The sequence below is a fragment of the Oryx dammah genome, unplaced genomic scaffold (genome assembly GCF_014754425.2).
Source record: "Oryx dammah isolate SB20612 unplaced genomic scaffold, SCBI_Odam_1.1 HiC_scaffold_8, whole genome shotgun sequence".
Lineage (NCBI taxonomy): Eukaryota > Metazoa > Chordata > Mammalia > Artiodactyla > Bovidae > Oryx > Oryx dammah.
In genome coordinates, this window is record NW_024070192.1 from 22,805,993 (window position 1) to 22,926,429 (window position 120,437).

Below are 120,437 nucleotides of genomic sequence, written 5' to 3' on the forward strand. Positions count from 1 at the left end.
ATAAACACTGCATGCTCAGTCCCTCAGTGGTGTCCAGCTCTTTGCGACCCCATGGACTGTAGGCCGCCAGGCTCCTCTGTCCATGGGATTTCCTAAGCAAGGATACTGGAGTGGGTTGCCATTTCCTTCTCCACAAAAAACTTTGTAAATCAAAATTAATGAATGTCTGTGACTACATGATATATGTCAATTAATCCTAAATTTCATCTCAACCTTTATGAAGTTACTTATATATTTTATTTTACTGAGGATGTGGGTACATCTTATTTCGTGCATATAATGTGGAGTGAGTCTGCAAAGACAGGAGTTTGTGCTGTATCTGACTCTTAGCCTGCCAGACTCCTCTGTTCATGGAGATGCTTCAGAAAAGAATACTGGAGTGTGTAGCCTATTCCTTCTCCAAGAGATCTTCTGACCAGGAATCAAACCAGAGTCTCCTACATTGCAGGCAGATTCTTTACCAGCTGAGTTACCAGGAAGAGCCTACTGTGTTCTAAGTTGGCTCTAATTTAGAGCCTTTATATGAGGTCCTGCCCATCCACATCTGTGCTGCCTCTCCAGGATCTCCATAGAGTCACTCCTAGTTGCTTGCTAAACTCTGCCAGCCAGGCTTGCAAATACATAGAACAAACCGAAATCTATATTGCTGTTCCGTTTTCTCCCATCCCCTCTCCTGACTGGCTCCTTCTCCATTAGCTCTCAAATTAAATGTAACCTCTTCAAAGGGATCTTTCAGACCAGTCCATCTAAAATAGGTACACGCTCCCTGCCTCCAACTTTCCTATTTTCTGTTTGCCTTATTTCCTCCATAACATTGCTATCTGTAGTTTATTTTGTCTGCTCATTCTATATTTCCCATTAGACTAATGAACTCCAGTAAGGCAGAACACATATGACTTGTTTTCTGTTGTATCTTTAGGACCTGATCCTGTGACTGGCCCAAAGCAGGTTTCAATAAATTGCCAATGAATGAATAAATAAATGAGAACTTATTCTTCAAGGAAGGAGGAGGACCAAGCAAGGAAGATTTGTCTTGGACTCCAACTTGAGATGCTAGAGGCACTCATCCTTCTTTGTTCTAGGCACACCCAGATGGGTTTAAAAAGGAACATTGGGGGTTTTCCCCAAAATAAGTTTTCATGAAAGCTCTTGTAACTTAGTAACTTACCCTCTTGGCTTGGGGGTGGGGGCGGGGTGAGGGGGAGTGAAAGTGGCTCAGTGGAGTCACTCTTTGTGATCCCATGGACTAGCCTGCCAGGTCCTTCTATCCATGGAATTCTCCAGGCCAGAATACAGGAGTCCGTTCCCTTCTCCAGGGGATCTCCCCACGGCATCAAATCCAGGTCTCCTGCATTGCAGCCGGATTCTTTACCGTCAGAGCCACCAGGGGGTGGGGAGGGGCGTGGATTTAAAACCCGGTTTAAAACTAGGTTAAAAGGAAAGGAAATGTTTGGAACAGATGTGCGGTTCACCAGATTGGGGCTCTTCATTTTGCATCCTCCCCTCCCGTTTTGGCGGTAGTGGTAAAGAACCCGAATGCAGGAGACTGAGAGACCCCGGTTCGATCCCTGGGTCGGGAAGATCACCTGGAAAGGTGAATGGCAACCCACTCCAGTATTCTTGCCTGGAGAATTCCATGAACAGAGGAGCCTGGCGAGCCACAGCGCATGGGGTCGCAGAGTCTGACGCGATCTAGCACGCACGCACTCCTGTTTCTAACGGCTCCACCCCTTCCTGTTATCAGCCTGAAGCAACGAGTGGCTTTGGCTTAGGGTCTGGCACCAAAGACCTACTTCTCGTTGATTATTCATGAAGTGGGTGGGTCTGTGTGTGGGGGTGTTCCTTAATATTTATAAGGGGCGGAGTCTCCTTTCTGAGGGAGCTCAGGGAGGGTTCTAAAATATTCCTCAGGGAGGACGGCACTATGGGGTCCAGGGGCGGGGCCTTCTTCCCGCTGGGGCTCCTGGGAGGATTCTAAAACATTCTCGAGGCCAAGGGGGCGCCTGTGAGACTGGAACGCAGCTTCGGAGCCGACGGGAGCCGGACCTTCCCTCTTCCTGGCGGCAAAACCTTGCGGAAATACTTTCTTTTCTAAATATTAAGAAATTTGAGGAGGTGGGGCAGAACGACTAAGTCCCATTTTCCTGTGATCCTTTAACCGGAAAACTGTCAAAATCTGTGGTAAAAAAAATTTTTTTTCCCCGATAATTTCTGGAGATAGTTTCATCTTTCCATGGACTGAAGACAGTCAAAAATGCATCCCAGTGTGGTTTGACTCTTAAATTGGAAAGTTTTTCTTTTATGGCCTCTCTAGTTTACCTCTTTGAAGGTATTTTGAGCTTATTCCGGAGCAGGGGGAGGGGGTGGGTCTCTTCAAAGGGTTTTCCTATGTTAAAACAAATTAGAAATCGTAGTGAATTGCTCTCGGAAGGTTTTATCAGAGAAGAGGGAGAAAAGTTCATCCAAGAGGTACTTAAAGCCTTTCAAACGTGGGCAAAAGTAGTGAGATGGAACAGGGCATTGAAACGTCATCGTATTACGATTATTTGGGTTCGTGATTCTCATTCTCTAGAGGGCTGAGAGGAAACCAGAAATAATTTGGGATTACACCTTTAGGATTTTCAGAAAGTCTTGTTATCTCCCCTGGAACATTCAGGTCTGAGTGAGAAAAAGAAGGAATTGTAAGAGGAGACTAGTTTTAGCAGAATTTAGATCACTGTGTTTTAACTCCTCTCAGAGGTTTAAAAATATATAGTGTGTGGTTGACACACTAAAGCCCCCTAGGTTTGAGGTGTCAGTGAGTTTCTGAAGAGCCCACAGGCTCCCACCCAAGCCCCAGGTTACACAGTGCTCAAAGAAACAGAACAAAACCTAGGCCAGGTGTATATTTTACTATAATGAAAAATGCTCTTAAATGCCTACTGTGACAAGTTAAAAACAGTCTTATGGATTGAATAAATTAATATTCTTTCATTTGGTGAAATCCCACGCAGTCCTTTAAAAAATATATACTTGTAGAAATATAAATATTGGTATGGAAAGAAATGACAATTTTAATTACAACTGAAAAGGATTACAAAATAGTGTGAACAGAGATTTCCTCTGTTTTTGTAAAAAACATATATGGAAAACTCTAGAATGTTATAAGCCAAAGGGCTTGATTTTGTGCTAAAAACCAAATGAATTTAATTTTCTTCTTTTTGTTTTGCTGTATTTTGTAAAAATTTTTGACAGTGCATGTTACTTGTGTAATTTTAATGATTATTTTAAAATATCTACTAGCAAAGCACTATGTAGGGTATAGTTTTAAGGGAAATTCACAGTATGCTTTTCACTAAGCACTAAATTTCTTGGCCACATTTTCAATTATACAGCTGATTTTAAATTGATGTAAATTGACACATAACCTTTTAGATGAATAAGTAGCAATGTGATTTTTTAGCAATTTTGTGCCAAAAGGAGAAAATGCATTTTGGTCAGATATATTTGTAACTCTTTGATGAAATGTCTTAGTTGTTTCTTCAGAAATAAGGAGCCCTAGATTGGAGTTATGCATGTGTACACATGCATGTATGTTTACAAAAGAGTGTTTTCTGAATAGGAAAAGGAATGACACAAAGTCACTGATAACATTTTTTTTAAAGAATTATTGTTTAGTGTAAGTGAATTACTAGTAACTTCAATAAAATTCTTTCTAGGAAATGTTTAGTTTGAAATAAGTTATGTAGATCCTTCCTAAGACTTGTCAGTTCAGTCGCTCAGTCGTGTCCAATCTTTGCAATGCCATGGACTGCAGCATGCCAAGCTTCCCTGTCTGTCACCAACTCCTAGAGCTTACTCAGACTCCTGTCCATCGAGTCAATGATGCTATCCAGCCATCTCATCTTCTGTCATCCCCTTCTCCTCCCACCTTCAATCTTTCCCAGCATCAGGGTCTTTTCCAGTGAGTCAGTTCTTCACATCAGGTGGCCAAGTATTGGAGTTTCATTATTAGCTGTTATTAAACAAAAGTGGAATTGAGGGAAAATTATTCATTAATTTATTCTAGTCATTAATTTTACAAAACTTTGATTTCACCACACATAGTGAATCATAATGAAACCATCTTAATCTGTTAGAGCTAGTCAGTTTTAAAAAGCTGCAAACTAAAGTCTATTTTTTAATCTGTCTTTATTGTTTCAGTATATGTCAGTATTAAGTTTTTAAAAAATAGAAAAGTTTTAATTCTATATTAATACTTTGAATTTTTTAAGAATTAAAGTAAAAACAACATACTAATTGACAAATATTGAATGGATTGAAATGATAATTTTTGTGTTAATTTTTTTGCTTTTTGAAAATGTCACATTTCTTTTCTTAAAATACATTTTATCTAAATACATACCTCATTTTCTACTAAAACTCTGAAATATCTGGCTAAGAGGGAAAAGATTTTTAAATATTTCATATCATGCTGGAATGAATAAATAGACTCTACTGGTTGGAATGCCATATATTGGACATCACATTAAAAGTTCTGTAACTATAGAGAGATAACTATTACCTATCAAAATATGAATCTTTCCATTTAAAGAAACAACATCGCAAAAAAAAAAAAAGAAAGAAACAACATCGCTTCATCAATATAATTTCCTTTTCTCTTTGTCTCTTGTGCTTTTTTTTTCTAATCAGAATAAATTCATGAGATAAGGAAGAGGATGGCGTCTAGAGTAAATACCAGTTTCACTTTGATTCCTAACCAGAAATATAGACGTAGTAATCGTCGATCCAGCTATTTTTCCAACACCTTTGACTCAGATTCTCAGCCCTTATCAACGCTTGGAAATTTTAAAGCCTTGCCATTGGAAATATTCCAAATAATTCTAAAATATTTGTCAGGTGAGGTTTGGCGACTATAAATAGGCAACATGGACACTGAAATATTTTATTTTCCCCAAGAAATAGTTTGTCATCTTAGACCCTGCTAGAATGTTAACGGTGTTCAGTTCAGTTCAGTTCAGTCTCTCAGTCATGTCCAACTCTTTGCAACCCCATGGACTGTGGCATACCAGGCCTCCCTGTCTGTGTTCACATTTAGTTTATTTTTTTTAATTTCATCATTGTTAGGTAAGTGGTACTCAGAGAAAATATGATACTCAGACTCCTTAAAGTATGCTTCTAATTATAATGACATGGTAATTTGACTGTTACATCCCCAAATGTTTCTAATTCATTGAAAACGAGATTTCAAACACTTTAAAGATTTTTCCCTTTTCCCCACTTTAATTATTTATTTTAGTAGTATTATTAATAGTAGTATTATTAATGAGCTAACCTGTAAGTTCATAGACTGCTAATAGTGATGTTCTTGTATTTAAGCCATTCACATATATGTATATATGTATATTTCTTTTAATAGTGAAGGATATCAGCATGCTAAGCATGGTGTCCAAAACAGTCAGCCAGCACATTATTAATTATATCTCAACCTCATCAGGAAGCAAAAGACTTTTACTACAGGATTTTCATGACCTTGAGCTGCCTGACAAAGAAGACACCACTATGTTGGAACACTACAGATCTCTAGGTAATTTATGTAATATAATGAGAATTGTAACAGATAAAGAACTATACTTAATTAAGGGGGTTTTATTATGCAATTCTATAAGGCCTGTGGGAAATGGAATACTTCTTATTTCCATGAGACTTTACTCTTCCAGTGTGAGGACTTTCCCTTAACAGCAATCCTTTTGTTTATTGTTGAGTCACTCAGTTGTGTCCAACTCTTTGCGACCCTGTGGACACCAGGGTTCCTGTCTTTCAGAATCTCTTGGAGTTTTCTCAAAGTCTTGTTGGTGATGCCATCCAACCATCTCATCCTCTGTCACCCTCTTCTCCTGCTGCCCTAAGTCTTTCCCAGCCTCAGGGTCTTCTCCAGTGAGTCAGCACTTCACATCAGGTGGCCAAAGGATTGGAGCTTCAGCTTCAGCGTCAGTCCTCCCAATGAATATTCTGGGTTGATTTCCTTTAGGATTGACTGTTTTGATCTTGCTGTCCAAGGAACTCTCAGGAGTCTTCTCCAGCACCACAATTCCAAAGCATCATTTCTTTGGTGCTCAGACTTCTTTATGGTCCAATCTCACATCCCTGCGTGACTACTGGAGAGACCATAGTTTTGACTATACAGACCTTTGTCAGCAAAGTGATGTCTCTGCTTTTCAGTACACTGTCTAGGTTTGTCATAACTTTTCTTCCAAGGAGCAAGCGTCTTTTAATTTCATGACTGCAGTCATCATCCACAGTGATTTTGGAGCCCAAGAAAAGAAAGTCTGTCACTGTTTCCACTTTTTCCCCTTCTGTTTGCCATGAAGTGATGGGACTGGATGCCGTGATCTTCATTTTTTGAATGTTGAGTTTTAAGTCAGCTTTTTCACTTTCTTTTTTCACCTTGATCAAGAAACTTGATCAGTTCCTCTTCGCTTTCTGCCACTGGGGTGGTGTCATCTGTATATCTGAGATTATTGATATTTCTCCCAGCAGTCATGATTTCAGCATGGGGTTCATCCAGCCCAGCATTTCACATGATGCATATAAGTTAATTAAGCAGGGTGATAGTATACAGCCTTGACGTACTCCTTTTTGAATTTTGAACCATTCCATTGTTTCATGTCCAGTTCTAACTGTTGCTTTTTTTTCCTGCATACAGATTTCTCAGGAGATGGGTAAGGTGGTCTCATATTTCCATCTCTTTCAGAATTTTCCAGTTTGTTGTGATCCACACAGTCAAAGGCTCTAGTGCAATCAGTGAAGCAGAAGCAGATGTTTTCCTGGAATTCCCTTGTTTTCTCTATCATCCAGCAAATGTTGGCAATTTGATCTCTGGTGCCTCTGCCTTTTCTAAACCCAGCTTGTACATCTAGATGTTCTCGGTTCACATACTGTTGAAGCCTAGCTTGAAGGATTTTGAGCATAACCCTGCTAGCATGTGAAATGAGTGTGATTGTTAGGTAGTCTCAACATTCTTTGGCATTGCCCTTCTTTGGGACTGGAATAAACACTGACCTTTTCCAGTCCAGTGGCCACTGCTGAGTTTCCAAATTTGCTGGCATATTGAGTGCAGCACTTTAACAGCATTATCTTTTAGGATTTGAAATAGCTCAACTGGAATTCCATCACCTCCACTAGCTTTGTTTGTAGTAATGCTTCCTAAGGCCCACTTGACTTCATATTTCAGGATGTCTGGCTCTAGGTCAGTGGTCACACCATTGTGGTCATCCGGGTCTTTAAGACCTTTTTTGTACAGTTCTTCTGTGTATGCTTGCCTCCTCTTCTGAATCTCTTCTGCTTCTTTTAGGTCCATACCATTTCTGTCCTTTATTATGCCTTCTTTACATGAAATGTTCCCTTGGTATCTCTAGTTTGCTTGAAGAGATTAGTCTTTCCCATTCTATTGTTTTCCTCTGTTTCTTCACATTGTTCATTTAAGAAGACTTTCTTATCTCTCCTTGCTATTCTTTGGAACTCTGCATTCAGATGGGTGTATCTTTTCTTTTCTCCTTTGCCTTTCACTTCTCTTCTTTTTTCAGCTATTTGTAAGGCCTCCTCAGACAACAGTCCCTTACATTATCTTTAAAGATGAGAATGCACTTTAAAGTGTCTGTCCTTGTGACTTCATGTGGACACAATGTCACTGAAGCTTATCATCTGGTGGCTTACCAGTTTAGGAAATTGATGTATTTCTATGCTTTACTTTGTATGGATATGATGAGTTTTATCTCTGTATTTCTTTTCCTTTTCAACCATAATCTAGTTCTTAAAATATAAAGTAAATATATTATTGTGGAAAATCACTTATTCTGTTATCAGAAACAATGGTTTCCTCTCTTAAGGATGCTATGTGTTTACTAATAAATCATTATGCTATTATTAAATTAACTTTAGCAAAGGAAGTTGTGGACGGTTTCTTCCCTGGATTTGTAATCATTTATATCTTTCATCCCATTCATTGATTTCATTCTTCCTGAGTGCTAAAATAAAATTCTAATTTTGACTTGACTTAATGACACCAGTTTAATTATGAACCTACCTGTAGTTAATCAAAACATGGCAATGAAACAAAATATCTGATGTTGAGAGTAAGTTAAGTGAATATTACCTTTTAGTAGCCCAAGGATGCCTAGTTTTTAAATAATGAAATAAGACTGCATAAATATGAAATAGATCAAACTGTATTTGATAAGTATACTTAAGACTAAATGAAAAGTATGTGATCTAGTTACAATGTTATTGCTTTCAGTACTTATGATTAAGCTTAGTAAAGCTTGCAAAAGAATACATCAATTACTTTTTGCCGCTTATTGTAAATATCTTTTTTCAGACATCATCAGTTGTGGAGGAAGTGGTACTTGGGAAAACCTTATTCTTTAGTTTAATTAGAAAGAATTTTTTCTCCCTGATCAGGTTCAATTGCATAAACAAACACACAAACAAAATGCATTAAGACAATTATGTGGATAATTCAGTTAAAAATACAGATATGTGTTGATCTTTATTTTTGTGTGTGTGTGTTGATCTTTAAAGGTAGCTTTTAAATGTGGTTTTATTCGTGTAATGATTTCAACCTTCCATTTAAATTTGGTGCAGACAGCTAGCTTATGACTGATTCTTTAGATAAATGTTTGATGTACTTACCATTTCCTCACATTGCCGTTCCTCTGTTCTTGTTTTCCGACATTAAAATAACATTTTCAGAATTCTGCATTCTGAGGTTTATACATTTTAATTTGCTGCTTCATACAAAACAGAGCAGATGGCCAGTGTGAAAAGAACAGTACAACTAATCTATTTTAGTGAAAAGAAATTAAAGAAGTTGGTCTCTAAAGGGTATAACAGAGCACCTGTGTTAAAAAATAAATAAGTCAACCAGAATTGGTTTTTATGGGAAATTGCAACCCTTAAAAATAGGCATTCTACATTTTAAGAAGCAACCAGCATGCAATTAGAGTTTACAATTCCCCAACTATGATATGCCTTGAGACTGGATGCCAGAACATGAAAGGAAAAGAACTCAGCCCAAAAACCAAACACTGAAAATGTCTTTTTATGTACAAAAATAAGAAGAGTTTATCTTTAAAATGCAATCCTGGTAATGTGTTGCCCAAACATAGCAACTTCTAAAAATAAGTTCAATTCCCATAGATTCTACAGAATTTATATATAAAGTTTTTTATATTATGTAAAAAAGTAAATGCAGAGAAGATGAAGACTAAAGAAAGTCATGATATTCAGGTATGCGTTTTCTTACCATATATCTTATTTCTAGTTTGAGGATATTTGCCCTTATAGGAATGTTAACAATATATTGCCATTTTAGGAGAACAGAACGCTTAAAGTTAGAGAAAGCAAATCATACACTTCCTGTCACTGTAGTTCAAGTTACATAGCTCACTGGGAAATTAAAGGCTTTAAAAAAAATATGTAAACACTAAATTCTATACATTCTTAACATGCAAGCCCCATAAAAGGATATCTTTAAAGAAAGAAATAAATATTTCATCCAAACTGGATACTTTCTGTGAGGGAAGAAAGCCTTCTAATCTCTGAAATTTCAAGTACTTATGACTAAGTTTTTGTACAGTATTCGGAGAAAAGAATACAAAATCTCTTCTCTCACTCTTTCCATTAGCAACTCTTCAAACATTTTCCCTTGTGGACATGAGGTTAATTTTAAGAGATACAGGAAAAAAAAGAGATACTGGAATATGTTTTCTATGGAATAAAGACAGTAGAGTTTCCCAGTTGTGTTTTGTATTTGGTTATTGTTGTCTTTTGGGAGGCTTCCCTTGTAGCTCAGTGGGTAAAGAATCTGCCTGCAATGCAAGAGACCTGGGTTTGATGCCTGGGTCAGGAAGATCCCTTGGAGAAGGAAATGGCAACCCACTCCAGTATTCTTACCTGGAGAATCCCATGGACAGAGGAGTCTGGCAGGCTACAGTCCATGGAGTCCATCATTGTTATCTTTTTAAATTGAAATACTTTCTTAAATCTGTTTTATAGCACCGATTTCACAGTTTTTTGTAAGATTTCATGTCATAGCCTCTTGGGTGAATACCAGAGTCATCCTTGGTAAACACCATGTATTACAAGTATTGTGCACCCTTCCTCCCAAACTTCCCCTTAAAAACAACTGATATCAACTCACAGTCCACTATGGTACATCTCACTTTCAGGAAACATTATGCTGTGAGTTATAGATATTCTTAAGTTAGTTACATTATTGTTGTTTTTTTCATGTGTCTCTTTACTTTCTCAGGTCTACTATTTAAAAGATGTACGTTGCTGCTGCCCACAAAGGAAAGACTAAAGTACATTCACAAGATACTTGCAGATGTAAGATCATACTTCTAAAATTAGTCACAATCTTGATTTCCAGTAAAGATGTTTTATTATTAATAACTTATACTCATTTTAAATCTGTATTTATTTTCATGGAATTTCATGAATTAGTACTAGAAATTGATTGATGATAATTAATACTTTACCAAGTACTCAGATTATAAAACACCAAAATGTAGTTTAGGAGTATTTTCACTCCCAAGTTTATTAGGTTATCAAAGTAGTAAAAGTATTTTTACCTCTTGGGAATTCTGAAGATGTTTTAAAATGATGATGTAGATATTTTATTAAAATGAAAATAATTTCCAAGTATTAACATTTTACTGTTTAAATATTAAAAGCATTTTTAATATATAAAATGACAAACCTTTTATGATAATTTATGACTTGGAAATGTGTATTAATGTGTTAGGGCATAATCTCTGTTAGACATTGAGTTTTGTTATATAAGTCCAAATATATATCTACTATTGCTGATTCAGTTTTACACTCAGTAGTATGCAAACTGTTTCCACTGGCTTTTTTCATGTCAATGTTTGCATTAATTTCAGCCTCTATGTTATTGCAGCAACTTCCAATATGATCTTCCTGCCATTCATTTCTTCACTCCCCAGGACATTCTGTATGCTGAATCACTTTCATCATTTAATTTTCTTGCTTAAAAATCTTTCAATGGTTACTCAATTTTGTCACAATAAGGTCCCAAGTCCACAGGTGGTATTTAGGTTCCCTTTGACAGGGGCTTCCCTGGTGGCTTAGAGGGTAAAGCATCTGCCTGCAATGCAGGAGACCTGGGTTCAGTCTCTGAGTTGGGAAGATCCTCTGAGAAGGAAATGGTAACCAACCCACTCCAGTACTCTTGCCTAGAAAATCCCATAGACGGAGGAGCCTGAGAGGCTGCAGTCCATGGGGCCACAAAGGGTCGGACATGACTGAGCGACTTCACTTTGACAGTGCAAGCTTAATTCCTACTATCTTGAGCCTGACTAAGCTGCTCATATCTTTCTTTTTATTTTTACCTCTAGACAATTTTCCCTTTATTTGTTTCCTTACCAATACTGTCTATTCATTATATTTGAATCCCACTCAAAAACATTCCTTGTTTTACATCCTTCATAAGCTTTTTAAATCATTCTCAGAATGATCCTTTCCCTGATTTCATCATGTCTGATATGTTTATTTGGTCATTGTAGCATTTATACATATTCTAACCTGAAATGTAAAAATAACTTCAGGTGTGTGTATTGGCCTTAATAAATTGTGAGCTCCTTGAGGCAGAGACTTTGTTTTATACTTCACTCATAATCCTCCACCTATGTAACATGATGCTAATCAGTTATATAGTGTTTTAGTTATTTTCAGTTAAGATTGAAAAAGGTCATTGCATATTTCCACTTAATTTGAATGTCAAATCATTGTACAGTTCTACTGAAAAGGAGGAATTAATAGTTGTTCTCTTTATAGGTTTCCTGTTTTAAATTCAATGGATGTGCAGCTCCTTTGCAATGTGTAGGATTATTATGTTATGGCATATTTTTACAGGTACATTTTTTATTTACTGAAAGAAGAAAAAGTTCTTTTTGAACTGTTAATAAGTAGAGTGTGTAATCTGTCTGTCTATAAAATAATAAAAGTGATAATAATCTAAAAAGAAAAGAAAATAACATTGTAAAGGTTTGAGAATGTGTTAATATGTTTCCTACCTCAGGTTTTCTTCTTGGATTTCTCACTAGTAAGAAATGTTTAACATTTATATGCTCTATACCAATGTCCTTGAAGTTTCCAGCCAATTGTAATGACTGGAAATATTGTGGGGTACAGAGTGTGGATGTGAAATGAATTTTAAGTCTTGGGCTAGTTATTTGGATGTGATTTTAGAAATCAACTGTATTTTAAAAATTGTGACTATGGGAAATGATAGGTACAACTGATTTTATTATGGGGCTTCCCAAGTGGTACTTGTGGTAACGATCCTGCTTGCTGAAGCAGGAGACAAAAAAGACCCAGGTTCGATCCCTGGGTTGGGAAGTTCCCCTGGAGAGGGGCATGATAACCTGCTCCGGTATTCTTGTGTGGAGAATACCATGGATAGAGATGCTTGGCAGGCTGCAGTCCATGGGGTTTCAGAGTCGGATATGGAGTGCAACACCTCAGGCTTCGTTGTCCCTCACTATCTCCCGGAGTTTGCTCAAATTTATGTCCATTAAGACAGTGACGCCATCTAACCATCTCATCCTCTGCCTTTTGCTTTCTCAGCATCAGGATCCTTTCCAGTGAGTTGGCTCTTTGCATCAAGTAGCCAAAGTATTGGAGCTTCAGCATCAGTCCTTCTGATGAATATTCAGGGTTGATTTCCTTTAGGATTTATTGGTTTGCTCTCCTTGAAGTCCAAGGGACTCTCAAGAGTCTTTGCCAGCACCACAATTGAAAGCATCAATTCTTTGACACTAAGCTTTCTTTCTGGCCCAACTCTCACATCTATACATGACTCCTGGAAAAACCATAGCTTTGACTATGTGGACCTTTGTCAGCAAAGTGATGTCGCTGCTTTTTCATACGCTGTCTAGGTTTTTCCTAGTTTTGTTTCCAGGGAGCAAGCATCTTTTAATTTCATGGTTGCAGTCATTGTCCGCAGTGACTTCAGAGCCCAAGAAAAGAAAATCTGTCACTGTCTCCACTTTTCCCCATCTATTTGCCATGAAGTAATGGAACTGGATGTCATGATCTTTTTTTACAATGCTGAGTTTCAGGCCAGCTTTTCACTCTCCTCTTTTGCCCTCATCAAGAGGCTCTTTAGTTCCTCTTCGCTTTCTGCCATTAGAGTGGTATCATCTGCTTATCTGAGGATGTTGATATTTCTTCCAGCAATCTTGATTCCAGATTGGGATTTATCCAGCCTGGTATTTCAAATGATGTACTCTGCATAGAAGTTAAATAAGCAAGATAACAGTATACAGTCTTTATATATATACAGGCTGTATATACAACATACAGTCATACTCCTTTCCCAGTTTTGAACCAGTCTGTTGTTTCATGTCTGGTTCTAACTGTTGGTTCTTGACCTGCATACAGTTTTCTCAGGAAACAGGTAAGGTGATCTGGTATTCCCATTTCTTTCAGAATTTTCCACAGTTTGTTGTGATCCACTTAGTGTAGTAAGTGAAGCAGAAGTAGATGTTTTTCTGGAATTCCCTTGTTTACTCTATGATCCAGTGAATATTGGCAATTTGGTCTCTGGTTCCTCTGCCTTTTCTAACCCCAGCCTGTATACCTGGAATTTCTCGGTTCACATACTGCTGAAGCCTAGCTTGAAGGATTTTGAGCATAACCTTGCTAGCATGTGAAATGAGTACGATTGTTAGGTAGTTTGAACATTCTTTGGCATTGCCTCTCTTTGGGACTGGAATGGAAACTGACCTTTTCCAGTCCTGTGGCCACTGCTCAGTTTTCCAAATTTGCTAGAATTTTGAATGCAGCACTTTAACAGCATCATCTTTTAGGATTTGAAATAGATCAACTGGAATTCAATCACCTCCCTAGCTTTGTAGTAATGCTTCCTAAGGCCCACTTGACTTCACACTTCAGGATGTCTGGCTCTAGGTGAGTGACCACACCATCTGTTCATCTGAGTCATTTACACCTTTTTTGTATAGTTCTTTATATTCTTGCCACCTCTTCTTAATCTCTTCTGCTTCTCTTCAATCCTTACCATTTCTGTCCTTTATTGTGCCCAAACTTGCATGAAATGTTCCTTGATATCTCTGATTTTCTTGAAGCAATTTCTAGTCTTTTCGGTTCTACTGGTGTCCTTTATTATAACTTTGTACTGTTCACTTAAGAAGACTTTCTTATCTCTCCTGGCTATTCTCTGGAACTCTGCATTCATTTGGGTATATCTTTCCCCTTGTCCCATGCCTTTCGCTTCTCTTCTTTTCTCAGCTATTTGTAAAGCCACCTCAATCACTTTGCCTTCTTGCATTTCTTTTTCTTTGGGATGGTTTTGGTTACCACTCCCTGTACAATGTTACAAACCTCCATCCATAGTTCTTCAGGAACTCTGTCTACCAGATCTAATCCCTTGAATCTGTTCATCACCTCCACTGTATAGTCGTAAGGGATTGATTTAAATTCTACTGTAGTCTGAAACTAAGCCACGGTATGGTTGTGAGTCAGATATCTAAAGTTGTGCTCTAGGGTTTGAGCCTTACTTTGTTATTTTCCTCATAACTGTCAGAGGTCAGGATTCAATACCATTTAGTTCTCTGAAAAGAGACTGTCAATGCAACCACAAAGAAATTGGATTTTGGAGCATTTCTAGGTTTTGTTTAATATAAAATTTCCTATGAATTTTAACAGCCCCATACTGGATAAAAATTGCACATCACCCTGATTTTGTGCTGCAACAGTTGATGATCATAAGGCAATAGTGACTTATGTTTTGATTTGATGGTTTGAATATCTGCAATGTTTCCTTTATTTTATCATTCTCAGACCTTAACAGCAGGGTGGGATGAACTCGAGTGCCATCGTGTTTATAATTTCTTATGTGAGCTGACTCATCTGTCCCGTAAGATGCAGACAGTTGTCTGCAGCAAACCAGGTAAAGAACTAAAATTCAGAGATAACATTATACAGAGATTAAAATAGAAAAAAATAATATGTTTCTAAAGTGTATTTTAAATTAAACTGCAGTGTTTACTTGTAGAAAGAGGACGAAGAGATGTAAGGGAATGATAAACACTAAATCAGATAGTGAGGCAGAAGTAGCCTGTAACTACAGAAAGAGATGAGCTCAGAGGGTCTTCAACCATATTAATAATATTTTATTACTTAAACTGGTGGAGGATACAAAGATGTTCATTATAATATTCTTGAAACCTTTATATATACCTGAAATATATTTTAAAAATTAAAAGAAATCTATAATTTAGCAGTGTCACTCTGAGTAACTCCCACAGTGTGCACAAGGAGACATGTATAAGAATGAGCATTACAGGGAAGACTGCCAACAACCTAATGCCTGTTGTCAAGAGAATGGATAAATGAATTGTGGCATATTTATACAATTAAAAACCATTAACAGTTAAAATGAGTTAACTAGAGCCATGTGTATTTTTAATATGGATAAATCTCAAAATATAACTTGAGAGAAAAGGCTACCAAACAATACTTTTAATATGATACCATTTATATACATATTAAAAATATGTAAAATAGTTCTGTGTATTCTTTATGGTTATATACATATGTAAAAAAATATAAGAACATAGTTGGGAGGTATGGTAGTTAATTTTGTGTGTCAACTTTGGTAGTCCATGGTACCCAGATATTTAATCAAACATTATTCTAGATGTTTGAAATTATTCTTTAGATAAGATTGACATTTAACTCAGTAGACTTTGAGTAAAGCAGATTACCCTCCATAATGTGGGCGGGCCTCATCCAATCACTTGAAGGCTTTAATAGAAAATGACTCTTCCCCCCAAATGAGAAACAATTCTGCCAGCCGACTGTCTTTGGACTTGAATTAGAAGTCCCTGCCTTGTTGGAGCCTGCGAACCTACCCTGTAGATTATGGACTTGCCAAGCTTCAGTGATCTGCACAAGCAAGACAAATCCTATGTATATATACACATCCTGCTACTTTTGTTTCTCTAGAAAGCACTGATTAATACAGCAGGAACAAAACCCAATTCAAGATGGTGATTATCTCTAGGGAAGAAGGGAATTGGGACTGGTAAACAGGAAGTTTTAACTGTATGAATAATGTTTCATTTTTTAAATTCTGAAGCAAATATAACAAGATTTGACAAAACTAGATGATCAGTATACAGTGTTTGTTATAGTATCTCTGTTTTTCTGTCAGCTTGAAATATTTTATTATGAAACAAATCATGGCAGAATTTTTTAAGGCAGTTATAAAAGCCCAGTGAAACAATAGCAAAATTAATTTATCATGTCCTTCTCTTGATCAGAAAGCTTTATTAGTTCCCTCAATAGCCTCAGATATGCAGATGACACTACCCTTATGGCAGAAAGTGAAGAGGAGCTAAAAAGCCTCTTGATGAAAGTGAAAGAGGAGAGTGAAAAAGTTGGCTTAAAGCTCAACATTCAGAAAACGAAGATCATGGCATCCGGTCCCATCACTTCATGGGAAATAGATGGGGAAAGAGTAGAAACAGTGTCAGACTTTATTTTTTGGGCTCCAAAATCACTGCAGATGGTGATTGCAGCCATGAAATTAAAAAATGCTTACTCCTTGGAAGAAAAGTTATGACCAACCTAGATAGTATATTCAAAAGCAGAGACATTACTTTGCTGACTAAGGTCTGTCTAGTCAAGGCTATGGTTTTTCCTGTGGTCATGTATGGATGTGAGAGTTGGACTGTGAAGAAAGCTGAGCGCCAAAGAATTGATGCTTTTGAACTGTGGTGTTGGAGAAGACTCTTGAGAGTCCCTTGGACTGCAAGGAGATCCAACCAGTCCATTCTGAAGGAGATCAGCCCTGGAATTTCTTTGGAAGGAATGATGCTAAAGCTGAAACTCCAGTACTTTGGCCACCTCATGCGAAGAGTTGACTCACTGGAAAAGACTCTGATGCTGGGAGGGATTGGGGGCAGGAGGAGAAGGGGACGACAGAGGATGAGATGGCTGGATGGCATCACCGACACGATGGATATGAGTCTGAGTGAACTCCGGGAGATGGTGATGGACAGGGAGGCCTGGCGTGCTGCGATTCATGGAGTCGCAAAGAGTCGGACACGACTGAGCAACTGAACTGAACTGAACTGAACTGATATCTTCCCTGGTAGTTCAGCAGGTAAAGAATCTGTTTGCAGTGCAGGAGACTTTGGTTTGATTCCTGGGTCAGGAAGATCTGCTGGAGAAAGGGTAGCTACTTCTCCAGTAGTGGAAATACTACCCACTCCAGTATTCTTGGGTTTCCCTGGTGGCTCAGTTGGTAAAGAGTCCTCCTGCAATGCGGGAGATCTGGGTTTAATCCCTGGGTTGGGAAGATCCCTTGGAGGAAGGCATGGCAACCCACTCCAGTATTCTTACCTGGAGGATCCCGATGGACGGAGGAGCGTGGTGGGCTGCAGTCCAAGGGGTTGCAAAGAATCGGATACAACTGAGGGACTAAGCACACTAAGCAATTGATATCTTCAAACAAAGTCCAAACTATCCTGCTCTTCATATACTAATCCCAACCTACATTTCCAAACTTACTGCCTACTACTCTCTGTCAGTTTGACACAGGGATATTGCTCTGTATCACAGATTCCTCTTACACATTTCTACCTCATACCTTTCATTCATTCTCTTTTTCCTGAAATGCCATGTCTCCTTTTCATCCTTTAAGACCCAGTTTACTTGATCTTTCCTGATCTCCCTAGACCTGCAATAATGTCTCTCCTCTGAACTTCTGAGCTACTTGACTTAACACATCAAGAAATACTTATTTACACATGGCCTTGGTGTGAGGTCTTCCCTGGTGGCTCAGAAGTGTCTGCCCGCAATGTGGGAGACCCAGGTTCGATCCCTGGGTTGGGAAGATCCCTTGGAGAAGGAAGGGATCCCCTAGAGAAGGAAATGACAACCCACTCCCATATTGTTGCCTGGAGAATCCCATGGAGGGAGGAGCCTGGTAGGCTACAGTCCACGGGGTTGCAAAGAACTGGACACGACTGAGTGACTTCACTTTCACTTTTTTTTTGGTGTGTTGGTAGACTTTCCATTTACACCTATGTATAAGTAAGTAGATCATAAGTAGTATAAGAATATAAAATGTAAAATGGTGTCACCACCACGGAAAACAGTTTGGTCATTCCTCAAAAAACTAAATGTAGAGTTACATATGACCCAGTAATTCCACTCCTAGGCACCTAACTAAGGAAACTGAGAGCAGGAACTTGAACAAATACTTGTACAGCAGAATTCACTGAAACATTATTTTCAATAGCCAAAACCAGGAAACAACCCAAGTGTTCATCAATAGATGAATGGATAGACAAAATGTGGCATATATATACAGTAGAATATTATTCAGTCATAAAAAGGAGTGAAGTTTCTGGCCACACCATGTGGCTTGCAGGATCTTAGTTCCCTTACCAGATATCGAACCTGGGCCCCAGCAGTGGAAGCACAGAATCCTAACCATTGGACCACCAGGGAATTCACAGGAGTGAAGTTTTGATATAGGCCACAACATGGATGACCTTTGAAAACACATGAAGTGAAATAAGTCAGACACAAAAGGACAAATATTGTATGGTTCCACGTCTTTGAGGCACCTAGAACAGGCAAATTCATAAAAACAGAAAGCAGATTAGAGGATACCAGGAACTGGGGGGAGAGGAGAATGGAGAGTGATTCCTTAATGGTCGCAGAGTTTCTGTTTGAGGTGAGAATAAGTTTTAGATAGGGTAAGAGTGATAACAGTTGAACAACATTATGAATATAATTGATGCCACTAAATTTTATACTTTAAAAACGGTTAAAATAGCAAATTTTAGATTATATATATTTTATTACAATTTAAGAAAATAATGTAATATATCAAAAACTGTTGAATTATATAAAATTATATACATTAAGTTATATGGTATGTAAATTTATATATATTCCAATAAAGTTGTTTTTAAAAATACATGAGATACCATTTTATACCCACTTGGATGGCTAGAACCAAAACATCAGAGAGCAATTGTTGGTAAGTGTGTGGGCAGTTGGAGCTCTGATACACTGCTGGCCAGAATGCAGAATGGCACAACCACTTTTGAAAATACCCTGGCAGTTCTTCAAATGATGAAATGTAGAGTTACCATATGACCAAGCAATCTTATTCCTAGGTATATCCTCTAGAGAAACATATTCATACAGAAACTTGTAAATGAATGTTAATAGCAACATTATTCATAAGAGCCAAAAGGCAGAGACAACCATCAATGGGTGAATAAACAAAATGTGGCATAGCTATACAATGGAATGTTATCTGGCTATAAGAAAGCATGAAGTATTGATACATGCTATAACATGGATGAACCTTGGAGACATGCTTTGGAAAGAAGCCAGTCACAAAAGACCATCTACTATATAACTTCATTCATATCGAAGTTCAGAATAGGGAAATCTATAGAGACAGAAAGTAGTGGTTAGTGCTGCGGGTGATAAAGGACAGAAGGATGGGAGAGGTATAGTTAAAAGAGCAGGGCTTCTTTTTGAGGTAATGACGATGTTCTAAAATTTACTTGGTGATAGCTGCATATATCTATGAATATACTGAAAAAAACGTTGAATTGTATATCCTTTAAATTGGTGTTATGGTATATAAATTTGTATGTATCCCAGTAAAGTTGTTTTAAAAAGTAGTTCCTTGATAATCTAAAATTTTTACAGAGTAAATGAAGTAACACTCTCAGTACAAAGCCTATTAATGATGTATGTCTTTGATCTATCCAATTATGCATATCAATCTAAGAAGAATGCTTTACAATTCTTTTGTCTTCATAGGAAGCGCCCGAAAACTGGAATTAAGGATCAGACTATTCTGTAGGAATGTACTGCTTGATCACTGGACCCATCGAAGTGATTCTGCATTTTGGTTGACACGTATATTGAAACCGTGGCCAATGGTGAATCAGGCAAGATTACTGTATATCATCTTTGGACCTATATCTCCTCAAGATGGTGAGCATCTATTTCTTAGGGATGTATGTTTCAAAGCTGGTTAATTACTTTTACTTTAGGAAACATCATTTTATGCCTGCTTAGTTTCATCATTCTTTTTTTTTTTTTGGATATTATTAGTTATTATAAAAGAGAACCATGGAAATTATTTACATGACGAAAGATTTCAGAACTTTGGTGGAATGGGCAGCTTCACTTGATGCCATTTCAATTTCAGTCAACATATTTCCCAAGAATGTCACCACTGTAAATAAGAAATAGTCCTTGTTGTCTGGAACTACTTTGGTGCCTCCATATTCTGGGAGAACTTTTATCTCCAACTTTCATGCTAACTGGTTGAATCTGTCCACCCTTTCCTTTAGAGCCGGTTCCAACAGCTACCACCATTGCTTGCAATACTTTTCCTTGTGATTTTTCTGGAAGCATCATGCCTCCTTTGGTTACAGTTTTGGCTGCACTTCTTTCAACTAATACATGACTCCAGCTGCCACAGTTCATACTCTTGCTGTGTGAACAAAAGAAATATATTCATCCAAGCAAATGTAGTGTAATGTAGTATACAGTTGTATCCTCTTTAGTTATTAAGAATTATGAGAGGTCTCTCCTTCTGGCTGCAGCGTGAGAGCAGAGACCTCTCATCATTCTTAATAACTAAAGTTCACACGGCATTATGTCAGTACTTAACCAGTTTAAAGTGTGTTGCGTAGCAGCAGGAAGTCAATCTGCAATCACATTTTGTTTGTGTGTATAATTCAGAAAAAAAAATCGGTCATAGGTAAACAATAAAAAATTGACTGGATTACTCAGTTTTGATATAAGTGTCTGGAAGATTCTGAAATCCAGCATGCTCTCTTTTTGGAAGGTTATCACTAGGTTTTATTTCATTTTAGTAAGATTTTGTCAATTGTTTATTTTAATATCTGTTATGGATAACATTATCTTTGAACCATAAACACTGTTTTGCTTGGTGAAATTACCTTTTCTTTACTTCATTTAGCTATTGTTGCTGTGCTTCATTGCATCAGTCAGAGACATTAAAATTTATACTGTTATCAGAATTGCCCTTTCATTACGCAAGTAGCATGTATAAGTAATGGATTTCATTATGCAATCCAAGTTCCTTTTTAAATAATCCATATAATCTTTATCAGAGAAGCAACTATTCTGTCATAGCCTAGTTTTTGTTTCAATTATCATTCAGGACAGGTGGTTTGGCAGAAAATGATAGAAGGACCTACAGATGAATCCTGTCTGAAAAGTTTGGCTGATGCCATTAAATTACTATATGACACAAGCACCAAAGAATGGACAGCAGATGATGTTATCAGTCTTGTAGATGAACTATCAGGTAAAAAAAAAATTTCCTACATAGAGTAATGGAAACATAACATATTATTAGAATACAGTTATAAAATTGTAAGGACATAAAGCAGTTTAAAAAATTTTTTAAAGTTATACATACAACTCTATCAGAAACAAATGACTTATCATCGGAAATCACTTTTTGATTTTTGAAGAGAATGCATATAATCAATTTACTTTCTTTTGGTTTCCCTTGTCAATTTTATAGATATTATTCATTGTTATTATTATTTGAAAGTTTCATTATTTTATTAGCTTAGTTATTCCCATTTTGCAATTCTCAGAAACACCTCCTACTGTTGCATAAGAGGAAAGCTCTCTCCAGTTGGTACTAAAGAGACGAAACAATGTTTCCCATTCCTGCCTCCTTTAGATTCTTAAATTCTCAAGATTTCTTTCTTTTCCCAGGATTAGACCACTTTGTCTGTTGACCTTTGTGGGAGAAATGCTTTGACTATATTACTAGTACACTTGTGAGAGTCACTGTGACTTGGCAATAATTTCTTTTGCCCGGTAAAGGCTGTAACTGGAAAACTAAAGCATTTTCTCCAAGATTCTCCTTTGACACTAATTGTATTTCCAATAAAGTGATATAATATTACATGTATTTAATGATCTTTACTATAGCTATTATGTAATATCTCATTAAATACTGTTTTTCCTTTAATAAAAGTGGTTCCTCGTGAGTGGCTTCTGGAGAATAATGCACGTCTCCTAATCCTGAGTGGGAACAATATCTGTTTCACTTTCATGGCTAGTAAAGCTGTGAATGGACGCACCATTGAACTGGCAAGGCTGATAGTCTTTTTGGCTTTGGTAAGTAAAAAATAAGTTTTTTTCTAACAAGTTGTTTAACGTTATAGCTGACCTACCAAGAAGCTGCCATGAAGGAACTGAAATATGTACAAAACATTTTGAAAAAATAAGTATTTAAGTATATTTTTATATATACTTAAAATTTTTAAATTTATATAATAAACTATCATATTTGGAGACATTCCTTATATTAACCTCTCCCCATATCTCATATCTGGATTGTCATTATACATCTCTGCCAAGTTATATTCTTTTTTCCCCCTTAGATTCCATTAAAAAAAAAATAAAGCACCCTCTATAATTTGCTCCAGAATATTTCCTGGGCATCAGGGAGAGAATGTGGAAGTGAGTGGTGGCAGAAGTGAAACAAGATTTGTAATTGCTGAAGCTGCAGAATGGATACTAAGCGTTTATAATACTATTCTCTTTACTTTTATATAGTTAAAATGTTTTTTAAAATAAAACATTAAAAAATATATTTAATGTCCATTCATTTAACACAAATTGAGTGGTTACTATGGGCCATACACTGTGTGAGATTTTAGGACTATGGAAATTAGTAGAACAAATCCCTGACCAAAGCTGCTTACAGTCTTTTAAGAGATATCAAAGTATGTATAAATAAATTCAGTGTTGGAATTTCCTGGCAGTCCAGTAGTTAGGACTTGGCACTGTCACTGCCACGGCCTGGGTTCAATCCCTGGTCAGGGAACTAGATCCCACATGCCACAACTAAGAGTGCGCATGCCTTAACTAAAGATCCATGTGCCACAACAAAGCTCTGGCACAACTAAATAAGTAAATAAGTATTTTTAAAAGATGTGAAAATGTGAAGAAAGCTACCAAATTAACTGTATTCTCAATGTAAATATTTATTTTAATAAGCAGATGTCCTAAAAAAAAAAAGAGAATTGGAATTGCATGGCTGTCTTTAGGGAACTATAAACAGCTCAGTATCATTTCTGAAGGGGAAAATGTGTAGAAGAGGAGGAGGTGGATAAGAAGGGAGGAGTTTAGATAAGAAGAGAGGGGCCAGGCAAGGAGGGTCCTGGCAGGCCATTCTGTGGAGCTTGAACCCCAGTAGCCACATTGCTGACAGTTTTAGGAGACAGGGAGACACTATCAGTTTTATTTTTTGGAAGGTGACTTTGGCCTCACTCTAGCAAAAGGAATGGAGAGGAAGCCATTAGGGGTGGAGAAGCCATCTCTGATTAACATCTCAACTCTGATCATTAATTTTCTCTAAATCGCTTCAGATTTGTCTTCTATTTATCTTCATTTACCACTGGTGTTCTTAAGCCACTATCTTTGTGAGGTAATTGTCTCCCTAAATAGGGAAACTCTTTGAAATCCAGAACTGTGTCACTTACTTCTTTCACAATGTCTTATACAGTGATTTATACATAATAAGTAGTCAATAAATCTTTCCTGTTAGATTAGCATTATTTGCTTATATTATTATATAGTTTATTTTCATGCTGTATGTTATTTGGCTACATGAACAATTTGCCATTTAGAATGTTAGTAAATCAGCCTTTTTTCCTTTCAGTCAGTTTTAGCTAAAAACATGTAATCCTCATTTTATTTATTTTTTAAATAAGAGAGAAATATTCCTTATAGCTCTCAAGATGGAAAGTTAATATTATCATAGAGTTCTCTTGCCTACTGAAATTGCCTGTTTCTCTGTCACCCTCATGGGATCCCTTGAATATAGAGGCCTTGTGTTTATGGCTTGCCATAGTATCCCCAGCTCTTAGCATGTGCTCAATAAATACTTACTGAATGAATGAGTAAATGAGCAGGAGCCTTTTCTTCCAAATGTTTAATAATTGGTGTTGAGCTTTAAGCCAACTTTTTCACTCTCCACTTTCACTTTCATCAAGAGGCTTTTTAGTTCCTCTTCACTTTCTGCCATAAGGGTGGTGTCATCTGCATATCTGAGGTTATTGATATTTCTCCCAGCAATCTTGATTCCAGCTTGTGCTTCTTCCAGCCCAGCGTTTCTTATGATGTACTCATGGCATCTGGTCCCATCACTTCATGGGAAATAGATGGGGAAACAGTGGAAAACAGTGTCAGACTTTATTTTGGGGGGCTCCAAAATCACTGCAGATAGTGACTGCAGCCATGAAATTTCTTCTCCTTGGAAGAAAAGTTATGACCAACCGAGATAGCATATTGAAAAGCAGAGACATTACTTTGCCAACAAAGGTCTGTCTAGTCAAGGCTATGGTTTTTCCAGTGGTCATGTATGGATGTGAGAGTTGGACTGTGAAGAAAGCTGAGTGCCAAAGAATTGATGCTTTTGAACTGTGGTGTTGGAGAAGACTCTTGAGAGTCCCTTGCACTGCAAGGAGATCCAACCAGTCCATTCTGAAGGAGATCAGCCCTGAGATTTGTTTGGAAGGAATGATGCTAAAGCTGCAACTCCAGTCCTTTGGCCACCTCATGAGATTCATTGGAAAAGACTCTGATGCTGGGAGGGATTGGGGGCAGGAGGAGAAGGGGACGACAGAGGATGAGATGGCTGGATGGCATCACTGACTCGATGGATGTGAGTCTGAGTGAACTCTGGGAGTTGGTGATGGACAAGGAGGCCTGGCGTGCTGCAATTCATGGGGTCGCAAAGAGTCAGACACGACTGAGCGACTGAACTGAACTGAACTGAATAATTGGTGTTTGTTTGGCCGTGGGCATGTGGGATCTTAGTTCCCCTGCCAGGGATAGAACTCATACCCCCTGTAGTGGAAGCACAGAGTCTTAACCGCTGGACCACCAGGGAATTCTCAGTAATTGTTTTCAATATTATTTTTTTGCATTAATAGTATCCTGTAATAATCTTGAACCCGGCTTTTATTTACTTCATGCTTTTTTCCCCATAAAATTTGTACCATTTGAAAGCAAAGGAGTATTAGATATAAGAGCATTTGCCATTTATAGACTCAACATACTATGTTATTAAATTATGTTAAACTTATAAACAGTAATTGTTAATACTATTTTCAAATTCTACAACTTTCTTCACATGAAAATTTACCACAATGCTTTGTATGTCTAAACCAGGTGTGTGAGAAAGAACTATACTCCATGGATTGGGCAGTTAAAATGATGCAAAAAGTCTGTAAAGTCTTTAGCACTCCAGTGGAAAGAAATAACTTCCTGCAGAGTGTGGCAAATGCATTTGCATGTGCTATAATGGAAATGCTACAGTCCATTATGTCTGGTGAGTATACACATAGATGGTACACAAGTGTGAGTAAAATGCATGCTAGTCTTCCCTTAAGACAAATATAATTCTGTATAGACTTTTATTTCTAAGCAAAGAATCGAAAAATCAGTCATTGTTAGTTTTCTCATGAGATATATTTAATTTCTAGTATTGTCACTTTTAAAATCTGGTATTGGTTTTAATGGAAAACATAAAGTTGAAGAGTCTGCCCTGAAAGGAACCAATATAATTCTGCACAGCAAAAAATCTTAACCTGCTTACTTGACCAACTATTATAACCATCATAATAATATCCTTTATTTGTATAGTTTGCACATTATATTATTTCACAGTTTTATTAGGTGGCAAACATTAACCTAATTTGCCAAGGAGAAAACTAAGGCTTAGAGAAATTACCTGACTTGCCCAAGGTCATGAAGTTAGAAGCAATAAAGTATGGACCAGCATATTTTTTTTTCTGATTTCTAATTCAGTGCTTTTAATATAATTCCATGATTTCAGTTGTTAACATCTAACTTAATGAAAATCACTAACTAGTCTTCTGTTACACAGTGTTAGGGATAATGTGTAGTATGTTTTGAATAAATCATATATTTAGAAACTTAACTGTCATTTTCTTTTCTCTATGTCTGTTCCTGTGTATGGCATAGGAGATGGTGATGACGACGACAGAAGCTTTATGAATTTATTCCATCTTGTGCAGGCTCAGGCTAGCTTCCATAAAGAGGTCCTGTATTTGACCATGAATGTTCTCTCTTCCTAAATACTCAGAAATCTTTGCATTTAGAGAATACCTCACTGAACTAATGATTAGAAGAGTGTTACTTTTCCACACTCAAAGAATAGCTTCCTTGGGACTTTTTATCACCTAAGTAACCTAAGAATTTAAAAGCTGCATAAAACTCTAGAAGCAACTGCTTAAATCATTATTAATATAAAAATTACAGGCAAACCCAGCCTGTATTGAGATTTCTCTAGAAAACAAGCTGTGCCTCTCAAACTAAATGGAACATTAGTGCTAAAAATCCCAGGGCCAGCTAACCCATATATGTGGATCCTCAAAGCAAGAGAAAATTCTGTTACATAATTAGAGCAGACCCAAATAGTGTGTCTGTGTTCACTTTGCTTAGATTGTATAGACATAGCCTAGAATGTTTTATGAAGATTTGCAGTATGATGTTTTGGGTTGTGCAGATATAAATCATATTTTTTTTACCACCTTTTTGCATATGATTACAGAGAACATTCGAGAAACTTCCTTGGTGGCTCAGAGGTTAAAGCGTCTGCCTCCAATGTGGTAGACCCAGGTTCAATCTGTGGGTTGGGAAGATCCCCTGGAGAAGGAAATGGCAACCTACTCCAGTATTCTTGCCTGGAGAATCCCATGGATGGAGGAGCCTGGTAGGCTACAGTCCACTGGGTCGCAAAGAGTCGGACATGACTGAGGGACTTCACTTTCACTTTCACAGAGAACATTGTGTTTGGTTCAAGTTTTTATGGATCAAAAAGCAAAGGAAGTATGTTTTTGTGTATATACAGATCCATACATGTATGTGTATATATATACGTGTGTGTATATATATATATGCATACCACATACACACACATGTGCAAACACACATATATGTCCTTCTTTAAGACAAATAATCTAAAAAAGTCTATAAATAGAGGATGGTATATATTATCTTAACACAATCAAATCATCTTTTATTCTTTCCTGGGGATTTGAGTAAAATGTTGCAAGTAAGGGAAAATATAAAGTGAGAGGAAGTAGCTATTCTGCTCCTAAAGCTTTTCTCCTTATTTTAAATAATAGGACTTGATGGTTCCAGCATGAATGGTTCCAGCAATCCATGAGAGAGTGAGGTTTATCTTCACTCAAGTAAATGGATTCCAAGAAGCTCCAGGACTATTTCAGTTTGACTAGTATCTGCAACCATCACTCTTACTATTAAAATAGAAAAAATAGTGCCCACTGAGCTGAAATAATGCTGGAGCCCTCCTGGATCTCCCATTTTCTTCTCCTTGAGTTTGATCACTTTACTTCTGCTGAAGATACACCCTTTCCCACTGGACTTCTCAGAGGCTGACTTTGTTTTCCTGAGCCCTTGACGTTTTAAATCATCTCTGGAGCTGATGAAGGAAAGAAAAACTAGAAGATATGGAAATTCCCCACAGAATTGGGATAGAAATTGTGGGAAATTCTCAAGTTCGACAAGAGGGTTAAGAGATTTAATAGGGTTGAGAATGAGTGAAAATTGTGGAGAAAATATGAATTGTAACAAGATTTTACTACACTTTAATAGCAAAAAGACTTACCTTTATTTTGAGGGGTCAGAAATTAACTGCCTTTCTTTGATGGATGGTCCAACTAATTCCATCAGTAGCAGGAATTTTTTTCTCCAGAGTCTAGTATTTGTATATTTATGCACAAAGTTCTTTCTTTTATCCTGATTTCATTTTCTTTTTTTCAATTTAAGGATTCACCCACAATTAAATTATAAGGATTAAAAGTTGTCAGATACCAGAATACAAAAATAACACTTTAATTAGCTTTTTTTCCGCCTTCTCTCACTCTTTTTTCCATACATGCTTTGGAAACCCTAATCCATTTCTTAATCAAAGCACTGGTGATTCCAAATTGAGAATATTAGATTATATGGGGGAAAAAAGAAAAATTTTTAAAGGTAAAATTTTTCATATAAATAGTGAATATTTTAAATATTTCCTAGATGGATGTTAAGTTCATTGCCTTAGAGAAATAAATTTAACATTGTGAAATTGCTTTGATTTCTTGAATTACCAAGTCTCCACACCAGTTATTTTCAGCATGTTTACAAAAGAATAATGGCTTAATTTAAAACATTTTTTTAATCTGGATTGTGAATTGTGTTACACACTTCACCTGACATGATTGCTGCAGCAAATTTTTTTTAGCTCACATTATTTTGTTATTAATAATTGTGAGATTATTATCTCATCCTTCCCAGAAATTTGGAACATAAGAAAATCTGATTCATTCTTTGGATACAGTAAATAAATGATACCATCTTGTTACCAATAAAAAGTAGACTGATAAATTCTTCATTTGATTATTAATAGATACAGATAATCTTTGAGACCAAAATTGCAGTTTCCTCAACTTGGCAGTTTTTTTGCTGAATACATTTGTCATCAGGAATGAAATGTGATACCAAATTTTAAAATGGGAAATTAACTTTCAAAAGTATATATTATTATCGATAGTATTGATGGTTAAGTGATGGTAGAGGCAGTCATATCACCACAAAAAGGGAGCATTTGCAAAATGAATAGCTTAAAAACAGTGGGGGACTGTCTGTCCACTTCTAACCCACTCTAGAACAGTCATGATAAAATAATGATGTAAATTGTCAACAGGTCAGATAATTTATCCTGTACCTCTTTCTAAACTACGAGATTAACCTGGGTTTCTAGCTTTTTCCTCTTTTGATAATGATTTCCTCAGTCTCTTTTGAGCTTGATTTATAGGATGGTTTTTATTTCCACTAGAAGACAAACTTAACAACACATCATCATATTTATCTTTACTATTGTTTCTAAACACAGACATCACACCACAATAGCACTAATAACAATCTAATGACACTCATTTTCTTAGAGACTAAAGTTTCTATCTTGTGAGAAGTACTCTGTGCCTTATGAAACTATAGAACTTTTATCATTAATACTTTTTTAGATAATTCCTTTGCATGCTGTGCTGACCCCTCAACTTTATCATCTTCACAATGTAGTACATATTGTACTTGGGAAGCCACTCAGGAAGCTCAAGCAACTGTTTTATCAGGTGGCTCTCCATAACATGAACAACTGGCACCTGATTTCATACTTTATCCATCCCTTCATGGCTTAGTTGGTGCTTCCAGTTCTTCTATTAATAACAAGATATTTTATTGCCAGGATAATTATTCACCTTTGGAGATGAGAGCAAGCATGAGGTGCCCAGTAAAAGGTGTAACTGGAAAAACCACATTATGTCAATAAAAAGCAAACATGAGCCTCTTTGTGTGATGATTACTCAAGAGTTAATTGCCTAAGTGAATAATACTCAATTATATGATTACATGGAGAAGGCAATGGCACTCCACTCCAGTACTCTTGCCTGGAAAATCCCATGGGCGGAGGAGCCTGGAAGGCTGCAGTCCATGGGGTCGATGAGGGTCGGACACGACTGAGCGACTTCACTTTCACTTTTCACTTTAATGCATTGGAGAAGGAAATGGCAACCCACTCCAATGTTCTTGCCTGGAGAATCCCAGGGATGGCGGAGCCTGGTGTACTGCCATCTCTGGGGTCACACAGAGTCAGACACGACTCAAGTGACTTAGCAGCAGCAGCAGCATATGATTACAGATTTGCATGTCAGTGCTGTAAAGGATAAAAGCACAATTCTCCCACAAAAACTTGTTTCGTTATTTGATACCATACTAGCAATAGGACTCCTTTACCAGTTCCACTAGCAGGCAGCTCTGAAAGCTGTATGAGATCAGGTGATGGACATATGCTCCTTGGCTTATTGAGACATCACTAACATAGGAAAGGTGACCCGACAGGCAGCTGTATTGGACAGTCTTTTCTAAAAAACGTCTTTTAAAAAAAACGTCCCAGAGGACTAGGAACACATTTTTTTCATCAAGAAAGCAAATACAACTCCAGAAAATTCCTCAAGTAACTAGACTTTAAAAAAAAAAAAAAAAAAACTTAGTTTATCCCTTGAAAATTTTTTACATTTAAAAAGATTAATAATTGTAGATTTTCTAAGATCACTGCTTTCTTAAAGGTGCACAAAGCTGAAAAATATTCATTGTTAAAGTATTGTATTTATGGTGAACTGTCTTTATACATATTTGCTAAATTTTATTTATTAATGCTAATAAAATACAGTTAGAAACATTTCTTGTTCAGAGTTTGTCTTTATGCAAACTACTGAGCATGTAATGCCTTAAAAATTTTTTTTGTATTTTAAAAATTAAATGTTTTAAGTTGATGTATAACATATAAATTACAGGTGTACAATATAATGATTCACAAATTTTAAAGATTATACTCCATTTATAGTTATTATAAAATATTTGCTATGTAATTACTTTAAATTATTTCATGTGGAAGAACTTATTTTTATTTAAGCTGTTAATTATAGCTCTACCATGATCAAAACACTAAATGTCTTAATACAAAATAATGCTTCAATTAGCTATATACTATATATTTATTTATGTGCTTAACATTTTAGTGTATAAATTCATTTATTAGCAACAACTCATGAATAATAAATCTATAAGCAGAACAGTATTCTATACTATTTGCTGTTTAATTCACTCCCAAGCAATTGATATTCAAATTACTGCTAAAATACTACAATTGCAGTTGTCATAGTTTAATATCAGTTTCAAACAACAAAATATGTGATTATTGTGCATTACCTGCAGTTTCCTATGATAAGCTCTTACAGTGTTTTTTAAAACAAAGAAATTCTTAAATATTTCTAAAAAATGTGTCTGCCTTAGCAGTTGTTTTTTAGTTTATAATGGAGATTGTGTCAATGATTTTTCTGTCTCTCGCTTTATATATGACTTTGGTTTTATTTTTACTTAAAATATATGGAAGCAAAGCTAACTTAGAAAAGGCCATTCTAGGCTTAAACATTTGGTCTGTGATAAAGCCATAGCATATGGTTTACAAAGACAATTTTCCCACTTTATGCTTAAGTACTTTATTAAGGGAAATTCTCATTTCTAAAAGATAATGTAAAGTTAAACTGATGCTTTTTAAAAATTCAGTTTCATTTATTTTTGGCTGTGCTGGGTCTTGGTTCCTAAGTGGGCTTTTTCTCTAGTTGCAGCGCGCAAGGGGCCACACTTTGTTGCAGTGCACAGGCTTCTCCCCGTGGTGGCTTCTCTGTTGTGGAGCACGGGCTTTATGGTGTAAAGGATTCAGTAGTTGCGGTGCGTCGGCTTAGTAGTTGTGGTTACCGGGTTCCAGAGCACAGGCTAAATAGTTGTGGCGCATAAGCCTAGTTGCTCTTTGGCATGTGGGATCTTCTCGGACTAGGGATCAAACCCATGTCTCTTGCACTGGCAGGCAGATTCTTTACCTCTGAGCCCCCAGGGAAGCCCTAAAGTGATACTTTTAAGGGATTTTAAAGTTTGAACAATGCTAATTTAAGCCTTTTAAAAGAAAACAAATTTTCTGAGATTTAATAAATCATGTCATGCCAAGTTTCAAACTCAGAAAGTTTGGATTGGATTTCTTATAAAAAATACCCAATGAATTTTAGGTGGTTCCAATTTATTAATATCGTCTCATTGTTTAACTGTTTCCTAAAATATTTTCTCTTTCTCCTAACATAAAATACATTATTTTCTAGCTAAACCCCTTATTTTGTTAATCAAGAAAGCAAGTATTAATATAATTTTTAGCCAATTAATTTTATGCCAATTTTATACCAATTAATTTTTTAAGTTATCTGCATTATTTAGAGATATTTTTACTACATTGATATGTAGTAAATATTCAACCCCATTTTTGTAGGATATGATTGCCCTATGGCCCAGATTTATAAGATCTAAAGAAAACTTTATTTTACAAAAGTAATTTTTGCAGTGTTTTATTATTTTAGGATGACAATACACAAATAATTTAGATGTGAAATTTAGAAAACTTTTACCGAAATGAGCACAGGAAAACTCAAGTTATAAACTGACATAGCATGGATATGGGCACAAAGTCATAAAATTTCTTCCAAAATGTAATTGTTTATTTTTTAAAACCATTATATTTTGCAAGTTATTGAAAATATGATCTGTCTTTATATTGTGCCCAGTATCACTGGTGTATAACTGAAATAGGCTGACTGTTTTCACTGATTTGATTAGTTATATCAACTGTGTATGGCCTTCCCAGGTGGCCCTAGTGGTAAAGAACCTGCCTGCCAATGCAGGAGACATAAGAGACTCGGGTTTGACCCCTGAGTTGGGAAGACCCCTGGAGAAGGGCGTGGCAACCCACTCCAGTATTCTTGCCTGGAGGATCCCTGCAGACAGAGGAGTCTGGCAGGTTATAGCCCATAGGGTTGCAAGGATTCTGACACAACTGAAACGATATGGAAACAGACTGAAGAGCCTTGACCTCATAAAAGACTTAAGTCTGTTTAGAGACTATATATATACCATGAAGATCTACGGACCACTCCAAAATATTGACACTTGCCCTACTTACCTAGGAAAGGACCGAGAGCTGCTCTCTTGACTTGAAGTACAAAGTTTAGTTTGAAACACAGGTTATGCCAGAGTTGGAGGAACATTTTAGTGGGAAATGTTACATCAAAGACTCCAGATAACTGAAGATCATCCCTGAATATATTAATGTTCAGAGCCATTCTTCCCCCATTAGTATATCTCTCAGCTTACCTCATTTTGCTATATACCACCCCATATGGTACTTGTTAATATTCCTTAAACAGCTGAGGCAAATTATTGCTGATATATGTTTGGGGTAAATAAATATTTTCATTTTCTCCTCACAATGTGGCTGTTGGTACCCAAAAAAAGTTTTGCAGGTGAGTTTTCATTATACAAATGTCATTTGGGGAGAGCAGAAAGGTGGACTCCTGGTAAACTATAAAAGAGTTTGTTTTGTGGGAATTCTGTTCTCAAAGATGGAATTTCCATCCTAGAATTATAGGATTTTGAAATGGAAAAGCTCATAAACGATTTTTCCGGTCCAACTATTTCTTTTATCAGAATAATCTGAAGCCCAAAGGTTAAGTGGGCTTCCCTGGTGGCTCAGCTGGTAAAGAATCTGTCGGCAATTTGGGAGACCTGGGCTCAGTCTCTGGGCTGGGAAGATCCCCTGCAGAAGGGAATGCTACCCACTCCAGTATTCTGGCCTGGACTGTATACTCCATGAGGTTGCAAAGAGTCAGACACTGAGCGACTTTGACTTTCAAAGGTTAAGTGACTTATTGAAGATCACATAATTTGTTGCCTAGACAAGTTCCTAGAATGATGTTTTTTCTTGGCCAGATGTTGTGACGTATATTATACTTCCTCAATTTTCTTTTTAAAACATGGAAATTGAACATAATGTTATAAATAAAACTATTAGGCTAATCTCTCTTCTTGTTTATTTATAAGCCAGAAAGAAAAATCAAATGTAGAACAATCGTGACAGATTTTTCAAAGAAATAGATACCACAGATTTGGAGCGCAACTCTACTCTGGACCCTCAAATATATGGTTTCTTCAACCCTACTTGGACAGAGAAATGTTGAAAGTTTTTTGCTTTTGTTTTTTTAGAAAGAGAACATTTGGCAATACAAAAAAGAAACAAACACATTTATTTGAGGGTAAGAGAGAAGTTTTTCCCAAATAACAGTGTAGCCATTTTGTTTCAATAATTTATAATTCAGGTATGCAGAAAGAATGAGGACTGTATAACTGTTGCTCTCTTTAAATGAGAAGCTGGAGCCCAAGGGGCATGGAGTGGGGAAGATAAATCTTAGAAACTCAAACGACAAGTTCCTTCTACAGATTGAGACACGGAAACCACACAAACCCAGATTGTGCAATCTTTAAAGACAGTGAGTGATAAAGCAACTACTTCATAGATGAAGATAGACAACATGCTCTTGGACTTAGAAGGGAACACCCTTCATGTGAGCAAGAAAACATAATTCAGCTTAATATGAAGTTGCAATTAAGACCTAAGGGAAGGCTATCATAAATTTTTGAGCAGTTCTCCATGGTAATTTTAATGAGTCTACATTTTAGCTCTTTCTCAACATCCTCCATCTACAGCTTAAATGCACACTGCAGTTGCCAGCCATGCCCGTGGATTCCTGATGTCCCGGCCGAGTGCTTCTACCTCTGAACTCTAAAAAGTCCCTTGCTTGACAGGGGTTAACCATATCCAGAAAGCTTTAGAAGAGGTCTGCTGGGCAGCCGGATTTCTGTTGATAAGAGGCCTCTTGTTGGACTGGAATCCAGGAGCTGTGGGAAACCCAGAGAAAGCAAGGCTCAGATGGGAATACAAAGGTATCAGCTCCTGACATTGGGAGTTCCTCTCTCCGCCAAGCCCCACAGTAGGGGAAGAATTGACATCTCCCCTAAATCCCACTCCTAGGTAAATTTCATTTGGTATCTCATCCTCAAGTTAGAATGAGTTACTAGTTAATTAATTAATGCAATTATGCAAGCATAATTGTAAGCCACTCTACTGACATATTTTTACCTTTAATTACCAGGAGAAAATGGACGAAGTGGAGTTTGAGCACCTAACTTGAAGAAAAAACTAGGAAATAATAGTCCCTCCCACCATGCACACCACTCCCAACCCATTCTACCTAAAAACCCCTTGATTGTGGGCTTTATTTTCATTTTAAAAATCATTATTTTAAATTAGGTATCAAAGAAAGAAGTTGGCATTTCTTATTCTTTTCAGAGTGGTCTGGGAAATGCTACATCAATGCGTCTGAGGAAAACAAAATAGGAAAACAAGATCCCTTGTAATTTTGTTTTTGAATCAATACCCGAAATAATGACCAGAAGCAAAAATCTACCGGTGCGTCAGCAAGCAGGATGCTCGGCCAGTCAGCTTCATCCTTCCCCCCTGATCTGTGGACTCCACGCCGCCGTTTCGGGTCCCTAGAGCAGATAGATAATGTAGGACAGAATGACCAGGCCTATGATGGCAAAGAACATCAGGATGAAAATATCCAGCATTGTGGAGTCCTTGGCCGAGGACGCCTCTGGATTCCGGGGAAATGTGAGCACGAAGACTGCAGCCAGTGGAGAGAAATGGCTCCCCTTTCCCTCTACAGCTTAGCCCTCCTTTCCCCCTCCCCCTCCCAGTGTCAGAGACTAAGGGATACTGTGGCTCCATCGGCAGCTTACAACCCGCCCCCGCGCCCCCTTCCTTCGCCAACCAATCAGAAAGCTCGGGAGCGGGTAACCAAGGAACTGCTGGATTTAGACCAGGCAGAAATGGAGAGGCTCAATTTCTCCCCAGGAACCCAATCCTACCCTTTGAATCTAAATGGAGTCTGAATATTATGGAAGTAGGGAAGAGATCTGACCTGCATCCAGGTGCCCAAGGAATGATATCTCCTGAGTGCTTTTCTTCTCACTTTTTCCTCTCATGAATCCTTGGCAAAGGAACTCAAAATGATGGTTGGGGGCTGGGCGGGCCATTGGCACGTTGTAGAGTCAGGTATGGAGGGACAAGGACAAAGGTCTCACGCGTGTTTCAGATGGCATCTCAGAGGGATGGAGCTGAGACTTACAGGATTCCTATATTGTGTCAGATATTGCACTCGTGGTGTAATTTCAACCTCCCTGCAAGTCTTTTATCGATGAGGCTCAGAGATGATCAGTAACCTGCCTAATGTTTCATTGGAAAGGCCAGAGACCAATTCAAAACTAGGTTGTCCACTCCGGAATCCACATTCTTCTCTAGCCCCAGACCGGCCCACCCTGTTAATCTGAAATCCCCTCCCAGGCCTACCTGGGCTTCTCAGCTTGCAACATTTTGCACTGCTGGGGCTGCCAAGTCACTTCAGTCGTGTCCGACTCTGGGCGACCCCATAGTCGGCAGCCCACCAGGCTCCCCCGTCCCTGGGATTCTCCAGGCAAGAACACTGGGGTGGGTTGCCATTTCCTTCTCCAGTGCATGAAAGTGAAAAGTGAAAGTGAAGTCGCTCAGTCGTGTCCGACTCTTAGCAACCCCATGGATTGCAGCCTACCAGGCTCCTCCATCCATGGGATTTTCCTGCCAAGAGTACTGGAGTGGGGTGCCATTGCCTTCTCCGAACATTTTGCACAGATCCTTCCTATTACAGTGTGAGCATCAGACACCTCTCCTCCAACCATTCCTTATCTCTTTGTGGTCATTTCCCACATCCTTATCCTCTTATATCCTCTTCAGTGCTCACTGCAGTGTTATACCCAGAGAAGGCACTACAGAACTCTGGGTCAGGCCCATCCCTGTGCTGTTAAGTGTTTAGAAATGCAATTCAAGTGACTTTTTTTTTTTTTTTAATTGAAGTAGAGTTGATTCACAATTTTGTGTTAATTTCTGCTGTACAGCAAAGTGATTCAGTTGTACATATATACCTTTTTCATATTTTTCAAGTTGCTTTTTCTGAGGGGAAAGGAGAATTGATGTTTCATAGTTTAAGCTGGGTGGTGGGTAGTTATGCCTTCTTGTTTTTATTATGCCTTTTGCCTTATTTCCTATTAAATTAAAAAACAAAAGCAAATTCCCTGTGACACCTCTGGCCTAGTATCCTTGGCTCCACGCTAACTAGCTCCTCTGAGGGGCACAGGACCAGGGCACCAGCAGCCGCTTGTCATGCTAAGCCTCAGGAACTCAGGCTGCTTTAGAAGGGAGTCAGGAAACTGCTCGCGTAGGTTCGCACAGGGAGGCAGGGCAAGAGTGTCCTATGAGTTGGGAGTGGAGACTTGGCACTGGTTCCCTCCCAAGCAGACTGTCCCAAAAAGGGGAATGAATGAAGCCTCCTGGAGAGAGGGGGCTACAGCTCTGCAGCAAACAGGAGGCAGGCCAATGGAGGCAAGTTTTGCCAACTCATTGCCTGCTACTGGGGACACATTAAGCCGCCCATGGTGTCAGAGGGGGAGCAGGTGTCAGTACCATCTGTAATTATCCCGCCCAGCGCTGCTCAGCTGCTCGGAGCAGCCGTGTCATTTCCTGATCACAAAGACTCTCACTTTGGGGAAAGCCCTTTTTCTCTCCGCCCTGCTGCTATCCTGAAGCCAGGGGAAGCCTGAATTCTGTGCCTAGAGTGAAGAACGCCCCTCTCCACAAGGCCACAGCACGAGGTTGACTGTTGGCCCCAAGCTGCGGACAAAGGATCTGGATTCCTTCTCTGCCACCTTCTTTTCCCAACCCGGCAGAAAAGGGGAGGCGGGCTGCCTGATCTGGTCAAAGTTCAGACCCAACACACCTGGAGCAAAGAACTGAGCCTGGGAGATTCAAGTGTGTGGGTGCAGGGCTCCTGTCAAGGTTATGGCAGGAGGCCAGGAGCATCACATTGGGGTCCTAAGACCTCCGGCCCAGCCACTAGCTGGTGTGACTCCCACCAGACCACTGCCTTTCTGGGCTTCAGGAAACCCCATCTGTAAGATGGATATCAAGCAGTTACTTCTTTCATAGGGCTGTTCATAAAGTCAAAGGGGGATAAAAGTGTGTCTAAAAGGCCCCCAAGGAGACAGGACACACACACACCACCTCAGGACCAGAGAGAGCAAACCAAGTCCGCAGGTAAAAATTATACTTTTATTTGAGTCACCAGGAGAAAGATTCACTTGTCGTCCAAGTCAAATGTTCAGAATCATTAACAGGCCAGAAAGATTTGATCCCAAGCACAAGCCCACAAGGGAGGGGACCAAAACAGACCAAGAAAAGACGACCACCCCATATAAAAAGATGAACGGACGGCTTCACACACACACGCACACACACACACACAGATGAAATGTTTGGACAGAGGCAAATTTCACGTGATCATTTCTATTTCTTTTTAAATACAGGTTTGTGGGGTGGTATTTTTTTTTCCAGCTATTAAAAAAGAAAAAGGCCCAAAAGTGCATATGTAAGGGGGAAAAGGCAGAAATTAAGCAATAAAGTAGTTTTCCCTGGAGGGACATGAGGAAGAAAACAGGAAGTGATATTGAGAGAATTCACTTTTCTCACCATTGGGCTTCTTGCAATTTATTATTGGTCCACTAAAGTTATATTCACATTCTAGCTTTGTTGCATCTTCTTTCCTGGGATTAGATTGGCTAAAAAAAAACAACCCTCTGTGAACTGTAGGACAAGACCAGGGACTCGGCCCAGCCCTCAGGTTCTGTGCTCTGCTGGGGATGGATGATTCTGGAAAGGAATAAGGACTCTCAGCAGCCCCTAGGTCTCTCAGCACCAGTGTGATAGTCCCTTCTCTCTCTGGGGGTGTGTGAGAAAAGGTCCCCTATTTTTAGGATGGAAGGAACCAAGGGCTGGCAGCAAGATTCTAGTGGTTGGCTTGCCTTGTTTTGGAAGAAAAATTAGGCTGAACGAAAACAGGCTACTTCTTGCTCCCCAGCCCTCCTCCCAGCCTCTCACTTCCCTGCAAACCACAGGTTCTCCAACAGGATATGTCTCTGACCTCTGGTCCCAGAATCCACATTGTGCTTTGAGATTAAGAGGAAATAGAATGGACTAGTGTCTGCCCACGGCTCCCAAAATTGTTCCTTCTCTGCTTCCCTCATCCCCCACACTGCCCAATATAAGACTCTCCACCCGCCCTCACCGTGGCTGTGGCCAAGGAGGGAAAGGGATCGGTCAGGCAGGGCTCAAGCCTCTGATCAGGGGTAAATATTCTCAAGTCAACTCACAAGCAGTGAGGACTAGATGTTAAACATGCCTGCAGGCCCCTCCCCCTCCTGCAAGGCACAAGGATGCAAAGATGTCAACCATAGGGCCTGAGTCAGTGGACTTGGGGTAAAGATGGGAGGGGGAGACCCAGAAGGGTGACAGGAAAGCCCAGAGATGAATAAAATCAGGCAAGGAGGGTCACAGCCACCCAAGAGTGAAGAAGGGACTTGGAGATAGCACCATCTTCCCCTTCCTCAACCCAGGTCTGCGCTTCCAGTTTTGTAAGCCCCGGGACCCTCTCCCTTTGCTTCAAGGAGGCTTTAGGTAAACGAGCGAGCTGGGGGCAGGGAGGGGGGGGCAGGAAGAGGGGAGAACACAGCGTAGGTGACACAGGTCGCCTGGCCCCTATTCTACAGCCCAGGACACAGAGATGGGGGAAAGTATCTGCCTGGAGTCATGGTCTTTCCTCTCCCCCTTCCGCCAGCAAGCTACAGGCCCCAATATCAGCCCCCACCAAGTACACACCCCCGCCTCACTTCTGCACTTTGGAAAGGGGGGGTGGTGGGCTTCCTCCATTCAGGGATGGAAGGAGGGATTCTCATTCCAAAGAAAACATAAGGAACTTCTCGCCCTCAAGGACCTCCCCTCTGTGCACCCTCCTGAAAGCCCACACCCTGCCTGCTTCTCTCACGCTCGCACTCACACTCGCCTGTCACAGACATCTGCAGACACCCACTCCTTCCCCCTCAAGGAAGTTGTGGAGATACAGAGCGGGCTGTGGCTTCGCACAGTCCAGTCCCCCTGGGGTCAGATCAGGTGGTGTGGGATGGCGGGAGGCCATGCAAAGCCCCGAGCTGTCTTCCCAGGAGAAGCGGCCCGTCTAACCAGGTCTCAGGGGCTGGGCTGCACAGCCGAGAGGCCTGAGGTTTCCTTGCCCCATCTTTCAGGAGGAGGCAAGCCAGGGACCCCGGAGACTCAGTGGGAGGGAGAGAAAAGGGCTGCGAAGAGAACACCCCATTCCCCTCTTTCCTGCAGCTGTCCCTAAAGCAGAAAGGTGAGACCCGGACCCAAGCTGAGCTTCCAGCTCCTCACCCACACCAGGCCCGGGTGAGCAGAAGAGTGAAATCACAGTGTGAAAAGGAACCATGTGGGGAAAGATGAATGAATACCAAAGCAGGAACTTTACCCGCCTCTGTCAACCTTGAGTGGGAAGAGGGTGGTGAGGGGACCTCTTGGAGGGCCGGCAGCCCCATCTCTGAGAAGCAGAGGCAGAGCCCATCTCACTGGCAAAAGAGGAGCACCCTCCCCACCCCCATCCCAGGGCCTGGGCAGCAGGGTCCCACTCCTGGGAATGTGTGGAGCCCCTCCTCTGGGAGTCCTGGGGTTCACCCCAGTCCTGGAATGTTCGGATGTATGAGGAGGTGGGTAGGAGGGGCTGAGGGGGCAGAAAAGAGAGAAGGCAGAGGCCTGGCAGCCAACGGGTCACCCACCCAGACCATCCCCACAGGCCTTGGCCTCCTACAGAGCGGTTCATACGTGTTCCATCCAGAGAGAAAACCAAGAAGTTGGTCAAGGGGAAAACCTGCCAGAAGGGGCACCGCGAAAATGGCAGAACAAGGCTTCGGTTGGCAAAAGAAGCTGGAAGAGGGGGAGGATAAACAAGCTGTCGCAGAATTTAAAAAACAGAGACACCAAAGGGTGGACAGGTCACGCCCAGGACAGACGCGATGCTGTGGAATGCACTGAAGACAGATGGGGCGGCGGTGCCCGGCGGGCTCAGATGGCCTCCACGTAGTTGGCTGGCAGCATCCCCGTGTCACCGGTGCGCTCCACGGTCCCGTACATCCAGCCGTCGTCGATCTGCTGCACGTTGACAATGGTGTCCCCATCTTGGAAGGAGACCTCGTCCTCGTCGGCAGCACTGTAGTCGTACACAGCACGGTACCGCTTCTGCAGGGGTGGGGGCGCGGTCAGTCAGGGGTGCCTACCTCTCTGGGACCCCAGAGCAGAGGGGACCAGGAGCTGGGAGACAAGGACGGGCTAGGCTCTGCCTCAAGTTTTCTCACCTCTGTGTCACACTTTCTGAGAGCGATCACCTTATTAATACTGCATCTGGCACCTCCTAAGGGCCAGACACAAACAGGGATGGAGGTTACAGGACCTCCACCCTGTCCCCTGGAACTGGAATACAGTACTGTCCAGTGGACACCACGCTGGGTTGAGTTTAAAAGGATGACTTGCCCTGCGTGCTATTATCTGTATTATTATAAACACCAGTCTTTCTTGGTTTTTTTTGAAGCTGTTGATGAATTTGGTTAAGTTCAGGATAAAGACCAACTACTGGAAAAAAAAAACTCCAGGTGATACAGGAAGTACCTGCCAGATCCCACCTTCCAACCTCAGCCGAAGTCTCGTGTTTAAACTCCAGCTCTAGGGAATGTCCAATAAAAAGACATGAAATCCAACTGAAATCTTGGAAGCAGGCAAGATTCTAACGTCCTCTGACCATCACTGCCCTTGACACTGACTTGTTTCTGGGAATCAGCTTAGCCTTTAGGGTCCCCCAGGCCAGGTTCTGGGATCCGTTTGGGTCCAAGGCTGGATGAATCCATTAGAAATCTCCAGGATCTGCCCCACCACCCCACCCCACCTCCAAGACCCTGTTCAGACCTTCTGTTTCCATTCCCCTGGTCTGCCTCCTCCCACTGTTCATCTATTGTGATCTCAGGGGGAACTTCCCAAAATGCAAACCTGATGAAGTTACTTCCTGGCTTTAAACCCTTCTGAGGCCCCCTATCCTATTTAGCACAAAACTTCCAATTCCCCCCAACCCAGCAGAAACCAGCTTCATCAGCCCTGAAGACTATGGAATAAGAGATCACAACCCTCCAGGCTTCTTATCCTGCTTTTCAGATGAGGAAATACAGGTTCTGAGAAAGTAACCTAATTCCTGCAGGACTGATTCATAACCTCTCCCAATCCAATGCTCTTCATGTACTACTTTTATAACCAAAAGAATAAATATTAGAAACCACACACACACACACACAAAGAGGTCACAACCCTCATGGAATGACTGAAGTGACCTCAGTCCTTATCACCAACTGTGCCTTTAATCTCTTGGGCCAAGTCACCACCATCTGCGCCTGCATGCAGTAACAGCTACCCAACTCATCTCCCTGCTTCCACCCTCAACTTTTTATTGCTGCTTCTCAACACAGCTGCTGAAGCCAGCTTTTAAAACACAAGTCAAAGCCCTTACTCTGCACAGCTTGCCAGTCATGATGGCCTCCTGGCAGCCTGAAAGTCAAAGTGTTAGTCGCTCAGCCATGTCCGACTCTTTGCGACCTCAGGGACCGTAGCATGCCAGGCTCCTCTGTTCATGGAATTCTCCAGGCAAGAATACTGGAGTGGGTAGCCATTCCCTTCCAGGGGATCTTTCCAACCCAGGGGTTGAACCCAGGTCTCCTGCATTGCGGGCAGATTCTTTACTGTCTGAGCCACCGGGGAAGCCTGAAGCCTACAAGTCCCTGTATGATCAGACCTCATCCCTCTCCAGTCACCTTGGCTTTCCTGCTGCTCTCTGAACTCTCCCAGAACACTCCTGCCTCAGGGCCTTCACATTTGCTGTTCTTCTCCACCACTCATTCCTTTACTGAGCCCTTTGCTGCCCCCACCCCTTTTCTTCACGGCTTATCTATGACCTTTTGCCACATACCTACTTATCTATTCATGTTTGTCTCCCTGACTGGAATGTAAGTTCCAAGAGGGCAGAAAGGTGAACTTTTACTCAGACCAAATCCCTTCTGTCCAGAACATGCTCAGTAAGTATCTGAAGCACTGACTGGTCTCTCTGGACCCTTAGCCTTCAGATGACCTCTCAGACCCACTGCTGTTCCTTCCCTCTCTTGTGCGTCTGGAGCCTGAGGCCCCAGCAGGTCTCTTATCTCAGGCTACTTTATTTCTCTGAGAATTGTCTCGCCTGAGTTTTTTTTTCCTAAAGATTGTCCAACAAAACAAAACAAAAATAGGGTGTCCAAGAAGGGACGTCTTTTCTAAAGGGACGCCCAGGAAGCCTCCCCTAGGTTCACCCCACCTCCCACACCTCCCTCTGCCAGGGCCACTCACCCCGCCGCCGCCTGGGGCGCTGCGCTGTATGGACACTGGGGCTGCAGGCTCCTTGTAGCCACCATAGGACTGGGCCACCGGCTGCTGCTGGGGCTGCTGGTACACTGGAAGCCAGCAGGAGGTAGGCTCAGGACCTTCCGGTCAAACCCAGACCCTCCCAGAGCCGCCCCCTTCCTCCCCAAGACCATGTCGTGTATTTGCAACCCCACAGCTTTCTCAATTCCCACTTCCCAAGGGCTTCTGTCTGTGTGCACACACGCTGCTGCCACGCCCCAGCGGCACCCTCCCCATCACAGCGGGGGCCAGGACAGCCCTGACCCTGTTCATGCCCTGGGTAGGGACGGGACCTGGGGTGTGTGTGCGTGCGTGTGTGTATATTCATGCCCTGGGTAGGGATGTGTGTGTGTGTGTGTGTGTGTGTGTGTTCATGCCCTGGGTAGGGATGGGACCTGGTGTGTGTACGTGTGTGCACATGGTGTGTACTCGAGGCTTCCCTCTCTCCTCCTCCTATGTGCGTGTGTTCATGCCCTGGGTAGGGACGGGACCTGGGGTATGTGCGCGTGTGCGTTCATGCCCTGGGTAGGGATGGCAACTGGTGTGTGTACGCGTGTGCGTACTCAAGGCTTCCCTCTCACCTCCCCACCTTGCCTAAGGGTCCTCGGTCCCCACAGCCCTCCCACTCACCTGGGGTGCTGGCGGGGATGTGGTGAGGCTGCTGCTGCTCCTGGGGCCGCCGGTAGCTGCTCTCCTGGGGATCTCGGCGCTCGGGCTCCAGACCCTCACCCCCACTGGGGCCCATGCGACTCTTCTCAAACTCCTCGTGGTATTTTATCTGCAGGGACAGAAAGCACTGGGTGAAGGACCCACAGCAAACCAACCAAAGCTCCCCTTTTCCGTTGCCACTCAAGATCCTGGGACGGGAGAGACTCCTGCACGACTCCAGGCGAAGAGAGCCAGGTCCTCAGCAGGGGTGTACCGCGACGTGCCCTCCAACAAGCACTTCACCTCGCCAAGCCGGGTTTCCTCCTTACAGAGTGAGCATCAGGACCTGCCCTCAGGGGTTGCTGGAGGACGTGATGAGATGACGGATGTAAAAGGGCCATGTCAGCTAAAGTGTTAATGCCTCAACTGTGTCTGACTCTTGGCAACCCAATGAACTGTAGCCTGCCAGGCTCCTCTGTCTGTGGGATTTTTCCCAGCAAGAATACTGGAGTGGGTTGCCATTCCCCTCAGAAGGGAATGAATGTAAGTGAAAGCACCAGACGAATGTAGGCAGTCCTTTTTATGTCCCTGCAGCAGGGCTGGAGCTGCCCTACTTCCACCCTGGCCCATAGCAGTGACTCCGGTTTATAGAGCGTCTGCTAGGTGCCAGGCACTATGCCAGGAGTTCTGTATCACAGGCTCATTTTACCTTGTCAGCACCTATACGGGGGTACAGCATAGTCCCCATATAACAGACAAGGAGACTAAAGCACTGACAAGCAACATGAGTAACCCATGCTCACGGAGATTTCAGAGCCTGTGTTCTTAACCAGCAGGCGATTTTGCCTCTTGCGGGCATGACCGCATAAAGCTCCGCTGAGGACCCCAGCTTGCAGGACAAGAAAAGCTCGGCCCTCTCCGAGGGTATGTCAGTATCTGGAAGATGAGTTCCTTCTCTCCTCAGGTTAAAACATGGGCAAAAAGAGACCTGAAGAAGCCACACACCCCAGGTCTTCACCAGGGACCACCAGGACCCAGAATTGTGTTCTTAAAGTCTGGTCTTCAGACTACCTGCTGAACGCAGGTTCCAGGACCTTCCATAGAATCTACAATTTTCAGGGCTCGGGTTTTGGAATATGCACCTTTATTCTTTTTTTTTTTTTTTGGAGGGAATATGCACTTCTAAGGGGCTTCCCAGGTGGTGCTACTGGTAAAGAACCCACCTGCTAACTCAGGAGTCATGGTTCGATCCCTGGGTTGGGAAGATCCCTTGGAGGATGGCATGGCAACCCACTCCAGTATTCTTGCCTGGAGAAATCCCACGGACAGAGGAGCCTGGCGGGCTACAGTCCATAGGGCAGGTATGTGATCCATAGCACAGAGTCAGACGTGACTGAAGTGACTTAGGATGCACAGACATACGCACTTCTAAAAGCTCCCCGAGGTGAGTCTGAGTCTTGAAGGCTCAAGTCTGAGAACCAGTGATCTGGAGCAGAGGTTGGCAAACTCTGGTCCATGAGCCCACAGCCCATTTGTTCACGGTCTGCATATGAGCTAAGGACGGGTACTACGTTTAGTAACGTTTGAAGCCTGTGTGGAGAGTTAAAAGGAATGATTGGTAACACATGAAATTTCTATGAAATTCAAATTTCAGTGTCCAGAAATAAAGTTCTACTAGAACAGTCATACCCATTCATCTCCCTATTATCTCTGGCTGCTCTCACACCATCACTACAGAGCTGAGTAGCTTTGACAGGCCCTTGGCCTACAAAGCCTAAAACATTTACTCTCTGGAGCTCTACAGAAAACGTCTGCTGTCCCCTCTTTGCCCCCTCTTTTCCTGTTGGTAATATCTGTTTCAGCACCATCCTCCCAAATTACACAGAAGTACCACTTTACGCCCATGAAATGTCTATACACATTTGTGTGTAAAACGTACAAATATGAATAAAACAAAGGATGAAAAAGAAGCAGAGTCAGGAGTTCTGGGATTTTCTGCCTGCATTCCCAGTGGCAACATGCCCACGCTGCATCTTGAGGACCTACTGACTTTGCAGAGAGGAAACTTAGGGGAAAGGAGGCAAGCAACCAAGGAGCGGTGGAAGGTCCATGGTTAGTGCTCCGGGAGTGCTGGGCTGGGGCTGGGGGAGGAAGTGGGGCAGCCCCCCCACCTCCCCAGCAGAGGAAGCTCAGAAAGGGGTACACAGAAAACTGGTCTGGTCCCGAGCAGACCCAGACCTGAATCCTCTCCAGACCTCAGACCACCACCGGCCTGGAGGCTGGTTCTCACCTCCTGCTCACGAGGATCCTGCCCTGTGCTGCTCCCAGTGGAAGAGGGGGTGGGGTGAGGGGGACAGGGTAAGGAGGGGCAAAGCCTGCCCTGCCTCCAGGAGCAGAGGGAACCTGCAAATCTGTGCTCTGGAAGTCCCTGCCTGATCCAGCTGTCCGAGCCCAGGTGCTCCTGTGCCCGCGCCTTCTCACGTTCTTTGCTGCTTTCTCGCATCCGCTTTATAAGGAGGGCAAGACTAAAACTCAGCCAGAAGCAGCCGGGCTACAGGTCTGCAGGGGTGGTCGACTGGGCCCACCCACACCTCCCTGCTGCTCTTCCGCTGTTGAATGGTGGTGACTTGCTGCAGCCCGGGCTGGGAGAACGTAGGGAGTGCCTCACTTAGGGGTTTGGGTCAGGATGAGCCCCCCTCCTCCTCTCACCCCTTTCCGTCATGCCCAAGCAAGGACCCACACCCAAAGAGCAAAATAAACTGAGCCAGTTCCTGAAGGGGAGACAGCTGGCCCTGGTCAGACTGAACACCCACAGGATCCCCAAACTCCCATGAAGTAGAACCCCGAGGGGTGAAGGTCAAGGGCCAGTGTCCTGCTCTCAGATCCCTAAGACAAGGGCAAAAGGTAAGAGTCTCTCTTGAGCCCACTCAGTGAGCCCCCTCCTCTGGCAAGGAGTAGCGGCGGAGTGGGGGCAAGGAGAGGCCTCTAGACTCTCAAGGCAACTGCCCTTCTGACTTCTGTCCTGGGGGTGGGAAAGGCTAGCTTCCCGTGTTTACTTTCTGGTAATGAAAAGAGGCCTGACCCCGGGAGCAGGTGACCATGGGGAGGCAGACAGAGGCCTGCCCCGGGCCCTGAGGGAGCCAGGACTTGGGCTGAGGGGCAGGCCCCCGCTACCCTGGGTGACAGCCCAGTTGTTGGGCTGCAGCTCTGTATTCGTGAAGGGGTGACTCCTGGAGGAACAAGCATGTCTGGGTCCCAGCCCCCATCATGTTGTAGACTCAGTCCTTCATCGAGGGCTGCACGTCCCTCCCACACCTCACCCCTAGAGTCACGGGCCATTCACTTGCTCATGTGAACTTGGAAGAGTCCTATCCCCTCTGGGCCTGGACTTCCTCATCTTAAAAAGGGGCCACGGCACGGTCTGCTCCCATGTGGTCCTAAGGCTTCCAACTACCTCTGGGAACCTAGCCAAATCCTAGGACTGAAAGCAAGTGTGGACATGTGTTCGTTTCCACAAGTGGCTGATGGGATCCATCTTGCTCCTTAAAAAGCCACTCTACACAGGGCCAGCTGATCCAGGTGGACACAGCAGTGGCAGCCTGAACACAGGAGAACCCTTCCCGCCACCGATACAGGAACCACCTGCTCACTGTAATAACCTTGACTCAGCTCTTCACTGAGTTCTCTGCATATAATCTCCCTTGGCCTTGACAATAATCACCCTTTTAAAAAAGTCCCATAGGTACACTTTAATTTCCATTTTACAGAAGCAAAGTGACTTTCATTAGTCAGGCCTGAAGCTGGTGATACAAGGACAAAGCCACAGCTGGTCAGGTCCTGTCCTGGGACAGGGTGACCCCACGCCCAAGTCTGCCCCTGGCCCCAGTTCATGTCTTCTAGAACAAATATGAATAGCACTCCCTTTCACTTTCAAAAGGGATGATAATCACAAGGTCACCCTAACTTTGAGAGAAGGGGCACCAGGCACTGAAGTCAGGAGCGGTAGCGCAGAACGGAAATGGACTAAGAAACGTGAGGCTGCAGCGCCCTTCCGCCTGGGGGGCCACCTGATAAAATCTCAGTCCTCCCAACTTCCTCTCCCTCCCCTGCGCAGGAAACAAGCAAACTGTTATTACTTTGCTGATTGACCAAATAGCTTGAGAAGCAAAGAGGCACCTTAAAGGGTGTGAGCATATCCATAAGGGAAATAAACACTGATCAGAGGCCAAGGCCCTGGCTGAGCTCAGTCCCAGGCTCAGCAAAGCTCCAGTCATCTAAGTTTCCTGAAAAGGGGTCACCATAAGCTCAGAAACATCAGCAGAGGCCCAGCCAAAAAATGCCCTGGGACCCCGTGGAAGGACACCCGGGAGATCCAAGTGCACGGAGGTGGAGGGGTCCAGGCCCCGGAGGACCCTCCCCACTCATCCAGGGCCCTGCCAGCCAGGACTCCAGGATGACTCGTTGAGGGTCCGTACCAAAGCTGTGGAAAACACATTTTCTCTGCCAGCTGATGGTCTGTTTTCTGAACCCGTGTTCTCCTTCCTGATTGTGGTGGAAAACCAAGGTCTGACTCCACACTTGCTCCCACATGATTCCACATCACAGCCAAGAAGTGAATATCAGGCTCTGGATGGAATAATCAACTCACCAGCCAAGGTCTGGTTTTTCTAACAATGTTTCCATTTGTTGCAGGCCTCTGTGGTGCCCTTATATGCATTACTCATTTCCTTTTCTCAGCCAGCCCAAGAACAATGTATTACGATCATCCCCATTTTTCAGACAGGGAAACCAAGGCTCAGGAGGTAAGGGGTAAGAGGTGCATAAATGAGTCCTCCCATCAGCTCCTTAGTTCTCAACCACTAAGTAATGCTGTGTTCCCTATGGGAGACTAACACTATTTTGTTTTTAAAACAAATGTAAATCTGTGCTCGCCTTCATTACTAATCAGAGAAATGCAAGTTAAAACCATGAGATACTACTACGAACAATCAGAATGGCTAAACTGAACAAGTCTAAGGATACGGAGCAGTGGAAACTCTCATCAGTGCTGGCGAGATGGTAAATCAATACCACTGCTTGAACAGTATTTCAGCGTTATCTGGTAAGGCTGAGGAGACATAGCCTCCAAGATCCGACAACTGCCCTCCACGTTAACGCTAGGAAATACGTATGAAGTTGTCCACAGCCACGGAAGCAATCCAAATGCCATCAACCCCAGAATCAACAAAATGTGGGATAAGCAGTTTAAACAGAATACAACACAACAACAGAAAAGAATAAACTACAGCGTCACGATGCTTTAAGCCCAGTGTTACCCCAAGGATATGACACATGAAAAAACAATCTATGTTCAAAATTGGGGAAAACAAAACTATAGTATTCAGAAATGTATAGTTATGGAGGGGGGATAAATGAGAGGAGTTTGGGATACATGTATACACTACTAAATATAAAATAGATAACCACAAGGACCTATTGTTACAGCACAGGGAACTATATTCAGTATCTCATAGTAAACTATCAGGGAAAAGAATCTGAAAAAAGTTAACTGAATCACTTTTCTGTACACCTGAAACGAACACAACATATACTTCAGTTTTAAACAAAGAAATATTACATACTTAAAAAAAAAAGCATACAGGGTGTCCAACAAGCCCATGGCCAGCCATTTGACTCTGGGGCTAGAATCTTCTCTGACTTTACTATTTACTACTGATTGGGGCCCAAACTATAAGGACCCGAAGGGCTTCCCAGGTGGTGCTGGTGGCGAAGAACCCACCTGCCAATGCAGGAGTCATGAGACACGGATTCGATCCCTGGGTCAGGAAGATCCCCTGGAGTAGACCCGCTCCAGTGTTCTTACCTACAGAATCCCATGGACAGAGGAGCCTGGTGGGCTACAGTCCACAGAGTCACAAAGAGTCAGATAGGACTAAAGCAACTTAGCGGGTATGCATGTATGCATAAGGACTGAAGCTAATTTAAGAAATATGAGCTGCTAAATATTTCTGACTGTAAGAAATGCAAAAGATTTCTGCCTGTAGCAAGGATATCTCCAAAGCTTATGGTTTTACAGTCCTGTAGGCCATTAACTAGTTCTGCAGCGAATGGCAGAACACCAACCAGTTCTATATCTAATTCTACCCAGTGCTTTCTTTCAGACTAGGCCTCACCTCTGCCTGTCAGATGCTCCCAGCTGGTTCCTCATAATTAAGTTAATTATATGATAGGTACTCACTACATGAGAGTTATGTCTGTTTTTTGAACACTTTGAAAGCTCTATTTTGACAGGGGGCTGTCATGCTCTGCTTCCTGCCTTGCATGGTGAACACACACACAGGTGTTTATGTGTTATACTTTACAGAAAAAGGAAAAGTTAAAAAGACCCAAAACTGTATACAGGAAATCTATATATGAGGAAATATGTAGGTAAATGAAAACTTGCCTACTTGAAGGCAGAGGCTCCTAGTAAAAGGGACTCAGCAATTAAAAACTTCTGTCTAGGACTTCCCTGTTGGGTCAGTTGTTAAGAATCTGCCTGCCAATGCAGGGGACACAGGTTTGATCTCTGGTCTGGGAAGATCCCACGGGCTGTGGGGCAACTAAGCCCATGCCTAGAGTCCCTGCTCCGCAACAGGAAGTCCGTGCACAGCAAGTGGAGAGCAGTGCACTGCAGCTAGAGAAGGCCCAGGAGAAGCAAGTAAGACCCAGCAAAGCCGAAAAAACAGAGACTCCTATCCATTACAGCCATCAGAGCTGGTGCCCAAAGACCAGATTAATGTTGGGTTGGCCAAAAAGTTTGTTTGATTCTGTCCATAACACCCTATGGAAAAACCCGAGTGAACTTTTTGATCAACCCAGTATAACTGAATCACTTTGCTATATAGCAGCAACGAACACAGCATAGAAAACCAACTATACTTCAACTAAAACAGAGTCGATCACACACCACAGGGGCCTAACTTACTAGCACCTTGCCTCCCAAGTTTCTACACATTTTTAGTTCTAGACAAAGGCCCAACTTTTCAGTCAAACTTTAGTCCATGTCCCTTCTTTCACCACCATGCAGAAACCAAAGTCTACCTTTAAATTAACAGCAATGGACAATATTTATCTCAGACTAAGTGCTTGACATTTTCCTCACAAATCGAGGCTGCATCTGATGATAACCTGGGAAACGAGTGACAAGCTCATACAGGAACACTATTTCGGATACAAAACAGAAGGCGTGGCTCTAGACATCATCTTTCCCAAAACTCCTCTGGAGGAAGGACAATTTAATAACGTGGTTTAAAGTTCCCTGGGGGTTCTGGGATGTAGCCAGGACTGGCACCTTTGGTGAAGCTCTTTTCAGACTCTTGGTGATGATTCTCACACTGCAGGGAACTCAGGGAATGTGTTAAAAATGCTGGTTCTTGAAAAAAGAAATCTTATTTTCTATCAATCACTTTTAATTTTGTATCTATATGAGATGATTCATTCAACTTATTGTGATAATCATTTCATGATGGACGTAAATCAAATCATTATGCTGGACACCTTAAACGTATACAGTGCAGCATGTCAATTACAGCTCAATAAAAATGGAAGAAAAGATAAAAAACAACAACAGGAATAATTTTAAAAATAAAATGCTAGTTCCTGAGACTTCCTTGGTGCTCCAGTGGCAAAGACACCACATTCCCAGTGCAGGGGACTCAGGTTCGATTCCTGGTCAGGGAACTAGATCCCACATGCCACAACCAAGCATAGCCAAATAAATAAAGAAATAAACATTAAAAAAATTTTGCTAGTTCCTAAAAAGGAGATAAAATTAATGCTAGTTTCTGGGCTCTGCTCCCAGGCAGTCCCAGGAGGAGGCCTCTGAGGATGCATTTTCTTTTTTTTTAGCCTGTATCTTCAATCAACCTTTTCAAGAGATTGAAGTACAGCTGTTTGGAAGCCCACAGCTGACAGACTAACGGCATTTGCCAAAACCATGAGTCTTCCAGCTTTGTGGTCATGTGTCACAGGTCCCAGCTAAAGCTGCAAAAGCAGAACCAGGTCAGGCATCAGTCACCTCCCCGCCTCAGATAGAGGACAACCAGCTCATTGCAGCCCTGTGGCTACTGATAAGATGGTATCTGCCCAGGTGTGGGTGTCTTGGCCAGAGTGAGTTGTTACCAGGGCTCCTCAGACATTAACACCTCCAATAACTAGTTGCGGGGGAGAGGTTGGGGAATACAGGTGCAATAGGCTGGGTGTGGAGTATTCTGGAAGAGTTCCGGAAAAGCAGGCAAGGATGACTGGGCTTGCCTCCCCCTTCTAAAAGCCACAGGCTGGAAACAATGAGTGAATGTGCTGGGGGGTTGCGGTTGTAGGAAGGGAGCAGGTGTCCAGATAACAGTCTTCACAATGAAAGGCCAGAGGCTAAAGACTCAAGAGCCCAGTTTTCTGTATATTCCTTCCCTGTTACCTGAGGCTTCCCCTCCCTCTTGTTTTCCATGAGGACAGCTGAGACCCACACCTTCTTTTGGGCACAACCTGCAGGGAAGCTCTCCGGTTGAGGCCAGGCCCTAGCTAATAAAGAAGCAATTGAGACAGGCTTGTTTGAGGGGAAGAGGGGATTACAGCTGTCAGAGGCATCTTAGTCCAAGGGAAGCACTCCATTTCGTCAAGACACGAATTTCAAGCTGCGGGTCAACAATCTAACTGTGAAACCCAGCATCTTTAACAAACTAAAATAGAACAGAAAATATCTGAATGCCCTTTAAGTGGTAGAGCACTCTTTCCTGAAAGTTTTGGTTCTGTTTCTCTTAAATAAATCAGCAAGCCTGTTCAGTGGGCCACGACACGAAATGTATTTCATACTGCAGGCTGCTGATCAAAGTTTAAGAGCCAAAGCCTTAGGCATGGCCACTGCCGATTGCTTGGGTCCTGCCTTCTGACGTCTACCTGAGCCACAGCGAGTCGACCCTAACAGTGGTCCAGCTCACTTCCAGGAGTGCCTGATAAAGGAGGTCTGAGGGCTGGATGCCGGATAGACCACCCAAAACTCAGGGCCCCTGAAGCCTCTTGTCCAGTCCCTCAGCCCAGAGCGACACCAGGCAACCTGCCAACCCCTCCTGAACCAGATCTGAAGACACCTGCTTGCCCAGTCCTTTCTGGGACTCTGAGCAACACAGGCCTGCAGCCATGTCCAGGCTTGTGGCTCACAGCGGTGCCCCCGCATTGCCCAAAGCCCCCTAAGCAGCCTCCCCACAAGCCCAGAGCCACACAGGCTGCTCGTCTGTGGCTCCGCCAAGCAGGAAACTGAGGCCTGTCCCCGCCAAGCAGGTGTCATAAGGGGCGCCCACTCTGCACATCCAGCCCTGCCATGGCTAGACACTGGTGACCACCCTGGACCTGGGAGGGCCAGGCCAAGGGGTGCAGAGCCAGCGAGCAAAACCCGACTGGGTTTTTACACAGGAAGGAAGAGCAAGCCGAGGTGGGGGAGGAGGCTGAAGGAGGGCGGAAATGACTGCAATGTCAGCACCCAGAGGCAGTCGATGGGGAGGCCAGCCCCTCCCCACCCCTGCCACCCAGTTCTGACCTTTGTGCTCAGACAAAACAGCTAGTCCGAAGCCTGGCCCTCACCATAGCCAGCAGGGAGGGGGGGAAATTTCAGAGAGAGTGGGGGGTGAAGGGGGTGATTGAGCACAGAGGCCCTCCCTGTACACCCCCCAAAAAAGTCCAGTTCTTTCAAGGTGGAAATATTATGTGGGCAGAGGGTATCAAAGGGGCAATCTGGGGGTACACAGAGGAAAGGCATCTTGGGAACCCCAAACCCTTCCCTTCCCTCAGCTCAAGCAGGCACCAGCCAGGCCTGCTGAGCAAAGCAGGGGCGGCACAGAACCAGCTTCATGCATGACTGCCAGGCAGGTGGGGAGGAGATGAGAAGGGAGCACCAGAGTCAGGGTGGTACCCGCAGAGCAGGGGACCTTACATTACTGATCTGGTCCTGGGTCTTCTTGATTCTCTGGAGCTCGGGCGTGTCTGCCACCACGCTGAAGCCTTTGCCCTTGTTCTTCTCAAACTCCTCCTTGTAGCGTACCTGGAGGACCAAGGTGGTGGAGAGGGATCAGAGTCGAGGCAGGGGGAGCAGAGAGGGCTCCAGCCTGCAGCAACCAGCCAGGAGAGACCCTGACCAGAACCCCCGCTGCAGTGACATCCACTCCCACCTCCCAACTCCAGGCAGAAACCTTGGCCAAAAAGTATCAGACCAATGATAATAAACTATTACTATGTATTCATATTTGGTGTATCCTGAGTGCCAAGAGCTTTACATGAACTGTCATTTAAGTCTTGCTATAGACTATTGTTAGTTCCATTTTACAGACAAGGAAACTTGAGCCACAGAGAGGGAAAGTCACCTGCCCAAGCTCACACAGCTTAGCAGCACAAGTTCAGAGCCAACAGGATGCAACTTTCATCTGCCTGACTCCTGAACCTTCATCACAGCCCATCCTGCCTGACGGCGAGAGGAAGAAGGCTCTTTCCAGAGCTCCAAGGACTGCCCCAGCGCTCACCCTGGCCAGGATGTGGTCCTACCCACTGAGAGCCTGGGGGAGTTTCTGAGTGAGGGCTGTGCCAAGGGACAAAGTTGGTGCCCAGAAAGGAGGGCGGTAAGACAGCCACTCAGAAGACTCAATCAATGAGCCTTTGACAGGCCCCGGTGGCTGCCTGGAGCCTGCCAGGCTGGCTTTTGAGGTCAGCACCACAGGAGGGGATGAAATGGGTAGGGGACAGATAGCACTTCAGGCTTCGAAGTGCCAAGAAAGACCCCTACCACCCCCCTCCAATGCCCCTCTCTTCTGAGTATTCCATGGAAACCTGAGTACTAGAGGGACTTAAGTCAGACATTCAGAAAGGACTTCCCAAGCACTAAAGGAACTGAAATATGAAAACTGTCCTCCCCTGGGGGTTTTGCAGAGCAGAATGGAGGCTGGAAAATGGCCCTGGGACAGGGACCGATTCCTCCGGTTTTCAGAGTTTTTACTGTCCACCTCGGCAGCAGCTGTTCCAAAGCCCACCAGCTGCCTGGACTTCTTCCATGCAGGCTGCACTGTCCTGGAGGCAGGTCAGTCCAGGACACAAGGCCCAGGACCTTGGGAATTTCCAGGCCTCTCCCAGGCATGGAGTCATCTGGCCTCAGGGCTGAGCTGCACTGTGACCTGACTGACACACACACCTGTTGGTTCCTCTGCACCCCCCAGGGGTCAGGGTCCCCGTCTGTCTCCAGAGCCCCAGCTCACCCATCCAACAAGGGTTTCTTGTTGCTAAAAGGTTCCAGAATCTCCTTTGTTCTGACCCAGACTGAAATAAAGGCCTGGATGTGCTAGGTCCCCTCAGACTGGAAGTTAACACAGTGGGTCCAGGTACCAACCCATCCCAAGGGCCTAGAACTGCCCCACAGCAGCTCTTCCAAGAAGGCCTGGGCCAGCACAGCAACTCTTAGTGGTAGGGGTGGGTTGAGGGGGAGACCCTTCTGGAAGCAAGCATCAAGAAAGGTAAAGCACTGAGAGTCAAAAATGTGTCGCTCCAGATGCAGAGGCCCCAGATCCAAGAACTCTGGCCTTGATTTCCCCACCTGTAAGAGGACTGTCCATAATGGAGAGGGGGCTTCCTACCACCAAGCAAGAACAAAGAGCCCGTGGGAGTTGGTATGAACACGGGCTGTCTCCCACTTGCTGATTGATCTTGGGCAACTGATTTAACCTCTCAGGCCTCAGTGTCCACATCTGTAAAATGGGGATCATGACACACCCATTCTAATCAAAGATACAGGTGGCTTTAAAGCAACAAACACATATGAAGCACACGGCAGGGTTCAATGTGCAAGGATAAGTGAAGAAGTAAAGTGGAGTGAAGTTGCTCAGTCGAGTCCGACTCTTTGCGATCCCATGGACTGTAGCCTACTATGCTCCTCCATCCGTGGGATTTTCCAGGCAAGAGTCCTGGAGTGGGTAGCTATTTCCTTCTCCAGAGGACCTTCCTGACCCAGGGATCAAACGATCGAACCCAGGTCTCCCGCTCTGTAGGCAGACGCTTTACTGTCTGAGCCACCAGGGAAGCAAGGACAAGGGTTAAGTGTAAAGGTGCTTTGTCAAGTGCTGAACAAACACCAGTCCCTGACTCCTTCCTCCACTTCCTGGCCCTCTGGAGCGTCAGGCCCCTAATCCAGGGGAATAGTTGTCATGGCAACCCTACAATGACACCAGCTGGTTCCCAGGCTCAGGAACTGCCTCTCCCTCCCTGCTGGGGAAGGAGAATTCATTTCACTGCTGGCACAGGCAGCCCAGAGAGGGCGGGGCTGGAAGGAGCAGGGGGCAAGAAAGGACGGAGGTCTGTGCTCAGCACTACTTTGCTGTGTGTTCCTGGGCAAGTCGGTCCCCCTCTCTGGGTCTCCTGAGAGTGGCCAGCCAGCTGATCAATAAAGTCCTCCTGGTTCTGGAGTTTCTGACCATATCTAAGCACCTGCTCCTGATTATGGAGAATCAAGGTGGGGAAGATTCTCTGGCCATCTGGAGCTGGAGTAGCTGGCAGAGGTAAAAGTCAAGGAACCAGAAGTCTGGGGAGGGCCCCACGTGGAACCTCGTTCATCACCCAAGCTGGAGCGCTTGCCCTCCTCTGGGACGGCTCACCAGGGTGTGACAGGGGCTCTGAGCGGGGAAGTGACCTGCCCAAGGTCACTCAACCTGTCTTGTCAGTTCAACTCAGGAGTCCTGTCTGAATGCTGCCTGTCTGGGCCTCCCACCTGGACACTCCCAAGGTAGAGAGGGGAGCGATGCCTGAGGCCCCTCAGGCCTGAACAACCAGGGCCCAAGAAATTCTACTTTTCATATAGAGATTTATTATTCTCCCAGATTCTAGCTTGTTCATCACTTACCATAGCAAATAGTTGGTACAAAGGTTTGTTGGGTAAATAATCAATGAATTGAATGCAAAAATAAAATCTCCAAACAGGCAGCATAAGTTGAAAAATAACTGCCTTACTGACCCAATGTAAGAGGAAAGGTCACGACTTAAAAATATATATATTGAAAAAAATGATACCAACAATTCCTACTTATTATGTACCTACCATGTGCTAAACCCATGCACTATGTAACCCACACACTTCTAACAAAAAAAAAGAAATTGTTTTAAGAGTAAACACACACAGATGGGGAGGAGAGCTAATGAGAAAGGTCAGTCTGGAAGCAGTCATCAAAAGGTCTAATATTCCTCAGCTTTATCATATCTAAGTTCTATCTCCTCTCCTCTCCAGGAGAATAGTAATAGTGAACATTTACTGAGTGCTGACTGTATGCCAGGAACTGTTCTAAATACCTAATATATACTAACATCCTCACAATAACCTTTGGAGAGAGGTAATTTGTACTTTACAGATAAAGGCAGTAAGGTTCAGAGAGGTTAGATAACTGGTCCAAGGTCACTGAGCTACTGAGGGCAGATCCAGGATTCGGCCTTCAACTGGCTCAGGTACGAGTGGTGCAGGTATGCTGCCTACCCTGCAGGTTATAAGATTCAAGGTAAGAGAGTGGGAACTTTGCACACAGCAGGGCAGGGCACAGGACTTTGCTACAATCTCCTGTCCCCTGTGGCATGTGCCCACAGCACCAAGGATGATGAAGGTAAAATTAAAGACACCTTTTCCTTTCACTTTTGTCTGAGCTCAGAGGGCCACACAGATAGCCCCAGCTCAGCCCCACCCCAAAGCTGCTGCCTCTTTCTAGTCCTGGGGCTCGGGTGGGAGAGCTGCCCTGTTGGGGTAGGGGGGTGGAGGTCCGCTAGGCCCTCGCCACCAGGGCTCTGCCTCAGCCAGGTCTGGACAGGCCCACCCAGAGGGTCATTTGTGGTCAGCCCTGTGGTTACCCGCCCCCACAAGGGAGGCTCCAGGTGTCCCAGACACCGAAAGTACCACTTTGGGAACCAGTCTAGAAATAGGAAAACAAAGCTGAAATACCACAGGCAACTTCCCAGAGCCAGAAGAGAGAGAGACACCCATGCAGGCCCAGGAAGGAGCCGGGGGCTGGCCCCTGGCGGGTGGGACGGGCTAGCTAGGGAGGCTCCCGCTTCCCTTCCCGCCACAGCGGCCTGCCCAGCCCCCACGGTGGCCACAGGAACCAGAACTGTCACGGCCCACGGCCCCAGACAGGCCCACTCAGCCCTTCCAAGCCTCAGAGCCTTGGGCCCAGCCCTCAACATCTAGGCAACTGGTCCCCATTTTACCAGGCAAGAAAAGACGACTGAGAGCCAAAGGGGTGAGACTGAGAGCACACAGCCCGGGGAAGCAGGAGACAGAACCAGACTTGCAAAGAGGACAGGACCCCTCTTCACCCTCTGCCTCTCCCAACCCCTAGCCCCAGCCCTCAAGAGCCCAACTGCAGGAGATTAGAGCAGTGGCCTCAATGCAAAGCCTCAGCTCACACCCCTCACAGCAGCTCCTCGCCTCCCTCTCTACCCCACAGCCTGGCTCTAAGCCGCTCAGAGCAGGTCTGCAGGACCAAAAGCCCTCATCAGAATTGCCAGGGCTGCCCAAATGCAACTCCCTGGGCCCGGCCCAGAAGTGGCAACCAAAACCCTCGTGGGTGGGGCCGAGGACTCTGCATTCTAAACGCCACCCTCGTCCCCTGCACCATCCCCCCCAGTGGCTGATGCATCCTGGGCATTAGTGCGCACAGCTGGGTGCCACAGCAGGCTGCAGGTGGGCTGAGAGCAAAAGGGCCTAACTTCTGTCAGGGAGCTGGCTCTGCATGGCCTCTAACCTGTGTCCCCGTCTGTAGCAAGGGGACGAGAATCCCTCCGTCATCAAGTGGTTGTGACGACTGAATGAGGTCAGGCCCGACCCCCGTGGTGACCCATGAAGAGTGACTGGCATTCTCATGACCTCCCCACCCTCCCAAGAATCCGGAACCCTGGGGACAGGCAGTGGGCCAGGCCCCTGGGAGACAGGGCGGGTCTGGAGGTGGGCAGGGTGTGTTCCCTCCTACAGACCCCGCCCCTCAGGGATTGAGTTCCACAGGCAAAAAGAACTCCAGCCCAGCTTTTGTGGGACTGATAAAGGCTGAAGGAATTAGCAGGGTTTGAATTTCTCCTCCTGAGAGTAGGTGTGTGTGCGGGGTGTATGTGTGTCCCTTGTTTCTGCCTGAGTGTGTACACACACTCCCACACTCCTCTCACACTATGGGGTGAGTACAGGTCACCCCACAATGCTCTGACCTGCTCTCCTCATGAAGCCCCTTCTACCCGCGATAGGATGGGGAGTCCCTAAGGCAGTTGTCAGGCCCAGGCCCGAGTGCCATCTCAAGCCTTCTTCCTGCCAGCTGAGCCACCCAGCCCTCCTCAGTCAGCTGGGCTCTGGTACCTACATTAGCCCCCAGTGACTGCAGCTTTCACACCACAGTGGGGGCGGAGCCTGGGCTGGTAGATGTGAGCTGTGCTACGGGCCAAATTAGCTTCCCTTACCTGTCCCCAGGTGGCTCAGTGGTAGAGAATCTGATGCAGGAGACGTGGATTCCATCCCAGGGGTCAGGAAAATCCCTTGGAGAAGGAAATGGCAACCCACTCCGGCATTCTTGCCTAGGAAATCCCACGGACAGAGGAGCCTGGCAGGCTACAATCCATGGGGTCGCAAAGAGTCGGACACGACTTAGCACGCATGCACCTTCTCTCCCATCACGGTGGGATTCATGGGAGGCCTGAACCCCTGGCTCACAGGGCTGTACGAGGTCAAGGTCACTGTATTCAGGAGTGAAAAAAACAGAGCCTGGATCCTGAAAGCTCACTGAGAGTGCGTGTCAACAGGCAAAGTCCAGTGCCTCTCAGAGCCTTGGTTCCCTGTCTCTGACGCCTGCAGTCAGGTCAAGGATAAATGAGGTGAAGTAACTGAAGTGTTTGCTAACCTATAAAAGTTCTCACCAAGAGGAACTATCGTGTTTATTATCAAAAAGAGATAGTTCTCCTTAGGGAGTTGGGTGGAAAACTGGAAAGAATACAAGTCTCAGACAAACTGGCATTCAAAGTCATTAGCACCTATTTCCTCTTCCGTAAAGTGAGAGGGATCCTGCCAACTGCACAGAACTATTGTGAGGCATGAGCGCTAACACGCCTAGAACACGAAGCACTCCATACACCAGCTACGAATACAGTTATTACCGCTACTGCTCCTTGTATGATTTCAGCAAGCCCCTTACTGTCTCTGAGCCTCAGTTTCCCCATCTGTACAATGGGAAAACAGCACCTTCCTTGCAGGTTGCTGGGAGGATTAAATGAGAGAATGCATGTAAAGCCTTTGCCACTCCAGGGCTAGTTCTCCTTCATGTGACCAACTGGGAGAGAGGGAGCCAGAGAATTCACATCAAGATCAGGCAGCAGGAGCCCCACCTGGAGGGATCAGGAGGGATCCCCTCTAAGGCCCAGGTGGCTCCTCCAAGACATCTTCCTGGTTCTGCCCACTTGGTTCCATTCCCCAAGAGGTCTTTGCTAAAGCCCCACTCTGTCCCACCCCACAGTGCGGGCCAGGCTTGTCCTGAAAGCCCTCTCAGACCCCCAGTCAGGGTAAGCCATTCTGATCGAAAGGTTCTGGCCCTTTTGCTTATTCCTCAGTGACCCCTAAAGCCCCAGCTCTCTCTTCCTGCTGCAGGAACCCCGTCTCCTCCCCTACTGCAGTGGCAAGCAGGGCTCCCTCTGAGAAGGGGCTCAGGAAAATCAAACCAAGGAGATGTGGGCAGGACAGGCCCCTGGGGCAAGGCTCCCTTAGCAGCCTGCCCTAGGACAGGTAGAAGAGGGTTGGGGACATGGCTAGGGATAACCTGTATAACTTCACTCTCCCTGGTCAATCCCTGACCAGGGATCAAACACTTGTCCCCTGCAGTGGAAGGGCTGAGTCTTAACCTCTGGCAGCCATCCCAAGGACCTTCCTTTCGGGGTGGGTGTGAAAGGATGGGAGGGAGAGGGGACCAGCTTCCTGGAGGAGGTGGGCTTTAGGGGCCTCCCACAAAATTCCTGATGCAGAAAGAATCTGAAACCCACACCCCTCCAACCCACTTTAGGTAGGGGGTGGGGGGGCACACTCTCGCCCACTTCGCTGATCAAGTCAGGAAATGTGAAATAACCGGGGGTGGGGGCAGGGAGACTAGGCAAGTGCTTGGATTTCAGCACCTTGCTGAGTAACCACAGAAGGAAGCTCTTGCCAAACCCAGGGGTGGCCCCGCCCCCCCAGACCAGGCCCCAGCTCTAGCCCCACTCCCTCACCTGACTCTGCAGCTCACTCTGTTGCTTGAGGCGGAGGTTTTCCGGGGTGTCAGCCACCATGGTGAAGGACTGCTTGGGGTAGTGTCTGCAGGACAGAAAACAACACAGTAGGGTTCATCCTGGGCAAGAGGCTGGGTACTTCTAGGCTTTTCACCCCCTTATCCTTGGGTGGCCCCTGCCCCAGCATCAGGACCACAGTGCCCACCACCCATGGCTGCAGGGAGGCAAGTGTTTCTCACTCAGCCTGGGCTGAACTGGGAAGATACATCAGGTCTGAATGATGGCCACCAAGAACTCCACAGGAGGCCATGGAGATACTCTCTAAGAGTTTCAGATCACCCAAATAATCTATGTCTACTGTGCAGGGAGGTCAAGGGGGCCAGGCACTCAGGAGGGGAGAAGATGCTGACGGGCTCAGGACAAGGCTTTCGGCTGAGACCAGAAATGGAGACCAGTGAAGCAGACGAAAGGTGGGAGGGAGGCAGAGACCGAAGGGAAAGGGACACGCACACGCAGGGGCGCTTTCTGGAAAAGGCAGTGAGGGAGAAAAAAGGCACCAGTGTTTCAAAGGGCAAACGAGGTCCAACTTAACCAGAGAGCAGCTGAGAGATCAGCTTGAGGCCAGAGAAGAAGTCACCGTGTAGATAACAACACTGTAACAACGGTTGATGTTCCCTGTGGTAAGGGTGTCCATGCCCTAATTCACCAAATTCTTAAAACCACCCTATTGTCTCCCTTTGACAGATGGGAGACAGCAGCTTGGAAAGGATAAACGCTGTGGCCAAGGCACAGGGCTAGTAAGTGGAAGCATCCAGATTTGTTCCCAAACCATGTCTCAGGACCCAGCACCCTGAACCCAACGCTCCGATCTCCAGACACAGGCCAGACCAGGGTCCTATCCCCCAGGAGCAGGCCTGGCCTGGAGGTGGCAGTAGCCAGGGCAGCCCTCAGAGCCAAGCCTGCTGGGACCTCCAGGGCCATCCAGTCCAACCCCCTCATGTCCTCAAGAAGGTCGTGTGCTGGCACCGGGCACTTAGCTGATTTCATGATGATTTATCATATCAGTTGACTGTCTTTTCTCCACTAGTTCTCTGAGGTGAGAGGGTTCTCAGTATTTCTTCTTCACTGACTTATCCCAAACTCCCCAAACAGAATCTGGTGTTCAGTAAATATTGAATAAATGAATGTCCTACACTAGCTGTTGAAGCTGGGCCAGGATTAGAACTCAGGTCTCCTCCATCTCTACCCCACCGGGTCTCCTAGAAAACTAGCTAGAGAGGCAGCCCTGAGTCACTGTGGTCTGTGTGCAGGTGTTGGTATGCAAAAGGGCTGGGGGTCCAAAGAGGCCCCAGTGATTTCAGGGACTGGTGGGTGGCTTCTCCGAGCAGGAGCCAAGGGCAGGCCATTCTCAGCCCTGGCTGACCACACCTCACCTCAACTGTGACCACTGGCTGGTGCCCGACTCACAGGGTGAGCCCAGGTAAGAGGTGGCTCGCCCACTTCCAGCCATCCAGGTTGGCTGACGTGCTGTGAACTGGTCACCAGCAGCCCTCCTACCGCTGTGTGTTTCACCAAGCCTGGCATGTTCTCCAGCCGCCCGCCCCAATCCTGAGCCAAAGCTATCAGTAATCACACAGCTTCCCCGTGTCAAGGGCAGGATTCAGGTGCTAGAGAACTCAACTAAATGGGAGAGGAGCAGTGGCTAGAAGGAGCCCAGCCCTGCCACTGCCTTGCAGGGTGACTCTGGCACCTTTCTCCCTGTGCGCTAGCTTCACCATCTTGGACCTAGAATCACAGCAAGGTGATTTCACCTGTGCCCCATTTTACCAGGCAGATCCAGGTAAAATGCCCCACCTCTTAGCCTCCACTGCCCACCTGAGTCCTACCTCCCCGATCAGCCCAGCCCGTGGCCCCTTGAGCAGAGGGAAGAGCAAGAGAAGAGACTAAAAAAAACAAATACAGGTGCCTGCAGCCGGCAGCAGAAGTCTTCCATGGATGAAGGCAGGGCTAACGCTGTAGACCCAGTCCGGGGTTTGGTCCAGCTCCATGAAGCCAGGGCCACCCACAGTGGAGAAGCTCCGTTCAAAATTCCTTGAGTTCCAGGGGAAAGGAGGATCTGTTCCCGGAGCACAGAAGGAGACCAGCAGGAGGGATCTAAGTTAGATCTCTAGCAGGACTGGCAAGAGATCTGAGGTCGCCTGAGGGAGGCTTTGGAGAGGACCCTCCCACCAAATCAGAGCCATTATGATAGCATCAAGGGCGGGTGGTGTCGTGAGGTGAGTGTCTATAAGTGGAGGCTCATGAGCATAGGAGGGAGGTCAGGTCCAGAAGCAGGGGGCTGGAGAAGACCTTCAGGGTGGCTCTGGCCCAGAACTTGAAGGGTCAGTTCAGAGAAGATAGCGTAATTAGCATTTGATGGGAAAGGGTGTCTGGCAGGCTCAGAAAACACATGCCCAGGAGTCAGTCTGCCCACCTGCAGTTTTCCATTTGCCTGAAGCTACAGGGTTAAAATGGGAGTGCCGGGTCCAGTGGTCCAAGGTCAGCCAGACACACACACCTGACGCGCCCCCACTCTGCAATTCTGTGGCTCCCGCACGCTCTGTTATTTCTCACACACGGTGAATATATAGACAGGCCTCTGCAACGCTCATCTCCTAGACACCAAAGCCAGCAGGTCCACATTCACACATCTACAATCCACCAGAAGGGTCTCAGGAGACCCCCCATCATGTAGCGGGTGCCTGCATGGATGGGGCTGGCAGGTATTTCATTCTCTCTTGGGAGCCATAATGACACCAAGATCTCAGTGCCCCCACTGGGGGCCAGAACACTAATCCCATCAGAAGGGAAGGGGGGACCAGCCTGGATGTCGTCAACTCAGCTCAGTCTGGAAGGAGGAGGGGGACTTTAAACATCAGATTAAGATAGATTAAAGGGGGGCTCTGGAGCCACCGATCTCTTACCCTTGCCTCCTAAACCCCAACCCGAGGTCAGAAAAAGGCAGGCAGACATAAGCATGGGCTATATTCCTCTTGCTGGGTCAACCCTGTCCCCTCCCCACAGCCCCCAACCCTGGCGAGACAACTCTGCCTTTCCCATCCCCTGCTCACTGCGCTTCGGGTTCCCATGGCAACCTCATCCTCAGCTCTAGGCAGCAGAGCGGTTGAGAGCAGGCAGACAGAGCGAGTCTGTGGGGGTGGGGGAAGAGACACAGACAGCCAGGGTATCCTCAACTGCAGAGGAACCCGTGAGGGCAAAACCAGGAGGCTGTATCTGCAGGATACTTGTAGACAGTTCAGATGAGGAAGATGTGAGCCTCGGGTTTGTTTTCAGGGCAGGACACAAGAAGGCCAGGGCTGTGCCCCTCCCCCACCAGCACGACTATCTTCCAAGAGGGCTACAACCGATGTGACCTCCTCCCAGAAACAATTAATTGCTGGGGATTCTACCTTTTCCTTCCCTCTCCATCTTGAGATTGAAGCTCCCCCTTCCTCCCTCATTTACCCTCAGATCCCAGTCAAGATGAATGGATATATGTGTATCCCAGTGTAGGCGCTAGGGCAGACGAGAGGTCCCCCACCCCAGCTTAATGACCCCACTGGTACCGCAGCCCCAACAACAGACTGGGCCCACAGTGAGGGAACGAGGGGCCAGGGTGGGGAGAACCGGGCCTCCCAACCCTGGCCTGGAGCTGAGTCCAGAGCACAGCTGTTCTTTGTCCCTTCTGTGGGCCAGCCTGCACCCGGCCCCTTGTTAATCATTCCCAGTGGCAGGCCCTCTGCTGATGCCCCTCCCCACCCTCAATGGCAGTATCAGCTGCTCTGGGAAAGAGAGGCATGGAGGGAGCCCACTAGGACAGGAAGCCTGGGCGTGGAGGGTGCAGGGAAAGGGATCTAGCATTCATGAAGGCAAGAACAGAGTTGAGCAAGATAACCAGGCGCCTGGCAGCAGCCCCGGCCTCTGGGAGAAGTTAGAGTCACGTAACTGGGGGCAGGAGGAGAAGGAGGCGACAGAGGATGAGATGGCTGGATGGCATCACCAACTTGATGGACATGAGTTTGCGTGAACTCCGGGAGTTGGTGATGGGCAGGGAGGCCTGGTGTGTTTCAATTCATGGGGTCCCAGAGAATCTGACACAACTGAGCAACTGAACTGAAAGTTACTTCAAGATACATTGTATCCTGTGCACATTCTCTCCTGAAACTTGCCACAAGGCTTTGGGCTAGAAAAGGCACGCATTATCACTGTGCCCATTTGACAGATAAAGAAACTGAGACTCAGTGTCAAGGACAGAGACCTGGCCCAATGCACTCTCCCCCATTCCACACATGTCCGGGCAGCTAAGGGCAGACTGACTTCCCTCCTCCAGGTGAACACCAGCCTACTCCTAGTTCTGGGGAAAGAAATGCTTGGTTGGGTGGGTGGAGAACTTCCTCTTTTAAAGCCAACCAGTTTCCAAGCGTGGCTATTCTAAGAGAACCGTCTGGGGTCTCTCAGCCACCCCCAGCCTGAAGCCACCTACTCCTGACATTTCTAAAGCGGGTCCAGACAGTGACTTGGGTGGGTACGGGGTGCAGGAGAAGTGGGGGCTCCTCCCAGAGGACCTCTAAGTCACCTTCCTTCTTGAAGGGACTACAGAGCTCCTGCAATGGGCTTACTGGTGACAGGGATCACTTGGAGGGCAAAGCCCTGTCCCTAGTCCCACTATCAGCTGTGTTCCAGATACAGAACAAGAATAGACCAGTATCCTGGAAGCCTAGTACCGGCTTTCGACATGCAGCCTTGCCCCTTTCAGCCTTGGATCTCTTCAAAAACCACAGCTTTTTGTTCAAGGAGGAACAAAAATACAGCAACAAAAAAAAGCAACAAGGAGCCTTTGGTTTCACCAAAAGGGGAAAAAAAACAACCCACAGCCCTGACATCCTGCCTCTGGAAGGAGCTACTGATCCCCCTGCTGGGAACACTGCCCATGGGCGGTCAGGGAGGACTCCCCTCTAACACTGTTTTTCACCAGTCCCCCAGGGCTAAGGGGCCAAAATGGTGGGGATAGGAAGCAACAAGGAGGCATGTGTCTGACCAGAGGAAAAAAATGAGCAGCCAAAAAGATCAAGGCTAGACAAGAAGAAGAACTGTCCAGCCCTCAGGGTCACAGATAAAACGAGAAATCAAAATCACTGATGACACACAAAGAGAAATGATCACGTCAAGTCAGGAAAGGCATGGAAACACTGGGTTTCAGCTTCCTCATCTATTAAATGGGCTGTTAGGAAGCAAAGATCCCCGAGGTTTCCTGAGGCCCTGACATCTGAGTGTAAGGAGCTGGAAGGTGAGAGTGAGGCGGGGGCTGCCTAGAGGTTACCATGTGTGCCCCTTTGAACTCCCCCCACCACCCCACAAACATAGCACACACACCCCTTCCTACTCCCTTCTCCTGATCTCATTTTTTCCAGTTAGAGGCAGAGAACTCTGGGGAGGCGGGAAAGCCCCAGGCCCCAGTCCTGGATGTGCCTGCCACTGCCCCATCCCCAGCTAACTAGACCCCAGAGATGACTTCAACCCCGCCCCCCAGCACAGGTCCTACCTCATGCCCCGAGGCCTGGGGAAAGGAGCAGGACCGCAGTCTCTTGTTGCCTAGAACCAGAGACACCTCCACCCTCCTCAGCCCACAGCTCAAGGCAACTGAAGGACAGTCCCAGAAAGATACAAGGGAGCATTCCCCCATTCTTCCCCAGCCCCTGTCCACCCCCACCTCCACTTAACACCCCAGAAGCTGGTCCCCCAGGCCTGCAACTGCCTCAGGCTGGCAGCCTCCATTGATTCAAAGGCTCCAAGGAGGAAGAACAGGAACATTCCTCCCCACCCCTGCCCAGCCCCACCCCACCCAGCCCCACCCCGACCTCCAGGCTCCTCAATTATTTGCCTGGAGACAAAGGACCAGGTTTGTAATTGTGACCAGATCTGCCCCACTTTCAGAAAAAGTAGTTTACAAAACAAATCATGCAGGGCATAAATTGAGAGCATATATATTCCTCTAACCAATGGAACAGGCTCACCCCACCTACCTAGATGCTTCAAGAAAGAATTATACAAACGCAGGCATGCTTCCCTCTACCTTGCCATAGCAGTGCTGGTTGCCAATGGCCTGGGAAGTGTGAACACAAACGCGGCCTATTCAGTCCGATTCCCTGGCGCTTAACCCTGGCCCCACAGCCTGCGGCGTGTGTCTGGATATCCAGAGGCACGTGTGTGAATGCACAGCCTTGGGGGTCCACTACCACCCAGAAGGCCGGCTGTGGGCTCTGGCCTGTGTTCTCTCCCCAGCCTCACCCCAGACGAGTCTGGTGCAAAGAGAAAATACAAGAGGCCTTTCTGCTGCTTTCAGTCAATTTACAAAACTTAAATCTCAGTCTTCAGAACTCACCAGGGAGAAACAGACAGCGTTCTTTCTCTTGCCCACCCTCCTGCAAGATCCTGGCTCAAGGACTAACCAGAGAACGCAGAGGCCCCCTTGCACACCAACTCACATATACCCTCCCTGGGTGGGCTCAACTCCCTGGCAAAGGGCCCAGGCCAGGAGCGATCACTTGCCCCTCTGGGTCTTGAGCAGGAAGTGCTGAAAAGCCAGGCCTGAGCATCACACAGCAAGGCCAGGCTGGGAATTGGGGCATAGCTATAGCCTAGAAACCCCGAGACTGGGGAACCTGAATGTCACTAGTGGATGGGGTCAGAGGCAGGAAGAAAACAGGAAGGGATGAGAGTGAACACTCAGCACACTGCCTGGCACAGCACAGTTGTTCAATAAAACTGGTCTAGGCTCCAGCATCCTTGGGTGGGAATTTTGAACCACGGGATAACCGAGGCCCAGACAAGTCCAGAGTGCGCCCCAAACAAGCTGGACCTACATCTGAGATATCCCAGAATCCCACGTCTGGCTCACTGACACAGACCAGCCGCTCAGCAGACTGGCTTAGGGAATGTGGCTGCCTCGGGCAAGGTGCTGCCACAGCTTGCATGAAACACAGCTGGGTCACAAATTCCCCAAGTCTTTGGCCCCTCATCCATTTCACAGGTAACATCCTTCCCAGGATGCTGGGTTACCCCTTCCTAGGTAACATCCCAGCTGGGGCAAAGGTCAGGGAAGAATAAGAGCTGTAAAGGCTAGGGGAACAGAGAGGGGTCAACCTGCTGCTCTGGCTGGAGGCCAGGAGAGGCAGGGGAATCTCACCTTGGGCAGGTGGGAAGCAGCATCTGGGAGGGATGTGTCATCTTCCACCTTCCCTGGAGCCACCCCCAAGCCCTACAGGAGGTCCCCACCCCTACTGGCTGTAGCCTCTTAGAAGAGAGTAAAAAAAGTAAGCTGGGACTTTTGGGCACTAGGCTGAGAACACACAGAGAAAACAAGGACAAGCCTCTGATTTCTTTCTCCAACTCCCAGAGCTCGCTGAATTCAAGGCTACCAGAGTCTTAGGAAGAGACAGGAAGATGCCTCAGTCCCTGCTGCCCACTGAGTTTTGGGCTCCTCCAGACTCCTGTCTTGAGGGGCAGAGGCTCAGAAGCTGCCCCCAAAGGAGTCTCGTGCCCAGAAACTAGCCTGAAGTGGGTCAGCAATCAAGGGGTTAACTGCCCCAGCCTCTGGCTTTGCTGCACCCCACCCCACTCCCCAACTGAGGGAGGAAGTGGCAGAGAATCAGGGTTTGTGAGAGCCTTTAAGAATTTGAAGAATGTCCCATTTCCCTTGGGGGGAGGATGGGAGGGGTCGGCAGGGGAAAGAGGACCAGTAGAGCTAATAGAGAAGGGGCAGCTGAAGGAGGAGCCAGGACCTAGCTGTGACCCTCTCTCTGCCCCAGGCAGTCTCCCCAGCGTCCCAGTCCCTCCCAGAAGGGAGGAGGTTCATGGTGCTTCTTGGGCTTGAGATTTTATCGGTTTTCCCAGCACCTGGCACAGGTTGGCATCTAGCAGCCGGCAGGCAGTAAGTGCCTGATGCAGGCTCCAGCCAAGGAGATGAGGCTGTAGTGTGAGCAGGGAGGGGAAGACAGGAAGGGGGAGTTGTCGTTCAGTTGCTAAGTCATGTCCGCTTCCTTGTCCTTCACTAACTCCCGGAATGGGGAGACAGCCATTCAAAGGGCTTTAAGATCCCAACTCCTTTTAGATAAATCCCAAAGTTCCCCTCCTGTGTGAACTTCAGCTGTAGAAAGGCTGAAGAATTTAATTCCAGGCTGAGAACATAGCCAAATACATAAATATAGAAATAGTTCCTTTATAAAGGGACTCAAGTCAGAGCCTAAATTTTTTTGAATGCTGACCTTGCCGCCTACTTAAGTGACTTGACCTTCCAAAGCCCCCCACAGAGCAGCGAGGTCGTGAAGTCCTACAGGAGCCCAGACCTGCTCGTGATCAACCCAAAGGCGCTGCATTCTCTGAAACTGCATAGGATGGGACAGAGTGTCTCCCTGGGATGGGAGACCCCACCTCAACCCACTGCCCCACAGCAGGCCAGAGCAAACTCCACTGGAGAAGACATGAAGTTCTCTGCCTCCCTCAGCAGGCAGGGAAGAGCTCTGCCTAGGGTCAGGCCATGCCCTTCATGCTGCTCCCCAGTCTCAAGAAATGACAGTCGGCGGGGGGGCCCTCTGGGGCCCAGGGCCCAGATTCTCTGGTAGGGACAGGGCAGGGGAGAGGTGACAAGTTAGCTGCCATCATGGAGAGAAATGTGGAAGGCGACATGGAGAACACAACCGCCAGAAACAGGACTTTTTCTCAAAAGACCACGTGGATCCCTCTCGCAGCAGGGTGCGGTGGAGAGAATAAGCTTGCCATATGGGGACTGAACCAGCCTCTCGCTAGTCATTCATCTTGGGAAAGCCCCTTCCCTTCCTCAAACCTCAGTTTCCTGCTCTGTAAACTGGGCATATTAACAGTCCTGACTATCATCCCCCCATGGTGAAGAGGACTCAACACGGTTAAAACGTATGGAGCAGAGTGTAGAAGTGCCGGGCCCTGCCACCTTGTGGGTATTAGAACAGAAGGAAGCTCTGAAAGCGAAAGTGGAGTCGCTCAGTCATGTCCGACTCTCTGCGACCCCACGGACTGTAGCCTGCCAGGCTCCTCCGTCCATGGGATTTTCCAGGCAAGTCTACTGGAGTGGGTTGCCATTTCCTTCTCCAGGGGATCTTCCCGACCCAGGGATAGAACCCAAGTCTCCTGCATTGCAGACAGGTGCTTTACCATCTGAGCCACCAGGGAAGCCCTCAGTGCCCGCCCAACAGCCCCTGCCCGGGGCGGACTCACGCATTGCAGTAGGGCTTCTTCTCATAGCCCTTGTAGTTCTTCATGTTGAGGGTCATCTTGCAGGTCTCGCAGTGGAAGCATGCTTTATGCCAGAACTGGGGGCAGAGGCAGAGGGAGGACACTGTCAGATAAGCAGGACTTAGGAAGGGGGCTCAGGCCCCAGGAAGGAGCGCTCCACCCCTGGGACCAGAACAGACACCCCCCCCTGCAGAAGTGAGCCAAGGACATCTCAGGTCACGGGTTCCAACAGCTGATGACACCTTCCCCTGTCCCACTGGTGCTGTCAGCAGAAGTGCAGACCCCAGAGTGAGTGGGGAAACCCCCCGCCCCCGTGCACCCCCGAAGATTGGCTCCACATCCCCCAGACCACTCCCCCACCTCCCCCAGACCACTCCCACAGCCTGCCTGCCTGAGCAGGAGAAGCCTCATTGCTTATGCAAAGCTGCACCAGGCGTTGCTAAGAAGCCACTGCTGCTGAAGATTGAGGGGCAGCGCCTCAGCCTAGACAAGGCCTAGGGGGACAGGAGGGCCCAGCCCCCATGTACCCAGGCGTTCCCACACCACGGCAGACACCCTGGGGCCTGGGCAAGGCCCAGCCCCAATGTCTCCTCTTCCTGAGGGACCCCTGCCCAGAGTGTGGGTGAGTGCCCCAGGCTCTAGCCAGCACACCCACACCACTTCCCTCCCTCCCCTCAACTGTCTCCCACCCCCCAGCTGGTCTCCCTCGGAGGCAATAGACCTTTGCGTGGAGGTGGGTCCCCCACCTGCACAGTGGGCATCACAGCCCCACCCTGGCTAGCTGGGTGACCTCGGTCAGGACCCACACCTCTAAGCCACTTCTGTGTCTGCAGAATGGAAACCTTAATACCCATCTCTCTTGGGACTGTTGAGGTTTAAATGAAAAATCACCTATAAAACCCTCAGCACAGCACCTGGCACCTCTAAGTACTCAAATATCAGGTGCTGGGTGCAGCAGGGGTGACCCTCAGCTGAGGCGGCTGGGCAGGTGGTGTGTGAGTGCTGGGGTGCAGGTGGGGCTCTACGGGGGCCAACCACAGCTAGAAGACCTGTGAGTGAGACTGAGTGATCAGGAACACCCCAGCAGAGGCCAGGGACCCAGAACAGAGCGAGGATCAATCCAGGGCCGCCAAGGGAGGGGAACAGAGTCAAAGACCACGAGGGCAGGGGAACTGACGTAACAGAGGTGACCCCATCCCGAGACACACTCAAGTTCGAGAAAACCCAGGCAGAGGAGAGACTCGCCCCTGGCACCTGGCAGCCCGGGACGAGGCCCCGGGGTTAGCAGCTACCAGGAGCCCAGCTTCCAGGGCCCCAGAATCCGGGCTGCCGGGGTGACCCAGCTGGCCTTTCCCTGCCCCCTTTCCCAGCAGCCAAAGGACATCCTCCTGATTCCTCAGAGAAAGAGGCCAGAAGCCAGGGAAGGGCACAGGGAGACTTTCGAGGTACCCAGCAAATGCCTGGTTTTTGGCCACCTATCAAGAAATTCCCCTGAGGCAGTGCTTTTCAGACGTATTTCCCAGCCAAGAGGTGCTTCTGGGCCACTTGGGAGAAAGGGACCAAAGAAAAGGTTAAGAGGTTGGGATACGACCTCCCTCACCCTGGCCGTGTTAACCAGAGCCCACAGGGTAATTGTGTGGGGGGGTGGAGGGGGAGGGGTAATCACCTTCTAATAGGGTACTTTTCCTATCAAGGCGACCCAAAGCCCTCTTTAGGAGTGGAATAGTGACCAAAGGGACAGGAGAACCGCTCTTTGGGAAGAAGGCCAGGGGAAGTCTGGAAGCAAAGAGGAGGCCGGTGAAGCTGGGCTCCCAAGCTAACCTGGCCGAATCCCACAGCCCTGCCCGACGCCTCTCAGTGCGAAACCCCAGTGCAGACAGCCCACTGGAAACCTAGAACAGCGTGGTCCCTGCCCCCCACCAGCCCCGAAGTGAAAGCCCCTCTCCCTCCCGCAAGGCCTGGGAGGCGCTGGCAGAACGCCCCAGCCCTGCCACCACCCAGTCTGCTGGCCTCTGCCTGCTTAGCCGCACATGCCCCTGCCTGGGCCCCCGCCTCCCCCCACCCCCGCAGGGGCCTGCCAGGAAAAACATTCTCTGGAATCCAGACCATGACCCACTTTCACACACACATAGGCAGGAATCCGCACTGTCCTGGGCCTGGGGACCTCCAGAGGTGCCCCCTGATTGACCCGGGGGAGACAAAGGGAGAGACACAGACACGTCCACCCTAGTTCACAGCCAGGTACCCACCCTGGAGCCAACCCCCTTGGGGCTGAGTATACTGACCAGGCTAGGGTACAAGGCCAGCAACCAATTCAGGGGTTCTACAAAATAGCCCCTGCAGCCAGCTACCACTGGAAGGAAGGGGAGCCCCATACAAGGGAACAGCGCCCATTTCTATCTCTAGCTCTTCCCCACCTCACCTCCACACACCCCCTGCTCTCAGCTAGACACGTTAGAGGCTAGGGAGTGGTCATCTGTTCTCTTACAGGGCGTCCAGGAACAGAATAATGAAAAGGAGGGGACTGAATGCCTTCAGGGTAACTACAGAACTCTGTCTATGCATCTGTAAAGAGTGGAACTAAAACCCCAGTCCCATGGAGGGGCGTTCCATGCTGGGAGGAGGTGACACAGCCTCACTTCCTGCCCCTCTCTGGAGGAAGGCACCAAGAAAGGTTCAAGAAAATCAGCAGCTTCCACCACTGTGTCCTTTTGGAGACAGGAGAGTGAGGGGAATGGGGGGCAGAAAATGGCAAGTCATTCAATAGCACCTGTGGGCCAGGCAGAACCAAGGAAACCCCAAATGAAAAGACACCCATCCCTGTCTCAGTCAGGTCTGGTAATGGACACAGTCAGGGAAACATGTCAGTAACACCCCACAGTGACCCTCTGTCTGCCTCTTTTCCCTGCCCCAGGAGCCCTGCTGCAGAGCAGGAGTCCCCTCTTTCTTACAGGTCACAGGTAAGGTTTCAGAGCAGCATTCCTGGGACTCAGGGAGCAGTTACCTCTAAACATGCAACTTGAATCCTCCCCACTGCCCTGGAAGTTCACGGCTTCCCAGTTCACCAAAACCTAGTTCTCTAGTGCCCATTAGGAGCCTCTCAGCCCATGTCCCAGGCTCCAGCATCAGCCTCCACTCTCCCTGGCCTGGAGCTCCAAAGCTGCAACCCACTCCACAGAAAGGCAAACTGAGGCTGCTGGGGGCAGAAGCAAGATGCCCTGCACTTGGGTGAGGTTGGGGTCAGCCCTCTCTCTCCAGAGTCACCGTAGAGGCTGGGGGAGAAGCTGCTCACAGCTCTGGGGGTGGGGGATGTGGTGAACTCCAGGTCGCTGTGCCTGCTGCCTGGGATCTTGCCCACTCCACCCTCTCCACCCGGGCGCCCTATGACTCAGGGCTAGGGAATGAGACCTCTCCCTCCCTTCCTGTCACCCAGGGTTACAGTTAGTTTCTCACTCCTCCAGGGACAACGGTAGCCCCACCCTGGCCTACCCTGGCCTGGTCACCAGCCTAGCTCAGCTGGCCACCTGGGAGGCTGGCTTAAAGGCAGAGACCATGGCTGCACTTCCCCAGATTCCAAGGGAGTATTATTTCTGGTTCAAGAGCTCAGGCCTCGAGCATTCCACAGGCCAAGGTCAGGAAGAGGAGGGCCCACTATAAACATTAGGGAGATAGTGTAAATTAAAGTACTTTTTTGCAAACATAACAGGCAGAAGAGCTGAGCACCAAGAACTTTAGAGCTGAATTCCAGCTCGGGCTGTGGGGAGTGAACCGCATGACCTGTCTGGGCCTCTGCTTACAGGGGTCATAATTTACAGGAACCATCGCATCTGCTCTGTGAGGCTCCCGGGAAGACAGCCTGGCACATTCCAAGGAGTCTATGCAGGGACAGTCATGGGATGACTGTGAGGTGCTCTTAGCTAGGAAACAGGCACCAAGGCTACAGGCCTTTTCCCCTCTTCTGGGTCCCATTTCCTTCTACCTTGCTGCCACCTGGGGGGTGAGGGGAAGAGGGGAGGGTACTTCAGACAACCAGAGGCAGAGAGCCCTCCCAATAGGGGAGTCCAGGGGACTCAGCCCACCAATCCTCTACCCTCCTCAATGCCTCCATCTGTATTCAGGAGCTCGGCAAAAGCAAGCCAGGCCAAGGGGACACAGCGGGTCCCCACGTTAGTGCCTCCCAGTTAGTGCCTCTAGGACCAAACTCCAAGTCTGTCAAAAGGTAGAGGACACTGTGAGACACAGCCTCTCTCCCTCCGCAGAAGCCCTGCAGCAGCCAAGAGGGCCCCGTACCACGTAGGTGCTTAATATTCATTGAATGAATGAGCGAGCGACATCACCCTGTTTCTTCCCCAACTCTAATCCCATAAGTTGGGGAAACAAATCTCGACCTCAAACACCGTGGCCAGCCACACACATTTATTCAGCATGAGGACCTAGGTAATGCAGATGGACGGTAGGGTCGCCATCAGAGGTGATGGGCTTTTACTCACCTAAGCCTTTGGGAGATAAGGCTCAAGGAGGAGGAAAGGCTAACACCAAGAATGTAGTTTGTGCTCTGGGTCATGTCGGGTCCTAGGGAAATTGCAGTGAAACAGGTGAGTCTAATTTGACTCTCTCTTGTTGTAAATGGGTTGTCTTGGGAAGCTGGTTAGCAATTGTGTCTATGGGACTGAACGTCCCTCCTCAGGCGTCAGGTCCCCATTCCAAGAGCTTGCCCTGACTGCCTGGAGGGCGGTGGGAGGAACTAGTCTAATACCTGGATATTCCAGGCCTCCTGCTCAGTGCAGGGGTGACATCTCCCCAGGGAAACCTCCTGTAGGGAGAGCTCTAAGAAGAGAGAGGAACCGCCAACTCTCACTTCCCAGGGTGCCCACCACCTGAATGTCCTCTTCCAGAGAGGGGAAGAAAACAGATGGGGAGGGCGCCTTAAAGGGGCTGTACTCTCCCCTCAGACACCAAAGGTCTTTACAGGGAAAGCCAGGTATGGGCCTGGACAGAGTACCCCAGAAAAGAAGAGGGTGCACAGCCTATACCACATCCCCTTCCGGGCGCTCACTTCCCCACCTTCAAGGAAATGACATCATCATACCCATCTGATAGACTGTGAACACTGAGGCCTAGAGCCATTCACAGAGCTGGTGCTGAGCAGACGTGGAACTAGGAGCATGTGTTCCAACACCCAGGCAGGTGTCCTTCCAGCAGACACTGCTTCTGCCTTATGTGGGTGGAAAGTGGCCATTGCCTCTGCCCAGTTCATGACTGTGCAGAAGGGGAGCACAAGGAACTCTAGACGCAGAGGCCCAAATCCCTCCCACCAGGGAAGAGCAGAAACACCAATGTGCAAGGCCAGAGAGCTCTCAGCCCCTGCCCCCAGGCTCAAGTCCTGCCCTCCCGCATGGTCTTTGGGAAGGTCAGCACCCACATTCACTGCACCATAACATGGCCTTTCTCTCCTCCTGCCCAGCCAGGGCCAGGAGAGAAGACTGAAACAGCAGCGGCCCCGCATGACCCCTTCCTCCAAGAGCAGTATCAAAATGATCTCAGAACCATGGAACCCCACCCCCTCATCCTGACTCAGAGGCCAAAGGTTACTGAGGAAGCTCCAACCCTAAGGAGGGTAAAGACAAAAGAATCCAAGGAAAGACCCTTTCCCCCCTCACAAAAAATATCTGACTCCTGGTGGGCCCTGCACCCTCTTCCATCCCATGCCCCCCAACCCCTGGCCAGTTCAGATGGGAAAGAGGGAATCTGTGGACAGGGGGCCAGCTTTAGGAGGTGAATGAAAGGCATGATGAAGAAGGGGACAAAATCCTAGAGGCCTCTCCTCCAGACCGAGGAGGGAATGAGAGGGAAGGTGGACTGCCTTAGGATCTTAGTGAGATTAAAAGAGGTCCGGATCCTACCCCAAACTGCAGGAAATACCCAGTTCCACTCTACGCCCCCCTTCAAAAAGTATAATGGCAACCAGATGAACGAGTCCAGCATGATGGAGGCGGGTGGGGGGGAGGAGGAAGACGACTAAGGGCCCCCAGGGGACAGTGAATTTCCAGAAGGCCACCTTCCCTTTCCCCCAACACCTCCCCCCTTTTCTTGGCTCCCCCTGAACTCAGCCAACCCCACCCTTCATTGGGGAAACCTGCTCTGAAAAGTTAGCTCTTTGTTCTACAGGGTGGACTCAGCCTCTGAACACAATTTCAGGAGATCTCAGTGAAGCAACCCCCACCCACCCTACTCCAGCAAGCGACCCCGCCCGGGTCCGGCTGGGCGGACCAACGCTGGGAGTTGGCTTCTAATTTGAGGTGGGGGCTGGGAAGCTATGGAGGACTCAGGCTAGCCCATTAACCGCTGAACCACCAAGAGGGCTGCAGGTCGTCCAAAAAACGGGCTCTTGCAATGGGGCTCGGGTCCTTATCCGAAGGCCAGTTCACCAGACGCATTCAACACTTGCCCGCTGACGGCCCCCACCCTCCAGTCTCCAGGCCAGGAAGCCGGGCCAGTAGCCGCCGGAGCTTACCGCTTAGCAGGGGCCCCAACCTCTGCCCCGCCCCCCCGCCGCCCCCTCCCCCAGCGCCCAGCGCTTCCGCCTACTTGGCGCTCGGCGAGGCGGGGAGAGGGAGCGGCCGTCTGCTCTCACTCTCCCGGCCCTAGGGGGCGGGACTGCACCCCTAACCTTCCCTCACTCCCCCTACCCCCACTCCGGGGCCCGGCTTCTCCACCCCCGGGCACCGAGCCCACTCCTCTTCAGTAGTGGCTGCCCGCCACGCGTGGACTCCTTTCCTCGCCCCAGATCTCCTGGTTTCCAGACTGGGGTCCGTCCCTCACACCCCATGACACCACCCACCTTTCCTCCTCCCGGGATTGCGGTAACGGGGCGGCAGAGACTCAGCCCCGCTCTCCTCCTCCGATCTGGAGCTCGGGGATTGCAAAGACCCGTCTCCCAGTCCCGAGTCTCACCTTATCCAGACAGTTCACCTTCTCCGTGGGGTACACGATCTTGCTGCACCGAGCGCAGTTAGGATTCATGGCTCCGGGAAAAGCTGGGGCGAGGACGCCCGAGCTCGCGCGCGTTCTCTTTCCCCGGAGCGAGCTGGCGGGAGACGGCCGCGGCCTCAACTGCACAGGCGACAGCGACGGCTGCTTGAGCTAGGGAACTGGCCTCCGCCCCCGCCCTCCTTCCCCTAATAAACACAGCGGGGAGGAGGGGCTGTACCCGGGCGGGGACGCGCCGCGGGCGCGGGCCGGGGCGCGCGCGGCGAGGCGCGCTCTCCAGGCTACGTGGGACAGCGCGGGGGCGGGTTCCAAGGAGGACTGCGCGCCCGGCGGTACGCGCCTAGGTGAGCTCGCAAGCAGAAAGGGCCCTGGAATGCGCCCGGAGGCCAGGCGCCAACAGGCGACCTTGCCCAGGGCCCTTCCGCCGCTGGAGGCGGGGCGGGGGCGATCCGGTGACACATCTGGGCACCTGGGCTGCAGGGCGGGCGAGCCCCTCGCAACCGCCCAGGGTGGGGTTCGAAGCCACTCGAACACCCAACCAGATTCGTCAGGTTTGGGGACTTCCTTTGTACCCGTCGGTACCTGGCGAGAAATCCTCGGATCAACGGGAACCCCCCTGCCCCGCCCCTAAGATGTTAGCCATGCCCTGCAACATCCTCTCCCACAATTTGTAGGGCGGAACCCGTCCCTCCCTCCAGGACTCAGTCCCTTGCAGACCGGGTTAGTTCTTCCGTCCCCGCGCCTCTGCCGTGCAGCTTTCCCGTAGTTCCCCGAATCCAGCGAGCTTCTGCTTTGCGCTCGATCCCTTTTTCTCTGGCGTTTCTTTCTCCTTAGGTACCCTTACTGTTCACCTTTAGCAGTGTTTTAACACCCAAAAGAGCCGCATCCAAGCCAAGGCGCGGCGTGGGGGTATAGCTCAGTGGTAGAGCATTTGACTGCAGATCAAGAGGTCCCTGGTTCAAATCCGGGTGCCCCCTCGGCAGTTTTTTCCTAATTTTTGTCTAGTATAATTATTTCCTTTTTGATTCATATTTTAACCTCGGGTCCTAGGTTAGAGAAATAGGGAAAAGCTATTTTAAAATTCCTTCCTCATTCTCCAACCTTAACGGAAGGCTTTCGGTTTTACTTCGTACTCAGCAGCAGGAGGGGGTGGGTACAGGCACAAATCACGTACAAAAACTTCAGGTCCCCACGACCCATGCGGGAGGTACCGGGATTTCTGCGGTCACCGGCGGCAGCCTCAGTCGTGTAAGGCGGTTCCAGGCGCTGGTTCAGGAGGCCAGACTCCCCCAGCTTGGTGTTTCATTTTGGGTAGGGGTGGGTCTGGAGAAGAAAACCCACAGACAGATTTTCTCCGACTTCAACTTTCTTTATTACCGGTGACAAGCGCGTGCCCGAAGCACCTTTCCTTATTGCTCATAACAACAGCACAGTGAAAGCAGTTTGAGAATGTGGAAATGGTCAATGCCGACCCAAAATCTCATTTTAATTTACAAAAAATAAAGTTATGTCCTGATATAAACTGATATAAACTAATGTTCTCAAACTTGAGTGTGTGTCAGAATTAAATAGGGAGCTCCTTAAAACACTACCCCCCTCAACTACCAGTTTCTGATACTCTTGGCCTGGAGTGGGACCCCAAGAATCTGCATTCTTAACAAATTCCCAGGGGGTGTTGATGCTGCTGGACCACACTTTGAGAACCACTGAGCAAATAATACAATGCCATTAAGCTTCAATAATCTAAAGATGGGGACAGATAACTGTCCACTGCATGACTGGCCAGTATCACCGTTGGGTCCAAGGAAAAAGATCAGGGAGCAAGAGCGACCCTCTCGACTAGGTTTTGCCCAAAAAAAGGAAAAAGAAAGGATAGTGGGAGAGGCATGCTTCTTGAGTCAAGGGGAATTTGTGGTATTTTAAACTCGGAATGTGATTGTGTCATCCCTCAGGGCCCCAGGGGAATACTACTTGAATATTTTTTTCCCCACGGCTCCCCTTACTGTCTGGAGAAGAAAGTGGCAATCCACTCCAGTATTCTTGCCTGGGAAATCCCATAGGCTGAGGAGCAATGCTTGGGGTGGCAAACAGTGGGACACGACTGAGCATGCAGGACTGTGAGACAAGTCGTGAAGCTGGACGTGGTGATTAAGCAGAGCTGCTGTGCAGGTCAAAGCTCAGAGGTGAGAAATAGCTAATTTTTCACCCCGTTCCTGGACACCAGGCCTCAAACTCCACCTGTAGGTTTATCAGGCCAAAACCCTGCCTTTGAGCTAATATAAAGGAGGTGAAAGCTGTCCACTTTTCATCTTAAATCTGTGCTGTGACTTCGCCACTATTATCAACTAGGCAAAATAATATTGCCCCGCCCAGGTATTCCATTTTTTCCCCTCCAAAGAAACTATGATTAACATTAAACCAGTAAGTCCTGAAGGATCTCAAACTGGAAAAGTCTCACGGTTCTTTCTACCTACGGAGAGTACAGGTGAGTGGGCTTCTTGCCAGTGAGTCAGCGTGCTCACTGGAAAAGTGGTGGAGTCATTCCTGTGTGACTTTTAGGCTGTCTCTGGTTAAGAGTATTTTCTGAGAATCTCCAGAAAGTTTTGGATTCAGAACATACCTCTGACTTTGTGTTAACTTGTGACGGTGAAAAATGGAAAATCAGGGAAGGGGGCACCCGGATTTGAACCGGGGACCTCTTGATCTGCAGTCAAATGCTCTACCACTGAGCTATACCCCCTCTGCTGGCAGTGTTCTGGTAAATGCTTTTTACATCCATTCTAGACATTTTTTTTTCCCCTGAAAATTCTTTTTCCAAAATCAGTTCCTTCTTGCTACAAGATATTGAATAGTAATAACGAGGAACAACATTAAAAGACCTAATAAAAACATGGAATTTTGAAAATATGTGAACTTTTGTCTTTTCTAAGTTCAATTCTTTATCCACGATCCCAGTCATCTCTTCACTCTAAGAAGTCAGAGAAGAGCTTCTTGCAAAACTTGCATCCTTTCTCCTGGTCTCTCTAAAAAGAATGTAAGCACCAGCTGAACAGACATGTCCACTGAGAGACTTTCCCTGCCTATGTTCTCTAGTGGTCCCCTTCTAATTTTAGGAAACAACTACTTTGTGCCCCATTGTAGGGGCAGAGCATACTTTCAATAGAGAGGTACAAAGGTTCTCTTTCTCACTGACTTTAAAATCAAATGAAAAAAAAAAAAAAGAAAAAAAATCAAATGGAGACAGAATAGAAACAAGTGCACAAATGAATAAACGAATGAGGAAAATGACTAAAATAAAAGACAAGATATGTGTTAGGGAGGTACGAGTGGGTATTTCAAGACACATAGTCAGGGAAGAGTTTTCTTCATAGGTGATTTTGGAGTTAAGATATAGATGACATGAAAGGGACAGCTATTTGCCCATCTGCTGGGAGTGGGAATTCTGGTTAAATTGGCTGCTGCTTTGGTCCGAGGGATGAAACTATAATTCTAAAAGGTGCATGCACCCCTATGTTCATAGCAGCACTATTCACAATAGCCAAGACATGGGAACAACCTAAATATCCATTGACTGGATAAAGAAGATGTGATACATATATACAATGGAATACTAAGCAGTCATAAAAAAAAGAATGAAATAATTCCCTTTGCAACACTGTGGCTGGACCTAGAGATTATCATACTAAGAAAGGTCAGAAAGAGAAAGACAAATACCATATAATATTACTTATTTGTGGAATCTAAAATATGATGCAAGTGAATGTATCCAGGAAACAGAAACAGACTCACATACATAGAGAACAGGCTTGTGGTTGCCACGGGGCTGGGGAGGGATGGCTTGTGAGTTTCGGATTAGCAGATGCAGACTATTACATAGAGAATGAATAAAGAATAAAGCCCTACTGTATAGCACAGGGAACTGTATTCAGTATCCTATAATAAACCATAATGGAAAACTATAAAAAAAATATAAATATATATAGCTGAATCACTTTGCTGTATACCTGAAACTAACACAACATTGTAAATTAACTATGAGTTTTGTGCATGTTAGTCACTCAGTGGTGTCCAACTCTGCGACCCCACAGACTGTAGCCAACCAGGAATTTAATAAAAAATTTTTAAAAAGAATGACTCTTCTTTTTTGACTTCACTATCTTGGTGCATGTGATTTCCTGAGATAAAGAACACTGAAAAAGGAGTAAATTTACACACACAAAAAAAATCCTCAAGAGTTTCTTTTTAAAACTCTGAAACAAAGGTAATAAAGTACAGCCCCCTAGCCTCATAGACTTCACATTCTAGTATAAGGTCAATATGCTAAGTCTGAGGTGCCCAACAAACATTTAAGAGGAGATTTTAAGTATGCAGCTGGAGATCCAGTTATTTCTGAAGTTCAGAAACATGTCTGGATTTGAAATGTGGTGTGAAGAGTTGTCAGTATATAGCTGGTAGCTGGTGAAAAATCAGTCCCAGAAGTGTGCTAGATTCGACTCATACCGGCTTGTGAGAACCAATTGTTAAATTTTCCAGAATTTTTTAAAGCCAGTTGATTTCACTTGAAATTAGCAGATGGACGTTTTTACGCTATAAGAATTGGCAAATCAAAAAAAAAAAAAAGAATTGGCAAATCCTACAAATCAGGTCCTGGGGAGCCAGTTATTAGCCTTTTATCAGCACAACCCTACTTCTGACTGGTTCTGATGTTCTCCAAAAAGGAAGAGGCCAGCATTCTCTGAGGAGGAAAGATAAGATATAGAAGGTTTGAGAATGGAGAATGTGTGTGAAATAATCATTTTAGAGACTGAGAAAGTGAATCTAGTCAGTCAGTGGAGGAGTATTAGACACAGAGCCTGTTTCAGGTTGGCAGAGTGGTTCAGACTTCCCAGTGCTCCTCTAACACTAATGAATTTGAGTTTAATGAGGTTTGGCTGATAGGTACCACTAGGGTTTGTAGTGAATCAGGCACTCTGCCAACTACTGTGAGGAATACAAAAAGGAAAGCAACGTGATCCTACCCTCCAGGAACTTAGTCTATTGGAGAAACAAGATATAGACGCCAAGGGGGAAAAATTCCTGACAGTCGAGAAAGTAAATGTAGAGAGCAACAAAACTGTGAGGAAAGCTTGTTGAAGTCAAAGACTTTCTTAATATTTGGTAGTGCAAAAGAAAAACTGGACAGGTGATCATAGCTAAAGGGAGGATTTTCCAACCTAGGGGAAATCTATTGATGTTTGAAGGAGCAAAGCGAGTGGAAGAGACTCAAGATGCTGGAGATACCTTGGGAAAGACAAGGGAAGCACTTCCTTTCGTGCGCAAAGCATAGGCTGGGGATTCAGTACAACTTGGGACGCAGTCAGGGAGGATAGAAATTAGACTTAAAGAATTCCCAGATGTCAGAGGTATAAGAGGTTGTAATTGTTGGAGGAGAGAAATCCCATCGCACACCCCACAGTGTGTCTGGCCGGACTGGACTTCGTCCTTCCATCCTTCCCTCTTGCCATTTGGGTCCGTTTGGGTCTGGATTGCTTTTTCTCTTGGTCCTTAAGCATCAACCTGGGAAACTTGAAAGAGTTAGTCATACATGTCAAACTATTGTTAATCACCAAGGCAACGTCTGCTCCCATAAACACTACAAATAAACTGTAATCTTCTTCTCACCAGCAGAGGGGGTATAGCTCAGGGGTAGAGCATTTGACTGCAGATCAAGAGGTCCCCGGTTCAAATCCGGGTGCCCCCTTGTGTTCTCACTTTTAACCCTTATCCACCTCAACATGATAGGTAGCAAATATTTGGTCATTTGTAAGTGTTTTCTGGGAATACAGAAATTGGTCAACTACAGGTATCTGGATTTCACATTCTAAAAAGGTCAACACCCAAATAAAGGAATTTCCGGTCCACCCAACAGGTTGCAATCTGTGTTTGGAAGTTGAATTCTTCCATGTCTGCCTATGAGACCCTTTCCACATAGGGAAAAAGAATTTACTTCGCACTTCCTTACCTGTTTCATTCTTGTCCATTCATGCATGCAGCTTTCCAGAGGCTGCATGATGTCACAACAGACTAAATGTGGAAACATGAAAATCCAGATGTCTTTCATTTAGCCAGGTATCAAAGAAATTTCTAAAGGAATGAAAATGAAGCGGCTCTTCTCATTATTTTTAAAATTTAAGTACAATTGTTTTTAAGCATATGTATTTTCTCAACATTCAAATAAATGAAAAGCATAGCATCCGATGGCAAATGCTTCATGGCAAATAGATGGGGGAACAATGGAAACAGTGACAGACTATTTTCTTGGGCTCCAAAATCACTGCAGATGGTGACTACAGCCATGAAATTAAAAGACGCTTGCTCCTTGGAAGAAAAACTGTGTCAAACCTAGACAGCATGTTCAAAAGCAGAAACATTACTCTTCCAACACAGGTCTGTCTAGTCAAAGCTGTGGTTTTCCAGTAGTCATCTATGGATGTGAGAGTTGGACTGTGAGGAAAGCTGAGCGCCGAAGAATTGATGCTTTTGAACTGTGGTGTTGGAGAAGAATCTTGAGAGTCCCATGGACTGCAAGGAGATCCAACCAGCCCATCCTAAAGGAGATCAGTCCTGAATATTTGTTGGAAGGACTGATGCTGAAGCTGAAGCTACAAATATTTTGGCCACCTGACTCATTGGAAAAGACCCTGATGCTGGGAAAGATTGAAGGCAGGAGGAGAAGGGGATGAGAGGATGAGATGCTTGGATGGTATCACGGATGTGATGGACATGAGTTTGAGTAGGCTCCAGGAGTTGGTGATGGACAGGGAAGCCTGGCATGGTGCAGTCCATGGGATTGCAAAGAATCAGACATGACTAAACAACTGAACTTAACTGATTTTAACAGGTAATGGATCATCTTAAATATTTCACAATTTAAATTTCTAATCTGGTGACTCTCAGTAGATAGATATAACTATACAAACAAAACCTTTTTGGAGTCCTCAATAATTTAAGAATGTAAAGGATATTCAGATGAAAATATTTGAGAATCAGTGCTCTAAGTAACCAACCAAGACAACTAATATAGGCAGAAAAGCTAATTTTCTGGAAAAATTGATTTTGGTTTTGGGTGTGTTAGTCTGAAGTGCCTGCAGAGGTGTCCCTATCACGGTTTCCATATATTAGCTAGAGCTAAGCAGAAATGTCTTAGGCTGAGATACAGAATTGGGAGTTATCAGCTTATTGATAGTAATGGAAGGTATTGGGTGGTGTGATCACTCAGAGAAATATACTGAGAAGGGGCAATGAGTAAGGAGAGAGCAATATAGCATAGTGGCTTAGAGCCTATACTTTGGAATCAGTCAGATTCAGGATACCATTTCATCTCTACCTTTCATGATTTGTTTGATCTTGGACAAAAACACTTAACCTTTCTATTTCCTAGTTTCCTCATCTGTAAAATGAGATTAATAATACGTAAGTCACAGGGTTGTAGGGAGGATTCAAGAAGTCACATTCCTATAAAATGGTTAACTCAATCATTAGTATGTAAGAACACTCCATATATAGTAACTTCTATTATTACTAGCATCTTGGAAACCGTAGGTGAAGAGGGTTAATAAGATGGGACTGGTCCCAGTGTACAACAATGTGAGGTCAAGTAAGATAAAGACTGAGGAGTTTCCTTGGATTGCAGAAAGAGTAGGTTACGGTGGACTTTCTAGTATAATTTATCAGTATACATAATTGCTAGTATAATTTCAGTCATATAGTGAGGAAATAAACTAGATTACAGGGGTTCAAGGAATGTGTGCACCCAGGAAGTAAAGAAATAGAGACAGATCATTTCGCAGCTCTGATTTTCATGGACCAATGAAACTATTCCAGAGATGGCAGTGTTGAGATGGTGAAAAGTTGACATTGGATTTAAAGGAACATTTTTAACAACAAAAAAGATGAAGCACAATAATCTTTTAAATTGAGTAAATGTAGCTTTGTGAGAAACACAGTATTTTCCAAATATTTCTAATTTTGCCATAGAAGAACAAAAATTCCTTCATGCCAGGATGCTGACATATGGAAACCATTGAGGTAGACTTCATTTGTTCAGCAATCATCTGCTATGTATTTATTGAGTCAGGCCCTATGCTGAATGCTGGGGATATACTGTTGAACAACAATAACAAAGAAACATGAACTCAGCTTTTAATGGAACATATAGACTAACTGCAGGGGTGGGAAGTCATTCAGCAAAGTCATGAAATACATATTTAAGAACTGAAATAAATACTATGATGGAAAAATACCTTTTAAGAGAAGTTAAAGTAAAATTTCTCTAAGAAAAAGATATTTAAGCTGAGATCTGTAAAAACCAATAGATGTAAAAATGTAACATTTTACATCATGTAAAAATACAAGAGGGTAGTCAGGCTAGAGTATGCCAAGCATATGGCTATTCAGGAGCATATACAGTATCTGGAACAAAAAGGCCAACTCTGCAGAGCCAGCGGGAACATGGTGCAAGATGAGGTTAAGAAGCAGGACAATGCTAGATCAGGGCCCAGTAGGCCATGATATGGATTTTAACTTTCATTCTGAGAGTACAGAAACCATTGGAGAATTTTCAGGAGAGTGACATAGTAATATTTACATTTCTGAAAAATTATTTCTGGCCATTATATGAAGACTGAGTGGATGGATGAGGGAGAAGTAGAGGCCAAGAGACCTATTATGGAGCTTCAGAAGTAGTTTAGGCAAGAGATGGAGGTGGCTTGGACCAGAATGTTAGTAGAGGAGATAGAAGTGGATAGACTTGAGAGACGCTGAGAAGGCCGACTGAAAAAACTTGGGCAGGAATCCCAGAGGCACACCTAGATGGATGGTGGTTCCATTTATCAAGAGAGGCAAAAATGATAATGAAATCATACATTCAGAAACACATGGAATTCGGCTAAGTGGAGAGAGAGAGAGACTGGTAGCTAGAGAAACTGGCAGGAGCAAGTGAAGGATTTAAGAGTGAAATGTATAGATTTAGAGACCTCTTAAAGTTGAAGTGCTCCAGAGGTTAGCCCATGGTCTCTTTTATTTACACTTTCTTCTTTTTTAATTCATCCACTATCATGGCTTTACTTATATACTGACAACTCCCAAATTTCTATCTCCCTCTTTCTGGAACTCCAGGCTAATATGTCCAACCTGCTATTGAAATCTCTCTTTTTTGGTCTAACAGACATCTAACTCAACATCTCCAAAACTGAACTGCTATTCTTACCCCCAAAGCTGTTCCTCTCACAGCTTTCCCCATCTCAGTTGATGGCAACTTGCTCAGACCTCAAGCTTTGGAAACATTTTCTCCTCTTTCTCTTCATCCCACATTTTGTTGGCTCTATCTCCAAACATATCCAGAATCTGATCACATTACAGTACTTCTACTGCTACCATTCTGGTCCAAACCACCACCATTTTTCTTTTGAGTTATTGCAAGAGCATCCCAAATAGGTCTTCTTACTTGTATCTTTGTGTTCCCTCCCACAATCTAGTCTCAATTAGAGTGATCCTTCTGACATATTCGTCAGATCATTTCCCTCCTCTGCTTACAACTTAATGATTTCCAATTCAGTCTGTAAATGTCAAAGTCCATAGTGATGTACAGAGCCCTACATGATCCAGTTCCATTACTTCTGACCTTCATTCTATTGCTTTTCGCTTCACTTACTCTGTCCAGTCATTCCTGGCTTCCTTGCTGGTCCTCACACTGTTCAGGCACAATCCCACCTTAGCGTCTTTCATTGGCTGAGGACTCTGTCTGGACTGCTCTTAGATAATCAAATTGCTCACTCCCTCATCTCAAAATCTTTGCCCTAATGTCAACTTCTTCCATAAAGCCCACACTGACCATTCTATTTTGAACTGCAATTTGCCCCTCTTCCCACTTCCAGATTCCTCTTACTTTTTTTCTACTTTTGTTTTCATAGTACTTATAAGGATCTAACATACTATATGTTGCCATTATTACGTCTAAGGATTCGCTCAGTCGTGTCCGACTCTTTGCGACCCCGTGGACTGTAGCCCACCAGGCTCCTCCGTCCATGGGATTCTCCAGGCAAGAGTACTGGAGTGGGTTGCCATTTCCTTCTCCAATTAACGTCTATGGTTCAGTATCTAATACCCACCTTCATCACCACCCTGACTGGATGTAACTTTCATAAGGGCAAGAATGATCTGTTTTGTTCTGATGTAGTCTAGCCTGTGCCCAGGACAGAATCTGGAGTCAGTAGTCTTTTAATATTTGAATGAATGCATCGCAGGAAGAAGCCTGAAGAATGGGAAAGCCTGAGGCAGGGAAAATAATGATGAATATAGCAAGATATAGAAAATACAAGTGGGTTTGGGACCAAGCACACACAATATGGAATTATCTCTAGCCCTACAATGGCACCTCTCAGTTGTATTACATCCTAATGAAACCATTTCCAGCTCTTTAACCCTCGCCCTCAACGCCCGTGCGTTCAGGTTAAAGCGTCTGCCTCCAATGCGGGAGACCTGGGTTCAATCCCTGGATCGGGAAGATTTCCCTGGAGAAGGAAATGGTAACCCACTCCAGTATTCTTGCTTGGACTGAGTATGGACGTTCCATGGACGGAAAAGCCTGATAGGCTACAGTCCACGGGGTCGCAAAGAGTTGTACACGACTGAACGACTTCACTTTCACTTCACTTTAGTGTCCATCTAAGTCCCTGGCACATAGTGTTCAGAAAAGGTTGTCCGATCAATTAAACCAATGTTTCTGTGTCCCAAACAACTACTCCCGAGCTCCTATCGAATGTACTCTCGGTATCATTCATTCTGCAGCCTTCAACCCCCTACACCGCTCACTTTGTATCGCGAGCTCTAGACGACGTCCCGCATTTATGACGTAATAAGACAGCACCCTGGGGAAAGAGGCCGATTGAGCAAACTCCGAATCACGTGACCAGATTGGGCGGGGCGTCGGAGTTCATATCCCAGTGTCCTTTGTATCTACTTCCTTTTTGTCCCTTCCCAGCCTTCAAGATGTCGAAGCGAGGTGAGGTTTTGACTTTGGAAGATCCTTCGCCATCTGTTGTGCTGTGGCAGCTGGCCTTGCCGGCAGCGGCGGCCGTGGGCAGCTGGGGCGATTTTCTCTGCTCGAGGCCAGAGAGGGCTTGGAGGGTTCATCGCGAGAGCACCGGGAGAGCCCCTGAAAGTGACGGGGCCGGCTGGAGGGTTGAGTTGGCAGGATCCAGTCGTGACTCTGGATCGAATTCTGAGGGTTCACGCCGGGTCACCGCTGCAGTAACGGGATTGTTGGAGTTGGACTGACTTAGGCCCCAGTGTAGGCGGCTTGTGCAGTCTCCCACCCTGCAGGAAGAATTGCGTGGTGCAAAAGTTGGATCGAGAATTGAGTCTTCCAGGCCACTTAATCTCAGTCTAATGTCGTGGTAGTTAGGACTTGGCTATTGGCCTTGAGAACTGGGTGGCACATGGGGCAGGGGGTGTGTGGATTCCTAGAGAAAACGAATCTACATTGTGCCGTTTCCCAAAGCATACGCGACTGAACTACTTTAAGCATGTGAAAGGGACTCCGAACCATGACTGGGCAGTGACCTCCTGTTTCCCTTCCTACTTACAGGACGTGGGGGGTCCTCTGGTGCGAAATTTCGGATTTCCTTGGGTCTTCCGGTTGGAGCCGTGATCAACTGTGCTGACAACACAGGTGAAACCTTCGGCTGCCCCCTGCCATACTCACCCTTTTAAAAGCACTCAGTGGGCCTTTTGCTGATGACCCGCTGAGCCGTCAAGAAAGGGCAGAGTGAAAACACCGCTTTTGGGTGAAGCGGCAGCATGTTGTGTTGTTTTGCTTCAATCGGTGGTGTGACAAGGTGTTCCACCTAGTGGGGACTGTCTGCTTGGGAGTGTGAGTGGAGGAGGTGGTGTTGGAAAATCGCAGCGCTGCCTGATTGGCCCTCAAAAGTAGTCTCCATGTTTGTTTACATTCTTTTATAGGAGCCAAAAATCTGTATATCATCTCTGTGAAGGGGATCAAGGGACGATTGAATAGACTTCCTGCTGCTGGTGTGGGTGACATGGTGATGGCCACAGTCAAGAAAGGCAAACCAGAGCTCAGAAAGAAGGGTGAGTAGAGATGGAATTCTCCTTTTGGTCTCTGGACAGTTGAAAGATTTCTCTCATTATTGGAAAAGTGGAACAGTCATTTTGCCATTCTCTTAAAGCTTGATCTAGTTCACAGTAGTTAACAGACTTGTCTCACATACCTACACCTTAAATAGAAGCAAGAGCCCTGTCCTACTGGGATTTGAAGTCCATCCACATGATTCCTTCCCAAGCTGTCTCCTTTTAATTCTTGTTTTTTTGTTCCAACTTACAGTCCTTCCTTTGTGCCTCGGATTCTTGCTGTGTCCCCTATCTGGAATATTCTAATTCTAGTCATCTTCTGCTCATTTCCTTCTTGACGCCTCTCCTTACCCCATTCTCTCCCCTTTCCCAAATAACCTTGAATCCAGGTGGTAATTTTTGTATGTGACATTTAGGGTTGTCTCTTCTGTGAGAGCAGATAATTGTCTTTAGTTAGTTGCTGATTCCTTGGCTACAGACTAGGGGGTACCAAGTGAAAGCACAGCCTTAAGACCTGAATCACCCCAGGCAAGTTTCTTTTCAGGAACTTATTTGAAAGGGAGTAATGATACATACAGAAAAGGAAATGGCAGCCCACTCCAGTATTCTTGCCTGGAAAATTCCATGGACGGCAGAGCCTTGTAGGCTACTATCCATGGGGTCACAAAGAGTTGAACACGACTGAGCGGCTTAACTTTTCACTTTCTAATGATACCTAGATGAGATTAACTCAGGGTTGTGACTGAACAAAAAGTTCAGTGGTTACTTCTAAATCTCTTCTGATAGAAACTGAAACCTGAGGCTGCTCATTGCCTAATTGTGGACCACCCCAAAAAGTTTTCCTACTACATGTATGGATTAGGTGTTGGGGCTGAGACAGTGCTGAATTGTCTGGCTTTACAGCTTCTGCTATTCAATGCACTTGACTTTCCAGCTCTGTTGACCTCCGGTATGCACTTGGGGACTTGGTAGGCAAGGAATAACCATTTGAGTTAGGCACTGATAAAGCAGTGTGTTGATCAGGGTCAGCATGCAACTGGACAGGCTGTCCTCCTAGAACACTTGCTGGGTCTGGTCTATGGCCTGGGAAGCTGTCAGGGAAGGGCAGAGCAGTTGTCCATCACTGTGGGTGAGATGGCAGCAGGGCATGCTGTCTGTCTCAATCAGTTGTGGGACAGACCAGAGAACACTCTTGTTTTAAAACTAGGTCTGACTTTCCAACTCTATTACTTTATTCTTTGGGCCTTGTTTCTTCTAAATGAACTGTTAGCCCTTGAACAGCATGGGTTTGAACTGCACGGGTGCACTTTAACACAGATTTTTTTCCTGCTAAATATATATTACTGTACCACACAACCTGAGGTTGAATCAGCAAATACAGAGGGTCAACTAAAAGTTACAGATGGGTTTTATTTTATTTTTTTTTTTTTTACAGATGGGTTTTAGACTGCACATTATAACGTGCAGAAATGTGGGAAAGGACAGGACTAGAAATCCAGAATCCTGAATTCATATGACCTTATTTGTTAGATTCATTTGTGAGAATTGCTAAATACATAAGGGTCCAATGGAGAGTCTCAGTCAGCATTACCTGTCACTCAGTTTGTAACCCATTGTTAAAAACTCAGAAGACTGTCTGTGAACACAATACTTGCTTCAAGGATAGCCAGGATCCCTGTCCTTAAAAAATCACCTTTTTCCAGTCTCATCTTAAAATAGGGGGCTTCCCTGGTAGCTCAGTCGGTAAAGAATCTGCCTGCAGGGCAGGAGACCCCGGTTTGATCCCTGGGTCAGGAAGATTCCCTGGAGAAGGAAATGGCAACCCACTCCAGTATTCTTGCCTGGAAAGTCCTATGGACAGAGGAATCTGTTCGGCTACAGTCAGGGTCGCACGAGTCGGACACAACTTAACGACTAAACCACCACATCTTAAATATAGAAGTTTTAACTGTTATCCCTAGTTTGCAAGATTGCATGACCTGTTCAAGGTCTCCAAACTACTGTCAGTCAGGATTTGAATTCAGGTCTGTCTGACTCTAGTTCTATCAAGTGCAGTCAATGCTTTGAATATCTGGAAAAGTATTCACTTCAGAGCAGGTAGGTTTTAAAAAGTTACTTATGACCCTGGAAAGCAGTTTCTCAAAAAGTTAAACCTAGAGTTAATTAAATAAGAAATACAAGTTGAATTTCTGTTACGTGACTCTTAGGCCTCCAAGAGATGATCATATTTTTGTATTTTGTTGTATGTCCTATTTTCCAATGTAAGTAAGACCATTTCCTTCCCATAACTTATTCTTGCTTCACGGATGATTGTCTTGGATATAAAAAATTATAGAAAACATGTGCCTTGCAGTCTAAATGGCATAAAGTGCTAATTTTATATCAAAGTTTGTACTTGGAGGCCTTGATAGAAATGATGATGGAGTATTTATTGTGTAATGAGGAGTTACTAGCTTGGCCTTTCTAGTATGAGGAAGGTCTGTTTCTCAATTCTATGACATTGGGATCTTAACAGTACCTACCTCTTGGGTGAAGTAGGAAAATGTATAGAAAGTGCTTAACAAGTTTCCTGTTGGTATGTTGCTGATCTGTACTCCCAGAGTACAGATTCATGCTTGTAAGGAAATGCTTATAGTTTGAACTTAGAAGTAAGGTCTTCCCTTAAGAGGTGATGGATATTTATTCTCTTTCGCACTTGATTTTAGGAAATCAAAAAGCTAATGAGGATGCATTCTGTCCAAATGGGGAATGTTGGGAAGCTAGACATGGTGTAAACCGCTTTCTCATGGTGACATTGGTACTTGACAGGTTTAATGACAACTGTTTTTTTTTTTTTTTCCCCCCTCAGTACATCCAGCGGTGGTAATTCGACAACGAAAGTCATACCGGAGAAAAGATGGTGTGTTTCTTTATTTTGAAGATAATGCAGGGGTCATAGTAAACAATAAAGGCGAGATGAAAGGTAAGAAAGAATCCACGTCTTTGTTCAGCTTGTGAGATTTGATGATTCAACTCAAGAAGTGTGCAAGGAAAGGACCCTTTGAGCTTATGTGTCACTTCATTCTTTTATGCAGGTTCTGCCATCACAGGACCAGTTGCAAAGGAATGTGCAGACTTGTGGCCCAGGATTGCGTCCAATGCTGGCAGCATTGCGTGATTCTTTGGTGTATTTGTAAAAAATAAAAATTATTTGCTCCCAATGCTTGCCCTCCTGTTTCTTTCTACATGTTACTCTTGATACCACCTAATCCTTACCTGAATTTTTTAGTTCTTAAATTACAGATGATATATACTGTCTGGTTACAGGTTACCCCAGGTAACTGCCCTGCAATTAGAAAGGTATTTGAGATAAGGTACAATGTATGGTAAGATCCTGGACACTCATGGACTTCAAGGAATGATGTGAATAGGGACACCCTTTGGGGTACACATGTATATAGTGTGCACTTTGCAGTTACAGGTTTTCTTTGGGTAAGTTGGTGCATGAATCCATTTATATTTATAAAACCTAACACATGGTAATTGTTCTCATGAAAGATGACTAAGTTGTTAATATCTACAAGTCTTTTTTTTTTTTTTTTGCTATCAAAACTATTTCGATGGCATACATTTTCCAAACCCTAGCTTGAGAATAAAAGATGATAGAATGTTAACACAGCAGGCTAATACCTTTTTTCCTCCCCCAAGCCATGAGAGTTGATTTAGGTGACATTCAATGGAGAAGGCAATGGCACCCCACTCCAGTATTCTTGCCTGGAAAATCCCATGGACGGAGGACCCTGGTAGGCTGCAGTCCATGGGGTTGCGAAGAGTGGGACACGACTGAGAGACTTCCCTTTCACTTTTCACTTCTCATGCACCGGAGAAGGAAATGGCAACCCACTCCAGTGTTTTTCCCTGGAGAATCCCAGGTACGGGGGAGCCTGGTGGGCTGCCGTCTGTGGGGAATTGGACACGACTGAAGCGACTTAGCAGCAGCAGCAGTGACCTAGGTCTAGATCTTGTGACCCCATAGACTATCCTGCCAGGCTCTGTCCATGGGATTCTCCAGGCAAGAATACTAGAGTGGGTTGCCATTTCCTTCTCCAAGGGATCTTCCTGACCCAGGGATTGAACCCTGGTTTCCTTCACTGCAGGCTGATTCTTTACCAACTCAGCTACCAGGGAAGCAGGTATAACGCAACCTTTTTCTAATTAATAACGTGCTTTTGTACAATAAACAGGCTTCCCTCATAGCTCACTGGGTAAAAATCTGCCTGCAATCCAGGAGACCCAGGTTCCACCCTGGGTTGGGAAGATCCCCTGGAGAAGGAAATGGCAACCCACTCCAGTATTGCCTGGAGAATCCCATGGACAGAGGAGCTTGGCAAGATACAGTCCGTGGGGGTTACAGCAGTCAGACATGACTTAGCAATGAAACAACCACCATGATAAACTAGTAACAAAAGGATTCCTGAATTTGTTGCATCGTTTGTGAAATAATAGCACCTCGGTTTGTATGAGGAGCAGAGGAATTTGTATAAGGCCATTTGTAAAGCATCTATATAAAGGGAAATTGGGGAAGTAAACTAGAAAGAAAAATCACTTAACAATAATTGAAGAAAATGACTGTTCATGTTTTGCTATATCCTATTATATACACAAAATTAACCAGAGGGGAAAAGTATGGTAATATGTATCAACTTACTGTTTTGATGGATTTTTAAATTTATCAGGAGGAGGTATATTAGCTGATGAATTGGGTAGGGAGGGGAGAAGTGATTTAAGTGGATATACTGGAAGTGAGGAGGTAAGTTCTGGTTCTGGATCTGCCACTAAATGAATTAGGAAATATCCCAACATTGCCGAGCTTCAGCTTCAGTTCAGTTGCTCAGTCATGTCCGACTGCGACCCCATGAATCACAGCATGCCAGGCCTCTCTGTCCATCACCAACTCCTGGAGTTGACCCAAACTCATGTCCATCGATGATCCAGCCATCTCATTATCCTCTGTCATCCCCTTCTCCTCCAGCCCCCAATCCCTCCCAGCATCAGGGTCTTTTCCAAAGAGTCAACTCTTCTCATGAGATGGCCAAAGTATTGGAGTTTCAGCTTGAATATCAGTCCCTCCAATGAACACCCAGGACTGATCTTTAGAATGGACTGGTTGGATCTCCTTGCAGTCCAAGGGACTCTCAGGAGTCCTCCAACGCAATTCAAAAGCATCAGTTCTGTGCTCAGCCTTTACAGTCCAACTCTCACATGACTACTGGAAAAACCATAGCCTTGACTAGACAGACCTTTGTTGACAAAGTAATGTCTCTGCTTTTGAATATGCTATCTAGGTTGGTCATAACTTTTCTTCCAAGGAGTAAGCGTCTTTTAATTTCATGGCTGCAATCACCATCTGCAGTGATTTTGGAGCCCCAAAAATAAAGTCTGACGCTGTTTCCACTGTTTCCCCATCTATTTCCCATGAAGTGATGGGACCAGATGCCATAATCTTAGTTTTCTGAATGTTGAGCTTTAAGCCAACTTTTTCACTCTACTCTTTTGCTTTCATCAAGAGGCTTTTTAGTTTCTCTTCAGTTTCTAACATAAGGGTGGTGTCAACTTACTGTTCTGTAAAATGCGAGTTGGAAGTAGATGCTGTCTGAACTGATCCGTTCAGGGTTCAGGCTTTTCAAAGGAACTGGGTTTGGGAAATGTATATAACAACGAGGGAGCAGAGAAGCTTGTTCTTAAAAGGAGCATGGGGAGTTGGGACCGACTGCCCTCACAGCCACATTCAGTCATCCCGCTTCTCTGATTCCTCTTGCATAGTTCCCTCCTAGACATCCCTCACCTCGGGACCATGCAAGCAACTACCCCCCACATCCCTATGAGGCTACCCCGTAGGATGGGGACAATAGGGTTTGTGTCCCCCACTGTGACGCCGACGTGATGTTTAATTCCACGTCACAATGTGCCGGGGAGTCTCCACCTAGGACACTCCGCTTCTGCCAGAAAAGCCCTCGGAGGCTGCGTTGGTCTGGATGGCGCACCTTTGCGCGTGTCCTCTGCGGCGGGAGAAGGGGTTCATTCTGGATGGGGTGGCGGTGAGCACCGTGGCCCGCTCCTACGAGCACCTGAGGCCCAAGCTCTGGTCGGCGATTCCGCCCTACAATGCGCAGCAGGACTACCACTCCCGCCGGTACTTCCGGAGCCGTGTGGTTCCGCCCATCCTGCGGAAGACTGATCAGGTACCCGAGCCCCGCGTAGGACCCGGCTATCTGCGCCCACAGAGCTTGGCCCAGGTGGTGGGCTGACTTCCCAGATCCGGGCGTCTCATGCCAGCGCCCTCACCACCATGGAGGCTGCCCGATTTGCACCCTCTCAGCTTTCTGGATGAAACTCCAGAATTGCTGGAGGCAGGAGACAGGTGTTGAGCGCGAACTTTCTGAGCTCACCTTCCATGCCTGAATTTGAGAATGATCTCATTTCAGATCTCTGCGAGCCTCTGCCAAAGAAATCGGGTTCGTTGTCCTTTTTGGCGCCATGGATTCACCCTTTGGGGTGATCTCACGCGGCAAATTCTCAAAGCCCGACCCTCCGAGGCCCACTAGGCGAGGTGCCTTCGGTCCGGTGACGTAATGCGACCTTCTTTGAACAGACTGGAAGGAAACCTCCCAACTTACCCAGCCCTCGTTTCTACTTAGTTGCACATCCCCCTTATGGGGATCAAAGATTCTGAGGCTATTACAGGCTGACGGCTCCAATTTTTTTCAACATTTTGCTTCCAGTATTTGTGACTATTAATGCATATCAGTGATACGGGGAGAAGAGGACTGAATGCGAGTTATTCTGTGAACACATCTTGGAGTTTCAGTGGTCCCAGATGGCTGTGTGTGCGCATGTGCGTTCGTTCAGTGCAGGCACTGGACCCACATCGGTGTGTGCCGTATTTGGGTGTGTTCGCTGGCTACTCATGTAATATTTATAACACAAGGAAACAGAATCTGGGTAAAAACTCCAGAACTCAAAAGTTAGAAAAATAATACGATGTACATACTTTTGAAACTATGTTCCATTTTGTAAGTTTTCTTTAATTGTCACAACCACCGTTTGTGGTAGGTATTATTTTCATTTAAATGAAGATCGTGTTTACTGAAATTTACCAGACTCTTTATTTGAGGCCAGTTTATGTCTCACTTCAACCTCAAAGTACTGTCGAGGAAAATGAGCTCCAAAAAAGCTGTGTCTTTGACCTAAGGTCTTCTTAGGAGCAGAACTGGAATTAGAACCAGTCTTCCTGATAGTTCAGACAGTAAAGAATCTGCCTGTGATGTGGGAGACCTGGGTTCAATCCCTGGGTTGGGAAGACCCCTGGAGAAGGGAATGGCTACCCCTGTCCAGTATTCTTGCTTGGAGAATTTCATGGATAGAGTAGTCTGGCAGGCTACAGGCTATGGGGTCCCAAAGAGTTGGATAGGACTGAGCTACTAACACTTTCTCTGGCATTAGACACTGAGCCTGTAACTACCAAACTACAATGCATCTCGCTGAAAGGCAATAGGTCACCAAGTATATTTAAACTGTCTGGCCCTTTTACCCCGGGCTGTGACGTCTCCCTCCCCTAACAAGACAGGAGGCAGGGGTCGGACTGTGCTTTTTTCGGCATCATGGCTGACAGTCTTCTGCATTTTCTCTCTCACTCTCAGGATCACGGCGGTACAGGAAGGGATGGCTGGATAGTGGATTATTTCCACATCTTCGGGCAAGGACAGAGATACCTCAACAGGAGAAACTGGGCAGGGGCAGGCAAGTGCCACCTCCCTTTCCAATCTCATCATGATCTTACCTGGGAAGAGTGGTGTGCCTTCCACAGTGAGAGAAACTGGGTCCTAAAGAGACCTGGAAGGGAAAGAGACCCAGCGACTGACTGTATCCTCCAGTTTTCTTCTCATGCATGAGCAGATGGTGTTACAGTGCTCCCTGATAGTTAGTTATTGAGCACCCACTGTATGTCAGGTGCTTTTTATCCTCAGAATATCCTCAGTTACAGCCAGGGAAATTGAGTTTTAGAGAGTTAAAATGATTTGCTAAGAAGGGTTGGAGTTCCCTGGTGGCTCTGTGGTAAAGAATCTGCCTGCCAATACAGGAGACATGGGTTCAGTCCCTGCTTTGGGAATATCCTCTGGAGGAGGAAATGGCAACCCACTCCAGTATTTTTGCCTAGGAAATCCCATAGACAGAGGAGCCTGGCAGGCGCTAGTCTATGGGGTCACAAGAGTCAGACAAGACTTAGCAACTATACCACCACCATCACCAAGAAGGGCTGAGCTGAGATTGAAATTACACTGTTTCCAAGGAAAGCCTGTGTTCTCATTGCTCCCAGAGCAGACTGTGTCCTGCTCACTCTCCAGGCCCAATTTAGCAGCAGTAGGAAAAGGGAGCATTGAGAGCTGTTTTTCTGGCAGGATAAGCCCTCCTCCTACCCCACCTAGTCACATGATCCCTCACACCATTGGCCAAATTGAGCTCATCTGCTTTCTCCAGATGGGTCAGATACAAGGGTCAAATCTTCTCAGTTCTCTAGGGTGCAAGGCAAGTTTAGCCATGCCCAGAAGTTTCTGGCCCTTCGTCTCCCAGCACATATCATTCATGCTCCCTCTGCATGCTACCCCTAGTATGAGGATTGGTTTCCAGGATGCCATCTGCCTCCTCCACCTCATCCACCCTTGGCTCTTCAGGACTCAGGGTTCAGAAGGGACATGGGAGCACAGTGACTATAACTGAGTGAGTGAGCCTCCTATACCAGTAGGGAAAACAAGAAAGGGCTGAATACAGGCTCAGGCCTCTCTCTCTGTCCCCCAAGGGCATTCTCTCCAGCAAGTGACCGGGCATGACCACTATAATACCAATCTGAAAGCAACCCAGGGGTTCAATGGTCGGTTTGGCTATCGCCGGAACACCCCAGCCCTTCGCCACTGCCCATCTGTCTTTGGAGAGATCACCCGGTTCCCTCTCTTTTAACAGCAGCTCTTCTCCTCATGCTCCTCCACCTGAATTTCTAAGACAGATGTGTATAAGAACTCTCAGTGTTATTTTACATTAAAACTTCTGTGTAAGTGCCTCAGTGTGCTGTTTCATCACTGAGACTGGGGGAGGGGGAGAGCTAGTTTCTCCACCCTCAGCTTCTCTACCCTGTGGAGGAGGTGGGAGGGGAAAGGGTGTCTCAGGCTGTGCCTTTAAACTCCATGTAAATAGAGTGCCAGACTTGAAAGGAGAAGCCTCTGGTCTCCCCTATATAAGGAGGAAGCACACTATTTAAGCCCTCAGAAACTCTTCTCCAGGCATCAGGAGGGCCCAGATCAGAAGCTACCTACTGTTTCCATCAAGAACAGAGCAGGCAACGTGGCCACAGGGATTGCTGGTTGTCCTGAGAAGTTCTTGATTTTTCTGGATCATCCCATCCAAAAGAATTGATGTCTTCCTCCTCCTTCCCACCCTCAACTCATCACGAGGCAGGGGGTAAACAGGGTGATATCTGGAGCTGAGGATCATGACACAGTAATATGGTGTTTGTGGAAGCTTTCTCTACTAATGCTGTATCCATTTCCTTTTCAGCTGGTTTCCAGTGGGTCAGTTTTCAAGTGCCTCCACCCCTTTTATTGGTGGCCAAGAAAAAAGCCAAAGCAGATTACAGATACAAAGGGAGTGGAGCTTTAGAATACAAAGCTTGCAGGAATTCCAAGTGGGTGGAAATTGTTTGTATTGAGTCACCATAAGTAGACAAGGAAGACACCTCCAATAGGCCTTGGGGGTATAGCTCAGGGGTAGAGCATTTGACTGCAGATCAAGAGGTCCCCGGTTCAAATCCGGGTACCCCCTTCCTTCTTTACCATTTTACTTCCATTAAATACTTCACTCCCAGCCCCAGGATGACTAGAGGAGGAAGACAAGAACTCCCAAGGGATTCTTGTCCAGATAAACTAGTTACTCTCATATTCCAAACAATGAGGATAAATCCCTGGAGGATTCTACTGGTCTTCAATTAAGACAAAGTCCCTGAGGAAATTCTTAGATCTGAGAGCTGTGATTACAATTTATCGATCTGATGTATGACAGAATAAAGATAAAGATGTTGGTATAACATATATAGTTGAGCCTTACTACACATAAGGCTGTGGTGAATTAAAGGATGAAAGAGATACCCCACATCCAAGGTAAGAGAAACCCAAGTAAGACAGTAGGTGTTGCAAGAGGACATCAGAGGGCAGACACACTGAAAGCATAATCACAGAAAACTAGTCGATCTAATCACACTAGGACCATAGCCTTGTCTAACTCAATGAAACTAAGCCATGCCCGTGGGGCCACCCAAGATGGGCGGGTCATGGTGGAGAGGTCTGACAGAATGTGGTCCACTGGAGAAGGGAATGGCAAACCACTTCAGTATTCCTGCCTTGAGAACCCCATGAAGAGTATGAAAAGGCAAAATGGTAGGATACTGAAAGAGGAACTCCCCAGGTTCAGTAGGTACCCAATATGCTACTGGAGATCAGTGGAGAAATAACTCCAGAAAGAATGAAGGGATGGAGCCAAAGCAAAAACAATACCCAGCTGTGGATGTGACTGGTGATAGAAGCAAGGTCTGTTGCTGTAAAGAGCAATATTGCATAGGAACCTGGAATTTCAGGTCCATGAATCAAAGCAAATTTGAAGTGGTCAAACAGGAGATGGCAAGAGTGAACGTCGACATTCTAGGAATCAGTGAACTAAAATGGACTGGAATGGGTGAATTTAACTCAGATGACCATTATATCTACTACTGCAGGCAGGAATCCCTTAGAAGAAATGGAGTAGCCATCATGGTCAACAAAAGAGTCTGAAATGCAGTACTTAGATGCAATCTCAAAAATGACAGAATGATCTCTGTTAGTTTCCAAGGCAAACCATTCAATATCACAATAATCCAAGTCTATGCCCCAACCAGTAACGCTGAAGAAGCTGAAGTTGAACGGTTCTATGAAGACCTACAAGACCTTTTAGAACTAACACCCAAAAAAGATGTCCTTTTCATTATAGGGGACTGGAATGCAAAAATAGGAAGTCAAGAAACACCTGGAGTAACAGGCAAATTTGGCCTTGGAGTACAGAATGAAGCAGGGCAAAGACTAATAGAGTTTGCCACGAAAATGCACTGGTCATAGTAAACACCCTCTTCCAACAACATAAGAGAAGACTCTACACATGGACATCACCAGATGGTCAACACCGAAATCAGACTGATTATATTATTGCAGCCAAAGATATATGGATTATATCTTTGCAGCCAAAGATGGAGAAGCTCTATAAAGTCAACAAAAACAAGACCAGGAGCTGACTGTGGCTCAGATCATGAACTCCTTATTGCCAAATTCAGACTTAAATTGAAGAAAGTAGGGAAAACCACTAGACCATTCAGGTATGACCTAAATTAAATCCCTTATGATTATTCAGTGGAAGTGAGAAATAGATTTAAGGGACTAGATCTGATAGACAGAGTGCCTGATGAACTATGGACGGAGGTTCGTGACTGTAGAGGAGACAGGGATCAGGACCATCCCCATGGAAAAGAAATGCAAAAAAGCAAAATGGCTGTCTGAGGAGGCCTTACAAATAGCTGTGAAAAGAAGAGAGGCAAAAAGCAAAGGAGAAAAGGAAAGATATGAGCATCTGAATGCATAGTTCCAAAGAATAGCAAGGAGAGATAAGAAAGCCTTCTTCAGCGATCAGTGCACAGAAATAGAGGAAAACAACAGAATGGGAAAGACTAGAGATCTCTTCAAGAAAATTAAAGATACCAAGGGAACATTTCATGCAAAGATGGGCTCGATAAAGGACAGAAATGGTATGGACCTAACAGAAGCAGAAGATATTAAGAAGAGGTGGCAGGAATACACAGAAGAACTGTACAAAAAAGATCTTCACAACCCAGATAATCACAATGGTGTGATCACTCACCTAGAGCCAGACATCCTGGAATGTGAAGTCAAGTGGGCCTTAGGAAGCATCACTATGAACAAAACTAGTGGAGGTGATTTGAGCTATTTCAAATCCTGAAAGATGATGCTGTGAACGTGCTGCCCTCAATATGCCAGCAAATTTGGAAAACTCAGCAGTGGCCACAGGACTGGAAAAGGTCAGTTTTCATTCCAATTCCAAAGAAAGGCAATGCCAAAGAATGCTTAAACCACTGCACAATTGCACTCATCTCACACACTAGTAAAGTAACGCTCAAAATTCTCCAAGCCAGGCTTCAGCAATACGTGAACTGTGAACTTCCAGATGTTCAAGCTGGTTTTAGAAAAGGCAGAGGAACCAGAGATCAAATTGCCAACATCTGCTGTATCATGGAAAAAGCAAGAGAGTTCCAGAAAAACATCTATTTCTGCTTTATTGACTATGTCAAAGCCTGTGACTGTGTGGATCACAATAAACTGTGGAAAATTCTTCAGGAGATGGGAATACCAGACCATCTGACCTGCCTCTTGAGAAACTTATATGCAGGTCAGGAAGCAACAGTTAGAACTGGACATGGAACAACAGACTGGTTCCAAATAGGAAAAGGAGTACGTCAAGGCTGTATATCGTCACCCTGCTTATTTAACTTCTATGCAGAGTACATCATGAGAAACGCTGGACTGGAAGAAGCACAAGCTGGAATCAAGATTGCTGGGAGAAATATCAATAACCTCAGATATGCAGATGACAACACCCTTATGGCAGAAAGTGAAGAGGCACTAAAAAGCCTCTTGATGAAAGTGAAAGAGGAGAGTGAAAAGGTTAGCTTAAAACTCAACATTCAGAAAACGAAGATCATGGCATCTGGTCCCATCACTTCATGGGAAATAGATGGGAAAGAGTGGAAACAGTGTCAGACTTTATTTTGGGGGGCTCCAAAATCACAGCAGATGGTGACTGCACCCATGAAATTAAAAGATGCTTACTCCTTGGAAGAAAAGTTACGACGAACCTAGATAGCATATTCAAAAGCAGAGATATTACTTTGCCGACTAAGGTCCGTCTAGTCAAGGCTATGGTTTTTCCAGTGGTCATGTATGGATGTGAGAGTTGGACTGTGAAGAAGGCTGAGCGCCAAAGAATTGATGCTTTTGAACTGTGGTGTTGGAGAAGACTCTTGAGAGTCCTTTGGACTGCAAGGAGATCCAACCAGTCCATTCTGAAGGAAATCAACCCTGGGATTTCTTTGGAAGGAATGATGCTAAAGCTGAAACTCCAGTACTTTGGCCACCTCATGCTAAGAGTTGACTCATTGGAAAAGATTCTGATGCTGGGAGGGATTGGGGGCAGGAGAAGGGGACGACAGAGGATGAGATGGCTGGATGGCATCACTGACTTGATGGATGTGAGTTTGAGTGAACTCCGGGAGTTGGTGATGGACAGGGAGGCCTGGCGTGCTGCAGTTCATGGGGTCGCAAAGAGCTGGACACAACTGAGCAACTGAACTGAAGGCTAAATTTATATATACATATATATATTTATATATACATATATACACATATACATATACACAGATTTATATATACATATATGATAGTAAATATATTATGTATAATAAATATAATACAATATAAATGTATATATCATATATAATAATATTTTACATTATTATATATAATAATTATTTAATATAATATATTATATACATAATAATTATATATACACTATATACATACATACATTACATTATATTACATTGTAATATACATATTACATTATCTAATATTTAATAATAATATATAATATATATATATTCAGAGGTGGAATTGCTGGGTCATATGATAATTTATATATATAATTTTTTGAGGAACTGTCATATATCCAGAGATATATTTTGAATTATTTATACCTAGTGGGACCCAGGCCTCCACACTTGTTTCTTTATCTTACAGGTTATTTATCTTACAGGTCTTTATCTTACAGGCCATTAATATATATATTGTTATATATATTATATAATTAGTACATAATTGATATATTATATATAATATGAAAATTTATATGAATATATAAAATATATAAATTATATATATATATATATATATATATATACTGCTTCCCAGGTGGCTCAGTGGTAAAGAACCCACCTGTCAGTGCAGGAGACACAGGAGATATGGGTTCTACCCTTGGGTCGGGAAGATCCCCTGGAGGAGGAAATGGCAACCCACAACAGTATTCTTGCCTGGAAATCCTATGGACGGAGGAGCCTAGTGGGCTACAGTCCATGGGGTTGCAAAGAGTTGGACAAGACTGAGTGCACACACACACACGATATGGTACAAGGGCTTCCCTGGTAGCTCAGATGGTAAACAGTCTGCTTGCAATATACACAATTCATATATATGTATGTATTTATATTTTGTGTATATATATATATATATTTTTTTGTTTGTTTGTTTATCTGTCCATCAATGGACACTTGCATTGCATTGCTTTCAGCTATGGCTACTGTGTATAATACTACTATGAACAGTATGAACAGAATATACAAATATTTGTTTGAGTGCCTACATTAGTTTCTTTGGAGTATATACACAGAGGTGGAATTTCTGGGTCATATGATAATTCTATAGATAATTTTTTGAGGAACTGCCATTACCCAAAGATATTTTTGAACTTTTTATGCTTAGTGGGACCCAGGCCTCCATACTTGTTTCTTTATCTTACAGGTCATTTTAATATGCTTTCAAAATGTGGTGTACTGCCAGAGTCAACACTTAGGTTTCAGCTTCCTCTTCTCTGCTAAATCATAGCCCCCACCATCGCCAGTTTCCATGTTCAAAAACTGACCCAGTTCTTCTCTTCCCTTTTCAGTCTCTTTTTTCCATGTCAAGTTATATATGCTATTGTTTTAGCAGAGTTTTGGGAGGGAATGAAGCTAAATACACATGTTCCATGTTTGTTTCTCTATGATAAATTCTCTTCTTTGGAAAGGGGTGCCATGCTGTGTGGCAAGTGGGATCTTAGTTCTGAACCAGGGATTGAACTCAAACCGCCTGCAGCAGAAGCATGGAATCTTAACCACTGGACCACCAGGGAAATCCCAATAATTATATTTATATGGATTTTATTTATGTATTTTTGGCTGTGCTGGGTCCTGTTGTTGAGGGGGCTTTTCTGTAGCTGTGGTGAGTGGGAGCTACTCTCGTTGCAAACCACGGGCTCTAGGCTGTGAGGGCTTCAGTAGCTGTGGCTCATGGGCTTAGCTGATTTGCAGCATATGGGATCTTCCTGGATCAGGGATCGAACGCTGCATTGGCAGGTGGATTCTTTAACACTGAGCTACCAGGGAAGCCCCATATTGATTTTTAAATGTCTCTTGAGTTGGAATTTCTTAGGAGCAACAGCTTTACTGTGCTTGCTCTCTGTAGTGGTCAGGAGTCCTCTTCCACTCTCACATTCACTCGTTTGCTCATGTAATCAGAATGCCTGCTACATGCTAGATTCACACTGGATGCTCCTTATAGGATGGCAGTTGTTGGGCAAGCAACAGACATAACGCTACCAACATATGCATTGGGTCGAATGAAAGTTGTTTTCAGTTTCCTGCCCTTTTTGTTGTGTCTCTGTTTTGATAGACACAAGCTAAGACTGTAATCAAAGTTGCTTTCAACACACCTAGCCACCTCCACCTTTTAACACTAGTAATTAAAAGGCCACCCTTTTAATTAAGTGTTGCAACACTTAACAGAATTTGGACTTATTACAGTAAGAGTAGAACCTTTCTTTGCCCAGCAAGAGTCCTAACTTCAAGTCCTCCTGCTCCCTATGCAATCACTACACATTGTTTGTCTCTTGATAGTTTCCTAGAAACCTGGTAGCTTTGAGTCCAGTTCTACCCAGTGTTGCTGAGGAAGTTTTTGAGAGAGTTCAGCTGAAACAAAACTTATTCCTTAAACATCAAAGTGTGGAAGAAGGGACTTCTTCCCTCCTTTTGCTCTCCTTTTACTGGCTGATGGCAACGTGCTGGTGGGGGTCAGAACTCCGTGATGGAGTATTTCAGCACAAGGCAGCTGGTTCGTATTTCAATTCATTTTTTTCCCCCACAGAAACCCTCCATTTCTAAGAGACACCTTAAACCCACCTGGCGTCACTTTTACAGGCTTGTTTGTAGAGTGATAACCGAAATGCTTAGATGCCCCTTCCTGAGCCGCTTAGTAAGAACTGCTTCAGTGGGTGGAACAGGTGCCATACACGGCTATACTTCAACTTTGAATCTTGCCCCTCAATTTGCCCCAAGGGTGGGATGGATACTACAGGTATGTGCAGTTTGACAGTAACTAGTCAACATGTCACAAAAACCTCTGAACCACAGAGTGAAAAAATTACCCCTTTTCTCAATTCTTTTTCGTTCCTGAGTAACTTAAGTGAAAAACTGTTTGAGATCATCTCTCTAATGAGAGACCTAAAAGAAAGGTCACTTCTGAATCCTATCTTTTTTTAATCAATGGGAGTAGATGTAAATATCTAGCTAGTGTTTAATAATATTGCATTTGGCTTTTCATTCTGTTTATTGCAAGTGATACTGATTTTCTTTTTTTTAATGACAGCCTTATTGATATAATTCATATATGATACAATGTACCTATCAAACATACACAATTCAATGGTTTTAGTATATTCACAGAGTTGGGCAACCCTCACCACAATCAACTGTAGAACCTTTTCTCATCCCCCAAAGAAACCCCGTATCCATTAGCAGTCACTCCCCGTTTCCTCCAATCTATCCATCTGCAGATAACCACAGCTCCACTTTTTGTCTCCATATGTGCTAAGTTGCTTCAGTTGTGTCTGACTAACTTTGCGACCCTATGGACTGTCCATGGGGTTGCAAGAGTCAGACCCAGCAACTAAACCACCACCACCATGGACTGTAGCCCATCAGGCTCCTCTGCCCATGGGATTCTCCAGGCAAGAATACTGGAGTGTGTTGACATGCCTTCCTCCAGGCTCTTCTGCCATTAGAGGTCAAAGCACAGTTATATATGGTTTTGATTTTGAGACTGAGGAATGTAACACTGACAGTTGACACAATCCAGGTCTACAGGTACAATGCAAGCAGTGGGCAAGTCATGGGATTAAGAAGGAAGGGTATCTCCTGAGGAGTTTTGACCCTTGATGAGATTAAGAAGGAATGTCATCTCTTCTCTAAGGAGGTCTAGTTAGTGCAGATGCATGATACCCATTAAAGGGGAGGGAGGAGGACCAAATGGACAAAGAAAATTTTTAGGTTTAAATTTTTCTTGTCTTCTTCTTTTGCTGTTTGTTGGCTACGCTGCATGCAGCATATATATGTGGGATCTTAGCTCCCCAACTAAGGATCGAGTCTGTATCTCCTGCAGTGGAAGCAGAGTCTTAACCACTGGACTGCCAGAGAAGTCCCCCAATTTTTCTTGTCTTGTTATAAAATATGAGTTTTATTTCAGCACTATGAATATTCATATATAACTTTTTGTATGGATATATATTTTCATTTAACCTATGTATATTTATTAAAGAGTGGAATGCTGTGTCATTTGGTAACTATGCTTAACCTTTTGAGTAACCGCTAGACTGTTTTCCAAAGGGTTGATTTTCCTTTACAGCTATGAGAACTAATAAGTGAATTTAGCAAGGTTGTAAAATACAAGGTTAATATACAAAAATTATGTTTTTATATATAAAAAAAAGTTTCTCCTACTCACAGACTCAGTTCTAACCACCAAATGTGTGAGAATTTTTCTTACATCAAGTAACTCTCCAGTTCTCTGTGGATATCAACTGGGTGTCCAACATTCAATTTTTTTTCCTTTTTTTTTTTTTTTTTTTGACTGTAACCATTCTAGTGGGGCTGACATGGTTTCTCCCTGTATTATTTTATTTTATGTTTTGATTGCACCACACAGCATGTGGGACCTTAGTTTTGTAGCCAGGGATTGAACCCGCATCCCCTGCATTGGAAGCATGGAGTCTTAACCACTGGACCACCAGAGACGTCCCCGACATTCGATCTAATTCAGTTCTGATACTTTCTGCCCAGAGTCAGCATGCAATCCACAGGACGAAGGACTCAGTCTCGTCAGAGTGTCCCCCCACCCCCGAAACTTCAGATACCAAATGCAAGTCCCGGTTGTCACCTGTACTTCTGACCGACCAGCTATATATCACTGGCTCCCATACTTCTTCTTCAGTACCACAGTTTGCTAGAACAGCTCATGGAACTCAGGAAAACAGTTTACTTACTAAGTGTTAGTCACTTACTTATGTCCAGTTCCTTGCGACCCCATGGACTGTAACCCATCAGGCCCCTCTGCCCATGGGAACAGAGGAGCCCAGCGGACTACAGTCCATTGTGTCACAAAGAGTCAGACATGACTGGCGAGTAAGCACATAAAAGGACACAATTGAGAAACAGCCAAATGGAAGAGAAGCATAAGGAAGTATGTGGGAAGGAGCGCTAGGCTTCCATGACCTTGCTGGATGGGCTGCCTTCCCAGCATCTCCACGTGTTCACCAACCAGGGAGCTCTGGAATCCTTTCAGTTAAGAGTTTATTTTAAATGGACACTTCATCACATAGGTCTGTCCACTGCTGATTAACTCAAACTCGAGTCTTTTTCCTGTCCCATGCAGTCAGCAGGTGGGGCTCAAATATCCAACCCTCTAGTCTCAAGGTCGTTTCCCCTGGCAACCAGCTATCCTGTAGTAATAGGCGGGTTGAAAGAAGCTTGTTATGAATAACAAAAGACGCCCCTTTCATCTTTATTGCTCTTATCCATTAGGCAATTAGAAGTGGATTAAGAGCTCCTGCCAAGAGATGAATACCAAATATTTGTATTTCTTATTTCATCACAATATCACAATTTTGTTGTTGTTCAGTCACTCAGTCTTGTCCGACTCTTTGTGACCCCATCTGTGGACTGCAGCGCTCCAGGCTTCCCTGCCCTTCACCATCTTCATCCTGCCCTTCACAAATGTATACCAATATTGGGCTTCCTAGGTGGCGCTAGTGGTAAAGAACTTGCCTGCCCAATGCAGGTTAGTGGTAAGAGACAAGGGTTTTATCTCTGGGTCAGGAAGATGCCCTGAAGGAGGGCACGGCAAACCACTCCAGTGTTCTTGCCTGGAAAATCCCCTGAAAAGAGGAGCCTGGCGGGAAACAGTCCAAGTAGCCAACCAGGCTCCTCCGCCCATGGGATCTTCCAGGCAAGAGTACTGGAGTAGGTTGCCGTTTCCTTTGCCAGAGGATCTTCCCGACCCAGGGATTGAACCCGGGTCTACCGCATTGTATAGGCAGACGCTTTTAGCGTCTGAGCCACCAGGGAAGTTTTTCTGCAGCGACTTAGCACACACCCACCCATTGAATCACTATGTTGTACACCAGCAACTTAAATAGTGTTACAGGTCAATTACACTTCAAAAACAAACAAATAAACAGACTAGTAAAAAAGAGATCACATTTGTGGTTACTGAAGGTAGCCTGTGGTGGGTAGGGTTGGGGAACTGGATGAAGGTAGTCAAAAGGTATGAACTTCCAGTTATAAAATAACTGGAATGTAATGTGGATGTAACGTGGTTGTTCAATCGCTTAGTCATGTCCAACTCTTTCCAACCCCATGGACTGCAGTACACAAGGCTCTTCTGTCCTTCACCATTGCCGGTAGTATTCTCAGATTCATGTCCATTGAGTCGGTGATGCCATCTAAACATCTCATCCTCTACTGCCCCACTCTGCTTTTCCTTCAGCCTTTCCCAGCATCAGGGTTCTTTTCCAGTGGGTTGGCTCTTTGCATCAAGTGGCCAGTGTTCTGGAGTTTCAGCCTCAGCATCAGTCCTTCCAATAAATATTTAGGGCTGATTTCCTTTAGAATTAGCTAGTTTGATCCTCTTGCCATCCATGGGATTCTCAAAAGTCTTCTCCAGCACCACGATTCAAAAGCATCAGTTCTTTGGTGCTCAGCCTTCTTTATGGTCCAACTCTTACATCCATACGTGACTACTGGGAAAATCCTAGCTTTGACTATATGCACCTTTATCAACTTCCCTGGTGGCTCAGATGGTCAAGAATCTGCCTGCAATGCAGGAGTTTGATCCCTGGGTCAGGAAGATCCCCAGGAAAAGGGATGGCTGCCCACTCCAGCATTCTTGTCTGGAGAATGGACAGGGGAGCCTGGTGGGCTACAGTTCATGGGTTGCAAAGAGTTGGACATAACTGAGTGAACTTCACCTTTGTCAGCAAAGTGACGTTTCTACTTTTTAATATGTTGTCTAGTTTTGCTATAGCTTTCCTTCCCAGGAACAGCATCTTTTAATTTTATGGCTGTAGTCACTATCTGCAGTGATTGTGGAGCCCAAGAAAATAAAATCTGTCCCTGATTCCACTTACTCCTCTTCTATTTGCCATAATGTGATGGGACTGGACCCCATGATCTCCGTTTTTTTACCGTTGAGTTTCAAGCCAGCTTTTTCACTCTCCTCTTTCACCTTCATCAAGAAGCTCTTTGGTTCCTCTTCACTTTCTGCCATTAGAGTGGTATCAGATGTGTGTTTGAAGTTGTTGATATTTCTCCCCACAATCTTGATTCCAGCCTGTGATTCATCCAGCCCAGCATTTTGCATGATGTATTCTGCATATAGGGCTTCCCTGCTGGCTAAGATGGTAAAGAATCTGCCTGCAATGCTGGAGACCCAGGCTCGATCCCTAGGTTGCAACGATCCCCTGGAGAAGAGAATGGCAACCCACTCCAGTATTCTTGCCTGGAGAATTCCATGGACAGAGAAGCCTGGCGAACTACAGTCCATGGGGTCGTAAAGAATCAGACATGACTGAGTAACACACACACACATTCTGCATATAAGTTAAACAAGCAGTTTGACAATATACAGCCTTGTTATACTTCTTTCCAAATTTTGAACCATGAGTTGTTCCCTGTCCATTTTTAACCATTGCTTCTTGATCGGCATACAGGTTTCTCAGGAGACAGGTAAGGTGGTCTGATACTCTCATCTCGTTAAGAATTTTCTACAATTTGTTGTGATCCACACAAAGACTTTAGTATAGTCAATGAAACAGAAGTAGATGTTTTTCTGGAATTCCCTTGCTTTTTCCATGATCCAACGAATGTTAGCAATTTGATCTCTGGTTTCTCTGCCTTTTCTAAACTTAGCTTGTACATCTGGAAGTTCTGGGTTCACATATTGTTGAAGCCTAGCTTGAAGGATTTTGAGCATAATCTTGGTAGCGTGTGAAATGAGTGTAACTGATGGTAGTTTAACATGATTAACATAATTAACACTGTCAGATGTTATATATGAAACTTCTTAGGAGAGTAAATCCTTAGAGTTCTCATCACAGGGAAAATTTTCCTCTTTCTTTTATTTTGCTTCTATATCAGAGGATAGATGTTGGCAAAAAAAGAATAAAGGTGAAAAAATGCACTCATGAGAAAGGCAAATTCTGCTCAGTTAATGAAGGATATAGAGGTAAACACACTCTGAAAATATTTGTTGTGAATTTACTATGTGCCAGCAGTGAGATCACCCCTTAGTTGGGAAGACAGAAAATAAATAAATGCATAAATAATCCAATATCAGGTCATGATACAGGGTATAACCCAGGCAGAGGCGTCCCCAAGCTGACAACTTCATTTAGTACTCAGTGACAGCAGCAGGAATGTGCTCATTCAAGTTCTTTGCCAGGTTTGGGAAGCATGCTTGGACCTACAGCCCCAAACCTGCTTTTCCAGCACTTACCAGGGACATCTTGCCCCCACTGAGTGGATATTGTGATGATTTCTTTAGAGAAGAGAACACATATTAAAAGTGTGCAGCTCAATGAACATCCCACCCTGAGCACACCTGGGTAACTAGCATGCAGCGTTCCTCCCCAGCTACCCTTGTGGTCTCTCTGCTTCTAATGCTTACTAGTGTTCTGACACAAACACTATAGATTTGTTTTGCATGTTTATGAACTTTATACAGAATGGGAATATACAGCACATGAGCAGTACATACGTTCTGGTTCCTTTACTCATTATCACATCTGTGAGATATAGTCAAGCCGTTGTCTCCATCGGTACTGGTATTTTTTTTTTTTTTTGGTCATTTTTTTATTGTCTGACTGTGTCACAGGTTATTTACCCATTCTATTAATGGACAAATGAATCATTTCAATTATTCTTTTTATAAAAATATTTATTGGAGTTTAGGGAGTATAGTTGATTTACAATGTTGTGTTGATTTCAGGTGTACAGCAAAATTACTCAGACATATACATATATTCATTCTTTTTTAGATTCTTTTCTCAATATAGGTTATCAGAATACTGAGTAGAGTTCCCCGTGCTATAGAGTCAGTTGTCTGTCTTAGATATGGTAGTGTGTGTATGTGCCTCCCAAGCTCCTGATTTATCCCTCCCCGCTCCCCATGTTTCTCCTTTGGTAACCATAAGTCTGTTTTCAATATCTGTAAGTCTCCCACTATTCTTTTTCTTTTTTTAATAAATCGTTAATTTTTCTGGTTGCACTGGGTCTTCGTTGCTATGCATGGGCTTTCTCTAGTTGCAGAGAGCAGGACCACTCTCCAGTTGTGATGTATGGACTTCTCACTGCAGCGGTTTTTCTTGTATCGGAGCACAGGTTCCAGGGTGCATGAGCTTCAGTGTTTGCAGCCTGTGGGCTCAATAGATGTGGCACCGGGGCCCAGTTGCTCCAAGGCACTTGGAATCCTCCTGGACCACCCCACGTCCCCTGCATTAGCAGGTGGATTCTCACAGCTCTCACACCTCACATTTGAGGCAGTAAAGTGAGAAATTTCCTGTTCATATTATACATTCAGATAAAAGGGATTCTTCTTTTTTGTTTGTCCAGCCACGTCAAGTCGTAACCTCTGGGCTTCCAGGAAATTCCTTCATTATTCTTTTAATATTTTTTTCTAAAAAAAGAGAATATAAGTGAAATAAAAACATCCCAGACAACCAAAAAATAAAAAAGTAAAATAGCATCACCAAAAATTAAAACTTAGGAATACATTTAACAAAAGATATGTAAGATCTCTATTCTGAAAATTACAAAGTACTGCTGAAATTAAAGAACACTCAAATAAATAAAAGAATATACCATGTTAAAAAAAACAAAGAATATACCATGTTCACATATTGAAGACTCAGTAGTGCGAGAGGATGTCAATTCTCCAAATCCATAGATTCAGCACAATCTCATTCAAATTGCAGCACTTTTAAGTTGTCAAGCTGATTCTAAAATTTATAAGGAAACATAAAAGTCCTAGAATAGCCAAAGCTATCTTCAAAGAAAGAGCAAAACTGAATGACTTAACATGGCCTGCTTCCTATACTCTATAAAAAGCATGGTAATCAAGACAGATGGTACTGGCATAAGGATTGACAAATAGATCAGTGGTGGAGAATCGAGAGCCCAGAAATAGATCCCACTTATCTGATCATTTGATTTTTACCAAGGCACCAAAATAATGCAATGGGGAGAAAAAGTCTTTTCACAAATAAAGTGCCAGAATAACTGGATATCCATATGGAAGAAGATGAATCTCATACCATACACAAAAATAAATTCCAGAGGTGGCTCATTACTACCTAGGGTAGACCCAAAATGGAGAGATGTGAGCTAGTCAAGCCTAGAGTTGACTATGATTTCAGTGATATCCAGTATTGTGTACTATTCAAGTCTCTCTAGAATACAGGAAGACTCCTTCTTAATTAACCACAGAACCAGCCAAATGCTATGGGCTAATGGCCCACCGCAGAAACTGCAGATTGGTGAATTGGAGACTACTGTTATGTTCTGTGCGCTGCCACTGCTTAGTCACTTGGTTGTGTCCAACTCTGTGCAACCCTTTGGACTGTAGCCTGTCAGGCCCCCTCTATCCATGGGATGGAATTTTCCAGGCAAGAATAGTGGACCAGGTTGCCATTTTCTACTCCAGGGGATCTTCCCAACTCAGAAACAGAATCCACATCTTCTGCGTCTCCTGCATTACAGGCAGATTCTTTACCTGCTGAGCCATCAGTGAAGGCCTTTATGCTCTGTGATTTCTGTTAAAAAACAAAATTCAGGACTTCTCTAGTGGTCCAGTGGTTAAGAATCTACCTGCCAGGGCAGGGGACACAGATTGAATCCCTGCTCCAGGAAGATTCCACATGCTGTGGGGCACCTAAGACTGAGCACCATAACTACTGAAGCTGGCATGCCTGATAGCCTGTGCTCTGCAATGAGAAGCCACTGCAGTGAGAAGCCTGCACATCACAGCTAAAGAGTAGACCCCACTTACCACACTAGAGATAGCCCTAGAAAGTCCCGCAACTAGAGTGTAGCAATGAAGACCCAGTGCAGCCAAATATAAATAAATTTATTAATAATCAATGCGTGGATCACAACAAACTGTGGAAAATTCTTAAAGAGATGGGAATACCAGACTACCTGACCTGCCTCCTGAGAAATCTGTATACAGATCAAGAAGCAACAGTTAGAACTGGACATGGAACAACAGATTGTTTCCAAATTGGGAAAGGAGTACATCAAGGCTGTATATTGTCACGCTGCTTACTTAACTTATATGCAGAATACATCAAGAGAAATGCTAGGCTGGATGAAGCACAAGCTGAAATGAAAATTGTGGGGAAAAATATCAATAACCTCAGATATACAGAAGACACCACAGTAATGGCAGAAAGCAAAGAAAAACTAAAGAGCCTCTTGATGAAAGTGAAGAGGAGAGTGAAAAAGTTGACTTAAAACTCAACATTCAGAAAACTAAGATCATGGCATCTGATTCCACCACTGCATGGCAAATAGATGGGGAAACAATGGAAACAGTGACAGACTTCATTTTCTTGGACTTCGAAATTACTGCAGATGGTGACTACAGCCATGAAATTAAAAGACACTTGCTCCTTGGAAGAAAAGCTGTGATCAACCTAGACAGCATATTCAAAATCATAGACATTACTTTGCCAACAAAGGTCCATCTAGTCAAGGCTATGGTTTTTCCAGTAGTCATGTATGGATGTGAGAGTTGGACTATAAAGGAAGCTGAGCGCCAAAGAATTGATGCTTATGAACTGTGGTGCCAGAGAAGACTCTTGAGAGTCCCTTGGACTGCAAGGAGATCCAACCAGTCCATCCTAAAGGAGATCAGTCCTGAATATTCATTGGAAGGACTGATGTTGAAGCTGAAACTCCAATACTTTGGCCACCTGATGCGAAGAACTTTCACTGGGAAAGACCCTGATGCTGGGAAAGATTGAAGGTGAGAGGAGAAGGGGATGACAGAGGATGAGATGGTTGGATGGCATCACCAACTCGATGGACATGAGTTTGAGTAAGCTCTGGGAGCTGGTGATGGACAGGGAAGCCTGGTGTGCTGTAGTCCATGGGGTTGCAAAGAGCTGGACATGACTAAGCAACTGAACTGAACTGAACTAGCCCATAATAATCTTCCCTTAAGTTTCTGAATGGAGGAAGGAAGGAAGGAAGGACGGGAGGAAGGACGGGAGGAAGGAAGGAAGGAAGGAAGGAAGGAAGGAAGGTTTCCTAATTTGAATGAAGCTTTTTAACTTAATCCTACCTCAATAGATCCCTCTTCCACCACTTTCTGCAAGAATTCATGTCTAAGCAGACCATTTGATCAGGGCCTGTACTTGTTAACCTGATTTAGTAGCTGTGGGGCTATTTTTGGTTATTTGACTGTAGGACTGACTGGGACAAGATCCAAAGGAGCATCATTTGGGCATTCATCTCTGGAGTAGCTGAGGAGTAGCAAAGATCTGACTCTACCTTGGAAAGAGCATTTATCAGTTTGCAGACTATGGTTACAGTACACTTTGTCCAGTGTCCGACATCCACTGAATGGGAAATTAATGAATTCATAAATAATGAGTAGCTAGATGAAAGGCAACACAGATCAGTCATGGCAATTAATTTCGTAATTCGCCTCTGATATCTCCCCTCTGTTCACTGAGAAAACAGCTGTATTACAGCATTTGTACATAACCTTTATGTTTCTTGGCTTAAGACAAGACCACTTCATTTATTTGTTTATCTTTGAAAAATAACTTTATTCTAAAGCAGTGGTTTTCTAACTCTAGTATGCACATGAATCACATTGAAGAACTTTCTAGAATCTGAGGATCTCACCCCTGAACAGTCTGATTCAGTGGTTCAAGTGTAAAGTCCAGGAATCTGTCATGTTTAAGAAGACCTTCTATGTATTCTATTATAGACAGTCTCAGGTCACACTTTGAGAAACACTGGTGAAAAGAAATTGACTCATGTAGTTTCTGCAATTTCAGTTATTTCTGCCTCAAAAATAGCCCTGTCTTGTTTTCAAGTACTTTCCACCGCAAAACTGTGGCACTGTTGTCTTTTAGAATCATTTTCTTCTTGCTAACATTTGCTATCAATCAGCCCTAGAAGATAAGCCCCCTAGAAGATAAGTTACTATGGGTATTGGTAACATTGTCAGTAGAATTGTTATTTATTAAACACCTACTGCCTAACAGATACCATGTAAAATATTTTACAAATTTTATTGCTTCTAATTCTTAAACTTTGCAGGGTAGGTGGTATCACTCTTATTTTACAGATGAGGAAAAATCCTCAGAGAGGTTCTGTAACTTTTCCAAGGTTATGTAACATACCTGACAGACTTGAGATTGAAATTCAAGTCAAAGCCATAGCTTTTTAAAACATGTTCTTGTTCAGTTGCTCAGTCATGTCCAATTCTTGACAACCCCATGCAGTACACCAGGCTTCCCTGTTCTTCACCAACTCCCTAGTTTGCTCAAACTCATGTCTGTTGAGTTGGTGATGCCATCCAACCATCTCATCCTCTGTCGTATCCTTCTCCTGCCTTCTATCTTTCCCAGTATCAGGGTCTTTTCCAATGAGTCAGCTCTTTGCATCAGGTGGCCAAAGTGTTGGAGCTTCAGTCAGCATTAGCCCCTCCAATGAATATTCAGGATTGACTGGTTTGATCTCCTTGCAGCCCAAGGGACTCTCAAGAGTCTTCTCCAACACCATGTTCAAAAGCATCAATTCTTCAGCACTCAGCCTTCTTTATGGTCCAACTCTCACATCTATACATAACTATGGAAAAACCATAGCTTTGACTAGACAGAATTTTGTTGGCAAAGTAATGTCTCTGCTTTTTAATATGCTGTCTAGGTTGATCACAGCTTTTCTTCCAAGGAGCTGCAGTCACTTAAATGCAGTCTTTTAAATGGCTACAGTCACTGTCCACAGTGATTTTGAAACCCAAGAAAATAAAGTCTGTCACTGTTTCCATTGTTTCCCCATCTATTTGCCATGAAGTGATGGGACCGGATGCCATGATCTTACTTTTTTAAATGTTGAGTTTTAAGGCAGTTTTTTCACTCTCTTCTTTCACTTTCATCAAGAGGCTCTTTAGTTTTTCTTTGCTTTCTGCCATTAGTGTGATGTCATCTGCATATCTGAAGTTATAATTTTTCTCCCCACCCATCCAGCCCAGCATTTCCTATGATGTACTCTGCATATAAGTAAAATAAGCAGAGTGACAATATACAGCCTAGATATACTCTTTTCCCAATTTGGAACCAGTCTGTTGTTCCATGTCCAGTTCTACTTGTTGCATCTTGACCTGCATACAGGTTTCTTAGGAGGGAGGTAAACATATAACTCCATTATTTTTTAACTTTTAAAGCATATAACTCCCTTATTATTATGTGAAATTGTTAATGTTAACAATTATTTCTATGAATTCGTTCCCTATGCAAAACACCTTAGTCTATTGTGATTTCAGAACATAGGGCCTTTAAGGATCATCCGTCCATTCATGTAGTCATTTAACAATATTAAACAGGACTTCCCTGGTGGTGCAGTCTAAAGAATCTGCCTGCCAATGCAGAAGATGCAAGAGACTTGGGTTCAGTCCCTGAGTTGAGACGATCCCCTGGAGCAGGAAATGGCAACCCACTTCATTATTCTTGCCTGGAAAATTCCTTGGACAGAGGAGCCTGGTGGGCTACAGTCCAGGGACGTGCAAAGAGTTGGACATGACGGCATACACATACACACACACACACACACACACACACACACACGCAACTACTATGTGCCAGAAAGTGTGTTATGCATAAGGGATACAAAGGTGAAGGTCTTTAGCATTATGGAACTTGCATGGATGCAGATATATATATAGGCAATTTTAATACAGAGTAATTGATCTATAAATTTAACATATTTCTCAATAATAACATTAAAAACATCATTTCTGGAACTGGACAAGTTGACTTGAAAGTTCATTTAGAAAAATAAAATTGTAAGAGGAACCATGAAACTCTAGGAAAAGAAGAGTAGTGAGGGTCCAGTGGGCATATATCATTAAAACAAAACTATCCGGGCAGTTTGATAAGAACACATGAATAGATGGATTAATGGAGTGGAATAGAGAATTCAGAAACAGACTCAGATACAAATGGGAATATAGTATATGTGTATATGCATGTATTTCACACCAGTGGAGAAAATATAAGATTATTCTGTAGAGATGTTGAGATGAATGTATAGCCAACCAGAAAGACAATTTAAAAAATTCCAAATGGGTCAAAGACTAAAACATTTAATACAAAACTATAATGATACATAAAGGAAACTTGAGATAAATGAAATGCTGATTGAGGAGGACATAAGGATGGTGGGAGACTTTTATTGCATTGATTTTCTTTTTTTTTTTTTGACAGCACCATATGGTACGTGGTATCTTAGTTTTCTCACAAGGGATAGAACCCATGTCCCTGGAGTGGGAGCACAGACTCTTAGCCACTGGACCACCAGGGAAGTCTGTACCATGTGGACTTTTATATCTTTTAAAATGTATTTACAGGGCCTCCTTGGTGGCTCAGTGGTAAAGACTCTTCTGACCAATGCAGGAGACATGGGTTCGATCCCTGGGCCAAGAAGATCCCACATGCCTTGGAGCAACTAAGCCCATGGGCTACAAGTACTCTGCTCTAGAGCCTGGAGTCACAACTACTGAGCCTGCTACTGCTAAGTCCCTTCAGTCGTGTCCGACTCTGTGTGACCCCATAGACGGCAGCCTACTAGGCTCCCCCGTCCCTAGGATTCTCCAGGCAAGAACACTGGAGTGGGTTGTCATTCCTTCTCCAATGCATGAAAGTGAAAAGTGAAAGGGAAGTCGCTCAGTCGTGTCTGACTCTTAGCAACCCCATGGACTGCAGCCCACCAGGCTTCTCTGTCCATGGGATTCTCCAGGCAAGAGCACTGGAGTGGGGTGCATTGACTGAGCCTATGTGCCACAGCTATTGAAGCCCACACACTTTAGAGCCCACGCTCCACAACAAGAGAAGCTATTGTAATGAAAAGCCCACACACCACAATTAAACAGTAGCCCACACAGCAACGAAGACCCAGCACAGCCAAAAGTAAGTAAATAAATAAATATAAGAAAAAAACCATATTTACAATGTATTACCCATTAAAAAATGTTTTTGTTAAGAGTATTTGGCTGCTGCTGCTGCGGCTGCTGCTGCTGCTGCTAAGTCGCTTCAGTCGTGTCCAACTCTGTGCTACCCCATGGACGGCAGCCCACCAAGCTCCCCCGTCCCAGGGATTCTCCAGGCAAGAACACTGGAGTGGGTTGCCAGTTCCTTCTCCAAAGCATGAAAGTGAGAAGTGAAAGTGAAGTCACTCAGTCGTGTCCGACTCTTCGCGACCCCATGGACTGCAGCGTACCAGGGTCCTCCGTCCATGAGATTTTCCAGGCAAGAGTACTGGAGTGGGGTGCCATTAGTATTTGGCTAGGGAAATAAAAGTTTAGCTGTAGCGTAGTGAGTGAGAGGTAGGAAGTCTTGTGAGACTGGAGGAGTCAGAAGAGTCAAATCAAGAAAGAACTGCACGTTGTAGCTTGTGAGATCTTAGTTCCCCAAGCAGGGACTGAACCCAGGCTCTCGGCAGTGAAAGTGTGGAGACCTAACCACCAGACAACCAGGGAATTCCCAGGACTTGACATTTTTAAAATGTGGGCTTTATAGTATGAATAATGGGGAGCTGTGAAACTTTTTAAAGCAGTGGGTTGATGAAATCATATGCGTTTTAGAGAGACACAGCCTGACCCACATAGATAGCAACATATCTCTAAATCTTGATTAGTCCAGTTGGAAATGCCTAACAGGTGTTGGAGAAGACTCTTGAGAGTCCCTTGGTCTGCAAGGAGATCCAACCAGTCCATTCTAAAGGAGATCAACCCTGGGTGTTCTTTGGAAGGAATGATGCTAAAGCTGAAACTCCAAAACTTTGGCCATCTCATGAGAAGAGTTGACTCATTGGAAAAGACTCTGATGCTGGGAGGGATTGGGGGCAGGAGGAGATGGCTGGATGGCATCACCAACACGATGGATGTGAGTTTGAGTGAACTCCAGGAGTTGGTGATGGACAGGGAGGCCTGGCGTGCTGCAATTCATGGGGTCGCAAAGAGTCGGACACGACTGAGCGACTGAACTGAACCGAACTGAACTGAATAGCCAGGCTTAAAACCCTGGAGCTTGAAAGGGAGCTATGACTCAAGATAATGAATTTGGGATCATTAGCATATTTTAATAGATAGTAACTGAAGCTCTGTGAGTAGATGAGATCACAAAAGGAGAACACTGTGAAAAGGCCTAAGACAGAACCTAAGAGGCAGAATGAGGAAGAAAAAAAAAATGTTCCCTGAGCAGGATCTAGAGAATGAAAAGTTGGACAGTGATGGGAAGAAATTAAGTAAAAAGTATTTCAGTAAGGAAATATCAAAGGTTAGAGGTAGTCCAGATGAGGGTGAAGTGTGGTTTTCGATTTAAATACGAGGAGGGGCGTATTATTGAAGGTCATGGGAAGAATAGTTGAGTTGGAGAGTTCAGGTTAAGCCAAAGTTGAAGCGGAAGCATCTTGCCTCTACAGTGGAGGCAACTTGTTTTAAGTTTGCTAAAGACAGAGAGGAGATTGCAGCAGCTG

General features: G+C 44.9%; 4 protein-coding genes, 1 long non-coding RNA gene and 5 other non-coding genes across 10 annotated transcripts; 7 read left to right on the forward strand and 3 right to left on the reverse strand.

Annotated features, from left to right (window-relative positions):
* The first annotated feature begins 1,981 nt into the window (after window positions 1–1,981).
* FBXO47 (F-box protein 47) lies at window positions 1,982–26,782 on the forward strand. The gene is made up of 11 exons (XM_040245511.1): window positions 1,982–2,181; window positions 4,672–4,878; window positions 5,399–5,566; window positions 10,292–10,368; window positions 11,839–11,916; window positions 14,866–14,974; window positions 19,885–20,061; window positions 21,263–21,409; window positions 22,097–22,239; window positions 25,303–25,462; window positions 26,119–26,782. The coding sequence occupies exons 2-11, from the start codon at window positions 4,698–4,700 to the stop codon at window positions 26,229–26,231; spliced, it is 1,353 nt and encodes a 450-aa protein (XP_040101445.1). The 5' UTR covers window positions 1,982–2,181; window positions 4,672–4,697; the 3' UTR covers window positions 26,232–26,782.
* Window positions 26,783–33,614: 6,832 nt separating this feature from the next.
* LOC120867236 lies at window positions 33,615–36,117 on the reverse strand. Its single transcript, XR_005721824.1, has 3 exons — window positions 35,583–36,117; window positions 35,067–35,151; window positions 33,615–34,497 (listed from the first exon to the last, which is right to left on the reverse strand). It is a non-coding gene; the product is annotated as an uncharacterized LOC120867236 (long non-coding RNA).
* A 1,662-nt stretch (window positions 36,118–37,779) lies between these two features.
* On the reverse strand, window positions 37,780–77,649 carry LASP1 (LIM and SH3 protein 1). Its single transcript, XM_040245510.1, has 7 exons — window positions 77,246–77,649; window positions 70,274–70,368; window positions 60,986–61,070; window positions 53,673–53,780; window positions 43,691–43,838; window positions 43,007–43,110; window positions 37,780–40,828 (listed from the first exon to the last, which is right to left on the reverse strand). The coding sequence occupies exons 1-7, from the start codon at window positions 77,312–77,314 to the stop codon at window positions 40,655–40,657; spliced, it is 783 nt and encodes a 260-aa protein (XP_040101444.1). The 5' UTR covers window positions 77,315–77,649; the 3' UTR covers window positions 37,780–40,654.
* A 537-nt stretch (window positions 77,650–78,186) lies between these two features.
* Window positions 78,187–78,258, forward strand: TRNAC-GCA. The gene has a single exon. It is a non-coding gene; the product is annotated as a tRNA-Cys (tRNA).
* A 1,691-nt stretch (window positions 78,259–79,949) lies between these two features.
* On the reverse strand, window positions 79,950–80,021 carry TRNAC-GCA. The gene has a single exon. It is a non-coding gene; the product is annotated as a tRNA-Cys (tRNA).
* Window positions 80,022–82,949: 2,928 nt separating this feature from the next.
* Window positions 82,950–83,021, forward strand: TRNAC-GCA. The gene has a single exon. It is a non-coding gene; the product is annotated as a tRNA-Cys (tRNA).
* A 5,215-nt stretch (window positions 83,022–88,236) lies between these two features.
* RPL23 (ribosomal protein L23) lies at window positions 88,237–92,610 on the forward strand. The gene is made up of 5 exons (XM_040245513.1): window positions 88,237–88,322; window positions 88,908–88,991; window positions 89,282–89,410; window positions 92,259–92,372; window positions 92,485–92,610. Exons 1-5 carry the CDS (start codon window positions 88,310–88,312, stop codon window positions 92,565–92,567), a joined length of 423 nt encoding a protein of 140 aa, XP_040101447.1. The 5' UTR covers window positions 88,237–88,309; the 3' UTR covers window positions 92,568–92,610.
* On the forward strand, window positions 89,023–89,158 carry LOC120867465. The gene has a single exon (XR_005721894.1). It is a non-coding gene; the product is annotated as a small nucleolar RNA SNORA21 (small nucleolar RNA).
* A 2,814-nt stretch (window positions 92,611–95,424) lies between the features above and the next one.
* Window positions 95,425–98,494, forward strand: CUNH17orf98 (chromosome unknown C17orf98 homolog). The gene is made up of 3 exons (XM_040245514.1): window positions 95,425–95,631; window positions 97,090–97,189; window positions 98,247–98,494. The coding sequence occupies exons 1-3, from the start codon at window positions 95,425–95,427 to the stop codon at window positions 98,402–98,404; spliced, it is 465 nt and encodes a 154-aa protein (XP_040101448.1). The 3' UTR covers window positions 98,405–98,494.
* Window positions 98,495–99,190: 696 nt separating this feature from the next.
* TRNAC-GCA lies at window positions 99,191–99,262 on the forward strand. The gene has a single exon. It is a non-coding gene; the product is annotated as a tRNA-Cys (tRNA).
* The last annotated feature ends 21,175 nt before the right edge of the window (window positions 99,263–120,437 follow it).

What these genes read in the sequence shown, in the direction of transcription:
- RPL23 (XM_040245513.1), top strand. An exon ending in CAACTGTGCTGACAACACAG is followed by an intron (nt 88,992 to 89,281) that starts GTGAAACCTTCG and finishes ATTCTTTTATAG; the next exon opens with GAGCCAAAAATCTGTATATC. An exon ending in CAATAAAGGCGAGATGAAAG is followed by an intron (nt 92,373 to 92,484) that starts GTAAGAAAGAAT and finishes TCTTTTATGCAG; the next exon opens with GTTCTGCCATCACAGGACCA.
- FBXO47 (XM_040245511.1), top strand. Translation starts at nt 4,698, where the DNA reads ATGGCGTCTAGAGTAAATACCAGTTTCACTTTGATTCCTAACCAGAAA. An exon ending in GGAACACTACAGATCTCTAG is followed by an intron (nt 5,567 to 10,291) that starts GTAATTTATGTA and finishes TTACTTTCTCAG; the next exon opens with GTCTACTATTTAAAAGATGT. An exon ending in ACCTATATCTCCTCAAGATG is followed by an intron (nt 20,062 to 21,262) that starts GTGAGCATCTAT and finishes ATTATCATTCAG; the next exon opens with GACAGGTGGTTTGGCAGAAA.
- CUNH17orf98 (XM_040245514.1), top strand. Translation starts at nt 95,425, where the DNA reads ATGGCGCACCTTTGCGCGTGTCCTCTGCGGCGGGAGAAGGGGTTCATT. An exon ending in TCCTGCGGAAGACTGATCAG is followed by an intron (nt 95,632 to 97,089) that starts GTACCCGAGCCC and finishes TCTCACTCTCAG; the next exon opens with GATCACGGCGGTACAGGAAG. An exon ending in GAGAAACTGGGCAGGGGCAG is followed by an intron (nt 97,190 to 98,246) that starts GCAAGTGCCACC and finishes CTGTCCCCCAAG; the next exon opens with GGCATTCTCTCCAGCAAGTG.
- LASP1 (XM_040245510.1), bottom strand. Translation starts at nt 77,314, where the DNA reads ATGAATCCTAACTGCGCTCGGTGCAGCAAGATCGTGTACCCCACGGAG. An exon ending in AGAGTGAGCTGCAGAGTCAG is followed by an intron (nt 53,781 to 60,985) that starts GTGAGGGAGTGG and finishes TTGGTCCTCCAG; the next exon opens with GTACGCTACAAGGAGGAGTT. An exon ending in CATCCCCGCCAGCACCCCAG is followed by an intron (nt 43,111 to 43,690) that starts GTGAGTGGGAGG and finishes GCTGGCTTCCAG; the next exon opens with TGTACCAGCAGCCCCAGCAG.